Here is a 144,179-nt window from a genome sequence, read left to right as displayed (position 1 = left end):
TATGAATACATTCTTATTGAAAAAGATTCAAGGATACATAAATACACTGAGCAAGAGTCACCTTTCATTTCTCTGCCTAATCCTATTCATCATCTTATACTTATCCACTGCCAATGTCATGACTTAACACCTTTTCAAGGTCTTTTCTAGATATATACACACACTTAAAAAAAAAAACTTCATTTTTAGATAATTGTAGGTTTACATGCAGTTGTAAGAAACAAATAGAGAGACCCCAGTTGTTACCCAAATGGTAACATGTTGCCTATTTTTTTTTTTTTTTTTTTTTTTTTTTTTTTTGAGACAGAGTTTCACTTTGTCACCTGGGCTGGAGTGCAACGTCGCAATCTCGGCTCACTCCAACCTCCACCTCCCAGGCTCAAGGGATTATCCTGCCTCAGCCTCCGGAGTAGCTGGGATTACAGGCACCCACCACTATGTCTGGCTAATTTTTTTTGTATTTTTAGTAGAGACGGGGTTTCAACATGCTGGTCAAGCTGTCTCGAACTCCTGACTTCAGGTGATCCACCTGCCTTAGCCTCTCAAAATGCTGGGATTACAGGTGTGAGCCACCACATCTGGCATCTTGCATAATTTTAATACAGCATAACCACCATGAAATTGACAATGACAATGATGGGGCTCAGGGCATATCTCCCCAAAACATGCCTCTTTGGCATAAGGATTATTTTGAGCTGATTATTTTGGGAAAAGGCAGGCACAGGAAAAGCTTTGAAAGCAGAGCTCCTTTTGTAAGGAAATTGATGTCTATAAAGGAAATCTCTATTTGTAAGGGCATCTCCCTCTGTGCACCAGGAAGAGGAGGATGACTAAATCACTAGAGACTCTAATCAATGGAGAAGACTTAAATTTGATAACAAACCTTACCCTGGGTTTATGGTGCTCTTCCTGGCCATCTCACCTTAACCAGAACTTTGCCCACATCCTCCTATGTTTCAGCGAGTAATGGTATTTAAGCCTGAAGACAACTCTTTGATATCTACTCTAATTTACTCATCTCTCTGGATATCTCTTACATATACAGGAGGTATTTGTGTTATTAAACTTGTAACCACCCAGTGGGTTCACCTTGCCTGCTGCCTAGACAGAGTTGATTTATCAAGACAGGGGAATTGCAATAGAGAAAGAGTAATTCACGCAGAGGCGGCTGTGCGGGAGACTGGTTTTATTATTACTCAAATCAGTCTCCCAGGGCATTTGGGGATCAGAATTTTTAAGGGCAACTTGGTGGGTGGGGGGAAGCCAGTGAGCCAAGAGTGCTGATTGGTTAGGTAGGAGATGAAATCATGGGAAATTGAAGCTGTCCCCTTGCACTGAGTCAGTTCCTGGGTGGGGGCCACAAGATCGGATAAACCAGTTTATCGATCTGGGTGGGGCCAGCTGATCCATCAAGTGCAGGGTCTGCAAAATATCTCAAGCACTGATCTTAGGATCAGTTTAGGGAGGGTCAGAATCTCGTAGCCTCCAGCTGCATCAATCCTAAACCTTAATTTCTAGTCTTGTGGCTAATTTGTTATTCCTACAAAGGCAGTCTAGTCCCCAGGCAAGAAGGCTTGTTCTAGGAAAGGGCTGTTTTTGTCTTTGTTTTAAACTACAAACCAAGTTCCTACCAAAGTTAGTTCAGCCTAAGCCCAGGAAGGAACAAGGACAGCTTAAAGGTTAGAAGGAGGATGGAGTCAGTTAGGTTAGATCTCCTTCGTTGTCTCAGTCATAATTTTGCAAAGGCGGTTCCAAACTTATTTGTTTTTCTCTTGTTAATCTGTCTTCCATTACAGGGAGTTCCAGCTAAGAACTCATGAAGAATGGAGGAAAAAAGTTATTTTCAATGTACCCACTTCCTCAGATTTCTCCAGTTTTATGTGCTCTCTGTTGTGTGTGTGGGTATTTAGTTCCATGCAACTTTATCACATAGGTAGATTTCTTTGACCACCACCAAGGTTGAGGCACACAGCAGTTCCGCACACCTTGTTTAATCTTTTTATTGAAGTGTGTCAACCTAAAATAACAACAGGCAGAGTGGTTCTGTAAAGAAATTAGTTTACTGAGAAATAGCAGAGGAATTATAATTTGGAATACATGTGCTATAGCAAACTATAGATGCATCTGGGGAAGTTGAGGCTAGGGAAACTTTTAAAGGCAAAGAGGGGAAGTATATGCAGGTTGCTTTGAAGCAAAAGTTCATTGTCTACAGAGGCTTATCACAGGCAGTGATGTGTGTACTGGCCATTTTTAGGAGAGGGTCTTCATAGAAGTGACACTGACTTCGAACTTAAAGTATTTTATATATATATATACTACTTAAAAGGTTTCAGTTAGGACTGGCTGTTATTGGAAAGGTGCTCTCATAAGAATGACCTTAACTGCAAGGTGTGGTTTGTCCATTCTCTGTGATCGTTCTTGCTATCAGGGAAACATGCATGAAGACCCTCTCTTCAAGGCCTCCCAACTCCGTTTTATTAGGGTTTGTCACAAGTGACTCCATTTTGATTCTGAGAATTTTCACAAGTATAATATACATTTAGAAAAGCACCCATATCCTAAGTGGGCAACTAGATGCATTTTCACCAATGGAAATTCACCATGTAACCAGCAAAGAGGTTAAGAAACAAGCACCCGCAGAAGATGTTTTCATACTCCTACCAGTCACTATTTGTTAAGGGTAACCACAATCCTACATAGAGCATAACAGCACTGATGAAGTTTTGCCATTTCTTAAAGTAAAAATAGAATTGTGATATATTCTCTTTTCACTCAGTATTGACTTCCTTCTGTGAAAGGAAAATAGATCTTGGGACCCCAAACTCACTAAGTCAAAGGGAAGAGTCAAGCTGGGAACCAGGTCATGCAAACCTGCCTCCGATTTTGGTTCCTAGATAAGATGGCCACAAAGATGAAAAGCTACATACCTCCCTCACATTTTACCCACCAGGAAATTCCTCTTAGGCCCCAAGATTCTTACCCTAAAGTGTTTCTGTTAAAGTTCACCATGGCAATGTAAATTGATGGCTTGTCTTCACAGGTGCGAGGACATAGGACAGAACTCAAAGCCATCCCTCTGCCCACCTGTGACAAATGCATGTCTGGTTCTTCCCTCTGCCCTATTGTCTGTATTGTCTTATGTATAACTGCAAATTCACTGAGTCGGACAGAGGCATGAATGGCTATTTTCCCCTAATCCCCCTCACACAAGAAAATTGTGTATTTTTCAATATCCAGCCCTTTCCCCTTTAAATATTGAAGCCCTCAAAATCGTCTTCAGAGAAAGACACAGACCTGTCTCCTTGGCATGTCCTTAGCTTTGGCAAATAAACCTTCTAAAATGATTGAGACTTCACTCGGTCATTTTCCTTGATTGACACTTCAAATATGACTTCTTTCATTCAACATTATGTTTGTGAGATTTTAATGATATTCTTGCATGGAGCTGTAGATTATTCATTCAGTAACTGTGTGGTATTAGGTATTATACTCTGTGAATATACTACAATTTATTGATCCATTCTATTGTTGCTGAGCCTGTGGACAGGTTCCAATTTGGGGCTATTTTGAATAGAGCTGCTATGAATATTTTAATAAAAGTATTTTGGTAAACTCGTGTGTACATTTCTGCTGAATATGTACTGAGGACTGTGATTTCTGGGTAATGAGGTGTATGTATTCAGCTTATTAAATACTGATGATCAGTTTTCCAGTGCCGATGTACACCCTCACCAGCAGGGTATGAGAGTGTATGTATTCAGCTTATTAAATACTGATGATCAGTTTTCCAGTGCCGATGTACACCCTCACCAGCAGGGTATGACAGTGTATGTATTCAACTTATTAAATACTGATGATCAGTTTTCCAGTGCTGATGTACACCCTCACCAGCAGGGTATGAGCTCCAAGCTGCTTTGTTTGCTTGCCAAACACTGAGTATTTCAGTCTTTTTTATTTTCCCCATTCTGTTGTGCACATAGTAGTATCTCTTTGTGATTTCACTTTTTGTTTTCTTGATCATATAGCTGCACAGCTTGTTATATATGTGGGTGCCAATTGAATACCCTCATTTATGAAGTACCTATTCAAGTCTTTCGGTGATTTTTCCATTGAATTGTCCCTTTAACTTACTGATTTGTAGGTGCTATTTATTGCTGATACAAGTCCTTTGTTGGGTATAATGTAATGCCAATATCTTCAAGTCTCCATGCCACCTTTTCACTCTTCTAATGAGGTGTTTGATGAAAAGAGATTCTTAATTTTAATATAGCTTAATATTATTTTTGCTGTAGGTTAATGCTTTCTCTATCCTATTTAAGAAATCTTTGACTGTTCTACTCATAAAGATCTAGTCTTTTTTTTCTAAAAGTGTGATTATATTGCCCTTCTCGTGTAGATTTGAAACGTGTGTGGAATTGATTTTTTTTGTGTATGGCATGATAGCTGTCAAGATACATTTTTTTCTATATGGAAAGCCAATCCATCAAGCAACGCTTCTTGAAAAGTTTATTCACCTCCTAACTTCCATGCTTGTCACATCACTTTTATCATAAATCAAATGGCTTCATATGTGTGGTCTGTTTCTGGATCTTATCCTATGCTGGCAGTCCATTGTCTATCGGTTCATATGTCAATATTGCATCCCCTTCATGCTTGCAGTGTAGCAGGTTTTGAGAGATGTAGTTCACGTCTCCTGGTTTTGCTCTTCATGATTGCCTTATGTATTAATCTGTTCTCACACTACTATAAAGACATACCTGAGACTGGGTCATTTATTTAAAAAAGAGGTTTAATTGGTTTACAGTTCTGCCGGCTATACAGGCTTCTGCTTCTGGGAGGCCTCAGGAAACTTACAATCGTGATGGAAGGCCAAGGGGAAGCAGGCATGTCTTCACACAGTGGAGTAGCAGAGAGAGAACAAAGCAGGAGGTGCTACGCACATTTAAACAACCAGGTCTTATGAGAACTCTATCGTAAGAACAGCAAAGGGGCTGTCTGTCCCCATGATTCAATCAACTCCCACCAGGCTCCTCCTTAACACTGGCAATTGCAGTTTGACATGAGATTTGGGTGAGGACACAGAGCCAAACCATATCACCTTGGCTATTGTTGAGGGCTGGGCCAGGCAGGGCTGGAGCAGGGTGTGAAGGCCTTAGTGGACATCAAGGAAGACATGGATCTGAACAGATTAAAATTTTAAAAAGTTGGCTTTGGTCACAGTGCAGGGTATGTGGAGTGGTTAGACCAGCTGGGCAGCTACTGCTACAGTCCATGAAGGCTGTAATAGTCATAGAGTACATGCTTCCTCTCCAGACACTGAGCTCCCTGCTCTCTGCTCAGCGGCACTGACTTTTCTTAGCACCTCATTCTCCCTATATGCTCCTTCCTGCCTCTAGGCCTTTGCCCCTGTGGTTCCATCTGCCTGAAACTCCACCCATCACTTTTGGCCTCGTTCCTGCCCCTCACCCTTCATATCTCAGCTCAGATGACTTTTCCACAAGAAGCCTTTCTTGGGAAGTATGATGCAATGACAATGATAACAACAACAGTAATAAAAGTAATGCACATTTTTATTCAATGGCTACCAAGTACCAGGTCTATTCTAGATGCCGGGGAAACAGTTGTAAATAAAACAGATAAAGTTCTTGCTGATAGGGGGTTATATTCTAGAGAGAGAGAGAGAGAGAGAGAAAGAAAAAAAAAAACAAAAGAATGTGCAATATGTTGAATATTGATCAGTCCACAAGGAAAACTTAATCATGCTTTCACTTCTGTGTGACTTTAAGCAAATTACTTAGCTCTTCTGAAATAAAGATACCTTTCCTGCACACGTGACAAACTCATATTGGGGATAAAAATTAATAGCATATGCGTAGGTGTTTAAAGAGTGACCAAGTGCTGGCCAGGCACGGTGGCTCACTTCTGCAATCCCAGCACTTTGGGAGGCTGAGGCAGGCAGATCATGAGGTCAGGAGTTCAAGACCAGCCTTGTCAACATGGTGAAACCTCATCTCTACTAAAAATACAAAAATTAGCTGGCGTGGTGGTGCATGCTTGTAATCCCAGCTATTTGGGAGGCTGAGGCAGGAGAATTGCTTGAACCCAGGAGGCAGAGGTTACAGTGAGCCGAGATCGTGCCACTGAACTCCAGCCTGGGTGACAGAGCAAGACTCCATCTCAGAAACAACAACAACCAAAAAAACCCCCAAAGAGTGACCAAGTGCTATACTCAAGTTACCATTAGCTAAGTGTCAGTGTTTTTTTTTTTTTTGAGACGGAGTCTTGCTCTGTCACCCAGGCTGGAGTGCAGTGGCGTGATCTTGGCTCACTGCAAGCTCTGCCTCCCGGGCTCACACCATTCTTCTGCCTCACCCTCCCGAGTAGCTGGGACCACAGGTGCCCACCACCATGCCCAGCTAATTTTTTGTATTTTTAGTAGAGACGGGGTTTCACCATGTTAGCCAGGGTGGTCTCGATCTCCTGACGTTGTGATCTGCCCGCCTCGGCCTCCCAAAGTGCTGGGATTACAGGCGTGAGCCACCGCACCTGGCCCTGTCAGTGCTTCTTAACTCTGTGTTTCACTTGCTAATCCCTCTGTAATTGAAGGGTGTTAAGATCACATATCCATCCAGAATTCTGGGGGACAGTGCTGCAGTAGACAGGCATGCCCCTGTCCTTGCAGTGTTCCCAGCTTACAAACCAGCCACTAGCTATGATTCCTACAGAAACAAGGGGTTCTTGCCTGCAATGACCGTGCATGACACCTCCCATCTGAGCTGAGCTGGGGAAGAAGCAGCTTATATGCTCTTTTATTTTCATTTACTGCCTGTCTCTTACAGGGGATGGAAAACCTTAATTGCTGAGTGTGCAGATTTATTTTTCTGTTTTTCCCTGCTATGAGATATTTTAAGATATTCTTTGAGGAGAAAAACAATTCCAAGAAAGAACCTTCTGGTATTGCAAAATCTGGGATTTTCATGAGATAAGATGTGGCATGAAAGCAAAAAGTCTCAGTCTGTCACCCAGGCTGGAGTGCAGAGGCGCGATCTCGGCTCACTGCAAGTTCCACCTCCTGGGTTCAAACGATTCTCCTGTCTCAGCCTCCTGAGTAGCTGGCACTACAAGCACCTGCCACCACTCCTGGCTAATTTTTGTGTTTTTAGTAGAGATGGGGTTTCACCATGCTGGCCAGGATGGTCTCGATCTCCTGACCTCATGATATGCCTGCCTAGGCCTCCCAAAGTGCCGATATTACAGGTGTGAGCCACCATGCCTGGCCAAAAAATTCTTTTTAAAAATGTTCAATGTTTTTAACCTTCTCCAAGAAAAGTCCATTAGTATGTGTAGTTTTAGGAGTGGAGTTGCCAGTGCCCACTAACGATCAATAGGCTGCCCCTGCTGATGGTTCAAGATTCTTGGAAACACTTATTACAAGGAGAAGCCAGAAGGAACCTTCGAGATAATGGAGGGCAGGGGCCTCTGTCCAGTGTGGGGTCGGGGGGAGCAAGCCCTGTTTCAGGTCCCCCTTCCCTCATGCCACTACCTCAGTGTGGTTTCCTCCCCAACTCCTGCTAACAGGCTTAGGCCTTTCTGAACCTGGCCTTGACTGAGCATCTGTAGTGCTTCCACTTCCTGGGCCACTTCAGAAACCAAACCTGATTCCTGAGAGCCCAGATTGGGGGTTGTCAGCTGCACCCTGCTGAGGAGGAGCCAGGGTCAAGGTGGCCCTGTGGCTTTCACATGGTTTAATGGCACCTGTCCTGTTCACCCAGCTGGATCTGTCTCCATCTATGCACAAGGAAAATAAGCTGCTTTTCACATGGAGCAATTCTCCAGGGGACACCCACTGGGTATGTTACTATTTCATACAATTCTGACACTATCTGCCTGGAGTTTAGAGTCAGAGCCTACAGGTGAAGGACTCAGTCCCATAACACTGCCCCCAACTTCAGACATCAATTGCAGTGGAAGCTTATCACCTGTACTTCTGACCAACTGGCTGTATATCAGGGTTCCCCCTACTCCCTTCTTGAGTCCAATTAGTTTGCTAGGATGGATCACAGAACTCAGGGAAGCACTCACTTATGTTTACCATTTTATTATGAATGATACTAAAAGATAAAGATGAACAGCCAGATGAAGAGATGGATGGGAGGTGGGGCTTCCAGGCCCTCCCTGGGTGAGCCACCCCAACCCAGTACCTCCAGCAACCCACAAGCTCACCACGTGAGTTTTGCTGTTCAAGAGTTTTCATAGAGCTTGACCTCCAGCCCACCTGCATGCTTCCCAGAGGTTGGTGAGTGGGGCTGAAAGTTCCAATGTTCTAACCACTTGGCCTTTCTGGTAACCAGTCCCATCCTGAGGCTATCTGGGTGCTCCATCCTAAGTCACCTCAAAAAGACACTCCCATCCCTCAGAAAGTCACAATAGTTTCAAGACATGAACTGGGGACAAAGACCAAATATATTTTACATTATATCACAATCTACTTATGTCTTGTTCTTTTGTTTTGGAGATCACTCATCATATCTATTCTGAATTTCAAATTAAATTATAGAAAGCAAAAAAGAAAAACCACTTACCCCTTCTAATCTGTTGCCTCATACATAGCTGCTCTTAACAGTTAATGGGTAGTCTTCCTGAGTCTGTTCTAAATCCATTCAGATCTATTTATACTCATAGAAAGACACATTTGTATATATCAAAATCATTATTTATATGTGTGTGTATGGTGTGTATGTACATATATAATTTTTTAAAATTTATATGTCATCAACATATTTCCACATCAGTATAAGTAGATCTATCTCTCTTTTTTTTTTTTTTGAGACAGAATCTCCCTCTATCACCCAGGCTGGAGTTCAGTGTCGTGATCTTGGCTCACTGCAAGCTCCGCCTCCCAGGTTCATGCCAGTCTCCTGCCTCACCCTCCTGAGTAGCTGGGACTACAGGTGCCCGCCACCATGCCCAGCTAATTTTTTGTAGTTTTAGTGGACACGGGGTTTTCCTGTGTTAGCCAGGATGGTCTCAATCTCCTGACCTCGTAATCCACCCGCCTCAGCCTCCCAAAGTGCTGGGATTACAGGCGTAAGCCACCGCGCCCGGCCCAGATCTATCTCATTTTTAATGGTTTCATAGTGTTCCTCTATACAACTGTTTAGTAATGTACTCAGACATTCTTCTCTGTTAGAGATGGAGTGCTTCGCCATTTTTTTCTCCTAGTTTTTTCTATTTTATTTTTTAGCAATACTAATAATACTGAACATCCTGGAACATATCTGTGCTATTACTTCTATACAACAGATTCTTGGAGTGTCATTATTATTGGGTCAAGGAAATAGTATTTTAGGGGTGAAGGGAAAACTTCCTTTCCATTCTTTCTGATGTTTTGCTGGAATAAACTGACAACAGAGAGATCAATAGGAGAAAAGGCAGATAATTTTTAAAATGTGAGTAAGTACAGTAGCCATTTAAATATGAGACTCAAAGAAAGGCCAGAGAGTTGAAGCTTACATATCCTCTTCATAAGGGAGAGGGAAATGGGGGAAATGTAGCCAATTGTGAGGGGTAGTAAATGATTTTTGGGGAAAATTAATGAGTCCAAGGAACAATGGCCTTGGACAAAGCGTTCCTGTGAGCTCTGGGGGAGGTGGTGTGAAGGTGAGAGGCAAAACTTCACTGTGAACAAAGGTTGTCTTATACAGATAATGTCTCCCAGGTGATTTCTTGGAGCTATCTCCAGAAAAATACATGAAAACTCTATCTAGATGTGACAAGTTTTAATCTCTTCTCTTCTTGTGGTTAATCTTTCCTGGTTATTTGTTCATATTACTAGAGACAGAGTTTTAAGACAATTGCATTTCTTCTGGAAGAACTTCCCTTAATTAGATAAGGGAACTTAAGAGAAAGTCACTCTAGTGCTTTGGGGAAAAAAGGGATCAGAGAAGCAGAAAGAAGGAGAAGGTCAGAGGGAGACCTTGGTTCTGAGGATTACTTCGGAGGCTTTCCAGTTTCCTTTAATTCAAAGCACTCAGCATGCCAAGGCACTATGCTTTGGGATCTCGTTCTCTGTGCCTCAACAAAACACTGTGGCAATAACCCAAGAACAGACAGTAAGTGGAAGACAATATTCAAACAAATCTAAAGCACAACAATTTAACATTGTGAAAATATGATGATATGGTTTGGCTCTGTGTCCCTCCCCAAGTCTCATCATTGTAATCCCCACATGTGGATGGAGGGACCTGGTGGGAGGTAATTGGATCATGGGGGCAGTTTCCTCCATGCTGTTCACACGATAGTGAGTTATCACAATATTTGATGGTTTAAAAGTGTGGCATTTTCCTTCTTTCTCTGTCTCTCCTGCCACGATTAAAATGTGTCTTTCTTCCCTTTTGCCTTCTGCCATAACTGTAAGTTTCCTGAGGCCTCCTCAGCCATGTGAAACTGTGAGTCAATTAAACCTTTTCTCTTCATTAATTACCCAGTCTCAGGTAGTTCTGTATAGCAGCGTGAAAATGAACTAAAACATGTGGCAGTTTTAAACATTGAAGGATAAGTTATCAAATATATATCATTTTTATAATTAACTATTTGAAAAGATGTAGTTAGATACCTTCCTCAGGTGATATCCAAAACAATTTCCATGAGGATTAGAGATCCAAATTCCATAGCAACTATATAAGCATTAACAGAGAAAACAGAAGATTTACTTTCCTAACCAAGGAAGGGAATGGGGTGGGGTGGGGATGGGGAACAGATATGGGAAGCCAACCTTAATAAAGAGCAAGCTTATAATGGACACATTTGATTTAATGCAAGTTAGGGTTGTGAAAATTGGTATATTTATACACTTTAAATTGGTGTACTTTATAAAATAATCATGAAGGATCTATTTAGATTTCACATGCACTAACCTTCCTCTTGATAAAGTGATTTTTACTTGGACTCCAGCCATAGTCTAGGCCCAAGGAGCTGGGCTACAGGTGCTGTGTATAGCTACCTGTTCCAATGCAGTTGATGGATACCAATGTCACTGATGCCATGGAGGGGGGCACCTGTCACCGGCCAGCTAACCCTACCCATGCTCATACTATTCAAGCAAACTGCCCTCGTCTGAGACAACTCCCATGTAGGAGTTGGAGGTGCCCATTTGCCTGTAATTCCTTGGCTTTTGAGCTCCAACTATATTCCAGGCACTATTCTTGGCACTTGTATACAATTAAGAAATAAATCGGCCAGGTGCCATGGCTCATGCCTGTAATCCCAGCACTTTGGGAGGCTGAGGCAGGTGGGTCACCTGAGGTTGGGAGTTCAAGACCAGCCTGAACAACATGGAGAAACTCCGTGTCTACTAGACATACAAAATTAGCTGGGCATGGTGGCACATGCCTGTAATCCCAGCTACTCGAGAGGCTGAGGCAGGATAATTGCTTGAACCTGGGAGGCGGAGGTTGCAGTGAGCCGAGATAATGCCATTGCACTGCAGCCTGGGCAACAAGAGCGAGCAAAACTCCTTCCCCGTCCACCAAAAAAAGAAAAAGAAAGGAAGGAAGAAAGAAAGAGAGAGAGAGAAAGAAAAGAAAGAAAGAAAGAAAGAAAGAGAAAGAAGAAAGGAAGAAATCAATGAGTTAACAAACTATTTAAAATAAGCATCATGTTCTTGGTTTAGAAACATCCATTTAAGATCTGATTAGTACTTTCTAGAATACTTAAAAGTGACAAGAAAGCACAGTGATCACCAGGTATTCTCTTTACAATTATTCTTGGTTACAGTAAATAATGGTTTTTCTATTTTATTAATTTTTTCAAAGAACTGCTACTTAGATTTATTCACCAATTATATTGCTTTTTCATTTTCTCAATTAATTTCTCTTTTGTTTTTCCTTTTTTCCTCACTTCTTGAGTTAAGCGTGTAGTTTTTAATGCATTTTTAAGTTAATGAACATGTTGAAGGCTATAAATTTATCCCTAAGGGCAACTTTGGCTGAATTACATCTATTTAGACATGAGGCATTCTTATTGCTATTTTATGAATATTTTGCACTGAAATTGTGATTTGCCTTTGATGGAAGCAGGCTTTTCCTTGCTCCAGTTGTTTGCATTTTTATTGTTGGTACTTGTGTTAGTCCATTTGTATTACTATTAAGGAATACCTGAGACTGAATAATTTATAAAGAAAAAAGGTTTAATTGGCTCACGGCTCTGCAGGCTGTACAGGAAGCATGGTGCCGGCATCTGCTCAGGTTCTATTGAGGCCTCAGTTAGCTTTTACTCATGGCAGGAGGTAAAGCAGGAGCAGGCATCTTCACATAGTAAGAGAGGGAGCAGGATAGGGAGGAGCCACACTCTTAAACAATCATAACTTGTGTGAACTACCAGAAGGAGACTCAGTTACTACCAAAGGGATGGCGCTTAGCCACTTATGAGGGATCCACTCCCATGATCCAAACCCCGCCTCCACTCCTTGCCCCCAGGCCTCACCTCCAACACTGCAGATTACAGTTCAACATAAGATTTGGAGGGGACAAACATTCAAATCATATCAGTACTTTATTGGTATAGTTTATTTTCTTTTTCATTGTAGTTAGACAAGGCACATTGTTTTTATTATTTGAAATTCATTGAGGTTTTTCATGCATATATAGTATTTAAGAACGTAATGGATCAATAAAATGAAAATGAATTAGTTATAGATGCCAATAAATTTGAGAATTGAGTATGAGACAAAGGTAATAGTTCAAGCTCATCTGAAAAACAATCATTGCTCAATATAAGGTGCTGGCACCACTGACTCTCTATCTAGAAGAAAATAAAACTGGATCCTTCCCTTCCTGATAGAATAGTCACTGTGGGCCAAGGAGAACAAGGAGACAGCTGTATAAATGGAGGACAAGGATAACAACGTATTTGACAGAATAAGGGATGGGAGAGACAGAAACACACAGTCATGAAGAGGAGAGGTACTGGGCCACATTCGTCTATCTGCTAGAGGAAAAAATGTCTGTTTAGGGACCAGACTGTAAGTATCAAAAAGGGAAGAAATTGCTGTAGATCGGATGGCCATACATACCAGTTTCCTGGGTCAATCCTCACGTGTACCTGCTGTGTCAGTATTCAGTGGAGTTGGTGCCCTGTTTGACTTTCCAAAGTGTCTTGGTGAAGACAACAAATTGTGCTGTCACCCTTCCTATGAAACATCTTCCTGGAGAGTGTGGTCCAAACTACAGGTGAAGGCAATGACCTTAAACAGTAAGAGGGGCATCTTGTCTTCCAAGATATGAAAGAAAAAAATGGCAGAAGTGATGCTGAAGTCTTCAGTATAGGATGCCCAAGACTCCACAGTCAGCTTTAGCTCCTTGTTCAGTGGGAAGAGAACAGGCTGAGGCATGCCCTACCTGTAACATTCTTCAAAACATGTCAGGAGCTCCCACAGTGTAAAACTCCCACCCTTTCCCATCGGGGTTTTGGGGAGGCAACTGAAGAAAGAATGCTATTGTGCTCTGTGAGCACCTATCTTGATATAGAACAAGGATCAAAGTTAATTTTCTGAAATAGTAAATGTTAGTCATTACACCAGGTAGATTAATTCCAAATCAAGAGACATATGACTTGATAAGAAGGAGGCAAAAGGAAGAATTAAAGATAACAGGGACAGACATGGCTTATAATTTACCCCAGGACTCAAGAGGTGAGATACCAAATCTATTCCTTTTTTAGCAGCTCCTTTAATGAGAATGCCTTAGATCCTGACCCTCTAGCAATATTACAGACTAGTTAATGCATACAAATAAAATGTTTCAAAAATCAGTGAGGGGATATAGCTGGTGTAGTAAGGGGTAGAACTGGAAAAAACCGGCTCTATGGTAATGGAAATAGAAGCCGCATGTAAAGTTTGAGGATAGCATGTAAGGAAGTGAAGATTGCGAGGGTACACAACTCTTTCAAGACCAACAGGAAAGAATGTGATAGAAAGTGAATGGACAGGAGGGTGCAGTCAGAAAAGAAATTTCTTTTTTTTTTTTTTTGAGATGGAGTCTCATTCTATTGCCCAGGTTGGAGTGCAGTGGCGTGATTTCAGCTCACCACAACCTCCACCTCCTGGGTTCAAGCGATTCTCCTGCCTCAGCCTTCTGAGTAGCTGGGATTACAGGCATGCGCCACCATGCCCAGCTAATTTTTGTATTTTTAGTAGAGACATGGTTTCACTATGTTGGCCAGGCTGGTCTCGAACTCCTAACCTCATGATCCTCCTGCCTCAGCCTCCTAAAGTGCTGGGATTACAGGCGTGAGGCACCGCACCCAGCGAGAGAAATTTCTTTTACATTAGAGAGAACTAAGTGCATTTAAATGTGAATTGATAAGAGCCAGTCAGAGGAAATGGTGACGGCAGAGAAGTGGAAGGAGATACAGCAGAATGAGGTACCCAGTGTGAAAGGTGAAGGGAACCTGAGCACTCACCCAGGGCTCCTTTCAACCCAGCACTCACTCTGGCCGTGTTGCTCCAGCTGCCTCTGCAGACATCGCAGATCCTCAGCCCACTGCTGAGCCCCTCGATTCTGTGTCTGCGCATCCCCACCACCCTGCTGGAGCTCGCCAGGTTTCTATGTTCTGGATTCACTGGGTCCTACAGGAGGAAAGTAGACAACACTGCCTCCCAGCATGCAGAGCTCCCATCTTTGCAGGGGGAAACTAGACAACACTGCCTCCCAGCATGCAGACCCTCTGTCTTTGCAGGGTTGCTCTTGGCTCTGCCTTGGGCTGAGCCTGCTGGCTCGGTCCAGCCATGGGAGAAAAGGGGTTCATCCAGAGGCAGGCTCAGTTCAAGTTTTAAGGGAAACCACACACGCCTGCTTGAAACAGAGGTCTCTGATTCCCCCGCCCTCCCTGATCCCTGGTCCGAAGCTTGCAATGGCTCCCCACTGGTATCAAAATGCGTAAACCCTTCCAGTGGCACCTGAGGTCTTCTATGACAGCTACAATTAGGCATTTATGTGTCTTTCCAGTGTGCTGTTTCTCTAGGTCGCTATAATATATCCTCCATTTTCCTTTGCTCCTGCCTTTAGTAGTAGAATTCTATCTTTCCTGCAAACTTACTGCAAGGAAGGCTGAGGTGAGGCTGAGGTGAGGCTGAGGCTGACGTGAGGCTGAGGCTGAGGCTGAGGCTGACGTGAGGCTGAGGTTGGGGCTGGGGCTGAGGCTGAGGCTGAGGTGAGGCTGGGGCTGGGGCTGGGGCTGGGGCTGAGGCTGAGGTGAGGCTGAGGCCGGGGCTGAGGCTGAGGCTGAGGCTGAGGCTGAGGTGAGGCTGAGGTGAGCCTGGGGCTGAGGTGAGGCTGAGGCTGAGGTGAGGCTGAGGTGAGCCTGGGGCTGAGGTGAGGCTGAGGCTGAGGCTGAAGTGAGGCTGAGGTGAGGCTGAGGCTGAGGTGAGACTGAGGCTGAGGCTTAGGCTGGGGATGAGGTGAGGGTGAGGCTGGGGCTGGGGCTGAGGTGAGGGTGAGGCTGGGGCTGGGGCTGAGGTGAGGGTGAGGCTGGGGCTGGGGCTGAGGTGAGGGTGAGGCTGGGGCTAAGGCTGAGAGGTCACCAAGCAGAGCTCCGGTGATGGCTTTTCCTCTCCTGAATGGTTTATATACCCAGTGACCAAGGCCTGAGTAAAATGTGTAATACCACTTTGTGCTACAGATATTTGTAGATGAATTTACATTCTTTACTAAATTATCACCTCCCTGACAGCAGGACCTGTTTCCGACTCAGCTTTGGATTTCTCAGAGAACATAGTACACCTCATAGAAAATAAATGCAAAAGATGTAAATGTTGGTCAAATGAACGAATTTTTATTCTGGTCAAGAGGCCCAACTTTACCTTCCTATCCAACACTCTGTTATTATTTGGCATGTGTTTATTTTTATTTATTTATTTTTTTTTTAGACGGAGTCTAGCTCTGTCACCCAGGCTGGAGGGCAATGGCGCAATCTCAGCTCACTGCAACCTCCACTTCCCAGGTTCAAGTGATTCTCCTGCCTCAGCCTCTCGAGCAGCTGGGACTACAGGCATCCGCCACCACACCTGGCTAATTTTTTTGTATTTTTAGTAGAGATGGGGTTTCACTATGTTGGCCAGGCTGGTCTCCAACTCCTGACCTCGTGATCCGCCCGCCTTGGCCTCCTAAAGTGCTGGGATTACAGGCGTGAGCCACCTCGCCTGGCCTGGCATGTGTTTATTTTTAACCCCAAGTCAGTGATGGTGCTTGCTGCTTAGTACATGGTGCCTGTTGCATAGTGCTGGGTGCATGGTACACGGATCTCTGTTTGTGGTCCCATATGAACTGTGCTGTCAATGGATACTATACAAATTCAACTATAAAGAAACTTTCATCCTCATATTGCGTTCTGTGGCTTGCAAAGAACCTCATTCAACAGGATCTCAGGGTATTTCCAGGTGGGGCATGGATGGCTCAGAGATCTACTGATAAGCAGCAGGGGCAGCCCCAACACCTGGGTGTTCTTACCTATAGCTCGGGGCCTGTTTCCGCACATCTCACTGCCTGCAGGAAAGATGATTCCAGGTGAATTACTTCTTTTTGAAGTGATTAAAGTTTTTGCCCATAGCTCCTTGGTTTTTGCTGTAAACTACAGCTTTTCTAGCGTGCAACCATGTTTCACCATTAGATTACTCACAGGCTCAGACCAATCACTACAAACCATAAATGGCAAATTGAAATATGGATTGTGAGTTGAATTTTCACCTTGTTATCTTTGGATTTCTGCAATCAAAGGATCCAACGCTTCATGAGCTCTAGGGAAATATACTCGGTAGCCAATCCATTTTATTGCAAAATTGCCTATATAGGTTAAAAATTAAGAGAAATAAGGCATCCCCCTCTCTCCTTTGCTGCAGCCTCTGGAGTGCCTTGCCCTCTCCCTACCCTCCGCCTCCTCACTGTCTCATATCCTGTGACTCACAGGACATGTGCTCCGAGCCACAGAATCCCACAGTGAATGTGTCTGGCAGCTGCCAGGTATTCTCCCCACCAGGAGGCTCCACACATGCTCCCTGAAACGTGCTGCAGCAAGCCCTGGTGAAAAATGCACTTTCTCGTCGCTTGACTTGGAGAGAGTCCGATGTGTTTGAAGACTTAACAGATGCCACAGAAGCCTCAGAAACGCTCTCTCCGAGGTTAAGCTCCCTCCTCCAGCAAGTGTGACATTTTCACATCCACCGTCTTAGCTTAGGGCAGTAGGGATTTCCTAAAGATGAACAACCTGTTTGGTTACAGGTAGATTGTTCTTGAGACACAGGCCACACCCCTCCCAGCCTTCCCATCCTTGGCAGGGTCCTAGAATGCTGTTTCCACTTTTCCAGATGCAATGGTGAGAAATTTGGTGGTGATTAGTGAGAAAACCAATTCTGGTTATTTCTGACAAAATCAAAGTTGTTTGGTTAGGGTTAGGGCGTATATTAGTCCGTTTTCACGCTGCTGATAAAGACACACCCAAGACTGGATAATTTATAAAGGAAAGAGGTTTAATTGACTCACTGTTCTACATGGCTAAGGAGGCCTCACAATTATGGCAGAAAACGAAAAAGGAGCAAGAGGCTATCTTACATGGTGACCAGCAAATAGAGAATAAGAGCCAAGCAAAAGGGGTTTCCCTTTATAAAACCATCAGATCTGTGAGACTTACTCACTACCATGAGAACAGCATGGGGGAAACTGCTCCCATGATTCAATTACCTCCCACCAGGTTCCTCTCACAGCACATGGAAATTATGGGAGCTACAATACAAGATAAATTTGGGTGGGGACACAGCCAAACCATATCAGGGGGGATTTGCAAAAGTCACCCCTATCATAATGCCTGAGGGTTTGTACTGCTACATCAATTACATTTTATTTTTTCTTTCTCTCCCTCCCTGTCTCCCTTCTTTCCTTTCTTTCTTTATTAAAATGTAAGCTTCCTGAGAGTAGGGACACTGACTGTCTTACCCAACTCCTGGAATTTGTTCCTGACACCTAATAAGAACTCACTATATACTTGTTTTGTTGAATGACGTTTCAAAATTGATATTGACATGAACTGAGACCTGAAAGGTAATAGAACTCTGTTGCCTTTCCTCATCCTGAATTGCTGTCTCTGTTTATAAAATGATGATTTTTTTACCAAATCAGACCCAGTGTTACACATTTACATTGGATTAGCTCATTCAGTCCATATAAAATTCTATTGTCATTGTTATTATCTGCATCTTTATAGACAATGAAACAGGTTTTTAGAGTAAGTAAATTTTCCAGGCTCTCTTGCCCACAAGTGGATGAGTAGGGATTTGAACCCAGGTCCTCCTGACTTCCAAGTCCATATCTATCCCTAGGTATCTGTCAACAGGTGAAATCTACCATCCCACATGATGATCTGAGAGAAGTGGCTTTTTATTAGAATTTTACCTGGGATGAATGCAGGGGTATCACATCAAGGTTATCAGGACTTTGATTGCCAGTAACAAAGAAGCCCATGAGGGTGGCCGACTCAAGGCAGGCGACACTCACAATCTCTTGAGTAGACAGGACCAGGAACAGGACTCCATGAGGATAGCAGTTATTTCAGGAATGCTCACCTGGTAGGATCAGCAAAGCTGGGTCACATGAGGCCAGAATTATCCTCACCTTGACAAGAATGCAGGCTTGCCCCTTCCCTCTCTGGTTAGAGCAGCGATCTCAGGAGTCATCTAATTCCTCCATCCCCCCAGCTTGCACTGGGTGAGGAATAGGTGTGCCTTGTACCCCTGCCCTGAGCAAACACCCCAATCTCTTAGTATGGGCAGTCTCTCTCTTAGTTGCACTTAGACAAGAAGGACATTTAAAAAATAGATTTCATTAAAGATAAAAAGATTTCAAATGCACACACACACACACACACAGACACACACACCCCTACTGAACTCAGAGTTCTTTGCCCAATTCAACTAAAGACTGGCGGCATCCACCTATATATAGTTTGACCACACCCAAGAGCAAATGCCAGGTGCTTAGACCAAAATTATTCTTCTTCAACCTTGACCTGGCTGAAATCCTGACTTGTTTGAAGTAATGACAGGTCCACGGCTGATGGTCTTGGGGCACTCATGACATGAATATTTGCTTAGCTTTTGGAATGTCTGCACCTCAGTAAAAAACTTCATGGATTGCTCAGGTGCTTTCCAAATGATTTGGTTTAGAAAGAAGTTTCTGTTTGGATTTGTAAGGGCCTCTTCTGCTGTTGACCTGGTTTGCCACTTTGACCTGCTGGGATGACTAGACTGGGCCATTCTGTCCAGGAATCCGGTATTGCTAACGGAAGTCATATTTATGCTCACATTTTGAATGAGCGACTCTGACTTCTTCGTTTCTATAAGCCTGTATTTCAAGTACCAATAATTATGTACTTGCTAGATCAACAGATCTAATACTTTCTTATAAAAAGTGTTAACATTGAATAAGGAAGGCTATTCTGGTTTATGTACATTGCATACATTTTCTCATCATATCATACAGATTCTAGAAAATCCAATCACTTTGATTTTTGAAGCTAATATTTCTTTCACTGTGTATAGTTTTGAAGGTTCAGGAAAAACCTATTTTGGTCTCACATATATTTCTACTTAGCCCCAAACAGACCCAAAATCCTGATTGTGCTCCAAGCCAAAATTCTGATATAAAGATAAATCACTTCTTTGTTGATATTTACTTTAGTGTCTTTAAAGAAATCTCCTTTCTCCACTAAAATACCAGAGAGCAGAAATTGGCATGCAGCAAGCACGTATATAAGCAGGCTCCTTTTGTGTAGTTGAAGCACAATGCCATCTGTACCCTCTTTTGTTTAGCCAAAGTACCTCAGTTTCTTTCCATCAATAACAATATACAATGAAACCTCCTCTGCTTAGGGGATGGCAAACGTGGACTTTGAATTCAATTACGTGTTATACTTATTAATCATCTAATTCATTTGGCTGAGGAATAGCATTGCCTAGAGCAATGTAAATTGTTTCAACCAAACAGTATTTGCTTCATCAGGTTTACCAAATCAGCTAATGGAAAAATACAGAAAGATGTAGAAGGCTCTCTACTGGGCATCTCTGGGAAGCATTAGGTAAGTAAAACCTGTCCTGTGTTTGAGGATCTTACAATCTGGTTGAGGATCTGAGATGTGGGGTTTCTGAGACAGGCAGAAGGACCTCAAGGGAGCATGGCATTCCTTCTCCCTCCCCATTGTTCTCATTTAAACAACCACAGCATAAACCACCTCAACTTGTCTTCAAAGCGACTATCAATCTATATGTCCACATCTGTCTCTATGTTCATAGACACATGTACATCCAAAACATAAAATAGAAAACATGTGCATCTTCATTACAAAGTGAAACCAGAAATTAACCACATCCCAGCATCCATGAGGGATTTTTGCAAATGCAGTGTGGACAGGACTACACAGAACACATCACTGATTGCTGGGAAATGCTTCACATCCAGAGACAAATAATGCCTGGAAAGAAAGCTTGGCTGTGCCACACAATAGCCCACTAGCACCCTCTCATTCAAAAGCATGGGCTCACAGGCACGGTGGTGCACACCTGTAATCCTCAGCTACTCGGGAAGCTGAGATGGGAGGACTGTTTAAGCCCAGGAGATCAAGACCAGCCTGGGCAACATAGCAAGACCCCTGTCTCTCTTAAAAAAAAAACAAAAACAAACCTTAGCTGAGCATGGTGGCACATGGCTGATGGCTGTAGTCCCAGCTACTCAGGAGGCTGAGTGGGAGGATCTCTTAAGCCTAGGAGTTTGAGACTTCAAAGAGCTATGATCACACCATTGCACTCCAGTCTTGGCAATAGAGTGAGACCTTATCTTTAACAAAAACAAAAATAAAAGCATAGGCTCTTAGGAGATGGGGCCTACAGCCTGCCTGGAGTGCTCTAAAGCTCCTAAGTTGTCTTTGCCTCCCATCTGCACAGCAGAGGCACTAAGCTTCACCAGGGCAGGCAACTTGCTCCTGATGAGTTGGACATTCTAGGTGGAGAGCCAGGGGTGTGTATATGGTGTGTGTGTGTGTGTGTGCACATGGGAATGCATGCAGAGGGCACAAACACTTCCCCTGGAGTCCCATCAGCATCTCTTCTAGGAAGTCAGACTGGTGGTCAAGATGAGAAGATGCTCCAAGCTGCTTCTACCAACCTGCCTGTCTTGACTGACATCCATCTCTCATCCCCAGCTCACCCCAACTCCCAGATTCCTGGATCTCCAAACTAGTCATCTACTTCCAATGCTAGGCTGACAAATCAAATACAATATGCCCAGTTAAATTTGAATTTCAGATAAACAACACAAATTTTTAAGTGAAAGTATGTCCCAAATATCCCACGGGATATGCTTATACTAAAAAATATTGTTATTTATGTAAAATTCAAATTTTACTCGGCATCCTGTTGCGGTTTGTTTGTTGTTTTCCTAAAACCCCATCTCTGAATGACTGATCTGGCATATACACTAATCTCAGCAAGGCATAGCCATTAACAACAGCACGGGGCCGTGGAACAAGCCGCCTGGTTTCTAACCCTAACCTCACCACTTGCAGGCCACAGAACCCTGGGCAAGTCACTTAACCTTGCTGGGCCTCAGTTTTCTCATCTGTAAAATAGGGATAATACTGAATCCCCCTAATATTTTCATTTATTTATTTATTTTTGAGATGCAGTCTCACTCTGTCACCCAGGCTGGAATGCAGTGGCATGATCTCTGCTCACTGCAACCTCTGCCGCCCGGGTTCAAGTGATTCTCCTGCCTCAGCCTGCCAAGTAGCTGGGATTACCGGCGCCTGCCACCACGCCCGGCTAATTTTTGTATTTTTAGTAGAGATGGGGTTTCACCATCTTGGTCAGGCTGGTCTTGAACTCCTGACTTTGTGACCCACCTGCCTTGGCCTCCCAAAGTGTTGGGATTACAGGCGTGAGCCACTGTGCCCGGCCATATTTTTAGGTATTTAAATACTGAGAGCAGGAGAAGAGGATGACGCTCAGGCTGGGTGAGGCTGGGAAAGAACGATGTGAGCAGATCTGGAGAGCCAAAATAGTCATCAACTTTACCATCCACCCTTCCTAATGCAGATGAACTTTCAAAAGAATGCCAAGGTAATATAACCGAGGGGGGCTCTTCTGTTTCTTTTTTTTTTTTTCTGAACAGTCATAAAAACACAGAATTCATGCATTATAAACAGATAAAATCTTCCGACAAGCTGGCAGAATTGTAGCCCCCAAACAGCAACATGTTAATGGGAAAATAGCAGGTGCACGGTTCCCACGTCAGCTTCCACTCCTGCTCCTGCTGGTTACTTGGCAGCCACCCTGGCAGTCGTGAAAATGACTGACACGTCTATTTTCACATGTTTGTATGCCAAGAATAAGACTGGAAGCCTTGACTGAAACAATTGGCTTTTCTCACTGCAGGACACGATTGTCCAGCGTGCAGAGGGAATGGAAGGTAGGAGGAGGTGTTGGTGCCTCTCCTCCGCCGCATTGACAGGCCCCTCTCCCTTTCCAGACCGGACCGTCCCTTGGGGATACAGATTTTGTTGTTAGTTCCCTTCCGACCCATAAACACATGTTTGTAAATTCTACTACCTCATCCATTTCTCCTTCCCCATCCAGATGGGTGCTGAAAAGCCAATTTTAGTGAATGTCAAGGGCAATGTGATTTGGAAAGAGAGTTGTCACCCCACCTGAGTAATGCTCATAGACAAGACATGGGCAGAAGTAACATCCAGTTTCCTCATCCACGACTTCCTAATCGAGCCTCTACTATGTGCAGATGCTTCATGTGGGCAACATGGAGTGAACCGGACAGACGAGTGCCTGCCCTCGGGAGCTTACATTCTAGTTGGTCAAAAAGAAAACAGACAAGGAAAGAACCGACTGAAAGAATATAGCTGCATATTTGCATGTTCCTGGGAGAACCACTTGTTGTTGAGTGGTGGGGCCTGGGAGACAATGGGTTGCATTTCGGAAAAACCACAGACAAGTTTCTTGCTCACTGGGGACAGAGCTCAGAGTTCTCAGTTCTCCACACAGGATCTCCTTCCAAAAAGGAAGGGATCAGCAGACTGTGTATTATGGTTAAGTAACCAAATTGTAAACTGTCACATGCAGCTCATAAAACCAGCCTCGAGGTTGTGCATCATGGATGGAGGAAGTCCAGGTTCACATTCCAGAGTGACCACTGATGTTTTGTGTTCAGCAACTGGGCTTCCCATTTCACACCAGGGTTCTTTGTTTCATATGTTGACATTCGAGAGAGGTTTCTTGGAATTAACTGTGATGTTTGCTTGAATCTTGTTGAAAACACGAATCACACAGTTTCTCAAAGGTTATTCTTTTTCAGAAGAAAAGTTATTTCACAGGAAGGCAGGCCCTCAGGATTTTCCAGAGCCTGGAGTCTCCTTTGCTGGCACAGAGCTGAATTGTCATGGCTTGAAGATTTTCATTTCTCACTCAATTTATTGGAGCAAGCCTTACGCTTGACCAGCATCGGCAAACAGATAGGCGGGTGTTCAGCTGGGACCCTGCAGAGATGACTGTAAATTCCACCAATGTCTCTCACAGAAGGAACTCCAGGTCCAGTCCCAGGAAGGCAGGGAGAGGAGGAACAGAAAAGGCAGGGAAGTTGTCAATCGGCCCAGGACAAGGAAGCTGGGGATGAGGGGCCAAGCTGGAGTCAGAGCTTCAGTGGGAGCTTCATCCTCAGCTCTTGATAGGGCCAGGGGTCTAAGAAAAACTATTTTGCCATGCTCACCTCTCAGCATGGTGTGGTTGATCATGTCAGGAGCGCACACGAGCTGAGGAATTCTGAAGCTGCCTGTCATCAAAGGGGGTCCGTGGAGTAGGGAGTAATCTGGTGGGCTTCCTGTTGGGCTGCTGGGTGTCACATGCTTAGCCTGCAGCAGGGCAGCTCTCATTGCTCTGGGAGAATTTAGGGGCATTAGGGATGGTCATTGGGCTTCTTCCAGGATTTCTGGGTTTTTCCTCTTTTCTGTTCCATTCAGTTGCTGATCTTTGCTTTTGCTTAAGGCCCTGAAGTGAAATTGAAGTTGAGGTGAATCTTGTCACAAATTGAATTAAGACCACACCTTCATCCTTGTGAACAAACGTTGCAATTCTGCAACTGTGGCGACTTGGAAGCATTCAGGGCATTCTGTTAGCTGCTTGGGAACGGATTATGCATTGGCACAAAAATCAATAGCAGTGACTTGGAATCATTCTTTCCCCATGATTTTCTTCTTTTAAAACATTGTATTTTAATTACATTGTACATACTCTGGAAAATATAACTGAATTTTTAAAATCACATATAAATGACCACCTAGAGCTAACCACACAAGACTTTGCTACTTAGCATTTTCTATCATCCATCTATTTGTATTTTTATTCAAAAATGGATCATAGTTTACATATTATTTTGTAACTGTAGACTAATACTTGACAAGGATTGCTTCTAGCAGTGGTTTAATTAATTCTGCCCCAATTTGCTTAGTTACAGACATATTATACTCAGTTGTAGATCAGAAGATGGTTCTTAGGAAGACTTTGAGGCAAAGAGGTAGAGTGGATTATTGGAAAAGGGTCACGGCTCCCCACAAGAGATTGGCCACCCTGTGATGAACTATTTGTGTTTGCAAATACCTCTATCTCTGAGATCCTAGGGTCTCATAGAGTCTTCTCATTTCCTACTTATATGTCTTTGTGGAAACCACATCATCTATAGCATTTTCAGGATAAGCAACTATTCCAGGAGACAAGTATGGAGGTAACTGAATATACTTATATTTTCCCCTCTCTCTTTTTTAATGTTGAGGACATAGCAACAAAATCTATTGATTTTGTGTATGCTGACATCAGTTGATTAAAGTTAGCCAGTAATCCTAATCCACACTGTAATGTGATTCTTTGTTAGTCTTTTCCCTGTCTCAAGTGTACTTGAGCCTCAGAAAACTTCATGTTTAGGGGTCAACTTTCGCAGGCTTGTAGATCCAAAGTCAGGCCCCTTGTGGGTTCTGGTCAACTTTCTGCATCAGAATAATGAGCCTGAGATGTAAGAGTTGGGGTTGGCATAGAGGGACGAAGAGTGACTAAAATGAATAACAAGGTCAAAACAGGCTTCCAAGGTTTCCAGAACCAACCAGCCTCGGGGCTCCAGTAAGTGATTCACATTCCCTTCCCCTTTGTTATAAATATTTCTCATTGTTGAATACCTTTGACTTGCTAGGGCTGAGCCCTTTTCTCTAAATAGCTGACAGATGAGTTGTCAGTTGAAAAAAATCTTTAATGAGAGAAAGTACTGTTGCCTGGCTTCATGTTCTTAAATTATGGTGGTATCTCCTGTCTAATCAGGGCAGAAAGAACGAAAATCTCGGAAAGTTTCTTGACGGGGGACTAAATGGCAAGGCACACAGGTGCTCTTGTCGTGCCAAGTCAGAGTTCTTCTCCAAATGCTCTGAGATTGAATCCGCTCTGCAATTAACCTTTTCCCCTAGCTGTCACTACTACATGTCACATCCAGTCTATGCTGTTATCTGCTGTGTATTTGTGCTGAATGGCTTTCTAGAGGTGGTCCCAGGAAGAATGGTGCAAGCATCCCAAAGCCCTCTGCTCTGATGGGCAATAAATGAAATAGCCAGCACATACCCCAGAGAGGGCGAAAAAAGTCCATTGCAGGAGACAGTTTCTTAGAGCAATTGACCAAGAACTTGGCACCAGGGAGGAGAACTTTACTGATTCCAGAGTCAGAAGACATGGATGGATGATCTGTTTACATATTACTGAACATTTTATTTTCAATAATTTGCTAACAGTTTTGTAATAAGCATATGTATGCATAAACTTTATGATAAGGATTATTTCCTTGGAAAAAGGCCCAAGAAGGGTTATATACTAGAAAGTATTTTGAGATTATTTATTTAATTACCAGGAGAGTACTGATTTCCTCCTAGCCATTACTTCTTGCCATAAATAAAATATTAATCAATGGCTCCTCAAAATCTTCAGGGATCCGGGCTACATTTATTTTTCTGCTTTGCCATCTTTATTTTTAGCTTGTGCCTTTCTGTCTCATGACCACAGGGTGGCTGCTGTGCCTTCCAGGATATGGTATCTCCATTCCAGATGGGGTGAAAGGTAGGGTTGAGGGCAAAGCTTAGTTTATTACCCCAGGTAAGCCCTCCCCAAGGTCTTTTGCCTTATACACTGTATTAGTCTGTCCTTGCATTGCTATAAAGACATATCTGAGACTAGGTAATTTATAAAGAAAAGAGGTTTAGTTGACTCATGGTTCTGCAGGCTATACAGGCTTCTGCTTCTGGGGAGGCCTCTGGCAACTTACAATCATGGTGGAAGGTGAAGGACAAGCAAGCATCTCCTACCTGGCAGGAGCAGGAGGAAGAGAACTAAGAGGAAGGTGTCACACACTTTTAAACAACCAGATCTCGCGGGAATTCTATCACAAGACAGCACTAGGGGGCTGGTGCTAAACCATGAGAAACCACTTCCATTGTGTCTGGAATCGGTGGGTTCTTGGTCTCACTGACTTCAAGAATGAAGCCGCGGACCTTCGCGGTGAGTGTTACGGGTCTCAAAGATGGTGTGTCCAGAATTTGTTCCTTCTGATGTTCGGACATATTCCGAGTTTCTTCCTTCTGGTGGGTTCCTGGTGGGTTTCTGGTCTCGCTGGCCTCAGGAGTGAACCTGCAGACCTTCCCGGTTGAGTGTTACAGCTAATAAGGGCAGTGGGGACCCAAAGAGTGACCAGCAGGAAGATTCATGGCAAAGAGCCAAAAAATCACAGCTTCCACAGTGTGGAACAAGACCCCAGTGGGTTGCCACAGCTGGTTCCGGCAGCCTGCATTTATTCCCTTATCCGACCCCACCCACATCCTGCTGATTGGTCCATTTTACAGAGCGCTGATTGGTCCGTTTTGACAGGGTACTGATTGGTGCCTTTACAAACCTTTGGCTAGACACAAAAGTTCTCCAAGTCCCCACTAGATGAGCTAGACACAGAGCACTGACTGGTGCATTTACAAACCTTGAGTTAGACACAGGGTACTGATTGGTGTGTTTACATTCCTCTAGCTAGACATAAAAGTTCTCCAAGTCCCCACTAGACTCAGGAGTCCAGCTGGCTTCACCTGGGGGATCCCGCACCAGGACCGCAGGCGGAGCTGCCCACCAGTCCCGCCCATGCGCCTGCACTTCTCAGCCCTTGGGCGGTCGAGGGGACCGGACGCCGCAGAGGAGGAGGGGGCGGTGCTCGTCGGGGAGGCTCGGGCAGCGCAGGAGCCCACGGAGTGGGGGAGGCTCGGGCATAGTGGGCTGCAGGTCCCTAGCTCTGCCCCGCGGGGAGGCAGCTGAAGCCCGGCCAGAATTCCAGCACAGCGCCAGCGGGCTGGCACTGCTGGGGGACCCGGCACACCCTCTGCAGCTGCCGGGCCCGGGTGCTACGCCCCTCACTGCCTGGCCGGCAGCACTAGTGGGCAGCTCGGAGTGCGGGGCCCGCGGAGCTCACGGCCACCCAGAACTCGTGCTGGTCTGCCAGCGCCACACGCAGCCCCGGTTTCTGCCCGCGCCTCTCCCTCCACACCTCCCTGCAAGCAGAGGGAGCCGGCTCTGGCCTCGGCCAGCCCGGAGAGGGGCTCCCACAGTGCAGCAGCGGGCTGAAGGGCTCCACAAGCGCGGCCAGAGTGGGCACTGAGGCCGAGGAGGTGCCGAGAGCGAGGGCTGTCAGCATGCTGTCACCTCTCACCATGATCCAGGCACCTCCCATCAGGCCTCACCTCCAACAGTGGGGATTACAAGTCAACATGAGACTTGGGTGGGGATACAGAGGCAAACCATGTCATACTCCATGGCCAGAAGTGAGTCACACAGACACTCTCGGCTGCAAAAGAGGGGACAAGGACAAACAAGCACATTGCCTTTCTGAATAAAATCTGTTGGAATGGAAGAAAAGGCAAACCTGTATTGGATAGACATCAGTACTATCTGCCACACGTATAACTGTGCTGTGTTAAAACCGCTAATATTTTTTCCAAAGCCAGTTTAAAGAAATGCAGTTTTTTAGATGTTTTGAACAATTGATCTAATAATATGCAATGATAGATGGAATTTTATATTTACCATAAAAATCTTGGAATTCTGGCCGGGTGTGGTGGCTCATGCCTGGAATCCCAGCACTTTGGGAGGCCGAGGCAGGTGGATCACCTGAGGTCAGGAGTTCGAGACCAGCCTGGCCAACATGGTGAAACCCCATCTCTAATAAAAATTCACAAATTAACCGGGCATGGTGGTGGGCACCTGTAATCCCAGCTACTCAGGAGGCTGAGGCAGGAGAATTACTTGAACCTGGGAGGCAGATGTTGCAGTCAGCCAAGATCATGACACTGCACTCCAGCCTGGGCAACAGAGCAAGACTCCATCTCAAAAAAAAAAAAAAAAATGGAATTCTAGTGCTGGGAAAAGTCCTAGAGACTCTCGTCATATTTGTACACACATGAACCCAGAGAACAGAAGTGACTTCCCTAAGCCCTGCAAGAAGTCTGTGGCAGAGCTGAGATGAGAACACAGGTCTTGACCAGCCAACACAGACCTCGTTTTGCCAGTACTATGTCCTGGGCTTTACTCATTAAGAAACTCACTCTTGATTTTAATGATAACTAAAAAATTAAAGTTATTAAAATTTTTCATTTCTACTAATGATGGCATCCATTATTCCAATAGAAAAAAAAGATCCTTTTTTATCAAGCTACTCAGTATACACAAAGATTACATAAGATTATTCCATTTCTTGTCATATTGTTAGATCTAATATTATTAGGTTTAAATATTCATTGGGCATAATTTCTCCTCTATTAAAATAATTTATAATACGTTTTTGAGATCCTCTTGAGTGGTTAGATAATGTTAAGTTGAACGTTATACAAAAATCAACCTTGAAACTATTGAGACTTTCCTCTGGATATTGGCTTCTTTCAGTTATGTTGCTGGAGAAAAGTAGTTTGTGAGTCATCAATTTATATGCCATCATGTATAAAGAATGCTTCTGTGTGTATTGTTTTACCATACAGACGGGATTTTTTTTTTCCTCTTAGTCTCATCCTGCAAGTGTGGCTTTCTCAGGAAATCAGTAATGCACTCTTCATGCTGCCTTGGCCAAGACTCAAAGTCATCCTGAGCACCAGGTCCCGCAAAGTCTTGGAAAAACCACGAATAAGCAGTGAATGCTCTGGGTAACTTTGTTCAAAGACCAGCTGTGTCTTTTTTTTTTTTTTTTCCATGTTTTCAGCTTCTCTTCAGTGAAACTCATTTTGCAAGGTGGGGGAAGAGAAGCTTGCCATGAGCCTGGAAAGTGGGGAGCAAATGAGGCAGGCCCAGATTGGTGATGCCCCTAGCTCCCAGCAGAAGCAAATCCTCTGTGGACAAAAGCCTCAGCAGACAGCTTTGGGATTGCCTCATATTACATGCAGATTAACAGGAATTCAAAATTAATTACAAAACATTCTAAGAAGTAGGCTGCTATGAGTGAGAGTCAGCAGCAAACAACAGAATTCCCCAAGTTTCTTAATTATGGGAATTATACGTGGACTAAAAAATAACCATTTTTATTTGGAGAAATAAAAGCTAGATTAAAAATAACCAGAAATAGAGGGTGGAGGAGACAGGACAGGAGGTGGATTTTGGTACAAACTTTCAGTCATAAGTTGAATAGATTCTGGACATCTAATGCACAACATAACTGTAGTTAATAGCAATGTATTGTATACTTGAGGTTTGCTGAGAGTAGATCTGACACTGTTCTCACCACACACACACACACACACACACACACACACACAAATACACACACACAAAGATGAAGTAATGGATATGTTCATTGTGGTAATCATTTCACAATGTATATGTATACAAAAACATCACATTTTACACCTTAAATAATTTTTATGTGTCAAAAAATAAAAATAAATAATAATAATTAACTTTTTTAAATGACCAGAAAATGAGAGACAGTCAGAAATTTCAGGAATTTTTTAAAGATAATTGTCAAGTTTTACAAATGAAAATTATTTAATGAAATAAAAAACTCCGTAGATGACTTATAAGTAGATGATTAAATACAGTTGAAGAAAGAACAGAAAAGCAAATTTGAATAAATTAGCCAATAGCACAGAGAAATAGGAGAGAGAAAATATGGAAGAGAAGTGAAGAAAAAGAAAGTAGAAAGTTAAAAAGCATAATATGCATATTCTCAGAATCCCAGAGAACGAAAGAGGAGAAATATTTGAAAAGATCATGGTTCAGAACTTTCCAGAACTGATAAGAACATGAATTCTTAGTTACAGAAAACACAATGAATCCCAAGTTGCTTAATATTTTTTAATCCACACGTTAGATTATGATGAAATTACAGAAAATCCAACACAAATAAAAAGATCTTTAAAATAGCCGAAGGGAAGAAATAGATCACCTACAAGTGAAAATTAGATTTAAAATAGGCTTGTTATTAGCTGCAATGAAAGCCAGAGAGAATAAAACAATACCTAAAAGGGCTAATTTAGGATTGTCAACCCAGCGAACTAAGGTTTAAAAGCAATGGCAAATTGGAGATAATTTGATAAACAAAAATCGTTTTACCGCTAAAGAGACTTTAACCAAAAGGACTCCTAGGTATGTTTCCCAGAAAGAGGAAATGATCCCAGAAAGAAGGTCTGATTTTGAAGACATAGGGAGTCAAGTAACTTTCAAAGAACTGGGTGCATTTTTTAAAGTACATGTAAAATAATAATAATAATTTTAGTGAAGAGCAAATGCTGGGATGCAAGAGCAGATAAGTCTGGAGGTTGAACAACTGTTCAGGAGTGGTCAAGATACTGATTAACTTTAGAGATGAGGTTCAGTAAGCCTGAATTCCAGATGTAACAATCAAAAATAAATAAATAAGAGTATCACTTTCAAACTAAGGCAGGAAATAGGGTCTGGAGGCAGGGAAACTAAGGACTTCCTAGAACTAAATTAAACAGAAAAAACCAAACCTTCTAAGCCCAAGTAAATAACTTTATAGCTTTGCTTCAGCTATGACAGGAAACATCCTCTTCATTTGCATAGGGTGTACACCAAGTAAATAATTTTGTATCTGCACTTCATCTTCTTTGTTTACATAGGGCTTATACCAAGTTATCAGTGGGAAACCTCTAGAAAGGTATTTAAACCCCAGAAAATTCTGTAACCAGTGCCCTGGAACTACTTGCTCAGGGCCGCTCCCACCCTGTGGAGTGTGCTTTCATTTTCAATAAATCTCTGCTTCTGTTGCTTCATTCTGTCCTTGTTTTCTTAGTGCATTTTGTCCGATTCTTTGTTCAAAACCCCAAGAAACTGGACACCCTCCACTGGGAAAAAAACTAGTAGAAGAGAAAATGGAATGATAATAATTACAGTAGTAGAAGAAGAGCAACAACAAATCAACTTATACAAAAAAAAAAAAGAAAAAAGAAAAAATCAGAGAATTAGCAGGGTAAATAGAAACCACAATGTAAGATGAGATAAAAAAGGAGACTTAGTATATAATAATTACAATAGATAAAAATAAACTAAACTTTCTACTCAAAATACAGAGTATCAGTTTTGATTAAGGAAAAAATATCTACTATTTAAACGAGCCACATCTAAAACATGAAGACACTGGAAGTTAAAAGTAAAAGAATCAAAGATAATAGGCAAATATTAAAGAAAGCTCACACAGCTATGAAAATACCAGATAAAATAAATTATTCGGGATAAGAATGGTTACTACATATTGATGTAACAATTTTAAATTTGTATGATCTTAAATGGTTTCCAAATATATAAAGCAAAAATTGCTTAAACTACAGGGGGAAATTGACATATTCTTTGCCAGGGTAGAAGATTTCAACATACCTTTTTCAATTATTGATAAGCCAAACAGACAAAAACATTAGTATAGGTATAGAAGATCCGTCCAGTACTATTTAACAAATTCAATTTGACAGATATTCAGGTATCAGCTTGCAACAATGGGAAAATACACATTCTTCTTTCACACAAATGGAGTATTTACAAAAATATGTAGTAGACCATAAAAAAATTCAAAACTTAAAAAACACACAGAACATCTTATAGAATATGTTATTTGACAATAATATAAATTAGTAATTATGTGTGTGTATTTATATATATATATATAAATACACACACACACACACACACACACACATATATACATGTATGTATTTTTTAGAAAATGTAAAGTCCCACTTGTTCCACGGGCAAAGGTGTCTGCAAAACATTGGGTTAAGCCAAGTTAAGTAATAATGAGGAGGGGGAGAGGAGGTGAGAGAATATTGTGCTGCAGGAGTTCCCATATGCCTTAATATATAATGTAGATGATGAATTTATAAGTGAAGAAATGCAGTGTTTTATGCAGTGTTTTTATATCTCTAATTTGCCATGCAGTTTTCTATCCATGGAGTAGCTCATGGGACTTGTGTTCTATGGAACGTACTTTGGGAAACACTGTTCCACAGCAACCCCAAGGCATACTTCATGTAAACCCTACTCTCTTTATTAACCCTATTTAACTTCCTATAACAACTGCAAGCCTGGATATTACATCTCACAGTATGCATTCTAATAAAACCATGAGTTTTTATTATCACTCCTGATGAGGGTGATAAGATTAAATCTTTCACAGCACACTGCAATGAACAGGAAAGAATCAATTTGGCAAGAAGGCATTCGAAGATAGGAATATTTGTATTTTAGTATCCTCATTTTTTTTAAAAAAAAAAACATGTGAGCTACTTTGTAATCCACGTCAAAACTCTGAGACCTGCTATAAAATGCTCTAAACTACTTTTCAAACTCTTCAGGACAGCTGTGACCCTGTGGGGGTTGACCCTCATCCAAAAAGTCTCATTTTCTAGACGGTTAGGAGACCTGAATTCCTTTCCAGATCAGTGAGGCTGTGACTGGGCGATGAATCACTGTGGATGAAGAGTTAATTTATTATGTTCCCTGAAGCAATGAACCATTTCTGCCCCCTTTCCAGCTTTCTCATACATGCTTCCCTTTGCATTGAAACAACTCATTAGTTCCGCTTTGTCAGGGGCCCACCTGAACCATGTTAATGAGCAGCCAGAGGGGATCAGGGAGGATGAGTAAGTAGCCAGCCCACTCTGCGGCTGGCACAGCTCTAAGGAGCAGTTTTTATTCTACAGAAATCTTTCATTCTAAGATGTAATGCAAGCTCCTACGCTAGGAGTTCACCTGACAGTATTTTCATACACCTGAAAAGGTCTGTATGATAACCCAACATGGTGATTTTTAAAATGTGTCCAAAAATTCTTCCTACTACTTCTTCAAGAGATGGAGCTTCATTCACTTTTCCTCAGGTGTGGGTGGACTTAGTGACTCACCTCAAATGAATAGGATATGGCAAAAGTCATGGGATGGCATTTCTTTTTTTTAAATTATTTATTTATTTATTTATTTGAGACAGAGTCTTGCTCTGTCACCCAGGCTGGAGTGCAGTGGCATGATCTCGGCTCACGGCAGCCTCTGCCTCTCGAGTTCCAGCAATTCTCCTGCCTCAGCCTCCTGCGTAGCTGGGGTTACAGGCACACGCCACAACGCCCCGCTAATTTTTGTAGTTTTAGTAGTGATGGGGTTTCACCATATTGGCCAGGCTGGTCTTGAACTCCTGACCTTAGGGGATCCACCCGCCTCGGCCTCCCAAAGTGCTGGGATTACAGGTGTGAGCCACTGTGCTCGGCCATGGGATGGCATTTCTGAGATTAGGTTATAAGGATGCTGGAGCCTCTACCTTGGGTGTGCACTCTTGCTGTCTCCTGAATCACTTACTCTGGGAGAAGCGGTAGCATGAGAACTGTGGAGAAGTCCATCCATACAGCAAGAAATGGAATCCTCCTGCCACAGCCATGTGAGCTTGGAAGTGGAACCTCCAGTCCCCGTCAATCTTCAGAAGTAATGGCTGGACTGCCAAGACCCTGAGTCAGAACCACCTAATCTAGAAGCTGAGCTGCTCCCAGATGTGTGACCCTCCGAAATTGTGTGAGCTAATAAGTGCCTGTTGTTTTATGGCATTAAGTTTTGGAGTAATTTTTATGCAGCAGTAGATGACTAACACACCCGTTGATCAAAACTGCTCAGGATATAGGGAAGCCAGGGTGAGATCATCCCAGATGATCTGTATTCACCCCACATGGCTGGGATTGGACTGGGTTGGTGGGAGAAGGAGGTTTCCTATGGCTGGAAGGCTGGACTACTGGGGAGGAGGCAAGGATAGAGCTTCGCTCTGGAACTGAAAGTTGCCCACAACCTTAGACCCTTGCGGTTGAATAAACAGTGATACATCCACACAATGGAGGACTCTGCATCTGGAAAAAGAATAAGGCAAGCCTTGGCCAGGCACAGTGGCTCACGCCTGTAATCCCAGCACTTTGGGAGGCTGAGGTGGGTGGATCGCCTGAGGTCAGGGGTTCGAGACCAGCCTGGCCAACATGGTGAAACCCCGTCTCCACTAAAAATACAAAAATTAGGCCAGGCGCCCAGTGGCTCATGCCTGTAATCCCAAGGTGGGCCGGATCAAGAGGTCAGGAGATCGAGACCATCCTGGCTAACACGGTGAAACCCCGTCTCTACTAAAAATATAAAAAAATTAGCCGGGCGTGGTGGCGGGCACCTGTAGTCTCAGCTACTCAGGAGGCTGAAGCAGGAGAATGGCATGAACCCAGGAGGCAGAGCTTGCAGTGAGCCGAGATCATGCCACTGTACTCCAGCCTGGGCAACAGAGTGAGACTCTGTCTCAAAAAAAAAAAAAAAAATACAAAAATTAGCTGGGCGTGGTGGCTGGAGCCTGTAATCCCGGCTACTTGGGAGGCTAAGGCAGGACAATTGCTTGAATTGGGGAGGCAGAGGTTGCAGTGAGCCAAGATCTGAGATCACACCACTGCACTCCAGCCTGGGTGACAAGAGCGAGGCTTCATCTAAAAAAATAAATAAATAAATAAGGGAAGCCTCTATAAATGACATGGAGTGTTTTTTAGGAAATGTTGTTAAGTGAAAGAGTAAAGTGCGAGAGATTATCTATAGTACGCTATGTTTTGTTTAAGAAAGAAGGAATTATAAGAAATACTTGTATATGCTCATTAATGCAAAAGGCCGTGCATAACAGATAAACCACAGCCTAGTGAAATTGGTTACGTACATGGAGTGGGTTGGAACGGGGTATAAAGGATGGGGGAAAGGGAATAGACCCAAGGGGATGGGGTAAAGAGGCATCTCTTTCTCAATACAACTTTGCGTCTAGTTTTAATGTTTAGAATCATGTGATCTTTCACATGCTAAAAGTAAATAAATAAAATAAGCAAGATTGGGAATAAAAAAATAGGAAATGAAATACAAATAGAAACAAACCAAATGGTATTTCAAATGAAAAGCAATCACACTGAAGTAGAGGGAAAAACAAACTAACTACATAATCTTGGTAATATATTCTCAGGCTAAAGGCAAAAGTAACTATACATAATTATTGAACTCTGAGTAATATATTTGTTTTGCACAGTGGTAAGGGTTAGCAGTTAGCAATTCTGAAACAACTTAACGTATTCTGGAATTAAGCAAATAAATAAATATACTGTGGATAGTGAGAGTCATGTTTCTCACCATTGGAGATGCAAGTAACAAATATGTAAAGAGAGAAGGAGAGAATTAACTTTGTGGTTAGGACTGGTTACGAACTCATAGTTTTAGGTTAAAAAAAGTTGTGTGTGTGTGTGTGTTTCTGGAGGTATGTATGCACATATGCACAAATAGATGCACACAAATACATATACTTATTTTTTTTTAGCTGTATCCACTGGGGGCCTAGAAGCAATGGCATCCCAGTAGCAATGAGCACACCTAGAGTCTAGAGCTTGGTTTCTAGATACCATTCTCTACCTGAAGGAACCAGGGCTCTTTGGAGAAGTGTTTGATTCCAAGATTGGGTCTGGGAAAATACATGTGAGCCTGAAACTTGCAGTTTACCAGAAAGTAAGGAAGTGCTCAAAGAATTATCAGTGCGTGTCAAAGGGCACAGAAAACTGATTTAAGGGGATCACACTTGCCAGATCTGAAACAACATGAGCATCAAAAAATGATAGTAATGGGTTATAACGCATTGAATAAAATAAGAATATATAAATCCGTGATTAATGAATTAAGTGAGAAGGAAGGGAAAACAAGAGCAAGCTCTTCCCTGGAATAGAATTTCAATCAATGTATGCAGAAGAAATGATGGAATTAGAAAATCATCATTTAGCAACAACTAGAATAGCAATTATTGCAGGCAGGAATCATCAGGGAATGCCAAAACCAGTAGGTGACAAAGTATAATGAAAAACAGACACTCACATGGCCTCAAAGTGTCTCTCCACAATGTACTTATTAATTCCAAAGCAAAAAAATGATAACTTTACATTGGAGCAACCTGGCAGGAAGTAGTATAACTAAGTGATCAATCAATGATTCAACTTTTGGCAGAGAGAGAGAATGATAAATAAAATCAAATATATTGAAGGGTATGCAGGAATTCTTTGTACTATTTTTGCAACTTTTCTGTCTGAATTTATTTAAAATTCAAAATAAAAAAGTACCTTTTCATTGAGTGCTGTATCTTTTGAGGAAATCAAAATCACTTTATTCCCATTGCGCCAGCTGCTAATCAGGAAGGATGGGCACTTATCTGCAGCTTCCATGTAAACAACTGAATTTTTATCTTAACCCTCTTCTTGCCCTTGTGAGAGGGCTATTCAAACCTTCTTATCAGGAATAAAAAGTGTCACTAAAACATATCCACTGTTGTCTTCCTTGTTTCTTCTGGGAGGAGAGTAAAGAAGCTCACAAGATACAGGAATGATCTCTGCAGCTTAGCTCCCTACCGAAAGCATACAGGAGAGGGGAAATCCCCACCATATGGGCACTGCAGTAGGGTTGGCAAAATCTCAGGGATGGAGATAGCATTGGCCAACGTGTCAAAGATGACTGTTTTCGCTGCTGCAGAAGAGAAAGACCCTGGTGTGATAGAGGCATGGAGAAACCTGAGCGCCAATATTAGGTTTGTTTGGCTGGGGACAGTAGCTATGTCTGGTCTGGGGGAAACTGGAGTAATTCCAATGGGCTTCACCAAAATCTTGCCTTTAGTAAAAAATGGCAAGAGGTCCAAGTGCTGGGGCATTAGCAGTGATGGTATAAGAACAAAAACTGGCAAGGTGCAGTGGCTCACGCCTGTAATCCCAGCACTTTGGGAGGCCGAGGCAGGTGGATCACCTGAGATCAGGAGTTCAAGACCAGCCTGGCCAGCATGTTGAAACTCTGTCTCTACTAAAAATACAAAAAATTAGCTGGGCATGGTGGCAGGCGCCTGTAGTCTCAGCTACTCAGGAGGCTAAGGCAGGAGAATGGTGTGAATCCAGGAGGCAGAGCTTGCAGTGAGCTGAGATTGTGCCACTGCACTCCAGCCTAGGTGACAGAGTGACACTCTGTCTCAAAAATAATAATAATAATAATGCAATTGTCAAGTATCTCTTAGATTATGATATGCATACTGGTGGACTTATGAGTTGCAGTCTCAGTGTACTTTTCATTCCTGTGATATCTTGTTTCATTTTGTCCTGGGAATTACGGGAAAGTCATTGCATTAAAAATTTGTAATAAAATACTGTATTTGAGAAGCTCATTGAAAATTCATGAAAGTTAGACAATAAAGATGTCTTAGTCCATTTTCTGTTGCTTATAACAGAATACCTGAAACTAGGGAATTTATGAAGAAAAGGAATTTATTTCTTACAGTCATGGAGGCTGAGAAGTCCAAGGTCAAGGGTAAGGGCCTTCTTGCAGAAAGGAACTCTCTGCAGAGTCCTGAGGTAGCATGGGGCATCATACAGTTAGGAGCCTGAGGGTGCTAGCTCAGGCCTCTCTTCCCCTTCTTATAAAGCTACCAGTACCACTCCCATGACAAGCCATTAATCTGTTAACTTGTTAATCCACAAATTCATGGGTGAATTAACCCATTCATCAAGGCAGAACCCCCATTACCCAATCACCTGTTAGAGACCCTACCTCTCAATACTGCTGCATTAGGGATTAGTTTCAACATAGTTTTGGAGGGGACAAACGTTCAAACCAAGGCAGAGCCCAGAGGCCAGCTGTAAATATAAGAAAAATTATCAAAAACATAAAATGTTGCACAAAGAGTACATGCAATAATCACATGAATGACACAATGAAATTTCCCTTAGCTGAACACAGAAGTCTTCTATTGAAAGGCCCACAATGCTAAGAAAAGTTGAGTGAAAAGAGATTTATAGTCAATGATAAAGTTTTTAAGGATAAAGAAAATTTTTTTCTAGGACCTAAAAAAACATTTTAAAGGTTGCTTCAAAAGGAGAACACATTATCAGGTTAGTATCAAATTAACTTCTGCAGCATGAAGTGCTAAAATCAATAAATAGTCCCTACACTTTTGAGGAAAAATTATTGTAACCCAAGAATTCTATCATTTAACAAGTTATTGTTTATAGAGAATGACCCCAACATAAACTCTCAGACCCACAGCTTGACTGTGCTTGGGGACAATAACTACAGCAGGGGCTGCCCGTGCAGTTATGGAAGGTCTCAGGCAGGTGCGTGCCACCAACCCAGGCAAAGGCCACAGGAGTGTAGACGCTTCACCCGCCCATGTTGATACTGCCATGGAAAGGGCCATAACTGAATTTGCAATAGTTAAGCGTGAGTTGAAGGACTCTGCTGGATCAGTACATAGGATGGGGTGGAAAGGGAGGGAGGAAGGCAGGGAAGGTTCTGTAATGAACACAAGGTCCCATGCCAGTGTGGAGGGGGAACCCTGGGGAACTGCATAGCCTGCTGTATTCCTTCTGGAAGCTCTAGGAAAGAATTTGTTTCCTTGCCTTTTTCAGCTCCTAGAGTTCACCCGTGTTCCTTGGCTTGTGGCCCCTTCTTCCATCTTCTAAGCCATCCAAGTTGCAGCTCGTTGATCCTTCTTTGATAGCCACACCTCCCTCTGACTCTCCTGTTCCTTCCATAACTGCATGGGCAACCTCTGCTCTAGTTATTGTCCCCAAGCACAGTCAAGCTCTTTTCTCTGAGTTTGAAAGATTGACAGCAAGTAAGTTCCACTTTTTCTCTTCCTCTGAGGAATATTTTGGGGGTTCCTTACTCCTTGGATATCAATAATCACATCTACATAGTCCCATTTTTCTTTTCTTTCTTTCTTTTTTTTTTTTTTAAGACAGAGTCTTGCTCTGTTGCCCAGGCTGCCTCCTGGGTCCATGTGATTCTCCTGTCTTAGGCTCCCGAGTAGCTGGGACTACAGATGCATGCCACCATGCCCAGCTAATTTTTTGTATTTTTAGTAGAGTTGGGGTTTCACCGTGTTAGCCAGGATGGTCTCGATCTCCTGAGCTCGTGATTCGCCCACCTCGGCCTCTCAAAGTGCTGGGATTACAGGCGTGAGCTACCGCACCTGGCCTCCATTTTTCATATAAGGTAACGCATTAGCAAGTTCTGGGGATTTGGATGTAGACATTTTTGTTTGTTTTTGGAGGTGGTAGGACAATATTCGAAATATCACAGGAAAAATGGAGGGACATGTGAATCCTTTAGCTAAACTTGAGATGCAAAACAAATACTTTTAGATATACTCTGAATCATTACAGCATTTGACATTCCAACAGCCTATGGTTTTTATCTCTAGTTAGATGTTTACACTTTTGAAGAACAGGCTTATCACTTCCCCTGGGGGAATTAAGTCTTGGCATTTAAAAAATGAATTAGCTGCTGCTTAGCCAGAAGAGCCAAAGGCAGAAATACATTTAAAATAAATTAACCCCTGACATAATTAAAATATTAATGCCATCTCTGGGGCATGCAGGCACACCCACACACACTCACACATTCACATATAGACACACAGTCTCCTCCAAAAATTAGGCATCATTTTTCACTGACAACATTTTAACCTCAAATGACCACAACACGTGCATATTTACAGACTCAAAGTTGAAAACGTTAGGCGATTCTAATGCGCAGTCTCCTCTTGCCAGTTCTTGTCACCAGGGTGTCACCTACCTGCAGCTGAATTTGCACCATTACTTGCCCCCAGCCCTGCCACTTCAACCATGAGTGTGTATTTTTTCATTAAATTATTTAAGTGTGATTTACTTGAATCACAAAAGTAATGCCATTTTTTGGTAGAAAATTCAGAAAAGCCAGCATAATCAAAATCCTTCAGAATCCTCCAAGAGCGAGTACTGTTAATGTTTTAATGAATGTCCTATTCATCTTTGATGGGGATAATTTTCTTTCAAAGATAGGATTACACTGCTGTTGGAAACCTATTTTTTTTTTACCATTGAGTATTCAATGAATGTTTTTCATGAAATTATATGTTTTAAATTATTTTAATGAGATATTTGCTCCATTACATGGGTTATTATAATTTATGTAACTTAACCTTTACCCGTGAAATGTTTTGTGCTTTTTATTTTTTATGATTTTGTCCAACCCAGCTAAATCCTTGTGCACATCCATGCTTACTTATCTAGGATAAATTTCTAGAAGTAAAATTTTCAAGCTTTATATATTTAAAAAATGTTTTACTATTATTATTCATTATTAGCAAAGTTATCCTCTGAAGGACTGTAACAATGTGTACTCCAGTGTGTGAAATGCACTTGTTCCCCTGCATCCTTACCAACCCTGACTGTTGTGTTTCAATCTTGCCCCTTTAGACAGGCCAAGTGTTCACACACATTTTGTTAATGATTCTACTCTTTAGGAATAGTGTTTCAAATTAATAATATAAATTTTATGTTTTACATTCTTTATACACTCATCAAAGAGATGTAGAATAAAACAATGGTACAATTTTATATATAAAAGTAAGAATCAGCCGGGTGCAGTGGCTCCTGCCTGTAATTCCAGCACCCTGGGAAGCCGAGGTGGGAGGATCACTTGAGCCTGGGAGTTCAAGACCAGCCCTGACAACACAATGAGATGCCGTCTCTACAAAAAATACAAAAATCAGCCTGACATAGTGGCGCATGCCTGTGGTCCCAGCTACTTGGAAGGCTGAGGTGGGAGGATCACTTGAGCTCGGGAGGTCGAGGCTGCAGTAAGTGGAGATCATGCCACTGCACTCCAGCCTGGGTGACAGAGCAAGACCCTGTCTCAAAAAAAAAAAAAGAAAGAAAAGGGAGGGGGTAGAATAGTTCACATTGATTTGCTGACCTTGATATCATCTTTGAATGGCAATGACAGTGAAGTCATGATCAATTTACCTGGTTCCTTCTGAAAATGATGAAGAAAGGGAGACACTCCCTTAGTCGCAATTCTGTAAGTAAAACTATAACTCTTTAAGAAATGAAGTAGTAGGAAATGGGCAGCGCGATTTGCCTAAACATAGCTAACACTGATTTACATTTGTTTCTAAAAGTTCAAAAATAGGGATGATGAGTTCCTGATGTGCAAAACTTCACTCTCTGACTCAGGTACTTCTATGGAAAGAATACAAAGGGATAAATAAACCCTGGTAAATAACATAATAACACCTAATATCAATATTTAAACACTTAAGGTATTGGAAAAACACATAAAATGCTGCTATTATCTTTTTTAAGAGAATGTGAAATTTGAAATGTTGTACAGCGTTTTTTTCCCAGCAAGCTAAGAAAAAATTCTTTAAATTAGAAAAAAGTCTCCAGATCATTCAGTCACTCAACAACCTTTTATTCAGGGCTTCCTATATGCCAGGCTCTCTAAATAGCTTCTGCCTTTAAAGAGCACACAGTCCCATGGAAATAAATAAGTGCTCCACCCAAATAAGTGTGTTCCTTGATGGGACAGGCCAAGTGGAATAAACTGGGAAGAAATCAGGAAGTGCAGTTACCAAACTCAAGTTGCCAGAACCACATAGCAGAAGTCTGGGTACCGAATGCCTGCACGTACAAGGTGGAGGATGCGTCTCAAAGGTATGAGAGCATGCGTGTACACTCTGGTCCTGGATCTTGCAAATGTTTAAGAAACCACTGGCCAACACAGACAATGGCTGGGGTCAGCTGAGTTCTGCTTCCCATGGTTGGGTGGGAAGCATAGCTCAGCGGACCCTAGTCATTGTCTATGGTGGCTGTAAGCTACAAGTTGGGTCTGGGCCTGCTCCACATGTTTCTCATCCTCCTTGACCAAGAAGCTAGTTAAGGTATGTTCCCTTCATGGAACAAGGGGCACGTAAACTCATGAGACCTCGTAAGACCTAAGGTTGGACCTAGGCTGTAACTCTCACTTCACCCACTGGATTTCCTGGGAGAAGGTAAGCAGGTGCTGTTTGCCCCATCCCGAACCATTTAAATTGAGCATCTCTGGCAGGGCACGGTGGCTCACCCCTGTAATCCCAGCACTTTGGAAGGACAAGTCAGGCAGACCACGAGGTCAGGAGTTCGAGACCAGCCTAGCCAACATGGTGAAACCCTGTCTCTACTAAAGATACAAAAAAGTAGCTGGGCAAGGTGGCACACACCTGTAATCCCAGCTACTCTGGAGGCTGAGGCAGGAGAATTGCTCGAACCTGGGAGGCAGAAGTTGCAGTGAGCCGAGATCACGCCATTGCACTCCAGCTTGGGTGACAGGGCAAGACTACCAGCTCAAAAAAAATTACAAAATAAATAAATTGAGCATCTCCTACCTGTGATAAGATCCTCAGCAAATCAAAGCTGCCAGGGAAAATAATCCTGCCTCAGGTAATTGCAACTCTCAGTTCATTCTTACCCTGTCAGTGGTTCCTTGTTCATCTCTTTCGTTTATAATTTGTATTGTAACTCTGCACCCAAACTTCTGCTATATGGTTCTGACCACTTGAGTTTGATCAGTGCACTTCCTGATCTCTTCCCAGTTTATTGTATTTGGCTTCGTGCTCAACTCTGACCTGCACATATCTCAGATGCTAGAATATTATGCAGTCCATCCACAAAATACCTGTTCCCTCCCTGTCCCTGACCTCCAGACAAGGAAGGGACCTCATTATGAAAAGTGGGGATGATATGGGTTCAAGCAATTCTCCCTGCCTCAGCTTCCTAAATAGCTGGGACTACAGGTGCCCACCACCACGCCTGGCTAATTTTTATATTTTTTAGTAGAGACAGGGTTTTGCCATGTTGGCCAGGCTGGTCTTGAACTCCTGACCTCAGGTGATCTGCCTACCTCGTCCTCCCAAAGTGCTGGGATTACAGGCATGAGCCACTGCGCCTGGCCGGGATGATACTTTATAATCCTTGAACAAAATTGAACTGGTTTCTTGGATTAAAAGATTAAAAAGAAAAAGAAAACTCAATTCCAGTGAGCAGTAGATCCAAGGACTTTAGGTATATGCCCAGTCTGTGATGTCTTACATTAGGCAACATTAATAGAAGAAAGTAGTATGTCAGTTCCTACAGCTGACTAACAAGATGGGCAGCTGTGTGTGCTGAGATGCATGCTGAAGAGAGGTGGAAATGCAAATCAGCATTACCCTTAACAAAGCTGCATAAGAGTAGCAGAGGCTCCAGAATTCTTTTCCATGATCCTTCAGGTTCTTAGCTAAATTAAGCTTCCTGTTGCTAACCTGAAGAAGTGCCTGTGCAGAGGTGGTGTGCTGGGTGATGCCATCCTCCACAGGCCCTGATGTCAGCTGCTCCACCTCCAAACATTGCTTCTCATCTCTCTCAGATTTCATGTCTTCGCTGATCCTGAGAATAGATCTCCCTTTTTAAGTGGAAACTGATATTGTAAGATATACTCATCATTACATTCAAATATACCAAGAGCCATTTCTGACCCTCCCCAGGCAGCAAGAAGGCTTTAGGATATTTTCATGTAACTATTCATCAAAACAGAAAAAAAGAAAACTTCAGTAAGTTTGCATGCTTATCTATAATTGATCCAGCTCCACATTCTCATTAGAATAAAATTATTCTCTTTTTCATTTGGCTAAGCTGTCTTCTTACATATCCACTGCTTTTCCATTGTGAAGGGGTGGGGAAGACTTGATTGCTTGCTTCAATGTAAGGTATGTAATTTTCCGAAAAGCCTACTTACACAGATGCACTTTCAATCAGGGCTTCAGAACTCGGGAAAAAAGGTTTGATTAATATTCCATCAAGGGTTTCAACATATGGTTCTGTGTTGAAAGGATTTTAGATAAATCCATTGAGGAGAATGTCACTCTGGGTATGAAGATTATAGTATCTGACCCTCCCGTGCAAATGCAGCTGCTTTAATATTAAAACAACTGATCCTCTGAGGTCCATAGCTGTAGAGCCTTGAAGGCGGGAACCTGGTGTCATTCAGTGAGATCTCATTGCCCAGGACATAGTGACAACACAATCAGGGTTTAAATAAAGTCATTTTGTGCCTAACGAAATCCATAGAAACTGTGGGAAAAAAAACCAGTACTTTTTGAGAGATTCTCTGAAGGCCATATTTTCGTGGGTGCTGCCCATTGCTACGTACAATTCCTAAATTTTTAAATAGACCCATTTGTCCAGCAAAGATATTGAGCACTCACTCCTATTAATATTTGTTGAGCACTCACTCCTGTTTGTCCGCTGGACAAATAGCTGTTATCTGGCAAGTGGCTGTTAGCCCAAGCTCATTTCTCTTCTCCCTGAGGACACCGACAGACCTCCTTTCCCAGCCTCCTTTGCAGGGTGCATGGCCAGGTTGCCTGGGTTCCAGCCAACGGAATGTGAAGACAAGGGTGTTTCTTCCGAACATCTTCCTCAGTGCACTCCTGCATGCTCCTTCTCCATTTCCATTGGCCGGAATGGAACCAGCCATGGTAGCTTTGGAAACCATGTGTTGAGGATGATAGAAACTTCTTCATCCTGGGCCCTTGAAGGATTGCCTAACCTGAACCTGTAATTGAACAAGAATAGAGCTTCTAGTGGGCTATGCCAACCCCAAGGAACACACTGGAGATGCAAAGTCAGAGGAGAGGCAGCCCCTCCCCTCAGGGAGCATCCAAACCTACCTTTATGCCACTACAGAAGAGAGCCACATATATAGAGAGACTATCCACAATACATGCTCAATATGTGATCAGAATGGAGTGGATGATGAGTGATTAACTATCAGCAGGTGCTTCAGAAGGCTTCAGGAGAAGGCCCTGGTTGGAGACAACCAGCAATATACAGCCACAGATCCAATGCCCTCAGGGCTAATGGGATGCTGCCACCGGCCAGGCACAGAACCTGAGCATCAAGGGATGGATTTCCAGAAGGCAGCTAACCATGGCCTCTGAGTCTTCAAGCCTAACCAAGGTACATGGGCTAGCGCTTGCAAGGACAGGACCCCCATGCACAGAAGCGATTTCTGGCACATGCTTAGCTCCAAACCATAAAGGATGATGCTTGCTAGAAGGCAACCTATTTCCAGTAGGTTCATTTAAAGGGCTTTGGAATCCTCAGATTTTAAGGTAGTGTTATTAGTCCGTTTTCACACTACTATAAAGAACTGCCCGAGACTGGGTAATTTATAAAGGAAAGAGGTTTAATTGACTCACAGTTTAGCATGGCTGGGGAGGCCTCAGGAAACTTACAATCGTGGCAGAAGGCAAAGGGCCCCTTCTTCATGAGACAGCAGGAAGGAGAAGTGCTGAGCAAAGGGGAGGAGTCACTTAGAAAACCATTGGCTCTCGTGAGAACTCACTCACTATCACCAGAACAGCACGGGAGAAAACACCACTACGATTCAATTACCTCCACCGGGTCCCGGGTCTCTCCCTTGACATGTGGAGATTATGAGGATTACAATTCAAGATGACATTTGGGTGGGGATACAAAGCCTAACCACATTAGTACTTTGATATGTATTTCTCATTTAAACCTCAAAACGGCCTTGCTGACCAGTAAGACAACCTGGAGAAGTTAGAACACACATCTCTGACAGCTGACTCTGTCCTTTCCCACAGGGTTGAGCTCTAGCTTATGTCAGGGATTAAGACACTCTTTCCTCAAAGAGTCCCCAGTATTTCTTTTTCTTTTTCTTTTTCTTTTTTTTTTTGAGATGGAGTTTCACTCTTGTTGCCCAGGCTGGAGTGCCATGGCACAATCTCGGCTCACCACAACCTCCGCCTCCCGGGTTCAAGCAATTCTCCTGCCTCAGCCTCCCAAGTAGCTGGGATTACAGGCATGCGACACCATGTCTGGCTAATTTTGTATTTTCAGTAGAGATGGGGTTTCTCCATGTTGGTCAGGCTGGTCTCGAACTCCTGACCTCAAGTGATCTGCCCACCTTGGCCTCCCAAAGTGCTGGGATTACAGGTGGGAACCACTGTGCCCAGCAGTGGTTTTTCTCTTTTTCCTTTTTTTGAGACAGCTTCACTCCGTCACCCAGGCTGGAGTGCAGTGGTGCAATCTTGGCTCAAGTTCTCTCTATTGTGGATAGAGAGACTATCCACAATACATGCTCAATACGTGATCAGAATGGAGTGGATGATGAGTGAATAACAATCAGCAGGTCCTTTAGAAGGCTGCTGGTTGTCTCCAACCAGGGCCTTCTCCTGACCCGAGTTCAAGCGATTCTCGTGCCTCAGCCTCCAGAGTAGCTGGGATTACAGGCGCATGCCACCATGCCCAGCTAATTTTTTTTTGTTGTATTTTTAGTAGAAACAGGGTTTCTCCATGTTAGGCAGGCTGGTCTCAAACTCCTGACCTCAAGTGATCTGCCCACCTTGGCCTCCCAAAGTGCTGGGATTACAGGTGTGAACCACTGCGCCCAGCCAGACCCTAGTATTTCTTAACAGCCCGTGTGAGCCCACAGACTAGCAGCAGATTAAAGCTCAATCTGAGACCAGGACCCCATGGCAGATGCTCTGTCCCATCTCAACTAGCCTAGCACCCTTGAGGCGGCACTGCAGCCATGCAGTACAGTGAGAAATCATCACAGGGTCAAGAACAGAATGTCATGATGTCAACCAGAGTCTCATATTCAGTTCCCCAGGCAGAATATGTATGAAAAGGACCTGAGAATTATGAAGAGGAGTGTTGAGATATTTGCTATGATTGTCAGGGTGGTGCTGGGTCTGAGGTTGAACCTGTATATTTGAATCTCAATTTCTGTAGAAGTTAGAACTTCAGATACCCCATTCGCCTCCTTTCTATACATTACAAACATCCCCTGCATGCCTGACACGGTGGCTCATACCTGTAATCCCAGCACTTTGGGAGGCTGAGGTGTGAGGATCACCTGAGGCCAGGAATTCGAGCCCAGCCTGGCCAACATGGTGAAACCCTGTCTCTACTAAAAATACAAAAATTAGCCAGGCGTAGTGGCAGACGCCTGTAATCCCAGCTACTTGGGAGGCTGAGGCAGGAGAATCACTTGAACCTGGGAGGTGGAGGTTGCAGTGAGCCAAGATCGCACCACTGCACTTCTGCCTGGGCGACAGAGCGAGACTCTGTCTCAAACAACAACAACAACAAAACAAAAATAATAAAAAAAATTCCCTGCACATTATTCATTTCGATTCAGCAGGTATTTACTGAGCACCTCCTAAGGGAAGGGCTAGCTGACATCTGTATGTTGTCTGTATCTTTGATGGTATGAATTTTTAGATTGAAAGTTATGAAAATATTCTACAGATGGAAGATTAAACTCTATCCCTGACCAGGGACTTCCAAGCTGAAATAAGGATCCTTATCTCTTCTCACCTTGAACTAGGAATTATTTAAGACATAATCAATTAAATTCAGCTTGCCTGATTGTCAAAGTGAAGTAAAATAATCTCAAATATGGTTGTATGTCAGAAGCACACAGATGCTCTTTGGACACACACATTCTATGGCTTGTGTTTATTTTCACATAGAACTCTTAAAACTGGGAGTGCCCATATCCTGAATTTGGAGTTGAGGGAGAAGCAAGAATCTTAAAATAGGCTACTTGAAAATGTTGCTTTTGTAAATAATCGTATGATAATTTAATGAAGTGAAATCATATGAACCAAAATTGTTAAACTTGAGTGGTTTTATTATTTAAAAAGTGAAATATCACCAAGCTCTTGAAAGCTCTAAATTATAGAATACTTCTGAAAGAGTATAGTTTTATTATATTTCAATATATGGGACCACATGTCATGACAGATTATGTAGTATGATAGAAAATTACCTGGAAACAAATTTGGAGACCCAGTTTATAAACTTTGGATTATCTCTGGATTGTTGAGACTTCACACTTCTGTACCTCACTTTTTTTGTCAAGTTCTTTTTACAAGAGTTTTAGATTTATAGAAAAATGGAGAAAATACTACTGTTAGTAACTCACATCTGGTTTCCCCTATTACTGACATTTTACATCAGTATACTCTCTCATTAATGAATGAATATTGGTGCATGATTATTAACTCAAATCCACTTAATTCAGATTTCCTAATTTTTTCATAATGATCTTTTTCTGTCTCAGGATCCCATCCCAGATACCACATACTTTTAGTCATCATGGTCTTTTTAGGCTCCTCTTGTCTGCGACAGTTTCTCAGACTTTTCTTGTCTTTGGTGACCTTGAAAGTTTTGAGGACGACTGGTCAGGCCTCTTATAGGATGTCCCTCAATTGGGGTTTGTCTGATACTTTCCTCACAATCAGAGTTATTGGTCACCTCACATTTTGTAACTGTAAAATGATTACACTTATGAGATCAAATGAGGATGGGATGCGGAGAGGATGCCTGGAAAACAGTGGCAAACAGGAGCTGTCCTGAGCACATGACAGGGAGTCCCCCCATTTCTCAAGTCCTTTTTACTGTAAAAATGTCCTTGACCCTCCGTACAAGTACACATAACTGAACCAAGCTGAAGGAAATGTTCCACACAGCTTCTTATGAAATTCATTCTAATGTCATGAATAAATTAGATATCTGTTAGCAATTATAAAGGACTTCAAAAGCTATTTGTTTGTAATTGCTTGCTTTTTCAACCATAGGAAGGGTGATCCTTTCTCTTAAAGATTCATTAATACCTTAATTTGTGCAGGGAATACTTTTTCAATCTTCTGCACCAAGTAGGACAACTCAATCCCTATCAAAGTTATCTAACTATATGGAGGTACCAGGAGTTTAATATTGGAATAATTGATTCCAAATGCCGAAATGTCATCCTTTCTAAAAGCAACTAAAGTCAACTGTATCTATCGCTTCTGTGTTGCTGAAAATCTAGAAATTTGGGGAGGAAACATTGACTGACCACTGTGGTTTGTACATGCATTTGGTGAGTCTCCCCACCTCAGTGCCAAGCTCAGTGTAGCCACTGAGACTCTGCATGGCTTCAGCTCGTTCCTTCAGTGATGAGCTCTTGTATTTCATGTGAGAATGCAGATCAGGGTGTGTAAGAGCAACAGGAAGACCTTCCAGCAGACCAGGGCCTCCTCACTTGGAAGAAAATTGTGGCTATCACTTTTTAGTGTATAGCAGTCATTTTTAAGTTTTGGTTGGAAATGGGGATGTAAATCTCCCATTGTATCTTTCATTTCTGACTGCTGGTGGGAGAGGGAAGTGGCTCCCTTAATCTAAGCACTAAGAAAAATTTAGACATTTATTCCCACTCATTTCATCCCACGTCCAAACTGTTAGTAAGTCCCATACCATCTACCATCTAAAATGTGAACCAAATCCATCTGCTTCTACCTACCCCTTCCATGACCACCCTAGTTGAAGCTGCCAACATCTTTCCTCTGAAGGACTTGCTTTCCCACTGTAGCCCCACTCAATTCACTGCCAGATATCAGTTAGCATGGTCCCTTCAAAATGAAAATCAGAACAGGTTACCCTCCCCTACTGAAAACTACTCAGTGGCTTTCGGTTGAGATGGAAACAAAATCCAATCACTCACCACCACAGCTTGGGAGGCCTTGTGCGGTCTAGGCCCTGATTCCAGTTTCCTATACTTATCCTTCACATGCCAGGCTGCTCCCAGCCCAGGGCCTTTGCACCAGCAAAGGTGGTGATCTTTGCATAGCTGGCTTCTATTTGTTACTCAGCTCTTGGCTCAAATATCACTCCTCCAAAAGGCCTTTCTTGCCAATCTAATTCAGAGTAGCCCTTAAATTACTCTATCACCCTCTCTTAAAATAATTCTCTATGTATTGCAACCAGCTATATCTCTTACTTGTTTATCATGTGTTTCAACGCCTTGAATGAACTGAGAACAGAGACCTTGATTGTCTTCTTCACAGCTACTTTGGCAGCACCCACAATGGGGCCCAGCACATCATATAATAGGTGCTCAATTAGTTTTTGTAGAATGAACTAACATAGAGCTAGAACTACTCTGCACACTGAAGTAAAAGGCTGTTTTCCTTGGGAGAAGGGCACGTGTATATTTGTTTTGTTTTGCTAAGTCCTGGGAGAGGCATTCCAAAAGATCCAGAATCTGCAGAAAGAGAGGGGATGGGAAAAAAGACTTTGAGGTAAGATGAACTGCAGCAAAATTTAAAGCTCCTGTCAATCAACACCATTGAGAATAGAAAAAGGCAAGCCACCAACTGGGAAAAATATTTGCAATAGATATATATCTACCAAAAGATACAAGCACATATAAGAATTGCTAAAAATTAACAGAAAAAACAATTCTATCAAACATGGACAAATGGCTTTAATTGAAGCTTCTCAACAGAAGATACAGGAATAGCCAATAAGCTCATGAAAATGTGCTAAACATCATTAGACATTAGGAAAATACAAATTCAAACCACAATGAGATATGACTTCATACACACTAGAATCTCTAAAATTTAAAGGCTTGTCAGTAAAGTCAAGGTGTATAAAAAACTTAAAATTATAAAGACTGACAGACCCAAATGTTGACAAAGGTGCGGAGCAACTAGAACCGTCATCTCTGACCAATGGAAGCGTAAAATGCTATAACCACTTTGCAAAACCATTTGGTAGATTCTTATGAATTTAAATATGTATAATACAAATCCATTTATCTGTATTTACTCAAGAGTAGTGAAAATATATTTAAACAAAAGACTTGCACAACAATGTTTACAGAAGTTATTCATAATGGACAAAAACAAATACCCAAATATCCATCAACAACTGCACTTCTCAGCAATAAAGACAGATAAAACGTGAATTCATATATCAAAATGAAAGCATCTCAAAAACATTCGTTGCACAAAAGAAGCCAAACAAAAAGTGTGCACTATTGATTTTATTTATATGACATTTGTGACAGGTTAAATGAATCTATGGTGAATGAATGACATAAGAAAATGTGTTGTCTGTGAGAAAGGTGTTGGGCATTGACTGGAAGAGGGGCACAAAGGGAACTTACTTGGGTGATGGAAATGTTCTATATTTTGTTTATATGTTGGTAACATGAGAGAATACTGTCAAAACGCATCAAGTGCACTTAGGATCTTTGCCTTTCACTTACTGTATGTAAATTTTACCTGAAAAAGTCTAATATGAAAGATAACTATAAAAAATGATGGAAACTGATTGCCCCTGAATTATGTGGTCTTTTGGGGGCCTTTTCTGTTCATGTCCAAATGGAACTGCTTGAGCTCCTTCCCCATTAACTGTGGGAAGTCCAGTACTCTACTTGGGATTTGAGGGTTGGTGGATAAACAGCAAAAAGGGTCCTATTGCTACTGTCTATAAATGTCTGTTATCAGCCCAGCTCTCAAATCCAAAGCATTCCCTGTCCTCCTGCAGCTGCTGTGTGCTGTTCATTCTTGTATTTATTCAACAAATGTTTATTGAGTTTGTACTAGTTTCCTAGTACCATTCTACATGATGATCATGACAAGGCCCCTGGTTTCATGACAGTGTTCCTTACAATCCAGTGAGGGATCCAGCCAATTAGCCAACTGATAGTTATCCAGGATAACAGCCACTCTCATTTCATCTGAAACACAAACACAATCACTCCTTTATTTCTACAGGCTCCACCAGCACAAGTGATATGGTTTGGCTCTGTGTCCCCACCCAAATCTCATCTCGAATTGTAATCCCCGCTTGTTGAGGGAGGGAGATGATTGGATCCTAGGGGCTGTTCCCCCATATTGTTCTCATGATAATGAGTGAGTTCTCATGAGATCCAATGGTTTTATAAGTGTCCGGAAGTTCCTCCTTTGCACTTCTCTCTTTCCTGCCGCTTTGTGAAGAAGGTACTTGCTTCTTCTTCACCTCCTGCCATGATTGTAAGGTTCCTGAGGCCTTCCCAGTCATGTGGAACTGTGAGTCAATTACACCTCTTTCATTTATAAATTACCTAGTCTTGGGTAGTTCTTTATATTAATAGCAGTGTGAAAATGGACTAATACAACAAAGCTGTTACACACAAGTCTTTTATTAAAGGCTTGGGGAAAAAGAAAGTGATTGTAGATTAAAACTAGGAACTCCTTCAATTTCTTTTTCTTTCTTTTCTGTTTTTTTTTTTTTTTTTTTTTTTTTTGAGATAGAGTCAGTATCACCCAGGCTGGAGTGCAGTGGCACTATCTCAGTTCACCGCAACCTCCCCATCCTGGGTTCAAGCGATTCTCCTGCCTCAGCCTCTGAAGTAGCTGAGATTACAAGCATGCACCATCATGCCAAGCAAATTTTTGTATTTTTAGTGGAGATGGGGTTTCATCATGTTGGCCAGGCTGGCCTTGAACTCCTGATCTCAAATGATATATCCGCCTCAGCCTCCCAAATTGCTAGGATTACAGGCATGAGCCACCATCCTTCAAATTTAATAGCAGACTTCCCCATTTGTAACAATTTTCTGGCCATTCTTCACCAAAGGGCTTGCTCTCATGAGATCCCAACCTCTTAATCTCTTGCCTCTTGAGCATTTCCTTCATCTCCTCTTGTAACAGATTAAACTGTGTGCCCCCAAAAGGTATGTTGAATCCTAATCTGCGGCACCTCAGAATATGACTTTATTAGGAAATAGGGTCTCTGTGGAGGTTAAGGCCATTAGAGTGGTCTCTAATCCAATAAGACTGGTGTCTTTGTCAAAAGCGGAAATTGGAATACAGACACAGACCTGTTCAGAGGGAGGATGACATGAAGAGACGTGGTAAGAAGGCCATGTGAACACAGAGGATTGAGTGATGTTGTTTACAAGCCAAGGAATGCCAAAGATTGTCGGCCAATCATCAGGGCCTAGGAAGTGGTAAGAAAGGATTCTCCCCTAGAGGTGTCAGAGGGAGTATGGTCCTGTCAACACCTTGATTTTGGACTGCTAGCCTCCATAACTGTGAGGCAATGCATTTCTGTTAAGTCACCCAGCTTTTGGTACTTTTTAGTGGCAGCCCTAGAAACCTAATATACTCTCATCATTGAGATACAAGCTCTTCACCCTCTGTCCACTGGGCTGCCTGAGGAAAATGCAAACATTCTGCTACTTCACCATATAAGGCAAAATAATTCCTTTTTATCTTGTATAGCCTGACCCACCTTGAAGGGTTTTCCAAAGCAAAAATGTCATTTGCCCCTATGATGAATTGTGTCACTTCCCTACACATAAGGAGTGACGGCAAATCATTTCAAAGAGATGAGCCTGGAAGGTCTTGTTGAAATAGGGGCTGCTGGCCTGGATCTTCCCACCAGAAGGCCACTCACACCCATGGAACACTGGGGCTCTTCAGAACCAGTTGGGAAACTCTGGACTAGATAGGCGACTCCCTGAGTTAGGACACACTCAGGCTTCCAGATTTGATGTTCAGTTCCTAAAAATCTAAGAGAGAGTACACTGATCCCCCATTTGGGGGTTCTCCCGGGATACCAGTGCATATGCAGCCACGCTTTATGTCCCCCACTCCCCTTCCTTAAAGGGCCTGCATCAGAGGAGCAGCAATGGGGTGGGCGAAAGTGGGGAAGAAACGAAAGACAGCATAAAAGAGCCAAGAGAAGTTTTGCAACAAATGGGTATGGTGGAGACAGGGGAGAGAATAAGAAGACAAAGATGGCACTGAGGGCTTCATTCTTGGTGATGGGTGAAAACAAAATAAGAACAGACATCCTAAGTCACAGCAGAGGTCCAGATCTGAGGGGAAAGGAGGTGGTCTTCATTTGGGATTCATGGTGTTACTTCTCCTTCCTTGCCCTTGAGTTTCAATATCTGACTCCAAAAGAGGAAAACGATGTCCATAACCATGGCCTCTCTATAACTGCAAAGGGAGTCAGATAACATGTCTCCTCATCAAAATCTCATTTTCTTTTTGCAAAAAAGAATTCCTGATTTCTGAATTCAATGCCTAATAGAGAATTTAAATGTAGAAAAACATCAAGCATCTTAGAAAAGTCACAAGAACTAATGAGCCACCCACAGAATTGATCTCCAAGGCCCAACACAGGTCAGTGACAGTTCAGTTAAAGGTCAGGAACAAATACAAATTGTGATCAATTATTTAAATATAATTTAAGACAAATGTAGTACAAAGCCTTCCCAAACCAGACACAATCGATTTACTGAAAATAATGTTGTAGTTCCAAGAGACCAGCCAGGCCCCAAATCAATAAAATTATTCCTAACCATAAACCTTTTATTCAAGGCCAATTTATCATCATCAATACCTTTTAACAAAACCAGCGTTTGATGTGCCACGAAGAATTCTTTGTGGTTATTTTCCTGAAAAAGGTGATAAACAAAGAGAATAATCTGTCCCTCAGTTCACGCATACCATCCCCTCTGGGTGAGGTTTTTGTTCAAAGCAATGAAAGGGAATCCATTTTTCTATCTCTACTCTTCTGTTCTGAATAGAAACTGCAAGATTCAGTGTTCAATTCAACTCAGTAATCACTTATTGAGCATCTACAACAGTGGATCTTAACCTTTTTCTTCCCACTGCAAGACAAATGATGACTGGTGCTCAAATGTGCAAAACCTTCCCTGGATGTCCAAGGACAACTCTTGATTCTACCATTTCCTCTCACACTTATGAACACGCAGCAGAATGCAGAAGAGTGACTGTGACGATAATATAAGGACAATCTCAAATCCATTCTAATTCTTGCAAACAAAAACAAAATGCTCACAGTTTGGTGCCTAAACTACTATTAGAGCCTCTTTAATGGTACATTAGTGGTTGAAGACCACAGATGTCAAAGATGCTCAGTGTTTGTGATCAAACCCCTTTCCCCAACAGATTATTTTAATGACTTTTACAAGGAATATGCATTCACAGAAAAGAGAGAAATGTGACCTTGAAACCTGTTCATTACACAAATGAGCATCTGGTTCCTCCATTAATAGCTGAAAACTCATTCTGCCTCTGCAGTGAGGTTCTGTAAATCTTCATTCAGATCTGCAGTTAATTTAACTCTTCATGGGGCAAATCTGATTTTCCTGTCAAGTCCTTGGGAGGATCCCCCCTGTTGCCCCAATATTCCAATCAGCCTAAGAGGAGGAGATGGGGATGGAGGGAGAGACCCAGGGGTCAGGTGATAGACAGAGGGGACAAAAGGGTCTGGTCACCGGATTCACTTCTCCTTTGGCCATTTCAACAAAGCAGGCAGTCTGGGGAGGCAGTGGAAATGTGGGCTACAGGCAGACTGGTGGGTTTGAATCCCTGCCGCACCAGGGCTGGGCCTCAGCCAGAATGCACAGGTGTGGGCCTCCCAGTCATTTATAATCTACAGCCTCTGATTGTTCAGCATCCTCACCAAACTGCTTGTTCAACACAGTCTTTAACTTTTTATTATGGAAATTTCCAAACATGAAAAAGAGAATAGAGAGAATGGTGTAATCCGCCCCATCTGCTAAGACCAGCCTCCAACAATGATCAACTCATGGTCAATCTTGTCCATCTACAGCCCCAACTCCCCCACTCTACTGGGCTAAGAGTTCTAATTTACCCCAGATGCATCCACTACTGCTTGATGAACTTTGGCAAATTACTTACATCTGTGATTGTCTCCTCCTCTCTGAGTTAAGAGCGTCTTCTCCCAGGGAGCTGTGAAGGATAAATGAGATAATATTTAACCTGTGAAGGTTAAATGTGAAAGTCTTAAGAGCGGAGCTTGAAAGGTGGTAAATGCAACATTAGCTTACTACTATTTCTCTCCTGGAATTCTAAATGTAACCAGCACATCGAACCAGAGGACTCACTAGGTGTAAGGATCACATTGTTTGGTCTTCTGATATTCCTTGCAATGAATTCCATGCACTGGGTTTTTCTCTGCCCCAATAAAAAGCTGGGCAGTTTCTTGGCTTTTCTGGCCATTCTTAAGTAACACACAGTCTCCTGCTAGTCATTAGAATGTCAGTTCCATCTAGAAGTCGAAGTTTACAGCTTCATTCAGATAACCAGCCCCTCCTCCTCCCAGCCCAGGCCTGTGCAGGAAGCAGACTGCACTTGAGCTGGAGATGGTACTGCTCCTCTTCTGCTCTACTTCCCTCTCATCTGTTCCCACTTAACACCCCACCCCAAACACGCGTGCACGCGCGCGCGCACAAACACACACACACCCCTTAGGGTCTACTTTAGAGCTGCAGGAAGAGTGAAAATTTGAGTTGGGGATGTTCCAATTTGATCAGCAGATATTTGCACTGACTCTTTTTTGCAGAAGGATTTCTAGATTCTTTGGAGAAATCTTCCCCTGTCCCTGAGGATTTCTTGCCTGTCGTTCCCATCATATGGACAAATGCCAGCTGGCTTCTTACCCCTTTGCCACTCCCTAGGAATCCAGCGATACCTCAAACTTCTCCGACTAAGGTTTTTCCCTGTAAGGACTCTATTTTGCAAGACCTAACATCTCCCCACTGTGGTATCACCCATGTGGACCAAATGGGAATGCTCATGACTTCTTTACCCCAAGAAACTCTGTGTGTACACCCCAGTTCCTATGTGCCCGCCTGTCAGCTCACTGACAGCAGCTGGTCAGCGTCTCTCTGCCTTTTTTTTTAGATGGAGTCTAGCTTTGTCGCCCAGGCTGCTGGAGTGCAGTGGCTCAATTTCGGCTCACTGCAACCTCCACCTCCCAGGTTCAAGCGATTCTCCTGCCTCAGCCTCCTGCATAGCTGGGATTACAGGCGCACGCCACCATGCCCAGCTAATTTTTGTATTTTTAGTAGAGATGGGTTTTCACTGTGTTGGCCAGGCTGGTCTCGAACTCCTGACCTCGTGATCCACCTGCCTCGGCCTCCCAAAGTGCTGGGATTACAAGCATGAACCACAGCACCTGTCCGTCTCTCTGCCTTTTCTACCCAAGAAACTCTGTGTGCACACTCCAGTTCCTATGTGCCTGTTCTCTGTCAGCTCACCAACAGCAGCTGGTCAGCATCTCTCTGCCTTTCTACTTCTCAGGTGGAAGTCAGAGGCCAGTTCAACCCCACACTGTGGGGAACATGCCTCAAGTTCTCCAAAGAGTCTCTGTGAAAATCCTCAAACTAACCTCACAGTGGGAGCAGATATCCTCACCCTGTACCTGGCAAAGGGTTGGGACTAACAGCCGCAATAGCCTGCTCCTGAAGGGTATAATGCATCCCATCGCTAATACCAGCCTTCAACAATTATCAGCTCATGGTCAATCTTGTCCATTAGTCCGTGAGTCCTGGTGTTAAGGATTCACATGGACTAGAAGGGTCTGTCCTGCCTCCCAATGCCAGGTGGAAGGAAAGCTGGAGCATATGCCCAGGCAAGAACACTGCGACTTTTATTGCTGACACAGGGCCACATGTGAAAACCTGTTCAGCACATTTGAAAGGTATCCACCCAACAATGGCTGCAGCCTCCTTAGTCCCAGCAGGGACTGGATGGTGTCCCACGTTTGGGCTCCGAGCTCTGCTTTCATGGGTCATGGTCAGATGCTCAGTTTCTCTTCCCAGGAGAAACCACTTGGCAGGTTGGCTGGGTCTAGAAAGCTTCCAAATTTGGCCACATGCTTTGCCAGGTCCAAGATATTCATTGGTTGTAAAATGCTATAACCACACATTAAGATGAGACTCAACCCATTGGTTCACCTGAGGCTCGAGACACTACATTCCCATGAGACCTCTGTACAGAAATTTCAACGCAGATTTTAAAATCTATTTGTGCAGTTTTTAAACACCCTCATCCATTTTGGGGTTGAGACTTGGAAATTGAGAGGGAAGGTTTATGAAGGGGATTTTTGGATTTTTATGGGATTTTTGCCATTAAAAATAATGGCAAAACTACAATTACTTTTGCTCCAACCTAATAAAACATAAGGGAAGAAAATGTAAGTGAATCTTCATAAAATATTCAGGTAGAATAACATGACATCAAAGGCAGAAATAAACGAAAGTAATATCATGAATGATCTTACAAATTTCTGTGAAAAACAGGAAAACCACCACCACAAACTAATAACATTGACATCCTGGGGGAAATATTCTTAATCTGTATGAACTTTACTATATAAAGATCTCTTAAAAATAAGAAAAATATTCTAAGGGGAAGATAAAGAGACATTTAATTCAAAAAAGAATAAAATATGTAAAGTTTTAATCTCAGAATTAATCAACAAACTGTAGGTTAAATAACCACATCATGTTATTTTTCATCTACATGTTGAAGGATAAAAAAGAAGAAGAAGTGTGCGACTGGGGAACTCTCATGTATTTCTTCTGGGAATGTAATTTGGTACAACATTCCCTAAAAGACATTTCTTCCATATGAATTAGAAACCCTAAAAAAAGTACATGCCACTCGATGCAGTAATGGCTGCTCTGGTTTAGGATAAGGGCTGTATTTCAGACCAGGCTGTGTGCTCCGAGTTCGTGGGGAAACCTAGATTAGGCAAGAGCTGTCACAGGGAGGATGACACCATGTTTGGAGGTGTGGCCCCACCAGACTCTCTGGGCAAATTTCAATGGACCATGCTAGACCTGATACCCATATAAAGACCACATCCTAGGACCCCAGGGCTCCATCCTAATTTGCCTTTCTGTAGTCATCATTTTTCACTTCCCCTGCAAATACGTATTTGTCCCTCATCTCCAGAGGGTTAATTTAGAAACTAGAATAAAAGCAAAGGAACATACAAGCAAGTGTTTATTATAATGAGAATGGATTAAATTTGCTTCTATTTACTCATATTTCTTTATTATAAATATAGACATTCAGGCAGGGTGCAGTGGCTCACGCCTGTAATCCCAGCACTTTGGGAGGCCGAGGTGGGTGGATCACCTGAGGTCAGGAGTTAAGACTAGCCTGGCCAACATGGTGAAACCCCATCTCTACTAAAATTACAAAAATTAGCTGGGCATGGTGGCGGGCGCCTGTAATCCTAGCTTCTAGGGAGGCTGAGGCAGGAGAATTGCTTGAACCTGGGAGGCGGAGGTTGCAGTGAGCCGAGATTGTGCTACTGCACTCCAGCCTGGGCTACAGAGCAAGACTCCATCTCAAAAAATAAAATAAAATAAAATAAAATAAAAAGACAAATATAGACATTGAAACACATTCTGAGGATTCCCTACATTTTCCCCAGTAGCAGAAAAGTACCTGCCAATGAGATGGCATTAGCTTAGGGGAGAGTCTGTCAATAAACACCACTCTGCTCTTCACTGTCTGCATTTTGAAGCAGAGATATAGAGAAGAGCCAGGCAGGAGATGAAAATACCAGCCTTATCGCTGACCAAAGCCCATTGGAGATATGGCTTAAGATCTCAGCGAGGAGCACTTGCTAATATTTTGCCATTGAATTAGCAGACACTCACCTGGCCGGGACACAGCTAGACACCCACGGGGTGTGGTCCTTAGAGGCAGTCCCTGACAGACTGGAGCACACTCTCCCTGCAGGTGGGCAGGCTCAAGAAGAAGAAAGTAAAGAGCTGGGCTGGAAACATCTAGGTCGTCCTCCAATAATCACCTGGAGCAACTGACTTCTCTTCCTCCTGGAAGGAGTGAGTGACAGATGAAGATAGGAGGTCTCCGCCCAGCTTAGTGGTTCTCAGGCCCATTCTACCTGCACACCAGAGCTGTCTGAGGCTCCTTAAACAGCATAGACACCAAAACACTATCCCAAGAGGTTCTGATCAGCTGGCCCAGGTGGAAACCAGGCACCAGCTTTTAAACGCTCCACAGGTGATTCTGATGTGCAATCCCTATTCTAGCCAAAGTCCTCCCTCGTGGAAACCTCATGTGTCAGGAATCAGCGCAACAGTTTGAATGAGGAGGTGCAAAATACAGCTCCGAGGACAACTTGTTGAAAACGTACTACTAAGCCACCCTAGAAATGATTCTAGAAGCTCCGTTATCAATTTTTCCTGTGATTAGCAGATGATCTACCTATATTGCTCCAACTCATGGTTCCTGCCAGGCTTCCTGGATGATGAAAGAATGTGTGAAGAGCAGGTGCAAACAGTGGAGCTGTTGCATTTTTCCCAACTCATTCAAGTACTGCTGGGGATCTCCACAGGACTGGCTCCTGACGCTGACATGTCATATACAGAGAAACACCGTGGATCTCTCACTCTAAGGCAGAGCTTTTTTTGAGGGTCTACCCCAAGCTTGCATTCAATAGGGTCTAACAGAGACAGCTCACATGAGGTTCCTAATCACACAGTATTTATTTTTTATTTTTTATTTATTTATTTATTATTTTTTGAGACGGAGTCTTGCTCTGTTGCCCAGGCTGGAGTGCAGTGGCGTGATCTTGGCTCACTGCCACCTCTGTGTCCCGGTTTCAAGCAATTCTCCTGCCTCAGCCTCCCACGTATCTGGGATTACAGGTGTGCTCCACCACGCCTGGCTAATTTTTGTATTTTTTAGTGGAGACAAGGTTTCACCATGTTGGCCAGGCTGGTCTCGAACTCCTGACCTCAGGTGATCCACCTGCCTCGGGCTCCCAAAGTGCTGGGATTAGAGGCTTGAGCCACTGCAGCAGGCCGCTAATCACACAGTATTTAAATTAAAGGGAGGTAGATCCAGAGACATCACTGTTTAACAATATGTGGGTTGTAAATAATTAGTGTTGATTTGTGTGGGGAAATGGCAATGATTGGTGGGCATTCACCATAACGAAGAAGGCCTTTCATTAGAGCTTGCTACAACTAAAACAAGTATTTAGAAACTGATCCATGCTAATGATCTGTTCATGTACTTGGAGGTCAGGGTTAACTGTTATGCACTTCACTCAGATGTGCAAAAATACACACTAGTGTTCTTTTTTTTTGAGGCAAGAGTCTGGCTCTGTCGCCCAGGCTGGAGTGCAGTGGCGCGATCTCGGCTCACTGCAAGCTCCGCCTCCCGGGTTCACGCCATTCTCCCGCCTCAGCCTCCCGAGTAGCTGGGACTACAGGCGCGCGCCATCACGCCCGGCTAATTTTTTTTTGTATTTTTTAGTAGAGACGGGGTTTCACCGTGTTAGCCACGATGGTCTCGATCTCCTGACCTCATGATCCACCCGTCTCGGCCTCCCAAAGTGCTGGGATTACAGGTGTGAGCCACCGTGCCTGGCCACACTAGTGTTATTTTCTATCACGCTTCCCCTTGTAGGTCAGAATCCCTGAACTGAGACTGATAAGCTTGGTGGGACCAGGAAATGGGGCTCCTTTTTTTGGTGGTCTCTGGCCCCCTCTTCCAGCTTGATGACATCTGAGGGAGAGGAAGGTAACTTAACCTCACTGCACCAGGGGGCCAGGAAGTGGCAAATTTCCTAATGAAAGGTGTCTGGGGCTCCTTTTCAGTGGTCCTTGGCCCTTTCTAGCTTGATGACATCTGGGTAGAGAGGAAAGTGACTTAACCTCACCACATTGGGGCAGGGAGGACCTTGAGCCCACATGCTGGTCCCTGTGTGTCCTTGGGCAGGGCAAGGGCCTTGTCACCTCTCTCCCCGCTTCACGCCGAACCTCTTCTGACTTTGAGTTTTGAGAAGCTGACCTGTAAGGGCCACGTCCATAGGGGCATCGCAGGAGATGGGAGAGAGGGGGTGACTGAGGCCAGGGTATTTATTGCCCTCGTTTTTTTCTCTCAAGTGTCACTGGGGGCTGCCTGGTCCTTTGTCAAGGTCTCAGCTGGTGGGAGGTACCTCTCCATACACCATTCCCCTCCCCATGCACCCTCCCCCTCTCCACGCACTTCCCCCTCTCCATGCACCTTCCCCCTCTCCATGCACCTTCCCCCTCTCCATACACCATTCCCCTCCCCATGCACCCTCCCCCTCTCCATGCACTTCCCCCGCTCCATGCACCTTCCCCCTCTCCATACACCATTCCCCTCCCCATGCACCCTCCCCCTCTCCATACACCATTCCCCTCCCCATGCACCCTCCCCCTCTCCATACACCATTCCCCTCCCCATGCACCCTCCCCCTCTCCATACACCATTCCCCTCCCCATGCACCCTCCCCCTCTCCATGCACTTCCCCCTCTCCATGCACCTTCCCCCTCTCCATGCACCTTCCCCCTCTCCATACACCCTCCCTGTGTCTCTGGCTTCAGTGACCTCCCCCCGCAACCCAAGGATGCTGAACTGCCCCTTGCGGGGCTCCTGCCCTCAGATACACCTTTGGAAATAGTTCCTTTCTCCCCCTCTAGTCCAGGTGTCTTTAACTTCGGTGTTCTCTCTGTCCCTGGAAGGAATTCTGATGAGAATCTGGGGCCCCCTCAGGCCTCCGAGCCACGTCCTGATTCCACTGGTGCCCGTCTGGCCCTACTGCTAACTCCTGAACTATGGAAACTCAGGCAGCTCCCCCAGCACACCCTGGGACCTGTGGGCCCCGTGCTGGTTCTCACTGGAGCTGCTGATCCTCAGGGTCTCGGTCACAGACAGCAGCTCGCCCAGCAGCCTTGGCCATGGTGTCTGCCCACATCTGCCACGGGCCCTGGGTGGGCGTGACTTCGGACTCTCAGCCCCTCCCTCTGGACCACTCCCTGCTGCTGTGGTGACAGGGGCAAGCTGTTCTCCTCCTGGAGCCCCACTGGGACAAAAGCGCCCTGCTTTCCCCTTTCCTTCCTGTTTTTCCAGGGTCTGTAGCCTGTTCCTACCCCCAGGGAGCTCAGTCCGAGGAGGCCTCAGGACTCTGACTTTCCACTTCTTTGCCCTCCTTGCCGCCCCGCAGCCTGCCAACTCGAGTGGGCTTTCTCCTCCCTTGCATGCCCCATGGGGGTCTCCTCTAGGTCAAACGTGCCCCTTTCCCCATCCTATGAACCTCTTTGCTCTGGAGGGCTCACCCTGTTCTTCCTTGGGACACTAAGCCGTATGCTGCGTCTTACATAGGGCACAAGGAGAGAAGCATCAATACTGGAATTCCCCCACACCAGTGAAGGCTCAGAAAATCATCTTTGGTTAACATTTGGGAAGTATTTTGCTGAGAACTTCAGGCTATAATGGCGGTAATAGCCCTCCTAAAAAATAACTTGGGAAAACAAAGACAGGCTCCTCCCCATCCCCTGCACCCACCGCAGGACTTCTCAGAGCCTTTACTACCCTGCTGTGCTTCAAGGCTCTCTTGGGGGTATGTAGCTCGTAGTATCTTACCACAGATCTTTTTTTTTTTTTTTTTTTTTTTAAAGAACGTCTCATGAGATGAGTGTTCTGCCAAACACTCTCTGGAAAGCACTGTTCTAATAGGATTAAATTTAGAATGTCAAAGTTCAAAACCATTTCAGAAGATAAGAGCAAGCTAAACATATTTCTCTAAGGCAAAGGGCAGACAGGAAAGTGAGCAGGAGGCAGCATTAAAGCTGAGAGCATAAAACACGGCAGCATAGCAGGACAACAAATGGATTAAACCTACTTATTAAAATTCCAAGAGTCTCCCTGACATGCTACTTATAAAAATACGCCCAAAGAGGGAAAAACAGGGAAATGAAAAATGAAAGGATGAACAAATATACGACATGCAAATGTTAGCATACATAAAGAAGATAGAAACATAACTGAAGAGAAATTAAATTTCAAGCAAATACTGTTGAATGGGACAAATAAGACCATTTTAGTGGACGCAAAACCCAAAGCAATGTAAGAAAATAATTGTGTTAGAGCTTTGGTGTTGAATCAAAACCAGTAAAGCAAAAATGATTTTAATTCCAAAGAATGCTGAACAGAAAAGCAGTGGTAAAATTTTAAACTAATATTGTCAGTCCAAGAAAGATTAAACACCCAGAAAATACATATAAGCATAGTAGATTTGATCAATGTAATTAATAAAGAAAAATTTATAGACATATATAAACTTTCTTTATAGACATATATAAGTGTCTACGAAAATTTAGAAAATTGGTCATGGCCTCACCCCTACAGAACATATATTCCCCAAAAGTAGAAATTGTACAAAACATATTTTTAAACAACATGCAAACAAACCTACAAATTAATAACCTGGGTTTAAAAGACAGTACCCAACTCACTCACAAATTCAAAAATAAATAAAAATGAAAATCATTTATCTAAAAACCTGTAGGATTAAGAGGTAAATTAAAATATACAATGGTGGATAACTTAGATGAGAATGAAAATGAGAATGCACCATTTTAAAATACATAGGTCTTAGTTAATAAGATTATCAGACAGAAAGGCACAACTTTTAAGAAAAGGAATGACAGTAAGTTTCTAGACTAAATATTCACCTCGGATTGTGTGTGTGTGTGCATGCGTATGTGTATGCATGTGTGTGTGTGTGTGTATGATTTATTTATTTGCTATGATTAAAAAACAAAATTAGTCCTAGGGAAACCAGGAGAAAAGAAATAAAAGAAATATAACAGAAATTAGTTAATTGGGAAAAAAGAAATCTATAAATGGAATCAAAAGCTGCTTCTTTTTACAAAATCAATAAAATGGACAAATCAAATTTAATTTTTAACAATCCACCATACAAAGACGTAAAATTAGAAAGTTGTGATTGTGGTCAGGTGCAGTGGCTCACGCCTGTAATCCCACCACTTTGGGAGGCCGAGGCCAGCAGATCATGAGGTCAGGAGATCAAGACCATCCTGGCTAATACAGCAAAACCCTGTCTCTACTAAAAAGTGAAAAAAAAATTAGTCAGGCATGGTGGCATGCGCCTGTAGTCCCAGCTACTGGGGAGGCTGAGGCAGGAGAATTGCTTGAACCTGGGAGGCGGAGGTTGCAGTGAGCCGAGATCACGCCATTGCACTCCAGCCTGGGCGACAGAGTGAGACTCCATCTCAAACAAAAAAAAAAGAAAGAAAGAAAGTTGTAATTGTAACAAAAGGTATAATGCTATTTCCGAAAGCTATGAGTCAGTCTACCTAGCAGAATTGAAACTTGAAAATATCAATAAATGAAAACATTCTGTGGGATTTTTTTAAATAATAGAAACTTTTCCATGCTCATAGATAAAAATAATCAACATAGTTAAAACAGCCATACTGCCCAAAGCAATTTATAGAGTCAATGCTATTTGTATCAAACTACCATTGACATTCTTCACAGAACTAGAAAATAATATTTTAAAATTTATATGGAACCAAAAAAGAACCCAAATAGCAAAGACAATCCTAAGCAAAAGAATAAAGCTGGAAGCATCACACTACCCGACTTCAAACCATACTACAGGGCTACAGTAACCAAAACAGCATGGTACTGGTACAGAATCAGACATATAGATCAATGGAAAAGAATAGAGAACCAAGAAAAAAGGCCACACACCTACAACTATCTGATCTTTGACCAACATGACAAAAACAAGCAGTGGAGACAGGATTCCCTTATTCAATAAATGCTGCGGGGAAAACTGCCCAGCCATATGCAGAAGATTGAAACTGGACTCCTTCCTTACACCATATACAAAAATCAACTCAAGATGGATTAAAGACTTAAATGTAAAACTCAAAACTATAAAAACCCTGGAAGACACCAAGGCAATACCATTCTGGACATAGGAACAGGCAAAGATTTCATGATGAAGACACCAATAGCAATTGAAACGAAAGCAAAAGTTGACAAATGGAATCTAATTAAACTAAACTTCTGCACAGAAAGAAAACTATCAACAGAGTGAACACACAACCTACAGAATGGGAGAAAATTTTTGCAAGCTATGCATGTGACAAAGGTTTAATATCCAGCATCTATAAGAAACTTAAACAAATTTACAAGAAAAAAACAACCCCATTAAAAAGTGGGCAAAGGACATGAAAAGACACTTTTCAAAAGAAGACATACCTGCAGCCAAGAAGCATTTGAAAAAAGTCTCAACTTCACTGTTCATTAGAGAAACGGAAATCAAAAGCATAATGAGATAGCATCTGACATAAGTCAGAATGGCTGTTATTAAAAAGCCAAAAAAAAAAAAAAAAACAGATGCTGGCGAGGTTGCCAAGAAAAAAGAACACTTATACCCTGTTAGTAGGAGTGTAAATTAATTCAGCCATTGTGAAAGACAACGTGGTGATTCCTCAAAGACCTAAAAACAGAAATACCATTTGACCCAGTAATCCCCTTATTGGGTATATACCCAAAGGAATATAAATTTTTCTACCATAAAGACACATGCACGTGTATGTTTATTGCCCCAGCACTATTCACAATAGCAAGGTATGAAGTCAACCTAAATGCTCATCAATGGTAGACTGGATAAATGAAATGTGGTACATATACCCCATGGAATACTATTCAGCCATAAAAAAGAATGAGATCATGTTCTTTGCAGGAACATGGATGGAGCTGGAGGCCATTATCCTTAGCAAACTAATGCGGGATCAGAAAACCAAATACCATATGTTCTCCCTTTAAGTAGAAGCTAAATGATGAGATTTCATGTGGACACACAGAGGGAACAACACACACTGGGAAGTTTTAGAGGGTGAAGGGTGGGAGGAGGGAGAGAATCAGGAAAAATAACTAATGGGTACGAGGCTTAATACTTGGGTGATAAAATAATCTGCATAGCAAACCCCCATGACACAAATTTACCTACATAACAAACCCGCACGTGTACCCCAGAAAGTAAAACAAAAGTTAAATAAGAAAAGCTTTTAAACAACAGGGCCACTAATGAAAATGTATCACAGGGATTTTCAAATAATTACCCTTTAAAGGCTCTGGCTTTAGTTATCCTTTCAAGTAAGTTACATAATTTCACAGGCAACGTGTTTTTGAAATGCTAACCTAAAGCTGATCTCAACATGGATTAGCACAGCACAGATATGACAATTGTAAATCAGTCTCATGTATAAAGATCCTAATCAAAATTTTACCACAAACCTCTGTACTAAATCTGAACATACACATACACAGATATGTAGGATTTATTCCAGGATTAGGAAGATGTTATAAAATTTAAATAATGCATTACACTGACATATGAAAAAAGAAAAAGATATAGAACCATTTCAAAAGGTGTTGACAATAATTTCAATACATTTTAGTCCCCTTTCCAGATACAACTTTTTGAAAAGTAGGACTGGAAGGATTCTTGCCTAGAAGATTAAGAATCGTTCTCTCCAAACAATGCTCATTATCACAGGAGGAATTCACTTGAGGTGCACTCAGTGAAATCAGGAGAAAATGAGAATTGTGAGTATGCCTACAATTTTTTTTTTCTTTTTGGGGGGACAGAGTTTTGCTCTTGTTGCCCAGGCTGCAGTGCAATGGCAAGATCTTGGCTTACTGCGACTTCCGCCTCCCGGTTACAAGCAATTCTCCTGCCTCAGCCTCCTGAGTAGCTAGGATTACAGGAATGCACCACCATGCCCAGCTAATTGTGTATTTTTAGTAGAGACGGGGTTTCATGAGGTTGGCCAGGCTGGTCTTGAACTCCTGACCTCAGGTAATCCACCTGCCTCGGCCTCCCAGTCTGCTGGGATTACAGGTGTGAGCCACCGCACCTGGGTATGGCTACAAATTTATTCATTCACAACAACAAATATTTGTTGTAGGCCTGCTAGGTTCTGGGCATTATAGGTGTTGAGAACACCTGCAATTTAGTGTTCGATTATCTCATGGTCATGTTATTGCTGTAATTGTTATCTCATGATTATGATTGCTATCATTATATTAGTCATTGTTAGGATGATTATATGTCCACAGTAGCAAAGCATCCTGCAATGTACCATGTCAGAAGAGAATTCATCAAAGTATATGGATAAAACCAATACCCAAAGACCTTTCCTATATACTTTAAATCCTGAGTTAGAGAAGGCATGATAGAAAAAGAACCTTATTCACTGTAATAACATGAAAGTTTCCATAAAATACCTCAAAATAATCTCAAAAACAAATAAACATATATGATAGAATTTAAAAGCTGCATTGAGAGCTGTAAAAGAACCATTGAGAGGAAGGAAAGAATAGACATTCCATATTTCTCAGTGGTAAGGCAGATATTGTTAAAAACGTCAATTTTCCCCAAGTTATTTTTTAAGTTTAGACAATACTATAATTTGAATGTATCCCCTTCAAAATTTAGGTGTTTACAATATGATAGTATTAAGAGGTGGGGTCTATAAGAGATGATTAGGCCATGAGGGCTCCTTCCTCAGGAAACGGATTAAGGCCCTTAGAAAAGAAGCTTCATGCAGCATTAGTTTGCTGTGCTCTCTTGCACTTCTGCCTCTGCCATGTGAGGACACAGCAACAAGGTCCTCTCCAGAGGCCAATGCCATGATCTTGGACTTCCCAGCCACCAGAATCCTGAGAAGTAAATTTGTTTTCTTTCTAACTTACTCAATCTTAAGTATTCTGTTATAGCAGCACAAAGTGGACTAGGACAGATGATTTCAACAAATAAATAGAGATTTTTTGCTTGCTTGTTTGTTTTCTAACTTAAAATCATATTCTATTTTTTTTTTTTTTTTTTTTTGTCTGGAAGAGTAAGCAGAACAAAGAAGCAAATAAACAGTTCTTAAAAGAATGTGGTGGGGAAGGCTAGGTCCATGTTAAGAGACAAACACTCCATTCAGGCACCTGGCCAACATTTATTGCATCCTGGTGTGCAGCAGGCACAGTTGTAGCTACGTGTGAGGCCACAACAGTAAATGAAAGAAAATCTGCTTCTGCCCTCTTGGAACTTAGAATCCTTCACTCCATCAGGTGGTGGTAAGTGCTGTGAAGAAAAGGACACAGGGTAAAGCAGTAGACAGTAACCAAGGGCATAAGCTGGAGCTATTTTTGATTGGGTGGTTGCGGAAATATGTCTCAGGAGGTGACTGACAGAGACCTCCGTGAAGAGTAGGCCCAGTGGCTGTATGGGAGAGGAGAGTTCTGTTGGAAGAAAGAGCACAGGCTTAGGATAAGGTCTTGATAGGTTTGAGGAACAGCTAAGCCATCAGTGTGACAGGGAGACCTGTAAGAAATGAGGTACTGAGGTAGCCAGGAACCAATGCATAGCAGAGGACTTTAAAGTGGTGCATGGTCATTGTCCAAATTTTCCCAGATGGGTCTAGTTTATACCTGCTGACTGCTCCATAATTAATAGTGCTCCTTTCTTCCTTATAGAGAAGAACCAGAACTTTATATACAATCCATAAGCAAAATTAAATTCAAGCAGGATTGTAGATCTAAGCATGAAAGCCTGTAGGAAAAAAAATCACAGGAAAATAATTTCCTGAACTTGTGTTAAGTAAGCAAGGTTTTTCAAGTCAAGATACCAAGCATAGTAGCCATAAATAAGGCGAACTTGTATTAAGCAAGGATTTCCTAGCCAGAGTACAAAGAGTGGTAGCCATATATTAATAAATTGAACTTGATCAAGAAATTATGAACATCAGAAGACTATGAATAAGCCTGGGATCTTTTCCATAAATCAAGGAAGTGTTAAAAGACCACCCCCTCCAACATGACATGTGCAAACTGGCATCAAGGACCTTCCATTGGTGAAGTTTAGACAGTTCTGTTTCTCAAAAAAATAGAAACAAAAGTGAATAAAAACATATTGAATATAAAGTGAAAACAGGAGTCCATACTGTACTAAACATATAAATGAATGAATAAATAAAAGTAAAACATTTTTTATAGTAGAACGACAACTAGTACACATAAAAGGCATAATGAGTTGAAAATTGCCATTTTTATAACCACTATATTAATAATTACTTCAGGCAAGAATTTGGATGAATCTTTACTGGGAAATACGATATCAACATGGTGTCAATCTCCCAATCGATTATGTATTAATTACATGGAAAGAAAATGAATCCTTTTAATGGAGAAATCTAGTTGACACCTCTCTGTCTGAGTGACCAGAATGATGTCACAAGCTTTCTGAAGCGATGCATTGAGACGTGGACACAGCCTCAATTATGAAATACTCTGAGAAAATAAGTACCTTTAATTTAGTCTTGGAGAAGAAACCAGAAATAGCCAAATTAGAGTACTTTCTACAACATGAATATGCTATATTCTTAAAAAATGTTAATATCATAAAAAAACAAAAAAGGCTAAGAACCTATTTCAGATTAGAGAAGACTAAACAGATGTGAAAACTAAATGCAGCATGTGATACCACATTAGGAGAAAATGGTATTCCAGAGACATTACTGAGATAATTGCCAAATTTTTATGATAATATGTGATATAATATTAATATAAAAATGTTAAATTTCTTGGATTTGATATAGTAATTTTGAAAGAAAATGTCTTTGTATTCGAGATATACTTAAGTATTCAGCAACAAAGGGTCATGGTGTCTACAGCTTACTCCCAGTGATTCACAAAAAAGCTGATCAGTACATAGGTAGGTAGACAGATAGAAAAATACAACAAATGTGGCAAACATTTTACAGTAGAATGGCAACTCATAAATGTAGAAGGCAAAATAGAGTGGATTTTGCAACCATCATAGCAATAATTACTCCAGATAAGAATTTCGGTGAATATTGACTGCGGAACATGATATCAACATGATTCGTTCTCTATGATTCACAAAAAAGTTGATATATAGAGAGATGGAGAGAAAAATAGAACAAACATGATTAATGGTTAACAACTGATGAATCTAGATGAAAAGATCTATGAGTATTCAGTAGGAAATTCTAGCAACTTTTTTGTAGATTAGCAGTTTTTCAAAATTAAAAATTAAAAAAATATAAAAGAAATTAAAAAATTAAGCCGAAGGAAAAAATCTAGTAGAAAAATGAACAAAAGTTATTGAATAATTGGCTGATAAGTACTTGAAAGTGGGGGTTCACATCATTAATCATGAAGGACAGAATTAACAGTATCCAGTAAATAAACTGTGGATTGTTGTGAATACTATACAGCAATGAAAAGAAACAAGCAATTGCTGAACAACAATATGGATACAATGCACAAACCTAACAGCAATTAAAAAAAAAAAACACCCAGACCAAAGAGTATATAGCATGTGATCCATTGATATAAAACTTCAGGGATGGACAAACTCATCTATGAATTTAGAAATTGGGGCCTACAGGGGCTTCTAGGGTGCTGCTAATATTTTGATTCTCTCTCTGAGTGCTGATTACACCAGTGGGTTCACACTGGGAAAATCAATCCCACTATATGTTTCTTATGTATGTTTGTTTCTTTATGTTACTATAATAAGTAAAACATTTTTTAAATAAAAAAGTAGGGTTTTTTTTTGTTTTTTGTTTCTTGGTTTTTTTGAGACAAGGTCTTTATCTGTCATCCAGGCTGGAGGGCAGTGGCACAACAACAGCTCACTGCAACCTCTACCTCCTAGGCTCAAGCAATCCTCCCACCTTGGCCTCCCAAGTAGCTGGGACCACAGGCATGCGCCACCAGGCCTGGCTAATTTTTTAAAATTATTTTTTTAGAGATGGGGGCATCTCACTACATTGCCCAGGCTGGTTGCAAACTCTTGGGCTCAAGTGATCCTCCCATCTTGGCCACCCAAAGTGCTGGGCTTACAGGCACACACTGCACCCAGCCTAAGAATAATATTATACTGGAGAAAAACCTTTCATTTCAAACTCAAAAGAAGAGAAATAGCAGTCGTTTGCCAGCTTACTTCACTCTCGCTCATTTCCTGAAGTACGGACTGGATAGTCCCTGCTGTTTGCTCTGGAAATGGAAAAAGATGAGTCACGCTGATGAATGCCGCATAGTTTTGAGAGGAGCTTTGAGTAATTCCCACATGAAAAAGAACCCAATATTAATCACTGGCTATTAACACAGGACAAGTGTTTGAATTAGTAGCCAACAAAATAAAACAAAACCTATTCAAACTTGTTTGGAACAGAGGATTTACACTTCAGATGTGTGCTCCAGACACAAGAAGTGTGTCTTCACACTGCATCGGCAGGAGTTCCACCAAGCACGGGCTCAAGGCTGTCAAGGCTATTTCAACTGCACAGACGGCACCAAGCTGCTGCACAGACGGCACCAGGCTGCCACACACACGGATCTAGGAGTTTCAGTCTTGAGATTTGTAATTGCAATACTACGAATTGCTTTTTTAAAATTCTAGACAGGGCTCAATGGCTCACACCTGTAATCCTAGCACTTCGAGGGGCTGAGGCGGGAGGATCACTTGAGGTCAGGAATTTGGGACTAGCCTGGCCCACACAAGAAGACCCTGTTTCTACAAAAGATAAAAGAATTAGCCAGGCATCGTGGTGTTCACCTGTAGCTCCAGTAACCTGGGCAACTGAGGCAAGAGGATTGCTTGAGCCCAGGAGTTCAAAGCTGCAGGGAGCTGTGATTGCACCACTGTATTCCAGCCTGGGCAACAGAGAAAGACCCTATCTCTAAATAAATAAATAAATAAATAAATAAATAAATAAATATTCTATCAGTATCCCATAGTTTGATTTTTACCCTTAGCATTGGTAGCTAATGACAGCAGAACGTATTAATAGATTACAAAAGCATGGTACTATTAACCTGAGAAGACAAAGTGAAATTTAAGAACACACCCTCTAAAAGCAAGACCTCCAGTCCAGTCTTACCATTGCATCCTGCAGTTGGAGGACCTGAAGTCTCGGAAATGTTTTCCAGGAAGGTCACCTCAAAGTCTTGCTGAACAGCAGTACTTGGGTGGTTTCCCATTATCTGTGGTCTCCCCCATGTCCAGAATCTTGATTGGTCAGCACACCCAGAGCTGCCCAGTCTCCTTCTAGCTAAATTCAGCAAATCCTGGAAATTGCTTGAGAATGCCAACCTACAAATTTACAATGAGAACCAAGGAATGAATTTCATAAAGTTGAATACATTTATGGTCATCCCATTAATATGAGAAAACAATATATAAATGGAAGATTACTTTGTGAGCACAGAATAAAAATAGAAGGAATTAACTGGATGTTCTTAGTGGCTAAAATCAAGGCCCATAATGGCCAGGAAGATAGGGTTTAGGTAGTTATAATGTATGTTGGGCTCTTCTTTAAAGAGGGCAAAATTCAGGTTCAGGATGGGTTTGGACCTTGGTCCTGCCTGTTTCTGGTTGCATCACCCAGAGCAAATCACCAGATCTACATGAACCTGTGTCCTGATCTATACAGTGTTGATGTTTGTGCCTATTCCCAGGATGAGTGGAAGGACTGAGAGTTGAGACCTGTTAGGCTGCACACACATACTACATGACCAAGCTCAGTCTGCTCTAGCCCTTGTCACTTCTCGGGTGCCGAGGCTCACATCCTTTGCAGTATGCAGTGTATACCTGTTCCAAAGGGCGGTATGATCAGAATCAGTGTTGTTCCAATGAATGAGATTCCCTCCAGGGTGCCAGGCATCCCCCAGGGCACATACAGGCCTTGAAGTATTGGTCTTCCTTCAGTGCTCACCTTGCTATTTCAGGTGATGTCATAGGCTTCCTGCATGTGGATGTCACAGACTCCTGGTTTACTCCCTGGTTTCTTTGTTGAGATGAATTCACTGATTCCTGTTCCACGTGGATAGATCTTGATGGCCTTTCCACAGCTTACCGGTTTCCTCTTCCTTGGGTCCTACTGGGCTTTCTTTCTTTTACCCCAAGCCAGTATCTCTGTTTCTGCCAGTGTTGGAAATTTCCAGAAACTAATACAACTCATGCAGTAGGACTCGAAGTGCCTTGGAGGACAACATTGGCCCCACTCCAGCCCAGTTTGCTGTCTGTGAGATATCTACAGCCTTCATTCAGAATACCAACCCACCACGAAATGCAGCTGTAGGTGTTTAGGAAGCTCCTGGGTCTGTGGGTTGGCTGGGGTCAGCTAGCCTGGACTCAGCTTCAGTGGGGGTGGCTCTGCACTATGGGTCTCTCCTCCTCCTAAGACTGGTAGGCCAGCTGGTCATACATATCCTTGGGAAGTGGCAGAAGCACACAGATACAAGCAGAAACACATATGCACACTGGTGCCTGCTGCATCAAGTGGGCTAACAACCCCCTTGGCCAAAGCAATTCACAGGGTTCAGCCCATCATAAAGATGTGGGGAAGTTTCCCTGCCCGTTGTGGGTGAGCACCAAGAAGCTACATGGTAAAGGGAGCAGATACTGGGAAGAACACCGCATTCCCATTTGTTCTTATCTGTTTCCGAGCTGGTTCAGAGGCTCTCATACCTTCAGTGCCTGGCACCAGTTCCTCTGAAGGTCCCTGCCACCCCTCATCCCGCCCTTATTCTGTGCTGCAATTGGCCACTTCTACTCATGCTCATGTCTCCCCTTGCTCCCCTTGCTCCTCATGCTCAGCTCCCCTCTCAGAGCTGCTGACTTCCATGGCCCCCAAATAAGTAGGGTCCCCCATTTCCTTCTCTCACACTGCTCTGAAGTTTTCCTTCCTAACACTTACTTCTGGGGCGAAAGGAAGTAAATTCTAGAATCAGAGGACCTCCACAGGCCTCTAAGGACCTGGGGATTCTCAGGTCTATGTTTCTTGCTTTAGTGATGCATAGTCTGAGGCTCTGGGTGGATGGAACTCATGCTTACTTGGCTGGTGAGGAGTGGTCGAGAAAAAAAATTAATTCTGCTAACCAAGGCCACAGGAGAAAAACGGACAGAGATCCTGACTAGCCAACTCATACAAGAAACATAAGCACTCAATGAGCACATAAAGAAAATAATATTTTACTTGCATTCATAATCGAATAAATAAATCATGTACATGTATATATGTAATTTTACTGGCTATAGTTTTTCCAAACACTGAAATAACAAGCACATTTGGAGTTTATATAAAACATTAAATAGTACTGATGAATACTATGAATATTCAACTGGAATAGGACAACTAGAATAGACCCTCAATGTGTTCCTTTGGTTAGTTTTTTTAGTTTATTTTGGAGGGGGGAGCATGTTAGTTTCAGCTCATCAGCAATATTTATTCCCAATGATCAGTTTGAAAAAAAATGGAGCTGAGAGCAGCAGAGACAATCGATCCACAGAAAACAAAGCAGGCAATCCATTGTTGCTAAGAAACGTCATCCTTAAAGGAACAGCAACTTAACTCATGCCCATCTGAAAACTTGGTCCAGATATTCCAAAGAGGAAGGGGAACCTACTCCAGGGTGAACCTGCTCTAGGGTGAACCTAACTCATGCCCATCTGAAAACTTGGTACAGCTATTCCAAAGAGGAAGGGGAACCTACTCCAGGGTGAACCTGCTCCAGGGTGAACCTAACTCATGCCCATCTTTAAACTTGGTCCAGATATCCTGAAGGGGAAGGGGAACCTGCTTCAGAGTGAAGAAACCAGTTTGAAGTGGTAAGCAGGGACATGGATCCAGGTAGACACAGGCAGGAAAGATTCTGCAGGAAAGGCTTACATGCAGAATTAAATAACAAGAACTGACTTTGGAAGCCTGTTGCATAAAATCAGTACAAATTCATAGACTACCTAAAGATAAACCTACCTGTCACCTTTAAGCCATGGCAACTAGAAACACTGCATTTTATAAGGTGACTGTGCAGCTTCGACTAAGACATAATTAAGCAGTAATTATCTGTTAGCCTTGGAGGACCAGGCTGGCTGGACAGATAGGTAATGGCATTATGCAGGGAGTGTAGTGGCTATCATCATTTTCTTTTTTTTTTCTTTTTTCTTCTTTTTTTTTTTTTTTTTTTTGAGACGGAATCTCGCTCTGTCGCCCAGGCTGGAGTGCAGTGGCACAATCTCGGCTCACTGCAAGCTCCGCCTCCCGGGCTCACATCATTCTCCTGCCTCAGCCTCCCGAGCAGCTGGGACCACAGGCGCCTGCCACCATGCCCGGATAATTTTTTGTATTTTTTTAGTAGAGACGGGGTTTCACCATGTTAGCCAGGATGGTCTCGATCTCCTGACCTCGTGATCCACCCACCTTGGCCTCCCAAAATGTTGGGAGTGAGCCAACGTGCCCAAAGTGGCGTGAGCCATGGTGCCCGGCCAGCTATCGTCATTTTCATTAGACACCTGGCAGAAGGCAATGGAAACCTTCCACAGAAAGGCTCCTCCTTCCCCCCAGGGAGACCAGGGTGTGAGATGCTGCAGATACAGGGCTTCCAGTTAGAAGCACAAGATGATCTGCCCTGTGGTTTGGTCCACTAAGAAAAACTGGAATTTGTGAATCTTTCATATATATGAACTGATGAAGAGTCAGACCTCAAAGCTTGAGCTCTGGACAAGTGTGTAGAAAGAAACCAAGACTTAGCCAAAAGAAATCAGACCTCCTTGCACTGATAGAATGGACCAGAGCAGGATGGACCACACAGGAGAGAATTGCAGAGCCTAGAGCTGAGGAGCACAGGTCAACTGAACTGTGCTCTGAACCACACTGGCCCAGGAAGACCACCACTTCCTCAGGGTGGTGGAGCTGCAGAAAGACACGTACGCGGGCTACAGGTCCTTGATGCACCCTTGCGTATGTATAGGCGTGATGAATTCTAGGTGGCTGTCTCATCAGCGTGGCTTCCATTATTCTTAAAAAAGCATTTTCTTACTTTCATAAAGATGTCCAGAATTTTCTTTTTAATTCCTTAGTGGTGTTATCTATATATAGCTGGATTAGATAGACCCTACTTCCTAATGATTATCACCATTTCCTGATGCCCGAATGTGCGAATCTAGAAAATTGCCTATAGGTGCTCTGTAAGTTTTCTGTCAGTAAGGAAGGAAGGAAAGAAGAAGAAGAGGAAGGAAAGAAGGAGAGAAGGAAAGAAGGGAAGGGAAGGGAAGAGAAAGGAACGGAAGGGAAGTGAATGAAGGATGCAGGAAAAAGAAGGAAGGAACAAAAGAAAGAGAGAGAGAGAGAGAGAAGGAAGGAAGGAAACTGCTTAAATTGCTGATTAACTTTCTCTCTCTCTGTTTCTCTGTGTGTGTGTGTGTCTGTTTGGATGTTATTTTTATAAGTGTCACTGGAGTTCCATCCCAACCATTGAACAAATTCATCCTAGGAAACACCTTTATGGCAGAGTAGGTTTGGAGAAGTACGGAAAAACTCTAATATCCTCTTTGTCTATGGAATGCTTTTGCTGTAATAAATTCCCTTCAGAAAAAATATTTCCAAAGGATTTTTGAGTGCTTTTAACTGCTCTTGACATTTGAGTGGATATATCTTTAACAATCGTCACCAAAACACTAACTTTATAAATTTAGAAAGTTAAATTCTCTAATGTGAAATCATGGCTATAGAAACACCGTGTGTGTGTGTGTGTGTGTGTGTGTGTCTGTGTGTGTGTATGTGTGGTCTGTGGTGTCTTTCTAGCCCAGAATATTCCGTGTACTCCACCTCCCCATGGTTTTTGGTCCAAGAAGCAGCCTGCTGCCATGTTCCTGTCTCCTGTCCTCCTACTCCATTCTCATCTCTCTTCCTGGTCTCCCACTGCTCCTTCTCCTGTGGGCTGCACATGTTCAGATCTCCGAGCTTCCATTGTATTTCTTTTGAAAATTCTGTACACCCTGGGCACTTCCCTGACTATGTCCAAAACACTCATGACTCTCAAATCTGTATTTTTAACCTCCTGTTTTCCTCCTGTCTCCCAACCGTGGCAGCCAAACATCCACTCCAGCATCCCAGCATCAAGTCCCTTCCTCTTCAATCCATCCTCTTCTTCAGTGCATCCTCCTCACTGATCTCCATGTACATTTTTAAAGACTGATGTTTTGACTTAACCTGTTGCTTAAAGTCCTCCTCATCACCTAGAATATGGTTTGGCTCTGTGTCCCCACCTAAATCTCATGTTTATTTGTATTCCTCAATGTTGGAGGCGGGGACTGTTGGGAGGTGATTGGATCATGGGGGTGAATCCTTCATGAATGGTCTAGCCCCAGCCCTTTGGTGTGCTCTTCTCAGGATGGAGAGTGAGTTCTTGTGAGATCCAGTTGTTTAAAAGTGTGCAGCACCTCCCGTCTCTCTCTTGCTCCTGCTCCAGCCATGTAAGAAGGCTTCCCCTGCATCTTCCACCATGAAAAGTTTCCTGACACCTCCCCAGAAGCTAGCAGAAGCCAGTGTCATGCTTCCTGTATAGCCTGAAGAACTGTGAGCCAATTAAAACTCTTTTCTTTATAAATAACCCAGCCACAGGTATTTCTTTTTTTTTGGAGACAGAGTCTCACTCTGTCACCGAGACTGGAGTGCAGTGGTACAATCTCAGCTCACTGCAACCTCCGCCTCCTGCATTCAAGCAATTCTCCTGCCTCAGCCTCCCTGGGACTACAGGTGCATGCTGCCATACCTGGCTAATTTTTTGTATTTTAGTTGAGATGAGGTTTCACTGTGTTGCCCAGGCTGGTCTCGAACTCCTAAGCTCAGGCACTCTGCCCACCTCGGCCTCCCAAAGTGCTAGGATTACAGGCGTGAGCCACTGTGCCTGGCCTTCAGGTATTTCTTTATAGCAGTGTGAGAATAAACTAATACAATCTACAAGCTGAAGTTCCTACTCCCATCTCTCCTCTTGTCTGCGATGATCTTTCCCAACTCTTCTCTTGCTGCTCCCAGACACTGTCGACTCTTCAGTCAACAGGAATGTGTGTAGGTCCTCCAATTCCAATGTTTTTCATGTCTGTGTGCCTTTACATGTGCTGACTTGGCCCTACTGCCCCTAATCCCTTCCCTTCCTGATTCCCCTCTATATTCCATCTCCTCCTCAGAGCCTCACTCAGTGCAGTCATTCCTGTTTTGGCCAGGCTTCCTCCTCTGTGCCCCTCCTATTAGCATTATTTAAATTGATTTGCTTATGTGTTTGTTCCTCTCCTGGAAGGTGAACCCCTCCATTGACTTCCTCATTAGCATAGTCCCTGGCATGTGGTATCTGCCTAATAAATGTTTACAGAGTGGATGCATGCGTGAATATCTGTGGATTTGGTTTCTTGACCATGGTTTCATGGGGAAAGCAACTGAGGGATATAAGAAGTAGGTGCATTCCTAATAATTTAGGTAAGGCCAAAGGTCAATCTAATATAAAACTAAGCCAACCAAGGATACCTGTACTGAGTTGAATAGTTTTCCCCAAAATTAATGTTCTTCTTGGAACCTTGGAATGTGACCTTATTTGGAAATAGGGTGTTGTAAATGTAAGGTTCTATTGGAGTAGGGTGGGTCTTTAACTCAGTATGACGCATGTCATTATAAGAAGAGGAAAAGAGATGCAGAGACAGAGACATGTGGGGTGAACACCATGTGCCAACCAATAGAAGCAGAGATTGGAGCAACACATCTACAAGCCAAGAAATGCCAAGGGTTGCCAGAAACAGCAGAATCTAAGAGAAAGGCATGGAATAGATTCTCCACTGGAGCCTACAGAGAAAGTTTGGCCCTACTAAGAATTTTGACTTCAAATGTCTAGCTGTAAGAGAAAAAATTCCCATTATTTCAAGCCACCCAGCTTGTGGCACTTTGCTTCAGCATTCCTGGGAAACTAATACACCACCTTTGCCTGAGTTCAGTAATCCCTAAGGAGGAGTAAGGGCATAGGATGCTGATGAATTACTGCATCTCTTTGCAAATAGGAAACAGGGTACTACACAAACCAGTTTATCAACGTGAAATGTGATATGCTGACTAACTAAAACTCTCTTCCACCTTTCTACAAATGCCTTCAATATAAGGATGATTATTGAGAACACATCTAACGGAAAAGTCACTGGTGATTGAATGAGTGGCAAAGATTGTGGGCCAAGGTCAGAGTTATTTTCTGTCTTCTCTTTCGATTGATCCCTCGAGCAATTTGGTCCTTCAAACAACCATGAGATTCTGAGTGATCTGTGGAGCCACTTTAGCTTCAAATTCAGTGATTCTCAGAAAAGGGATAAGTCAGAGGACCAGAAAATGGCAAGGGGAAGGGGAAGAGCCTTAGGTCAGGGGGCAGCTGGGGGAAGGCAGGGTCTGGGGAGGGAAAGGAAGTGAATCCTGGAGTCTGGGAATGCCAGGCTTCCAGGGATCCAGAGCCCCCTTACCTCACTAGTAAGGAAATGCCCGGGAGAACGACTCCCTGCCCCCGACCAGACTTGGCCCACAGTCCCGGACGCCATGCTTGTTTTGTGTTTGTCTTTCTGAGATGCTGAGTTCTACCATTGCATTTTCAGCCTGACTCCCTTCAATAGCCTCCCTCCATTATCTCTCCTCTTTCTAGCTCTTTCTTCATTTTACCACCAGCATTTTCCACCTCAAAAACAAATCCTATGGGGCCATTTCCTTTCTTTGATGTGTTAGGGCTCACCTCTGTCCAAAGAGGCAGCTCACACCCCTGCGTACCTCTCCAGACTCCTGTCCTACCTTTCCCTCCATCTCTACCCAGTCACGCTAAACTTCTAGTTTCCAGAATGCTTTTATAATGACCCCAGGCTTTTACCCTTTTGCAGTTATTTATCCTTTAAAATCTAGATCAAATATATGATGATATTTCAGTTAGTTGTGTTCACTTGTCCCCACAAAACTCCCTGAATAATGCACTCATTCATGCTTAGGGGCTTTTGAACTAATCTGTCACAAAAATTGTAAAAGTATTAATAAAAGTTTTTGTTTTAAATAATATCATTTGTTTCAATATCAGGAACTCTTATCATTATAATGGCTCTAAAATGCCTAGATTCTGTAATAAAATCTTAGCCCCATTGGGCTTGCAGATTCTTGGGAAGCTGTAATGTAGGGAGTAGGTAATAAAGTATCTCAAACCCAGCTTGAAGAAGTAAATGTTGGCACATTTAAATTGTAGACAATGTCACTTTTTACAATGTGGGATCTTTCACAGTCTTCTCTCAGATTAGCTCTCCCTGCCCCTACCATCACTATGACAATGCACACCCCGTAATGAGCAATGGACACTTTCTCAAGAGAGCTTGCAGGAGTGAGCTTGCCAGTCTAAAAGCAAAGAACGATACGTCATTACAGTGTTAATTTTCAGTTATCTGATTACTAATGATTCTGAGCATGTCTTTGCACTCTTTGAAGTTTCTTGGGCTTTTTCTCTAACGTGCTTATTCATCATTGTCCTTTGCCCATTTTTTTTTCTACTGGGATGCTATCACTTCCTTATCGTTTTGCAGGAGTTCTGTGTGCTCTAGATAGCAATCTCCTGTTTATCGTAGGTACAGCAAGAATCATCTCCTATTCTGTGATTTCTCAATGATTTCGTTTACACTGTTCTTTGATGAATGGAAATTATCAATGCTAATGTAATCAAATTAATCACCTTCTGGCTTTGCTTTTGAAGTTTTACTGATTCAACTGGTGATGACAAAATGAGCCACTTTTATATTTGGACAGTTGATTACTTACAGACGGAAAGAAAAAGTGTTTAAGTCAAAGGTGCCGGCATCCCTCAGTCCTTGTCTCATACACCAAAAGGGTGACAAGAAAACAGAAAAGGTCCCATAAATGTCTTCTTTTGAGAAGTGTCTGTTCATATCCTTTGCCAACTTTTTGATGGGGTTGTTTGTTTTTTTCTTGTAAATTTGTTTGAGTTCATTGTAGATTCTGGATATTAGCCCTTTGTCAGATGAGTAGGTTGTGAAAATTTTCTCCCATTTTGTAGGTTGCCTGTTCACTCTGATGGTAGTTTCTTTTGCTGTGCAGAAGCTCTTTAGTTTAATTAGATCCCATTTGTCAATTTTGGCTTTTGTTGCCTTTGCTTTTGGTGTTTTAGACATGAAGTCCTTGCCCATGCCTATGTCCTGAATGGTAATGCCTAGGTTTTCTTCTAGGGTTTTTATGGTTTTAGGTCTAACGTTTAAGTCTTTAATCCATCTTAAATTAATTTTTGTATAAGGTGTAAGGAAGGGATCCAGTTTCAGCTTTCTACATATGGCCAGCCAGTTTTCCCAGCACCATTTATTTAATAGGGAATCCTTTCCCCATTTCTTGTTTTTCTCAGGTTTGTCAAAGATCAGATAGTTGTAGATATGCAGCATTATTTCTGAGGGCTCTGTTCTGTTCCATTGATCTATATCTCTGTTTTGGTACCAGTACCATGCTGTTTTGGTTACTGTAGCCTTGTAGTATAGTTTAAAGTCAGGTAGCGTGATGCCTCCAGCTTTGTTCTTTTGGCTTAGGATTGACTTGGCGATGCAGGCTCTTTTTTGGTTCCATATGAACTTTAAAGTAGTTTTTTCCAATTCTGTGAAGAAAGATGAAAAAAATGCTCATCATCACTGGCCATCAGAGAAATGCAAATCAAAACCACAATGAGATACCATCTCACACCAGTTAGAATGGCAATCGTTAAGAAGTCAGGAAACAACAGGTGCTGGAGAGGATGTGGAGAAATACGAACACTTTTACACTGTTGGTGGGACTGTAAACTAGTTCAACCATTGTGGAAGTCAGTGTGGCGATTCCTCAGGGATCTAGAACTTGAAATACCATTTGACCCAGCCATCCCATTACTGGGTATATACCCAAAGGATTATAAATCATGCTGCTATAAAGACACGTGCACACGTATGTTTATTGTGGCACTATTCACAATAGCAAAGACTTGGAACCAATCCAAACGTCCAACAATGATAGACTGGATTAAGAAAATGTTTCACATATACACCATGGAATACTATGCAGCCATAAAAAATGATGAGTTCATGTCCTTTGTATGGACATGGATGAAATTGGAAATCGTCATTCTCAGTAAACTATCACAAGGACAAAAACCAAACACCGCATGTTCCCACTCATAGATGGGAATTGAACAATGAGAACACATGGACACAGGAAGGGGAACATCACACTCTGGGGACTGTTGTGGGGTGGGGGGAGGGGGGAGGGGGGAGGGATAGCATCAGGAGATATACCTAATGCTAAATGACAAGTTAATCGGTGCAGCACACCAGCATGGCACATGTATACATATGTAACTAACCTGCACATTGTGCAAATGTACGCTAAAACTTAAAGTATAATAAAAAAAAAAAGAAAACAGAAAAGGTCAATGACTGCAATGAAGTTATGGTATACCTCATTGGTGAGGAGCAAAGCCTAGACCACAGCTGAGTGGTTTATCATCTGCAGTTCTGTAGGAGGCACGGGAGGGGCAGGAGGTGAGACTGGAAGCCCCAGACCTCATTAGAACCCAGAGACCCCAGGAAACCATGAGACACTGTCTCTTGACAGCCTCCCAGGGGAGACAGGGCAGTGGGAGGGCAATGGCCTTATAGCAGCTCCTCACCAGCCTCTCATCCTCTTGTGTTCTGGGAGGAATACAAGGCATTTTGCCAAGACTCAGATTCAGCTGCAGTTCAAGCCTTTGCCTGCGTGGCCAAGTGGCTACGTGCAAGGTTGCCAGTAACGATGTTCCTTGCTCTTCCAGGTTTGCTACGGTTGCATCTTAACAAAGGCTTTTTCAGCACATTGGAGATAATTGTGTGATTTTCCTCTTTGAATGTATGAATGTGGTGAGTTACACGGATTCATTTTCTGATTTGAAGTGTCCTTGTATCAGAGCAACCCTCTTCATCACAATGAATGAGATGTGCTGTTGGATTTGGGTAGCTGACAATTTATTTGGGCGGTTTTCTGCTACATTCAAATATATAACGGGCCTATGGTTTTCATTTCAGGAGCTGTCCTTATCTAATTTTAGAATCAAGATTGCAGATGATTTACACAATGAGCAGTAGCCTATTCCTTCTACTTTCTAAAACAACTTGTGCGAAACAGAAATTAACTATTCTCTGAAAGTTTGTCAGGATTCCCATGTGAAACCATCTAGATTTGAGTTCTGGGGAAGAGGGAAGGTCTTCACTGACAATTTCAACTTTTTAAATATTACCAGTCTATTCATGTTGTATTTTTTCTTTTTCCAGTTTGGCATTTTAATTTTTTCTGGGATTGACTCTTGCAGCTTTTCACATTAAATGTACACATGCCCACAATAAAAAGCTTATTGTTAGACTGTAGTTACTTATTTTTATTATTTATTGTGGTTATTTACCTCCTCTCCCTCCCTCTCTCTTTCTCTTTCACTCTCTCTTTCTTTTTCTGTATCAGCCTTGCCAGCAATTTATTTATTTTAATAATCATTCCAAAGAACGAGCTTTTGCTTCTGTTAATTTCTCTGTTATTTTTCTGTTGTTGTTTCTCTGTTGGATTTCTGCCCTTGCCTGTATTCTACCTTTCTATCTTGTTTATTTGGATTTGCTCTATTGGTCTTTTTTTAACGTGTTGAGATTAAAACTTCATCAATTTATTTTTAACGTTCTTATTTTCTGATAAATATAAATTGATGAGTGTCATCTTTGGACACAACTTTAGATATGTCTCAAAATTTTGACATGAAATGTTTTCATTATCATTCAGTTTTAAATATGTCTTAATTTACTATTTACTTCTTAACCCATAGGCTCTTTAGTAATATGTTATTTAGTTTCCAAAGATATGAGATTTAAAAACCAGCCTTTTGATGTTAATTTCTAACTTTGTTGTGTTGTAGTTGGAGAACAGAGTATGTAAATGTGAATCCCTTAGAACTCCCTTTATGATGGACCGTGTGTATTTTTCTGATAAGTTTTTTAGATTTAGTTGAAAAGCACATGCAGTTCTTTTGTTTATTTGATACTGAGTTCTATACATATCTAGCATCTCAAGTTTATCAATGGTATTGTGAAAGTCTTTGTATTTCTGCTTATCATGGTTATTTCTGAAAATGTTGCTTGATTAATCTGTTTCAGGGAAAGATGAGTTAAACTGTCTCATACAGTTGATTTGCCTATTTCTCTGCCATTTCATCAATTTTTGCATCTTAGATTTCGAGGTTGTGTTGTTTGATGCCTATAAGTTTGTGAGAGAGATATACTTTTCATTCTTTTGCACCTGTTACAAACATACAAATGAAAAACATCCTTCTTTGCTCCTTATAATGTTTTTAACTTAAATCCATTTTATCAGATATTGAAGTTTTTACTTCAGCTTTGTTCTGGCTTGTAATGAACTGCTTCATTTTTTATAATCCTTTCATTTTCAAGCATTATGTATCCTTTTCACTTAAGGGTCTTTTGTAGACAACATATTGTTGCAAATACCAAAGGCCAAGCCTTCATGACCTGATCAACTTATGGAGAGATAAGGACTGACTTCAGAGTGGACAGTCCTGAGCTGCCCAGGCAGTGGCATCCTGCCTGTTGCCACCACAACGTTTGTTTTCTCTTCTGGTCAGGAAGAAGCAGAGGAAGGGGCAGTCCCTGGGGTTAAAATTGATCAGATCTGTTGACTTGGAGGAGGGTATGAAGATGGGACTGACCAAGAGAGGCTGGGCAGCTGCCACCTGTTCCAATCAGTCTCCTCAGCACCCACCCAGCAGGAATTTTGCCTTGCCCCATGGTATCCTATCCTTATACAAAATCAGCCAAAGATGGCCTCTGTGTGTTGGCCTCAAGTTTGTTTATTTCTTCACTGCAGGCTGAGACCCGTTAGCTCAAAAACTTGTTGGTGCCAAACTCAGATTTGTACACATCCAATTACTTTAAAAATAGCCCAGACAAGCAAATTTTTAGCCATGTAGAACCTGCCTGCATTGCATATCCTATGGAACCTCACCAGAACTTGTTCTTTATTGATAGAGTTACAAGGCCATGAGCCTGTACTGCTTTTCAGACGAGATCAGGCACGTTCAGGGTGTTATGGCTGTAGACCCATACTGCTTTTCAGAGTTCTCTGACCCAGAGGATCTACCGTGCTGCTGAGCAGCATCACCTAGATATGGAGGCCCCCTCTTCCGTCCCCCTCTGTGCTAGGAGTCCCTTGCTTCCCTCCCCTTGCAAGTAGTGACTCTGCAAAATCCTGCTGTGAGGGGCATTCTCCACATGCAAAGTTGTCAAAGTATCCCCAGACAAAGCTTGTGTGTGCTACTGCCCCATGTGGTTATATCTTTTTCCTTGGTTAGCCCCTAAATCCCTCGAACCTTTATTCCGGTCAACGCTGGAAGCAATGGCCCAGGCAGTGGTTACAATGTCTGCAGTAAAGTGGCAGATAGTGACGGTGCCAAGGGTATGCTAGCATGATTTGAGAAGCTGTTCTCTAAGCCATCCTCTTGCTGCTGCCTCTTCCTATCATCCATGCCAGGCTAAGACTTCCACCTGCCCCAGACAGTAGTTTAAGGAAGCATCTGCCCTCCTCCCCAGGGGCTTCTCTTCGTTTCACTGGTAGTGTTAAAAACATGATTTATTTCTTTGCTTGTTCTCTGGCTTTTACCAGTTAAAAGAACATTTTTTTTCTGTTATCAAAGTAATACCCAGTTTTTTTTTAAAGTAGAGAAACTTTAAAAAGTGGAAGAAAATGCAAATATTTTTATCATCCGAGACATGCACAGTTAACAGTTGGGTGCATTTTCTTCAAATCTTTTTTCTATTCATTTTTTGTTTTAAAGTTATTATGATCATGTGGTACATTCAAAATTGTGCATAATGACATTCAAGTCTATTTTTCCCTGCTTATAATGAAATTGCATGCTCATCACAGAAAAGCTGCTTCTTGGTGATGTATTGACTGTTCTCATCAAAAAAATATCCAAAGATTCAGTCCCATCATTATGAGTTTTGAAGATGCAGAATCTCACCACCCTAGTTTCTGGCAGTGAAAATGGCTATTATGCTGTTCTATGCACTCATGCTTTTTTTAGAGTGAAAAGAAACAGTCTTTTTGTTTAGCTGTTCTCATGGCACAACCACATATAGCTTGGGCATTATTAGCAATGATTAGAACAGAATGGTCATTTTTTAAAGTAGTCATCAAGACTGACAAGAGAGTCCATGTGAGTTGAGAAAACGAATGGAAAATGTGGAGTTTTTGTATGTTTCCTTAGACCAAGGATCAGAAGTATCCCTTCCCTCACTATGCCTTGGTAAGACCCTGTAATAGCCTTGACAAGACCCTGAGAAGGGGGATGAAAGACCCAAGTTAATGCTTCCACCAGCCAGGAAGAATGACTGTTCCATCAGAAACTGACAAAACTACAGAACACACCTGTGTGCCTGAAAGGAGAGTCACAACCACACAACACACAAGCCACCTGGAATCCTGAGTTTGTGAGACCCCAGAGGGCCTTTGCTTTTTCAGTGATGTGCTGGAGGCAACTTGTACAAGTTTATGAGACCTGATTTTGTGCAAATCTGCCTAGCTCCATGTGCAGTGAATTGGTACCGTGAAATTAGCTATGGTAGTAGTAGTTACACTACAGAAATTGGCAAATACTACAAGTCAGGTTTTTTTTCCCACTCCCAAAGCCAGTTGTTAATCATTTATGAGCACAACACTACCTTTGATGTTCCGAGACAACAGAATGTAGGAAAAACAAGTCTCATATGATGCAGGACTGGCAGAGTCCTTTGCTATACTCATGTGAACTGCAACTCCCCAGGTGCAATCCACCACCAAGAAAGAGCCCACCTCCGTGTCTGCTCTGTGGTTTCCTGAATCTGGTACAAGTGGGAAGAGAGAAGGAGATGGAGGTGGGAGGTTAGGAGTGGAACATGCTCACTGCCTTAAACAGTCACTCCCATGTATTAAAGGAAATGCTGCCAAATTATTTTGTTTGTAAAGAAAGTGGCATTTTCTTTTTTCTTTGCTCTATGTCTGAAATCTATTTTATCAATTCATATCTTAAATATTTTTGATACCTACCAGGTACCAAGCACTGTTCTCTATACCTGGGATGCAGCAATGGACCAGACAGACAAATCCCTGCCTTTACACAGCTTATGTCCCAGGGATAGAAACCGTCAATAAACATACAAATAAAAAAACCCACGAAAACAAAAGGCAGCATAAGTGCTCTGCTAAAAATAAAACCAAGTCAGGTAACTGACAGTGAGTGGAAGGGCAGCTTGGCTCAGTCAGGATGGTGGCCATGGAGATGGAGAGATGGCAACAAGTTGAGAGTAAGTGCCAAAGACACCTGCCACTCCTGTAATCAGAAAAATGTAAAAGTCAGTGTATTAGTTCATTTTCATGCTGCTGATAAAGACATATCTGAGACTGGGTAATTTAGAAAGGAAAGAGGTTTAATTGACTTACCGTTCTGCATGACTGGGGAGGCCTCACAATCATGGTGGAAGGCAAGGAGGAGCCAGTCATGTCTTACATGGATGGTGGCAGGCAAAGAGAGAGAACTTGTGCAGGGGAACTCCTTTTTACAGAACCATCAGATCTCATGAGACTTATTCACTATCACGAGAACAGCATGGGAAAGACCCACCCCCATGATTCAATTACCTCCCACTGGGTCCCTCCCATGACATGTGGGAATTGTGGGAGCCACAATTCAAGATGAGACTTGGGTGGGGACACAGCCAAACCATATCAGTCAGCTTAACAAAAATATGTAGAAGAATCATCTACTTAAAATATGGAGCATGAAGAAGTAAGGAGCACTTAGATGAGCTATCAAAAAATAACAGAGATTTGTAAATCTCCTAGAAATATTACTAAAAATACAAAAAGAGATGCTTTTAGAAAAGCCACATTTATTAATTAATATTATACTGTATTCTTATTTATCTTATTATATTATGTTATAAATGCCAACTTATATTATCCAGACAACCTGTGTGTGGCTGAAATCATTTAACCACAACCCATCAGCTCACTCTGGGATCACCCCGTCTGTGTTCCTTTCATGCACTCAGTTCTGGAACTCAGTTTACGCTCCAGATGGCAGTGGTGGCAAAGGTGATGTAGCCCTCTGGGGAGCCTTCCAGACCTCTCTGATCAGGTCATAGCCCTGCCGTGGACATCTGTGGCATTGTGTATCTCTCCTTAGTAGTTAATTTCACATCGTTTGTGTAATGAGATAATTGATGCCTGTCTCCTCCCTCAGTCTGCAAGCCCCATGAGGACGGGACATGTGTTTATGGAGCCTGCCCTTACAATAGGGACTCCACCAAGATATCTTGATTGAATGGCAACTATAGAAATTCTGAAGCCATGTGTATAATTTCAATTTCCTGCCAGGCAGTCTCTTAGATACAATAAATAATGGACTTTTAAAAAAGTTGTGTTAATTTATTGATTGAGCAACTATATACTGAGCATCCACTGTGCACCAGGGACAATGCTACGGGTATACAGCTGTGACCACCATAGTCACTGTCCCTTTCTCATAGAACAAACAATCATTTTCTCATTGTATACAATTTTCTTTTCGGCAGTATCTCAAGTGTCAGTTAATAATATGCCCATGCCTTCATAAACAGAGCATATTTAAAAACTTATTAGAATTCCTTTGCCCAACTGATTATGAATTTTATGTATGTAACAACATATCTCATTTCCTCCTTCATTGGAAAGGCTAGTCACTGCATGATGTCGCCTCTGCAATTAAAATGAAACAGAAACCTTTGTTTAATTAGTGTAATCTTCAATTTGGATCAACTCTTTATTATAACTCTTCCCCCCAGTATGACCATCAAGAGGTTCCTATGGTCCTTGCTTTGCCATATTGGTAAAATCTTATAGAAACCTAGCTGAACCCTGTTGTGTTTATAGTCCAGGAAAATCTATTGAAAAATATATATATATTCCTTTGTAAAAACTATATGCCTGAAATTTACATCCTGCTATTGTGAATTCCTTTGGAAGGTCGATAAACTTCATATTAGTTTAAATCTAAAATGCACTGTTTGTCAAGAACTTTGAAGAATGACTTTCCGTATGACTAGCTAAAAGAAAAACAGAGCACATGTTTCTGTATATTGTTTCTCTGGACATAAATTAGGTTTACATGAGAGAAGGATATCTAAATTTGTATTCTAAGTAATATAGCAAAGAATTCCAAAGCTTTTGCACAGATTGGAGCAATATCCACAGCCATTTTTATTATCAATACATAAATTCCTTCAGATAAAATGTGTCTCTATTTCTTTTCTCTTTATCAGTATATCTCCTTTCCATTCCTTCCACTGCCAACCTCTCCCCTCCTCACACCTTCACATAACCACACATGCGTGGACACAGGCACAGAAACATGTCACAACTTCAAGGGAAAGGAAGCCATCCTGTGAGCATTGCAATCAACATTTTCCATCTTTGTTTTCTTTGAATGCATTTTTCCAGAGCAAAAGACTCACAGAAATAAAGGACAATAGGTTCCAAATCTGCTTCCAGTTCTACAGTTCCCAATTCTAAAAATGTCCATCAAAGCACATAAATGGGACAAATCTGCATACTTATTAGAAATCAAGAATAGGTTCCTTTTCATGTTGGAAAACAGAGGGTTTCCAGACCTGTGCAGGACTCAGTCTCCCGGTTGTAGCACATGTTCATTTCCGACAGCTGCCATAACTAAGCACCACAAACTGGGCTGCTGAAAACATCCAAAATGTGTCCTTTCACAGTCTGGAGGCTCCAAGGGAGAATTCATTCTGTGCTTCTCTCCTGGCCTCTGGTGTTGCCGGCAGTCCTTGCTGCTCCTTGGCTTGTAGATGCATCACTCAAAGCTCTGCCTCCATCGTCACATGGCATTCTCTCTGTGTGTCTGTCTCCAATTTCCCTCTTCTTGTAAGGACACCAGTCATTGGGTTAGGGCCCATCCTAATCCATTATAACCTCATTTTAACTTGATTATATGTACAAAGACCCTATTTCCAAATAAGATCATATTTATAGACATGTGATTTTGGGGGGGATGCTATATGATGTAGTACCCAACACATGGAATGAGAACTTGAGAGGTGATCCTCATGGTTGCCTCCCAAACATCCAGCCCACCACTGGGGAGGAGCCCTCTGGTTTGGGTGGTACCATTCCCACACACACCTGGTTATTTTTATTAAGACAGTTGATACAGTTTCATCCTCTTTGTCACAGTGATTGATACAGAAATCAATGTGTCATGAATCATTAATTAGTGATTAGTAACACTGATTAGTTTAGGAGTAGATGAATGACTCCAGTTGGTCTCTTAAAAGGGAAGCCAAGACTTGTATTGATGGTCCAGGAGAGAGAAGTCTTTTTCCATCTCAACTGCTAAGGCGCAAGGATGCAAAGCATAGTTCTGCAGAAGCTGTTCAGCCAACACCGGGGACATCAGCCTGACAGTGAACCTGATGCAAGGAGGGAAAAGTGAAGCATCAGGGAAATGCATCTGGAGCTCTGATCACACCAGGCTGAATTACCTGTATTGCTGGGCTTCGTGGTTACAGGAGGCAAGACTTTTGCCTTTGATTGTTTGTCAGTTTGAGTGGATTTTCTTTTTCTTTCTTTCTTTCTTTCTTTCTTTCTTTCTTTCTTTCTTTCTTTCTTTCTTTCTTTCTTTCTCTCTCTCCCCTTCCTTCCTTCTTTGCTCCCCTCCCTCCCTCTCTCCTTTCTTTCTTTTCTTTCTTTCTTTCTTTTTCTTTCTTTCTTTCTTTCCTTCTCTCTCTGTTTCTTTCCCTCTCTTTCTTCCTTCCTTTCTTTTTTCTTTCTTTCTTTCCTTTTTTTGGACAGAGTCTTGTTCTGTCACCCAGGCTGGAGTGTGGTGACACAATCTCAGCTCACTGCAACATCCGCCTCACAGGTTCAAAGGATTCTCCTGCCTAAGCCTCCCAAGTAGCTGAGATTACAGGTGTGCGCCATCAAGCCTGGCTAACTCTTGTATTTTTAGTGAAGACAGGGTGTTACCCTGTTGGCCGGGCTGATCTTGAAATCCTGGCCTCAAGTCATCCATCCTCCTCGGCTCCCCAAAGTGCTGGGATTACAGGCATGAGCCACCGCACCCAGCTGATTTTATTTATAGATGAAAGCATCCTCTTTGGTAAATTCCTTCTAAGAAAGATGGAATATTCCAGTAGAAAGGAGAAGGGGCCTCCAACAGACATCCATCAACACCCTGGGGATATAGGACTGGAGGGAGGCTGGGATGAGGTCATTAGGAGTCTGCCCTGAACCCACGCTTTGTTGTTTTGTTTTGTTTTGTTTTGTTTTGTTTTGTTTTGTTTTGTTTGAGACAGAGTCTCACTCTGTCTCCCAGGCTGGAGTGCAGTGGCACAATCTCGGCTCACTGCAACCTCCACTTTTCCAGTGAACTCCCTTTTGCTTCTGCCAGCAGCATCAGAGACCATGACAGTACAGGCAAGGATTGAAATCTTATTCACATGCCAGTGGCCACACCAAGCAGATAATTGGTCAAAAAATGAGGAGAACATGGCTTCCTTCAGTTGGAAATCCTTTCAGGCAGAGACCTGGGCATGATCTTTGGGAGATCCCCAAGATTTGATTCCTCTTATCAAAGAGCAATGAGCAAAACCCAGACACATCTGGTGGTGGTAGGCTGCGGAGGTTAAGCTTACTCATTGCACATAGTGAGCACTCAATAAATGCTAGCAATTGTTACTACTGCATGAGAAATCTCTTCAAGACATATTGTTAAATTAAAACTGCACATTATTGAACAATAAATGCACCATGATTAGTTTTATGAGGAAAAAATGAAACCCACAATACATTTTGTATGTACAAGCATGCTATAAATTTATAAATTCCCCTAGACCAAGGGCAAGAGGAATACACAGCAAAGTCATAATAGTTGTTATCGCTCGGAAGTGAAGGTGGGATGGGGGCTGGAAAGATGAAGAAAAACTCACATTTTACTACTGCTCTATTTTAATACACACAACTATAATATTTTACAATAAAATATGTACTCGTGTACTTCCTTTGGTAATTAAAAATTATTTTAAAATGCTCAGACTCACTAAGAATAAAAAAATGCATATTGGAAAGACAGAAAGATGTTATTTTTGTCCATCAGAGTGGCTAAAGTTGCAGAGATTTGTAATCTCCAGGGTTGGTAAGCATCTGAAAAAAATGAGCATTCCAATATTCTCTGAGTAATATAATTGTTACACGGTTTTAGGAGGAAATTTGACACTATCTTTCCAAATTTAGATGTGTTTACATTGTAACTCTAAAGTGTCTATTCTGGAAATTTATTCTCCAGAAACCCTCCCCCGTGTACACAAAAGATGGATGTTCAAGGATGTTCATTGTAGCATCTATGATAGTGGAAAGTAAGAGTCTAAATGTTCTTCAATAAAGAATGGTTGAGGAAATGTTGGCTCATGTGTAGTGCAGAGCGTTGCTGGGCAGCGGAGCTTCCACAGGTGACAGAAATGCTCCCAGTCTGCTCCGTCCCGCACAGTAGCCACTAGCCACAGGTGGCTGCCTAGAACTTGAAATGTGGTCATTGCAATGGAGAAACTGAATTTTAAGCTTTATTTCATTTTAATTATTTTAAATGGAAATAGATCCACGTAGTTAAGGAATACTATATTGGGCAGCGTGGGTCTGCAGACTACAACTCAGCCAATAAAAAGGAGATAGTTATACAAAAACCGACATGCAAAGGGATTTTAAAAATTGTTAAATTTTTAAGAAGCAAGTGCTGAGCCGTTTTATACATCATGTATGTTTTTTGTTTTCAAATATTTGTGTAAGTACAAATATATGTAAGTAAATGCATAGAGAATGTTTTGAAATCATACACAGCTGCTAATCTCTGGGAAAAGAGTAGAAATGGGAAGTGTAGGCAAAGGAACTTTTATATTTGACTTTGCATTTTATGATGATGTAATAATGTGCTACTTGATTGATTTTTAAAATAATTTTAGAAAAGCAAGAGATAAGCAACATTGAATAAATCACTGTGATGCATATGTGATATTTTGAATGTATTCGCACAGTCCCTTTCAAATGCCCCAACTTCTTGACATCTTTCTTGACTCTCCAACCAAATCTACTCTCTCCCCCCTTCAAAATCACAAGCTAGGACTCTCCCCAAGGCCCTTGTCATATTCTGCCTTAGTTGTTCTCAAGTCTGTTTCTCCCCCACAAGACTGTCAGTTCCTTGAGGGAAAGACAGTTTCTTCCCTGTCTTATTCATTGCACAATATCCCCTAAGCACATTGCCCTGCATGTAATGGATACTCTACTTACTTATGCATGGAACTGGATTTTGAAAGTCTTTTATGGAATCCAGTAATCATTATTCATTCTCTCCTTTTTAGCAAACATCCTTTTCTTTCCATGATTATAATCAATACCACTTTCCAGGGCAAATGTGTATTCTCTGGCTGATGAGCTCAGCTAGTTAGAATTCTGCGTTCACAAGACCAAAATCCTGGTGAATATCTGTCCTCTGTTCCGTGGCCACAAATGGCACCCCTAATTCCAGCCAGCTGTTACTAAAATGCCAGTTGTATACAATAATAAATATTAGATAGGAAAGCTGGTGGAATCTGCCTAAAACTGTCATGATTATTCCGGGTAAGGAGATATATTTACATAAACATACTTTATGAGGGTGATCTCTGCTCTCATCTGCCCTTCTCACTGACTGCAGACCTCATAAGGAAAGGAGACATGACTTGTTCATCTTTGTATCTGCTTCAATGCCTTGCATTACTTGGTGCATATGTTTAATAAGGGCTTTTTGAATTGAATTTTACTAAAAATGAATTACCTTGCTGGTAGTTATTGCAATACATGATAGTTATTGCAATATATGACAGTTAGGTGGAAAAGCAGCCAGAAAACCAATGTTTTTACATGTCTTCTATGTTATAGGCCCTACAGTGGGCTTTGAATCCATACTATTTTTAACCTAATAATAGCCTGGTAAATTATTCCATCACTGCTATAAATTTTAAAAGTGAGGCAAACAAAGTGTAAGTTCAGGGACACCTAGATAATAAAAGGCTGAACGATATTTAAACTCATTTAGGATCTAAGCCCATAAAAGTTATTGTTATGACATGAAAACACTCGGTTTTGTAAACCCCAGATAATCCTAGTCTATAACAAGGCATCTCCATGGCCCGATATACCAAGATCGAGTCCATATAGTGTGTGCAAGTCTTAGAAGCAAGCACATCAATCACACATGAGGTAACTGGATTTGAATTGTGGTATAACTCAGTTTGGGTTTGTTTAACCATTGCCTGAAACTGTAAGACTATAACATTGAGAGGGTTGGTATCCATAAGATAGAAAAGGCAAGCGTAAGGAGAACAGAACTATCCTTCAACAGACTTTTTTTTTTTTTTTTTTTTTTTTTTTCAGAGAGAGTCTTGCTCTGTAGCTCAGGCTGGAGTGAAGCAATGTGACCATAGCTCACTGCAGCCTTGAAATCCTGAGCTCAAACAATTCCCCTGCCTCAGCCTCCCAAGTACCTGGGACTACTGACGTGCACCACCTCATCTGGCTTGCTCTTTCTTTCTTTCTTTCTTTCTTTCTTTCTTTCTTTCTTTCTTTCTTTCTTGTTTTTCTTTCTTTCTTTCTTTTTGAGACAGGGTCTTGCTATGTTGCCCTGGCTGGTCTTGAACTCGTGGCTTCAAGTGATCCTTCCACTTCAGCCTTCCAAGTAGCTCACAAGAGTATTTTAATGAAGTGGTATTGAAATATGGATGGCTTCTTTTATAGGATTTAGCAAAACTCAATATGGGAAGGTGAGTTATGTTTTTATTTTCCACTAGTTCCAGTGTGAGAATGTTGCATGATGTATATACAGGGAAGACCTTAAAAACCAAATTAAACATCCAGACCCAGATAACCAACAGCCCCATGCCATGTCTCCTCCAACTCCTGCAGACATATGGATGTGAAAATCAAACTTACTATTTTTCCTGAAGAATCTGTTATGGGAGGCAGAATAATGGCACCCAAAGGATGTCCACATCCTAATTCCCAGAACCTGGAACCTGTGCATATGTTATGTTCCATGGCAAAAGGGACTTTGCATATGAGACTAAATGAAAGATCATGAGATGGAGAGATTATCCTGCATTATTGGGAGGGGAGTGCAATACACTCACAAGGACCCTCATAGGAGGAAAGCAGGAGTCAGAGTAGGAGATGGTGACACGGCTGCGGAAGCAGAGATTAGAATTTTGTAAGGCCATGAGCCAGGGAATCTGGGCAGCCCAGAGGAGATGGAAACAGCCAGGAAACGGATTCTCCCTGAGCGCCTCCAGAAGGAACGCAGCCCTGCTGACCCACTGGAGGCTTCTGACCTCCAGAACTGTAAGAGAATAAATTCATGTTGCTTTAAGCCACTGAGTTTGTGATAGTTTATTACAGCAGCGGTAGAAAACAAACACATTTGTCATCCTTCTTACAATAGTCAGAAAAGCTGTAGGAAACAAGTAGCTCATTCAAAAAGGGTACTTGAGGACAATTTTATGAGTCATTTTCAAGGTGTGGGCAAAGTTGAAGAAAATCAGCAAGGGACAGCGATGCGCCTCGGCATCAGCCACACTGGGGAGCCATTCAGGCTGGACAGTTCCTGGCGCCCAGAGTGCAGCAGGAGAGCCTGTGGCCGCTGTTTGCCTGCAGCCTGGCACAGAGGCAGCCACGGATAAGTGGCCTCATCTCTCCCTCCTCCTACTCTTTGATCCCCTGCTGGTGCTGCTGCTTGGCCAAACCCGGCCAGAAGCCACAGCATTAGGGGCCCAGTTGAAATAGTCCATAAAGATCAGCCCCGCAGGGCACAGAGTGTAAAGGGAAAGAACAGAGGACATATCTGGTCTTTCCCTACATTCCAGATCGTGCTGAATGGTCCCATCATCACCCAGCCGCTCGTCTGGCAGCCTGGAGTCGGCTTTGCCTCCTCCTTTTCCTCCTGGCTTCAACAGGAAGATTCAGCTCACACAGTGACAGAGCTTCACACTGTTTCTCTTATCTCTCTGTGCCCCTATTCAATCACAATGCCTGCACTGCCCCCTCTCAGAAGTAACCACTGGCATGAATGGACAGCTATCATTCTTCTCACACAGTTCTTTATATCATGACTAGATTATCCCTAAACAATGCAGAGCACTATTTTACATGCTTTAAACTTAACATAAAAATGATAAAAGAATAAAAATGATACATTACTGGAGATCTGGAGATGATATTCAGTAATGTGTGGAATTTTTTTTTATTTTTTGAGACAGAGTCTCGCTCTGTTGCCGTCTGGAATGCAGTGGTGTGATCTCGACTCACTGCAACCTTCGCCTCCTGGGTTCAAGCGATTCTCCTGCCTCAGCCTCTCCAGTAGCTGGGATTACAGGCACATGCTGCCACACCCAGCTAATTTTTTTTTTTTTTCAATTTTTAGTAGAGACCATGTTGGCCAGGATGTTCTCCATCTCCTGACCTCGTGATCCGCCCACCTCGCCCTCCCAAAGTGCTGGAATTGCAGGAGTGAGCCACCTCGCCTGGCCAATTTGTGGAATTTTTGCATACGCTTTTGTTTTACGTAATTGCATAAATTATATTTATGAACCCCATCATAAATATGTGGACATATATGAACATATTCCTAGGTGGCAGATCTAATTAGTCTATTGTCACTGCTGTATAGAACCTGGCTGTGAATTTTAAGAAGTGATACTTATCATGATGCCCTGAGAGGAAAGTGGCTCAACTTTTCAAAGCGAAAAAAAAAAAAAAAAGCCAAGGTATTTCCAAAATCTGTTGTAACCAGAAGCCAAAGAAAAAAACCAACAAACAGCAGGAGAGTGAGTTGAGTGTCATGGCCACAAATTTCCATTTATCTCACTTTGCACAACTCAGGAGGGTTCCTAGGATTTTACTTTTTTCACTAAAGATGTGCTGTAATTCTCCACTTAAGAAAACTTGCACTTAGCATCACTGCTTGGCAAGTTTATGGGGGGGTGACTTTGAGATACAGAAGCATTATAAAGCAGGACATTTGCTAGTACTGTTGTCAGAATTGGGAGAACTTTCGACAACAGAGCTAAGGCCGGAAAACAATCCTATGAGGAAAATAAGTTGAATTGATAGGCTTCTCTGCTTACGTCACTCAAAAACACAGTGGTTTAAAATGACATATGTGATGCGGTTTTCCCGATTATAAAGCAATAGCATACATTGCAGAATTTTAGAAAACATGTAAAAGTATTTAAGGAAAAGTACTCTTCAAAAAACAGCATGATAGAATTCTTTCCAGAATTTTTCTGTAAATACACTTACTTGAGACTGGGGCTCATTCTCTCTGTTACAATTTTGTTTCAATCAGTTCTTTTCATAAGGCATCATGATAAGTATGCCCCATGCCATCAAAACCCAAAAATCTCACCGTAATTTCAAATCAATAGGGATTTTTTTTTTTTTTGAGATGGAGTCTTGCTCTGTTGCCCAGGCTGGGGTGCAGTAGCATGATCTCGACTCACCGCAACCTCTGCCTCCTGAGTTCAAGCGATTCTCCTGCCTCAGCCTCCCAAGTAGCTGGGACTACAGGCGTGTGCCACCACGCTCAGCTAATTTTTTGTATTTTTAGTGGAGATGGGTTTTCAGCATGTTGGCCAGACTGGTCTTGACCTCCTGACCTCAGGTGATCCACCTGCCTCGGCCTCCCAAAGTGCTGGGATTACAATCATGAGCCACGGCACTCGGCCCAATGGGGATTTTTTAAAATGGCTTAATAGGTGGTGGCAGCACAATTTATTAACCAGTGGATAGAAAAGAAAAGGCCGGGCGTGGTGGCTCACGCCTGTAATCCCAGCATTTTGGGAGGCCGAGGCGGGTGGATCACGAATGAGCTCAGGAGATTGAGACCACCCTGGCCAACATGGTGAAACCCCGTCCCTACTAAAAATACAAAAAATTAGCCAGGCATGGTGGCACATGCCTGTAGTCCCAGCTACTTGGGAGGCTGAGGCAGGAGAATTGCTTGAACCTGGGAGGCAGAGGTTGCAGTGAGCCAATATCATGCCACTGCACTCCAGCCTGAGTGACAGAGCGAGACTCTGTCTCAACAGCAACAACAAAAACTGCAATACTACCACTATTTCTCTCCTTACTCTAAAATAAACTCTAGATTATAAAAAATTTAAGTATTAAAAAATGAAAACATAAAAGTACTAGAATCCAGCTTTAAATGAATATTAATGATTTTGAAGTGAGGAAGTATTTTCTAAACATGCCACAAGACCAAAACTCATAAAGGTTAAAGTTGGACCATCAAATATTAACTTCTTTGTGAAAAAAATATGAGCCAAGCTGAAAGAAAAATGACAAAAGAGGGATACAGATTTGTAGGCAATGGGTTAATATGCAAAGAATACTTACAGTCAAAATTAGTTCAACGACTTAAGGGGTCTGTTCCCAAAAGGTTAGCTACATGTTCAGTATGACCTGGTTCAGCTTTATCAAAAAAAAGAAAGTGAGCAAGAGAGAGAGACAACTAAAGATATCAAAGAAAGACAACCAAGGAAATGCAAATTTGTGTTTGCTATCAGATTGCCAGATTGTCAATGGTTGGTAATATTGATCGGACCTAGTGTTGATGAGTGTGTTGGAAAATGGGCAAAGTCATGGCTGCTCACATTTCACTGGCCAAAGCAAGTCACATGACCACATTGAACTTCAAGTGAGAGGGAAAGTTCCATTTTATTATGTCCAGAGAGAGGGCTGGTGAGTTCATCAACAGCCATAATGACTACCATACTGAGTGTTGGAATACTTAACATGATGTTTTTCTTTCACCTTTGTACCTTTCAGTACCATTAATTTAGTTCTACAATTAACATATGCCTTAAAACAAAAAAGTTAGTGGCATGGTTTGGATATGCGACCCTGCTCAAATCTCATGTTGAATTGAAATCCCCAGTATTGAAGGTGGGGCCTGGTGGAAGGTGATTAGATCACGGGGGTGGTTTTCTTAGGAATGGTTTAGCAACATCCCCTTGGTGCTGTCCTTGTCATAGTGAGTGAGTGACTTCTCAAAGGATCTGGTCATTTAAAAGTGGGTGGCACCTCCTGCTGTTTCTCTTGCTCCTTCTTTCACCATGTGATGTGCTGGGTCCCTCTTTGCATTCTGCCATGATTGGAAGCTTCCTGGGGTCTCCCCAGAAGCTGATCCTGCCATGCTTCCTGTATAGCCTGCAGAACTGAGAACTAATTAAACCTCTTTTCTTTATAAATTACCCAGTCTCAGATATTTCTTTATAGCAACACAAGAATGGCCTAATGCAGTTAGTAAAATAGCATTATAAAAACAGTTTACCAGTTATTCGGGAGGCTGAGACAGGAGAATCGCTTGAACCCAGGAGGTGGAGGTTGCAGTGAGCTGAGATCATGCCATTGCACTCCAGCCTGAGTGACAGAGCGAGACTTCATTGCAAAAAAAAAAAATAAATTAAAATATTGCTATAATAACTAATTGTGTGACTGAATCATAATTTAGTAACCCAGTATCCTATCTTGGGCATTTGACCTTTTCCCAAGGTTTTGCCATTATAAATAACACTATGACAAATATTTTATTGCAAAATAGCTTTACTTGCATTTCATGAAGATAGATTGCTATCAGCAGAATTAGCAGATGAAATGGCATCTGTATTTTCTGACTCTCCTTTTCTTACCTTTCATACAACAAAACATAAATTTCATGAAATAAAATGAAAGACAAGGGGAACAAGGAAACTCTGATATCTGGAAAAAAATGCCTTATATTCTTCAGCAATCTGTTGATTTTTTTTTTTATTTTGCAGAGCATTGCAGATGTACAAACTTTATGGGCAATTTTGCAAGCAGTGGGGAAAGAGACAAATGAGACACAGTTAAGTGCCCTTCATCTTAACCAAGAAATCAGAGCATATATCTGGAAGTCAGGCTACCTGACCCCCTTTTATCAGCTCCTCTACTTTGGAAACACATCCGTAACTTTGGGACCTTGCTTAAACTCCCCAAGCCTCAATTTATTGACTGCAGAAGAGAGATTAAAATGCTCACCACTCAGTGATATAAAATAAATACTTTGGAGAGGTCTATTAAGGGCTCTCTGGCAGGAATTGTTCCAGCTTCTTTTTTTTTTTTTTGTAATTTAATAATGTTGGTTTCAGAAACTGTTGCCAAGAATGGAGAGGTTTGTAAGTTCCTCTGGACTGAAAAGAAAGAGAATCAATGCATCGATTAGAGCACATTACTGTGTACGTTTCAGAACAACCTCCTTCCTACTTCCCACTCCCCTCCAAAGCCCAGGGAGCCAACCAGTGCTGGAAAAAAGATTCTGAAAGGGACAAAGATAGATTTAAGATTTGCAAGTTTCCAAATTCATCTTTGAGCAAGGATAGACCTCCCTCTTTCTAAATCACTGGTTTTTACTCAAGGCAATTTGGACTCCCAGGAAACAGTTTTGGTTGTCACAACATGGGATGTAATGGAGGGCATGACACTAGCATCTCTTGGTGGAGACCACAGCTGCTGCTAAGTGTTCTATGATGCCTGGAACCATCCTCCGCCACACATCATGCCCAGAATCATGCAGTCCAAATTGTCGATAGTGTCGTGTTTGAGAAATCCTGTTCTACATTGATGTATTCTAAAATTTGATTCCGTTTTTCTCTATTTAGCAATCTGTTTTATCTCCAAATTTATACATCCATATTAATAACTTTATAGTTTTGTTTAGATGTCAAGGTTGACCAAGGTTTTTCTTCTTTTTTTAAATTTTATGTTTTATATATATGTATTTTTTGATACAGAGTCTCATTCTATCGCCTAGGCTGGAGGGTAGTGGCGTGATCTTGGCTCACTGCAACCTCCACCTCATGGGTTCAAGTGATTCTCCTGCCTAAGCCCCCTGAGTAGCTGGGATTATAGGCATGCACTACCATGCCCAGCTAATCTTTGTATTTTTAGTAGAGACGGGGTTTCACCATGTTGGCCAGGCTGGTCTTGAACTCCTGACCTCAGGTGATCCACTCCCCTTGGCCTCCCAAAGTGCTGGGATTACAGGCATAAGCCACCACGCCTGGACCACAGTTTTTATTCTAATTTCTAATTGGTTCTAGCACTTAAGGCCTTTACCAGCACCGGCATTTTAAACAAAATTTTAGAAGTAAAACAAAAACCAGGTGAAAAAATTTTTAAGTGATGCTTTGATTAATGAAAGGAATTATCTTGTAGTTACAACCTGTTTAGAAAACAATACCCATGGAAATTTTGCTTATACAAAACCGTAGAATTTGGACAAAGCTATCCCCAGATGAAAATTCTGTTTTAAAAGCTTTTATTATGTGGCAAAAAAGAGAGAAAAATATCAATAAGCCGAGGATTTCTCTTTAGATCTAAAAAAGGAGGAAAAAGAAAAAAAAGCAAAATCCCAAAGGAAAAAGTAACGACGACAAAATCAGAAATTATTAATTACAAAAATTAAATAAAATTGTTAAATAAATCCAAATTAATTATTCAAAAAGGCAATGACAATATGCAAGTTTCCCAAACTGAGAGGATCATAAGACAACCTCAGATGCTTGGTAAAATTAAAGTTCCAGGTCTTCCTACCACCCCAAATTAAAACCCAGAACATTTGGGGAGAGGCTCTGAAATCCGTATTCTTAGCCAACACTCCAGGTGATTCTTAAAAATGGATATCCTTAGGAAACTCTGAATGTATTCACTCTTTAGCAAGGCTAATTAAGAAAACAGGAGAGAAAGTCCAAATATGGAGCTTTACACATGCAAGGTGATTCAGAACTGCATTTATGGAACAGATTTTAAAAGTATGAGAGAATGAAATGTCATCTATTACCGGAAAACCCTTCTACGCCTGCTCTGAGCTTTGCTGCCGTTTACATTCTGATAATGGATATACTGAATCTCCTAAATTTGTTCTCCTTGTCACTTATTATCTCTACGTGCCTGTCACTCGTTTATCTCTTCAGTTTTGCTTTCTTCATTAATCTCGGCAGACTTTTCCTCTGAGAATTTCAGGGCATCTCATCTAACCTTCTCTGCCTCCGCTGACTTTTCTTCTTTTAATTCACTAGTTGTGCTTTTTATCAGAAGATCCTTTTTTTCTGCTCTCGTGTCATTCTCTACTCACAGATACAGTATCCATTGAAAACAGATTGAGAGCACTCCAAAGCTCTCTTCCTGCTTCCCGGAATAAGCCTATGTCACGCCCAGGAATTAGGGAGTTATGATACGCATGGTATTTGCTCCGAGTTCCTAGACCAGTTTCTTCCAGAGCCATCATCACGGGGCTTTTCAGATGTCCTGTTGCTTTTCTTAGCTTGCTTAGCATGCAGAGGGGTTCTGATCTGTATCCAGGGAGCACGGGCGGTGAAGGTGGCTTCTGTAAGAGACGGGGCGAGATTGTGTAGGATCCTGCTGAAAGTGTCTCAACCCAGATTTACCAGGCTTTTTACTTTGGCAGGTCAGAGGTTGCATTCTCTGCAAAAGACTTCATAGCTGTACTGAGGCAGGCTGGGTCACTGGCCACTTCTCTAGCGGCCGTGGAGCCTCTGGTTAGCAGCCGGTGGTGGCAGAACCCACAGTGTCAGCGCGCCCCTGCCTGTACCTGGAGACGCTGTGATGAGGGCCTCCGTGGACCCCCGGCTCCTGCTGCCGGATCCAGGACCCTTACTGGGAGGGAGAGTGGCTCCTCCTCCCTGGCATGTCATCGGGGGCCCACATCACGACATCTCCAAGGACAGGCAGGGGCACCATAATGCTGTGGGCGCCGCTACCCCTGGCTGCTAACCAGGGGCCCCACAAAGGCTGGAGAAGTGTCCGGTGACCCAGCCTTCCTCGGCACAGCCATGAAGCCCTGAGCAAAGAACGTGACCTTGCCTCTTATCTCTGTAGCAAGGACCACAAGGTACAGATGGAGGTTGCGATTGCCTCCCCAGGTAGAGGGGGACACACACACCTCAACATCTCCCCATTCCTTTCTCTCCCTCTAATTTCCCTTACATGAAACATTTTGCAAAACTCCCTTGAAGTTCCTGGCGTGCTGTTGAAATGCACCCTCCCCGGTCTCCAGCGCTCACGTATGTTCTTCTCTTTTGGGTTACTTTCTGGATTTGACACTGGGATGGGGGAGGCATGTTAGAGGCATATGCTCCCTTCGCTATTTTAACCGAAAAGCCTATAGTGTTCTACTGAAAGGGAGTTTTCTTTTTCTTGCTAAAAGTGGAACCAGACAAGATAGACACGGCACAAACGAGTATCTAAGGTGAGAAACAGCAGATGGCAAGGAAGCCAGCTTCCAAAGGTCTTGCGGCTCCACCGCAAGGGACGGCAGAAGGAGCCCAGGACAACTCAGCCCTATCAGCTTTAAGATGGCGACCTCCCTTCTCTCCACTCCTCCAGGCGACTGCCCGCCTTTCTGAGAACAGCGCAGTGGGAGGACCACCTTTCCACAATTCGAGTCTTTAAAGCAGAAGCCTCCCTACTACGATTTCACTTTGCACGGTCGAGGTCTGATTTTCACAGGAAACTCATTTCACAGAGGCTTTCCTTTCAACCCACATCCAGTTGTTGGAAACAAAGATGTACATGTCACCTAAAAAAAAAAAAAAAAAAAGGCTGGGCACGGTGGTTCACGCCTGTAATCCCAGCACTTTGGGAGGCCGAGGCGGGCGGATCACGAGGTCAGGAGATGGAGACCATCCTGGCTAACACGGTGAAACCCTGTCTCTACTAAAAATACAAAAAATTAGCCAGGCACAGTGGCTCACGCCTGTAATCCCAGCACTTTGGGAGGCTGAGGCGGGTGGATCACGAGGTCATGAGATCGAGACCATCCTGGTTAACACTGTGAAACCTCGTCTCTACTAAAAAATACAAAAAAAAAAAAAAAAAAAAAAGTAGCCGGGCGTGGTGGCGGGTGCCTGTAGTCCCAGGTACTTGGGAGGCTGAGGCAGGAGAATGGCGTGAACCCGGGAGGGGGAGCTTGCAGTGAGCCGGGATCGTGCCACTGCCCCTCTAGCCTGGGCGACAGACCGAGACTCCATTTCAAAAAAAAAAAAAATAGTTCAAACAAAGGGACAGTAGAAAATGAAAATCTCTACCATTTGTCAAACGGCCCATTAAGCTCATTATTTTCTGAAAAGCAATCTTTCGGCCACCTTTTGTCAGTTCCAAGTTTAGAACTGCACATTCAGGTTGTGAACGTGGAAATTAAGCTAAGAGGGGCTTGACTGATGCTATTTTTAAGCCAGTCCACGTGTTCTCATGGGATGGGAGGGGAGACGCAAATATTCATTAGGAAAGGAGCACCTCACTGGCTGGAAGCTCCACTTCTGCTGCCTCTAGCATTGGCACAGCTTGGAACCATCCCATAGCCCTTCCAGCCCCAGAACACCTCAGTGTCCCATGGCTGGCTTCCTACTGTGGCTGCAGCTAGTTCTGAACATCCAGCAGGGTTTCCCTGGCCTTACTACCTACAGTTCCAAGGGTCCCTGTTCAATCCTCCCCTCTTCTCCATTCTTCAGCTTTTCCAAGGTTTCCACCTTTCATGACAGAGAAAAACGAAAAGTGAGCTCATTGTAACCCACAGGGCTGGGGATTCATGATCCCCTTGACTGGGCAAGCAAATCACTTTTGTTGGTTTTTCTAACCTGTTGGCCTCTGATACAAATAGCCCCTCTAGCAGTAGAGCTGGTGTTTGCAAGTGGGACCTTGGAGCTGGAGCTTCTGGCTTTGAACACCTGCCCCACAGTTTCCTGGTTGTATGTCCCTAGAAAAGATAATTGGCTTCTCTAAGCCCCAGGATGATCAACATACTTACCCCAAGAGAGTAATTGTGAGGATCAGAAAATATTATTCATGGAATGCTGCCTAGAATGAATACTGTCCTCCAAAAATGCATGTGCACCTGGAATCTGTGAAGGTGACCTTATTTGGAAATAAGATATTTGCAGCTGTAATCAAGTTAAGATGAGGTCACATTGGATTAGGGTAAGAAGAGGGAAATTAGGACACAGAGGCACACAGAGGGAAGATGGCTATATGGTAACAGAGACACAGATTGGAATGACCCTATCATAAGTAGCTATTACTTAGGACCAAGTGAAAGAATGTCAAGAATTGCTGGCAACTACCAGAAGCTGGAAAGAGGCCAGGAAGCATATTTTCTTAGAGTCCTCAGAAGGAGCACAGCCCTACTTCCAGCCTCCAGAGCTGTGAGACAACGTCTGTCTCACCACCATGTTTGTGGAATTTGTTACAAAAGCCTTAGCAAACTAATTGTAGATCCTTTAATATAGTACCTGATGCATAGTAAGTGAACAATCAATATATAGATGTTTTTTATTAGGTTATCAACGTGTCTAGACATAGTAGGTGTTCAACAAATGTTTATGGAATAAAATATGTAATGTTAATACATCTCTTTGAAGTGTATTTTAAAATATATTTCTGCGGGGAAAAGAAAGAGAGATCAGATTGTTACTGTGTCTGTGTAGAAAGAAGTAGACATAAAAGACTCCATTTTGCTCTGTACTAAGAGAAATTCTGCCTTGAGATGCTGTTAATCTATAACCTTACCCCCAGCCCTGTGCTCCCTGAAAACATGTGCTGTGTCAACTCAGGGTTAAATGGATTAAGGGCTGTGCAGGGTGTGCTTTGTTAAACAAATGCTTGAAGGCAGCATGCTTGTTAAGAGTCATCACTACTCCCTAATCTCAAGTACCCAGGGACACAAACACTGCTGAAGGCCACAGGGACTTTTGCCTAGGAAAGCCAGGTATTGTCCAAGTTTTCTCCCCATGTGATAGTCTGAAATATGGCCTCGTGGGAAGGGAAAGACCTGACGGTCCCCCAGCCCCACACCTGTAAAGGGTCTGTACTGAGGAGGATTCGTATAAGAGGAAGGAACGCCTCTTTGCAGTTGAGACAAGAGGAAGGCATCTGTCTCCTGCCCGTCCCTGGGCAATGGAATGTCTCAGTATAAAACCCAACTGTATGTTCCATCTACTGAGATAGGGAAAAACCGCCTTAGGGCTGGAGGTGGAACATGCAAGCAGCGATACTGCTCTTTAAGGCATTGAGATGTTTATGTGTATGCATATCTAAAGCACAACACTTAATTCTTTACCTTGTTCATGATGCAGAGACCTTTGTTCATGTGTTTATTTGCTGACCTTCTCTCCACTATTATCCTATGACCTTGCCACATCCCCCTCTCCGAGAAACACCCAAGAATGATCAATAAATACTAAGGGAACTCAGAGGCCGGTGGGATCCTCCATATGCTGAACGCTGGTCCCCTGGGCCCCCTTATTTCTTTCTCTATACTTTGTCTCTGCGTCTTTTTCTTTTCCAAGTCTCTCATTCCACCTAACGAGAAATACCCACAGGTGTGGAGGGACAACCCACCCCTTCATATTTCTAAATATGTCTTTATGCAGAAAAATGTGTAATATGATGATATTTAGTGTTAACAATTTTTAAACAATTTTAAACCTAAGATTAGCACAATAAGTAAATTATGGTATATCCATATGGCAGAATTCTATATATTTGCAATAATTAAAAAGCATTTGTGGCCAGGCATGGTGGCTCAAACCTGTAATCCCAGCACTTAGGGAAGCCAAGGCGGGTGGATCATGAGGTCAGGAGTTTGAGACCAGCCTGGTCAACATGGTGAAATCCCGTCTCTACTAAAAATACAAAAAATAGCCAGGCGTAGTGGTGCGTGCCTGTAATCTCAGCTACTTGGGAGGTTGAGACAGGAGAATTGCTTGAACCCGGGAGGCAGAGGTTGGGGTGACCTGAAATTGCGTGACTGTACTCCAGCCTGGATGACAGAGCAAGACTCCATCTTGAAAAAAAAACGTGTAAGGATTTTAATATTATTAAATATTTTGACACAAAATATATTATTTCAATATAGAATTTTTTAGTATCATAGAAAATAAGTTATGGTGAAGTTAAATGAAATAATAATATAACCCTATTAGGTTAATCTATATTAAAATATGCATAAAAAGTTTGGAGTAGTTACCTATAAGTCATTATAAGTGATTCTTTTTCTTTTTTATGTGCTCATTTTCATATACATTTGCCATAGTGAGTGTGTTTTACATTGATAATAAACAGAAATTTTACCTTTAAAAAAAACCAATTCAGGTAGCAAAATATACATGTAATGTAACAGCATATACCTTCCCATCCTTCCTTACATTGTGCCATGGATTTTATAAACCAGAGTGATTTGTGCGTGTGTGTCTAAAAACAGCATTTGCAAAACGAATTTCTTTGGACCAAGTTTGTATCTACAGCATGAAGACTAATCATTTGTTGGCTTGAAATGGCATTCTATTTTGCAGAGTGCTATGTTCCTGTGAGATATTGACTGAGGCCCTGTCTCAGCTTGAAAATATAAAATGTGTGAAAAAAATCAATCAATAAGTACTGTTTTAATGATCATGATGTGCCTGTTATTGTACTAGGCACTGGAGGTTGAAAAGAAATTTAACCAGGGAGTTTTAGAGTTCCAAGAAGCATCAATGATCACTCATTTCAACCTTCTACCCAGAAAATGAATGTTCTGTATTATAAAGCTAGTTGGGCATTGTGATAAAGCATAACTTTGGTGGACTCCAATGATGTATTCACGTTTTATGTGGTTCCCTCACTTTAAATTTGCTCTGGCCCAGTGACCCTGCTTCAACCAACAGAATGTTGCAGAAGTGAAGCTACGCCAGTTCTGGGCTTAAACCTCAATCAGGCCTAGCAACTTCTCTTCTGTCTGGACGAAGGTAGACACAGCATAAGAACTACCTGTGACCATGATGCTCTGAGAAGCCAGCCTAACTATGTGCAGAGGCCGCATGGAGGAAAACTGAGGCCTCCAGCCCACAGCCCCAGCTGAATTTCTAGATGCAATCAGCACTAACCTGCCAGCTATGAGTGAGGCCATCTTTGAAGTGGATCCCTCAGTCCCACTCAAGCCACCCAGATGATGCCATATGAACTGCCCCTGCCGAGCCCTGCCCAGATTGCAGAATCATGAGAAAATAAATTAAAAAGCTTTGTTTAAGTCAGTAAGTTTAGGGTTAATTTTTTTGGAGAGCAACAGATAACCAAAGCAGATTTCTAGTCTCAGCTTAAACACTTTTAGGAACAGAAGACTCCATGCCTCATAAAGTAATCCATTCTGTTTCTTAATAGCAATAGTTATTAGAACATTATTCTCTATATTTAACCAAAATCTGCCTTCCCGTCACTCACAACCTGTCTCTATGGTAAAGTCAGTCTGTGTGCCTGCCACATGGCAGCTCTTCCAGTTTTTTCAAAGAGTCATGGTCTTTATTCACCACACCTCCAGTTCCCATTGCACCCTGCACACCCAGGGTGCACATGAACAAGTCTTTTCTTTCTAGACATAAATATCCCCAACTCCTTCATGTCCCGATTCTTTCCCTAAACAGCTCAAACTCTTATTAGTAAACCAGATGCTACCTAGAAACACTTGTGGGACCCCCATCACTGTGTAATAAAGTGATACCATCTAAAAGTGTTCCAGAGCCAAGTCAAGCAATCTTCTGTACACATCCAGTTTGTCTTGTGGGTGGCGTGTATGTGTGCACATACATAAGGTTATTTTTGCTCTTGTTCTAAAATATTTCTGAGAGCATGGGAAATGGAATTACTCTTGTAGAACCACAAACTGAATAACTAGACCAGAATAAGTTATGGGCCTTGCATCTATCTGAGAGAGAATGGGTGGAATGTTCAATGTGGTCTCCCACAGCTGCAGAATGTGAGCCTTTCAATGTTTTCTTTGCCTGTCAATCCATGGCTGCTCGGAAATATTTTTCTCAGATATTTACTGACTAGGCCGAGCAAGGGGGTTGGGTTGATTGGAGGCAAGTATGGAAGCAAGGAGAAGAGCTAGGGGCTTGCTGCAAGGAAGGCTGAGGGAGGCTGAGAACCGGAATCACAGGCACAGGGAAGGGGAGGGCCTGGGTGTCCCCATCCAGCTCCGGGGCATCCACAGAAACAGGGCCGGTGATGGTGCCTCCTGGAGGGGAAGACAAGTGGGGATGGGGGGAGGGGTGGGGGCTTGGGCTTGGGGGGTGGGGGGTGGGTGGGACAGTGTGAGCAATGGAAGTTGAAATCTAACACAGGAACAGAAAAGCAAATGCCACATGTTCTCACTTATAAGTGCAAGCTAAGTTCTGAGTACATGTGAACACAGAGAAGAGAACAACAGACACCGGGGCCTACTGGAGGGTGGAGAGTGGGCGGAGGGTGAGGACTGATAAACTGCCTATTGGGTACTACGCTTATCACCTGGGTAATGAAATAATCCGTACACCAAGCTCCTGCTACACGAAATTTACCCATATAACAAACCTGCACATGTACCCCTAAAAACAAAAAAAAGGAAAAAAAAAAGAAAGGGAACCCGAGGGATGGATGCAGCCTCGGCTGCTTCCCTATGATCTCCATAGACCCTCGGCTGCTTGCCCATGATCTCCACAGACCTTCGGCTGCTCGCCCATGATCTCCACAGACCCTCGGCTGCTCGCCCATGGATCTCCACAGACCCTCGGCTGCTCGCCCATGGATCTCCACAGACCCTCGGCTGCTCGCCCATGGATCTCCATAGACCCTCGGCTGCTCGCCCATGATCTCCATGGACCCTCGGCTGCTCGCCCATGATCTCCATGGACCTCTGAGTCACCTACTTTTATCCATCAGTGCAGAGTTGGCAATGAGATTTTAAAGCCTCGCCCCCAGGCTTTTCTCAGCTCCTTGCTTTTAGGTTCCAGTTCAGCGGACCACAAGGGTAGTCACAAGAGGAAAACAGCTGAAAAAAGAGGTGAGATAAATCTCAAAGGGGAACTGAACTTTCTTCCTCCCCCTTATATTCAATCTGTGCCTGACAGCCATCCCTTGAGACTTGGCACTGGCCTCAGAGGAAGCAGGAAACCACGTGCCAGCCATCACCCCAGTGCCCTCATGGTGCAGTCACGGCGCAGCGGCTCGTTTACCCCAGTACCAGACTCTCAGCTGAGTGCCGTTAGCCCAGTTGACAGATGAGGAGGCAAAGACTCTGAAGGGCTACATGACTTGCTCATAGTGGCAGAGCCAGGATTCAAAATCAAGCCTTTCTTTGCGCTGCACCACTAGGCTGCTCTGATGGGACAACTGCCCCTGCTCTGTGCTTCAGAAGCTAAAGGTTTTGCCCAAGGCCTGCCAGGGGTGGTCTTTCCCTCAAGTAATCAAGGCCCCAGTAGGCCTTCAATGTGCCTTGTCTCTTTTGTGATTTAGTCACCTACATGGAGAAACTCACAAATCCTCCCTCAGGACACGGCCAAGGTCATAAGAAGGTCACCATATAGAGAGCCTCAGTGTCTTGGCATTGGTGACCCAGGTCTGGCTCACAGCTGAGTTCATCCCTAGGTGGGACCGGTGCCCTTGAGACCGAAGCCTTTGCCTCCGTGGCTTCCAGTTGGATTTGGTGTTGCCCGGGCTAGTCTCCTTCAGTCTTCTCCCCCTTATTCCTGAGGCTCCAGGGCTCCCGAGTGGGTCTCCAGGTAAGATAATCACTGTGATCCTTTGTTGTAAATGAAATAGGAGAAGAAATGGGCTCCATCAAGCAGCAGCTAGCCATTGTGGCTTGCATTATTTATGCGAAAGATATGAACATTTCTGCCTCTAATCCTAATGAGACGAGTTTGAGGGAGAACCCTGGGATTCATAAATTTGTCTACGGAGCAGAATTCATAATAAAACCAAATGTGAGTGCAGAGTCAGGCATTTCTTTTGTGTGTGCGGTTGTCATTTGAGAGACCAAAAGCTTAAGATGTCAGGGAAAAAGAAAGAGAAACTATTTAGAGATGAACAGATGCAAATGTAAATAGTTACTGGAAGATAAATGGAAATGCCAGACCCATAATGCATAGAAGGTTTCAGGGGGAAAATTACAGCTCAGATCCAAAGAGGATCAGATAAGATAGACCATATTGCATGTAATTGTATTTTACTCTAATCCTCACTGGGAAAGAGACAGAGAAAGCTTGACTTCATGTCTCCCTCCCCGGGTCTTCAGTTTCCCTCCAGCAACACTCAATTTGGAGTTACTCCTATGATGTTGATCTCCAAATTACTGTCCACTTTTCAGTCGTCCCATGAGACTGGCCATCATGGCCCTCACCTGGACAGGTGTAGCCAGTCCTCTGGAGCTCAGCTGTTTACCCCCATCTGTTCCGGGGCTTCCAGGACCACCTGGCTGGACATGTATCATGTTCTACCTCTCTGGACTGCCTGTCTGCTTCACCTTGAGCCAGGTTTACATATCTGCTTTAACTCTCTCCCCCGACAAGCAGACATATATGTGTGCACATGCCCATCCACACAACACCCAGACGCACACAACATCCATATACACACACACAACATACACACACCACACACACACACACACACACACACACACACACACACACACACCATCTTTTTTGGTACACTCTGGAATGGTAACCTGATCCAGATATCTGATTTCTCCCTTCGCCTGCTTATGACCCTGGAATCTGGTATGAGCCACCCTGCCTTGCAGGTTTGCAGAAATTCTCCAACCCCTCGGGCTGTCTCACTGTGCAACTGTAAACATGTTCCTGTCTACAACTGGCGATGTAGAAAGGTTGAAGTCAAGCTCATTCTGAATAGTAGAGACATAAATCTAGAGTATTTTGAGCAGTCTGAAGAGAGACCCCTACCCAAAGACGACTCACCTAATGCTTGTCCTGGGGCCTGAAATTGCAGCATGAATAAATCACAACATTGACATTGTAATTGAAGAGTAAATCTGTGTGCATAAGATAAAATACGTAAAAGGGATGGTAGGGCCTTCAGCAATGTGCTCCTAGATGGTTCATCAGGGCTCTGTTGTGCCCTCCTCACTCAGTGGCTCTCCAGACCTGTTTGTTGTGGAGGGCTCCGGCAGCACATTGGTGGGAGGGGCAGGACCGGGTCGCTTCCTCATAGATGTGAGTGCATTGGTTACTCACCAGACTAGGGACTGGGAGGGCAGACTAGGGACTGGGAGGGCAATGTGCTTTTTCCTCTAAGGAGAGCTTGAAAACTCTAGATGCTGGATGAGTTCAATTCGTTTCTCTCAAGGAAACAATGGCACAGTATCTAGAATATGCAGTGGCAGGAGTTAGCTTTTACTACACACACTCAGGTCATTTGTCATGACATTCATGGGGCTCCAGAGAACACCTGGTGGCTCTCAGTAGTGTGATCAGAGTGGGGGCGCCATCCCTGTCACAACAAGAGACAAGACCGAGAATGGGATTTGGAGTCAGCAAGAACCGAGTTCAATTCACTTAGTGGTGTACAGTCTTGAACTAGTAACTTAACCTCCTGACACTCGGTTTTCTTGTCTGTAAAGTGAGGCTGATAACAGGGCCCACCTCAGTCATTCAGCCAATGAACCCAGTGAACAGAGTGCAGTCATCAGCACGGCACACAGTAAATGGGGCCACACCTTTCATCAGCAAACGTGCTCAGTCACTAAGTGTTCTGAATCATTCACAATAGCAGCTTTCTCCAAATCAATCATCTTAGAAAACCGATGAGTCCAAGGCATTAATAATATTACTAATGACAAGTCATAGACAAACACCTTGGAGAGGCTTCAGGCTCTGGGGAACGAAACAGCAGGAGGAGCACAGGCTGAGGGAGGAGGGGGTCCCCAGGGGGTTACCGACACCCTGGCACCCTGTCTCAAGCTGAGTGGTTTTCAGTCCAGTCCAGGGGGATGAGAGTGGTCCTTCATATTTATTTTAAGATATTTATTCTATGGGAATTGTATTTACACTCTTTAACAGAGGACTTTCCGACCACATTTTGGAACTCCAAGGCGAATAGCCTAACTTAGAAATGTTCCGGGTGCCTGGCTTTGAATCCTGATCTGCCTCTTCCTAGCTCTCTGCATTTGGCAAGAAACTGGGCCACCTCAGCACCCCATCTGTGGAAAGAGAATACCTGTCATTCCCGCCACATAGGGCCTTGTGCGAGCTGGACAAGTTCACCCCAGCAGAGTGCCTACAACAGCACCTAATGTTCAGTGAGTGCTCCATAACAGCGGCTATCATTATGATTGCTGTATTGTATTTGTTCAGACAATATTTTGGTGCATCAGGTGCTGGGCTCAGTGCTAGGGTGGTCCCCACCCTCTGCCTCCAGGGGGTTTGCACTCTTCCAGGCCAGTGCCTCCACTTCTGCTCTGGGCCTTGTCCCCACTCAGGCTACTCAACGACACTCGGGGATTCTCTCCCCTTTGCGTGCTGCAATTAGACCTCTTTTCTTTATACATTATCCAGCCTCAGGTATTTCTTTATAGCAATGCAAAAATTGATCAACACGACATCTTAAGTTTAACATGTTCGAAGCCAGACTCTAATGTTCCCCCACCTCAGTTTATTCCCCTTGATGGCTTTCCCGATTTTAATAAATGGCAACTTCATCTTTCTAATTGCTCAGGCTAAAGAGTTTGAATCATCTCTGAGTCTTCTTTTTCTCGTATTCCACATCTCATGCACCAGCAAATCCCATTGGCTACACCCTCAAAAGATATCCAAACATGTCTGAGTTCCAACTGTTTATCCCATTTTCACCACTACCACCCTGATCCAAGCCACCCCACCTCTGGCCTGGAGTATTGCAATAAAAGCCTCTGAGCTGTTCTTCTTGCTTCCACCCTTCCTTCCCTGTAGGTGAACCTTTTAAAACATCATCACCCCACTACATTTGGGGCGGTCTGTTCTGCAGCAATGGGTAACTGTAACACACATCTTTATATTCTTAAATAAATTTGGTTCAGGCCCCCACTCAGTAAGGCTCACTAAGGCTGTTAGGATATTCTATTTCAGCCATGCTTTGCGGGGCGGGGTTTTCATCATCCTTGGGATGTAGAACAAGAACTTGAAATAATTTTTTGTCCTAATTACTTTGTGAGTCATCCGTCTTCAGCAGGAAGTCCTCTTTTCAGGCAAACCCTGGGGCTCATCATTCACAAATGTTTATTGAACCAGGCTCTGTTCAGACCCAGAGAACACAGCAGGGAACCAACCAGACCAAGTCCCTGACTGCCGGTAGCTTACCTTTTAGTGAAGCAGCCCCACAGTAAATAAATCAACAACATTGACTAAGTTTGAAACCTTCTTGTTTAGTGGGATGGGTTTGCTGATAAATCTATTACTTTACCACACATCCTCTCATTGTGCAAACCATGGGAATTCTTCGATATGCAAAGAATTCACAAACGCAAACCAACAAGATAGGATCATCCAACTCTTATAAACTGAGGCACGTGTGTGTGCCTTGACTTACTTTTCCTGTGTAGTGAAGCTTTGTTCTCACTTTGGGATTGGTCTTTGTTTCCTCTGACACCTGCATTAGAAGTTTGTCTGATCCTCTACCTCTCTGACAATTGGTTATAATCTGAAAACAATCAGGACTGGAAATGCAGGAAGACTTGGTATAATCTAAAGACCTATCATTAATGTGTACCTTTGTTTTTTTGGTTAATTTCAGGCTTTAATTGCCTATATAATTATCATTTTTAATGTCCTTGCAATCAAAGGCACGAACAATAAAATTTAGGTCAACCATAGATTAAATTGTGGAAGAAATGAAATTTTCTAAATTTGGTCCCGTCTCTCTCTCTCTCTCTCTCTCTCTCTCTCTCCTTTCACCTTTGTCCCAAGTATCTGCATTTCCTCCATTCATTCCTCCCATTCCTCCTATAGTTAGATGAACTCAGGGGAATCACACAGCCTGTGGTTCCCCTGAGTTCCTCCTACCCCCATATTTCTGAGATCTCCACTTCCATTCATACCATCCAAGCACCTCATAGGACACTTTCCAATTTAACAGGGAAAACAGCCCCTAGACTGTCAGTCATGGAGGGGCCTTCAGGGATGACTTGGTCTAGCCCCCTCATTTTGAAGCTGAGGAGTCTGAGGACTAGAGAGATGGGGTGATTTGCCCAAGGTCAGCAGAATCTTGAAGCTGGAGTGAAACCTTAGGGAGGGGATGGGGGAGGGGCTTTTCATACACCTCTGACGGCCCGGGAGAATTATGTTTTAGCAAAGAGGCCTCAAATCACACCCTGTAGGCAGTTCTAATCAAACTGCAAACTCGAAATATAATTAGTGTGAGTGTATTTTGGAAATCCTTTTTACTTAGCTATATCTTCAATTATTAAGAATCTTTTGTTGGGGCTTGTATTTATTTTCCTTAAATCTAAAATGGTTATTTCTCAAGGGCAGAAATTTGATGATTTTTCTCTTTAACTTTTCTCTTTCAACTCTTTCTGCGCTGCTTAAATTCTAAAAAATAAGCAGACATGATTTTTACAGAAACAAAAAGGAATTTTTTTAAAAAAAATTGAATATTTTAATGATATATCTCACTTTAATTACACAGGTAATTACAGGTTTGCAGACCTGATCTTACAAAATTGGGTTAAAAACTAAATATGTAAGATGATAAAAAAGTAGTTTCTTTTTTTTTTAATCTTAATGTAAACAGCCCTTGAAGCAATGTGAAAAGTCTACAGATATATTTTGGCCTGAGCACACCTTAGAGCAGTTGGTTCTTGAATCACTCTGGACTGACAAAAAGCCCTTTCAGAGAGCAGCGCAGGTCTGCTGGGGATTGATCTATCATTGAACTATAATTTTTAAGGACTTCTAGATTCATCTAGAAAGATGCACAGGAACTGTTTGGAATTAGAGGAAAGAATCCAGGTAATTCCCAAGAGTAAAGCCATGAAATTAATTAAGAGAAGGCCATTGCTGGAAAATAAAGATTTAATAGAAATTCCCCTAGTAATTGTTGTTAAATGCTCAATATAAGACCTAGTACATAGTCAGCACTCCATAAACATTGGCAAACATTGTTTTTATTATATACTCCTGTCAGCCCAAAGAAAGAAACTGAGCCAAAATTAATAGAATTTATTTGGGCCAACAGCTTCCCAGCAGACACTTCTAAGTTGCTCTGGGGAGCACTCCCTTTGACCTTTGTTACAAGCAAGGTTTTAAAGGCAGAAGGGGGACAGGGAATGGGCTGATACAAAGTTATTGTCAAATTCTTATTGGTTTACAGAAATAACATTGATCAGTGATTGGCTGTACATTGGTGAACTATAGGGTGTATGGCACTTTATGGCTACTTGGCGTCAGTTAGTCTAGAGCCCACATAGCAGGTGGCTTCAAGAGGTAATTATTTAGCTCAAGAAGGAGTGAGACGTGACTGCTGTCACACGCTATCACATTTCATTGCCCCTCTGGGCCTGGTAATTAAGGGGGGCTCACATTCCTCGGATAAAAAGTTTCTTTTCTTTCTCACTCCTGAGGACTATAACTCCCAAAGTGCTCTGAGCCTTGTCTATCCTGCCTCCCTGACTATCCTCATCACCTTTCTCCTGTGCTGCTTATGAGCAGAGATGAGAACTGGTGGGGAGGGGAAATGCAGCCCCAGGGAGAAGAGGTGGCTGATCCACACAATTCTCTTGCTGATACAGACTCTAGGTGCCTAAGTTAGAAGACAGAGTGATTTTGAAGAAGAAAAAGAAAGAGGAGGGGGAGGAGGGAGAAAAGGTCATCCCAATTTTGTTTAGGGAAAGACTTGGAATAGCATTGGTTGAATCACCCAACTGATGTTTATTTGTTTACTTGTTTGATTCTACCCAGCTTTGTTTTCTGTTGTGATTGGTGTTAATTCCTCCCAGATCATGGCATTAAGACTTTTGTTGGTTGTTACCACTTCATGTTGCAATGAGTTTTACTATTTTCCTATTTTCTTAGCTGTGTTAGTGAGAAATTAGAAGAGACACTGTATTATTTTAAACTGGAGATCTGATAAAATTTCTGAGTGATTCTTTGAGCTGTTTAGATTTCGATCTAGAAAGACATCAAGTGTTGCATCGAAAGGTCCTACACAGTTGATTAAAATACATATAGTACATTATTTCTCGTGCCTTAAAATTATCTGAAGCATGCAATGCATGTTCAGGAAAAGGATGAAATGACTGTGACTCAACAGTAACCAAGTAAAAACTTTTCAGGTAATAATATTCTATTGTAAGAACAATCTGAGAGCTGATAATACATATTGCAATTTTAATGAGTTAAAAATTATTGTATCATATATGAAGTGAACCATATGCAACTGTCATTTTTGTGAGTCAGAAAAAGAGTTGTATATTGACAATTTCATATGGTCCATCCTAGGAGTTGGATTTTTTACCAAACATTTATTGAACACCTACTATATATAGGACTCTGCTGTGGGGCTCATAAAATTGAGGAAGACATTGCCCTTGCTCTCCAAAGAGGTGTGGACAACATCCTTGAGGAAGCTGCAGAGCAACGTGGCTGTCCCGAGAGAAAACTCACCAGAGAATCGTTTGAGCTACTCTTAGAGGTGATAGTGACAGGTGGACAAGTGAGATGCAGAGGCATGTGGACATGCATTATTGAAGCTCAAGGACCCTACAAAAGGTGCTGAAGATAACAGGTACCCTACTTCACAGAGAACAGCCATGACTGCCACGGGAAGCAATTGCTGGCAGTTGTGTGCTCCATATGGCAAAGTCACTGGATAACAGCTGCTGACCAAACTGTGACTGGTGGGGCAGCCAGGAGGATTCACCGTCAATTGGCAGCAGGTGGGCTCCACAGCCCACATCATAACCTGGCTCTGGTGGAGGGTGGTGACATCAAGGAGTGCTGCAAAGGCCACCATCATTGGCCATGGCCAAAGGAACCAGCACTGGAAAAAGGGAGAATATCCTCCTGGGAAGATGGGGCTCCACCTGCCCCACAGCAATCCACCCCAGGCTTCCAGAGGAAGCAAGAAAATGATGTTCTTTCATTATAATCCTTCACTCTGAAAAAAAGATAAACAATTTTTCAAAAAAAGAAAAAAAAACCTACTGAGTTTGAAAACCCAAAATTTTAGGGTGAAGGCTCAGATCAGCCATGGAGTTTCATCCTTAGCAACCTTAGGATTCCCAGTGGAGACTATGGCCACAGTACAGTGTATACATTCAATGGCTGTAGGAGCTTCCATCTGATATAAACCTGCTCAAAGGAAAGACAGGCATTTGAAATTGCTTGAATTTTCTCAGTGAGTATGTGCACTTTAATTTACCCTTAATTGTTTTGTGTTTGGCAAAAGGAAGCCATTAAGGAGAGTCAACAAACATCAAATCTTTTAAAATGTTTACCTGCCTGGGCAACATAGGGAGACCCTGTCTCTACAAAAAGATTTTAAAAGTTAGCTGGGTGTGGAGGTACATGCCTGTAGTCCTAGTTATTTGAGAGGCTGAGGTGGGAGCATTGCCTGAGCCCAGAGGTTAAGGCTGCAGTGAGCAGTGATCGTGCCACTGCACTCCAGCCTGAGTGACAGAATGAGATTCTGTCTCAAAAAAAAATACTAAACAAAACAAAAACACCTTTAAAAATGTTTAAATATCAAAGCAAGGATGAGTAAAATGAATTGTAGTACAATTAGGCATAAAACAAGATAAATTAAATACAATTTACATAAATATATGGTAATCTAAGCTAACTAAAAGGGAAGAGGAGATTCCCTTTATTCAACCATAAAATTATCAATGAAGATTCATGAGCATCTGTTGAGATGTTCAATATTAAGCCAGATACACAAATTGAAAATATTATATCTTGTAGTTACAGGGAGGAGGATTCCAAACTGAGATGTTGAAAATCCTGAGATAATACAATCATTACTTTCTTACTAAAGAAAATGAGTAATATGGCTTGGCTGTGCCCCCACCTAAATCTCATCTTGAATTGTAGCTCCCATAATTCCCACATGTTGTGGGTGGGACCCAGTGGGAGATAATTGAATCATGGGGACAGTTTCCCCCATACTGTTCTCATGGCAGTGAATAATTCTCACAAGATCTGATTTTTTTTTAAGGGGAAAAACCTTTCACTTGGCTCTCATTCTCTTCTCTTGTCTGCCACCATATGAGACATGTCTTTTGCCTTCTTCCATGATTGTGAAGCCTTGCCAGCCACATGGAACTGTGAATCCATTAAACCTCTTTCTTCTGTAAATTGCCCAGTCTCAGGTATGTCTTTATCAGCAGCATGAAAATGAAATAATACAGTAAATTGGTACCAGTAGAGTGTACTGCTGACGAAAAGATACCTGAAAATGTGGAAGCGACCTTGGAACTGGGTAACAGGCAGAGGTTGGAACAGTTTGGAGTGCTCAGAAGAAGACAGGAAAATGTGGGAAACTTTGGAACTCCCTAGAGACTTGTTGAATGGCTTTGACCAAACTGCTAATAATGATATGGACAATGAAATCCAGGCTGAGGTGGTTTCAGAGGGAGATGAGGAACTTGTTGGGAACTGGAACAAAGGTGACTCTTGTTATGTTTTAGCAAAGAGACTGGCAGCCTTTTGTCCCTGCCCTAGAGATTTGTGGAACTTTGAACTCAAGAGAGATGATTTAGGGTATCGGACAGAATAAATTTCTAAGCAGCAAAGCATTCAAGAGGTGACTTGGGTGCTGATAAAGGCATTCAGTTTTAAAAGGGAAACAGAGCATAAAAGTTTGGAAAACTTGCAGCCTGACAGTGTGATGAAAGAAACACCCATTTTCTGAGGAGAAATTCAAGCCAGCTGCAGAAATTTGCATAAATAACAAGAAGCCAAATGTTAATCACCAAGACAATGGGGAAAATGTCTCCAGGGCATGCCACAGACCTTTGTGGCAGCATTCCCATCACAGGCCCTGAGGCCTAGGAGGAAAAAATGGTTTCCTGAGCCAGGCCCAGGTCCCTCTGCTGTGTGCAGTCTAAGGACTTGGTGCCCTATGTTCCAGTGGCTCCAGCCATGACTAAAAGGGGCCAAAGTACAGCTTGGGCCATGGCTTCAGAGGGTCCAAGCCCCAAGCCTTGGCAACTTCCACATGGTGTGGAGCTTGTGAGTGCACAGGAGTCAAAAATTAGGGTTTGGGAACCTCCGCCTAGATTTCAGAGGATGTATGGAAATGCTTGGATCTCCAGAGAGAAGTTTGCTGCAGGGGTGGGGCCCTCATGGAGAACCTCTACTAGGGCAGTGTGGAAGGGAAATGTGGGGTTGGAGTCCCCACACATCTACTGGGGCACTGCCTAGTGGAGCTATGAGAAGAGGGCCACCATCCTCCAGACCCCAGAATGGTAGATCCACTGACAGCTCGCACCATGAGCCTGGAAAAGCTGCTGACACTCAAAACCAGCTTGTGAAAGCAGGCAGGAGGGAGGCTGTACCCTGCAAAGCCACAGGGGCAGAGCTGCCCAAGACCATGGGAACCAACCCCTTGCATCAGCATGACCTGCTTGTGAGACATGGAGTCAAAGGAGATCATTTTGGAATTTGAAGATTTGACTGCCCCACTGGATTTCAGACTTGCATGCAGCCTGTAGCCCCTTTGTTTTGGCCAATTTCTCCCATTTGGGATGGCTGTATTTACCCAATGTCTGTACCCCCATTATATCTGGGAAGTAACTAACTTGCTTTTGATTTTACAGGCTAAATAGGCAGAAGGGACTTGCCTTGTCTCAGATGAGACTTTGGACTGTGGACATTTCAGTTAATGCTGAAATGAGTTAAGACTTTGGGGGACTGTTGGGAAGGCATAATTATGTAAGGACATGAGATTTGGGAGGGTCTAGGGGCAGAATAATATGGTTTGGCTGTGTCCCCACCCAAATCTCATCTTGAATTGTAGCTCCCATAATTCCTTTGTGTTGTAGGAGAGAACTAGTGGAAGATAATTGAATCCAGGGGGCAGTTCCCCCTTACTGTTCTCATGGTAGTGAATAAGTCTCACAAGATCTGATGGTTTTTTAAGAGGAAACTCCTTTCACTTGGCTCTCGTTCTCTTCTCTTGTTGTCACCATGTGAGACATTCCTTTTGCCTTCCACCATGATTGTGAGGCCTCCCAAGCCACATGAAACTGTAAGTCCATTAAACCTCTTTGTTTTGTAAATTGCTCAGTCTCAGGTATGTCTCTATCAGCAGCATGAAAATGGACCAATACAATGAGATTTTTCAAATATGTGGAAATGTAATCAGTTCATGGATAGCTGCCATGAGGTCGCTTTTATAATCCAGGGGTAAGGTAAGAGGAGTGTTTTGCAGGTAATATTAGTATATCTCTCAAATGTAATCAAGGAAACCAGTGTACTTCTAAAATTCACCAAAAAAAAAATGAGGCTTCACTGAAATTGACCATGGAAGAATTGATCATTGATGAATATATACAGACAGATAGATAGATGTAGATATAGACACATATATAGACCCACATAATACACACACACACACACACACACACAGATATATATATGTGTGTGTGTGTATGTATATATATATATATCCATGTATGTGATGCAAAAATAAAGTCATAATTGAATCTGTTAGAAAATTTTTGCCACAAAGTAACATGATTCAGGTGAGAGGCATAAAAATGAACGGGTAGAAGAAATCCTGTTTCTGATGGCCACTAATAGTCTGGTCTCAAACTGACTTAACTGAGGAACAAAGCCTCGTTAAACTCATCATAACAGGCAAAATTGTATGTCCTATACCAAAATCTACAAAGTAGGCATTCAACAAACATTTGCTATTATTAAAAACATTAGCTATTATTAACAAACGTTAGCTATTATTAATGAATGTTAGCTATTATTAACGAACGTTAGCTGTTATTAACAATTATGTTTTAAAAGCGCTCATCAGCTCCTGTTGTGCAGCTTATGCTCACTGACATCTACTTGGTGACTCCATTTCTTAGGTGCTTTGCCATCTGGAGGGAATACAGCCATGGACATGCTAGTGGTTAGAAAGGTTAATCCCAATATTTCCAGTCCCTTTCCTTCCAGGCACTGTTTTTCCCTGCTCCCTGGAGATCTGATGTGGCTGCATGCTTTGTTTTGGCCCATGAGCTGTGAGTGGAGGTGGCTGTGTTACTTCAGGGGAGAATGTAAGTAGCAGTGGGGCAACCTCCAGCATGCCCTCTCTCCCTCTGTCATCAATCATAGCAACATGGTTGATGTGGAGGTGCAACACCAAGCCATTGCTTGGAGGACAGCTGCCCCAGCCTGCTGTGGCCTTTGCATCAATGAGAACGAAAGCTTTGTTGCTTTGAGCCCCTGAGTTAGAGCTATCATGGTGGCATAGCCAGGCCTATCCTGATCAATACAAACTCTAACAGTAACCAAATTTTAACTCAGGTTGTAATTCGATCTCTTCTAAGTGTAGTTAATATAAATAGGTTTCCCAAGGCCTTATCAATTTTTGGAGCAGTTGAGAACATGAAATGTCTCAATCTTCCAAGCCAAAAAAGAGGTCCTGAAACTGCAGAGACCCTGCTGGGGTACAAATTGCAGGAAGAATCAGCCTTGTCTTGTCAACATTCCTCAAATGGAGGATCAGGACGGGGCTGCGGACCTCAGCTCAGGAAAAGTTCTTCACCACAAACAGAGGGAACCAAACATTCCCTCTGTCCAGAGCAACTATGCACAATGCAAAGCAGTGTCAATCCAGCCCCAGGCTGCGTGCTCTGGGCAGAGCTTGACCTCAAATCAGAAAACGGTTAAAGTCTCCATCATCCTTGACAGCTGTGACATAGCCCACAAAGTACCATAAACTCAGTGTGTGTGTGTGTGTGTGTGTGTGTGTGTGTGTGTGTGTGTGTGTACGATCCTGTGTGCTAATTTTTATGCAGCCTGAAGTCTGAAAACCACAGGAAGGAAAAATGGGAACTTTTATATGCACATGTCTGGTTCTTAACTCATTTTGTCCCTAGGAAATAATCACATCTCCAGCAGTAGACCTGGGCTCTTTGAAAAGCTGTAGCAAAGGACTGTGCCACCTCTTCTCATCCCTCCATGTCAGTATTGCCTGCAGTGGTCTCAGGACTACCTTTCCCTCCTGGGCTTCTGATAACTGCTGTCATAAACCCAAGAGTGGAGCTGCATGTTACATGGAGATAAGAATCTAAGTCCATTCATAACTGACACGCACAGGTATAGCTGCAGGACAACTGTTGGGTTATTTGCCAATCTCTCACTCTGTACTGTCTTAGTCCATTTTCTGTTGCTGTAATAATATCATAGACTAAGCAATATGTAAAGAGCAGAACCATTTGGCTCACAGTTTTGGAGGCTGGGAAGTCCAAGAGCATGGCTCCAGCATCTGGTAAGGCCGTCTCTGCTGTATTATAACATGATTGAGGGCATTGCATGGTGAGAGGGCCAGAGCATTCCAGCTCAGGCCTTTCTCTTCTTATAAAGCCACCAGTCCCACCATGTGGATCACACCCTGATACCCTTATCGAATCCTAATTACTTGCCAAAGGTGCCAACTTCAAATACCATCTACATATGAATTTATGGATTAAGTTCCCAACACATGAAATTTGAGGGATGTATTCAAAGCATAGCATGTACCATGGCCCTGAATGAGAAGAAGAGTATTTGGCCTTATTTTTGGCCTGAATTTTCTTCCTTCTTGGAGTTGATCCTGTCAGCCCCATAAATCTGTTTCTGTGCAATGTGTTGGCCCACAGATGATGCTCATCTATCTTAGCCCATGACACGCAGTTTCTTCTTTTATTAGAATATACTAATTGCAAAAAGACTTTGCCTGGAATCTCTTTCAACAGCCCCAAGACTTTACCTGCGTTCTTAATGAGGTAGGACTTTCCTCCAACTACAATAAACTCTGTATATTGGGGATGCTGAGAAGGTCTAACTGACATAGCAGAAAAGAATACTGTCCTAAATAAGCCATTGGAAGGCCCTCTGTGCAGAAATGATTCTGGCTCCTCTGAGGCATTGAAATGAGGCTGTTTTCCACCGCAAGTGAAGTTCGTGACCAGCGTGTTCTGCCAGACCAAAGCCAGACAAGGTCTGCCACCTATCTGCTTTGGAAATCAGCCTCAAGGTGTAAGAAAATGTTTTTCTGTTTTTGGCCAGCTAGCCCATTTCCATTTTAAATTTCTCCACTCCTGCAAAACAGCATGGAAGCCCCAAATGAGTATGTTGAGGAAGGAAAGGAGACTTGTCCCTGACTTGTACCCAGTATGCTGGAGCTCAGACTCCGCAGGGAGCAGGCTTTTCTTTATTTCCCTTCATTTTATATTGTTTTCACTTCCCAGGATGCCACCCTGGGACCCCAGGGAAGTCATACAGCTTGGACAGCAAAGAGAGAACAGCTCCTCAAGTTGTGGGGAGAATTGGATGAGACTGCACTGTATTGGGAGTTTGAGTAAAGGCTCTAACGTAGTCTACTGCTTGTTTGAAGAAAAGGAGATACTCAGAAGGTAAGAGAATGCCACTACTAAATGTCCTTGAGTAGGAGTCAGCTCTTCTCCTCCCATGTCTTGTCCTTCCAAGGCTACATACCTAGGAAGGAATCCCAGAAACTTGGACAAGTGAGGTACAGAGTTGGCCTCAGCACAGCTAGGTCAGCTCCCGCCTCCTCAGAAGGACGGGAAGAAACACATTCAGATCTCTTTCCTCTGTGAACTTGCCCTTGTGAGAGGTCAGCTGTGGAATAAGCTCCTTTGGGGTAGAGTCTTCATGGCTGAGACCCTCCTGAAGAGGCTACTCTGAAACCTAGAGGGAGAGAAAGAGGAAGACCCTGGAACTGCATTGGGAGTAAATTATAAAACTACGAAACACCATCATCACGTAACTCAAGGAAGATGGGCTTGAGTTCAGTGCTGGGGAAGCCATGTGGCTAATTTTCAGATTAAGTTTATCTAAAAATTGCTTAGTTTAATGATTAATCTGACAGCTGAGATGCACTTCAGCTTCCAGAGAGAGAATAAACAGCCTTATTCTAAACAAATATTCCTCACACTTGATTGTCCAGACTTGACCATGAAGGGCAGACTCCACCCTCTTGCTGATCACTCTATAATTAAACTTTCCATGCCCATCAGGGCAGAAACACTGTGAAAAGCATTTTGAAGAGTAAGATGATTCTAACCTGACTTGTCTGAAAAGCGATGTCAGGAGTTATGACTTCCTGTGCCTTTGATCTCCTTATCTGAGTCTATTATCTAAGGGTGCCAATTAACATTTACAGTTTGTGGTTAGACGCCTTGGAAATGCTTCACTGAGTGTCTCCAGGAGCCCATGTCAATTATTTACTGGTCTTAATAAGTTTCTCTTCAGCATTTTGGTCCTTAGGGGTCAATGCCAACTCGGAGCCCCTGGGTCTGGATTACACCACTTGTTCCCACAGAACTAAACTTGGAAGAAGGAATCATGAATGCTTTGACAGTCATTCCCTAAGACCTGTGCTTCACCTAGTTTGTTTGATAAATGAACCTGCAGCATAATTCCCTCATGCCTTCCCCAGACATGGGTGAAAATTGTTCCCCGTTTATTCATGGCAGTAGCTCCACAAGCATTCTCACTGGTGAGGCATTGCATCCTCTAGTCACAGTCAGCCCCCAGCAGGATGGAGTCCGAGCTCCTGCAGGATTTTTATTTTTTTTTTAGATGGAGTCTCGCTCTGTCACCCAGGCTGGGGTGCAGTGGCGCGATCTCAGCTCACTGCAACCTCTGTCTCCGGGATTCAAGCAATTATCCTGCCTCAGCCTCCCAAGTAGCTGGGATTACAGGCATGCACCACTACACCCAGCTAATTTTTTTGTATTTTTAGTAGAGACAGGGGTTTCACCATGCTGGCCAGGCTGGTCTTGAACTCCTGACCTCATGATCTGCCCTCCTCAGCCTCCCAAAATGCGGGGATTACAGGTGTGAGCCCCTGTACTCGGCCTAGGAAAATTTTTAAAGACATGCCAGAGCATGAAAAAGCAGCTTTATAAATAACAAGTATGCTGCTTGATATTTTATAAATGCATTCTCTCCTATGATTCCTTTCTTCCCCCAGTGGTTCTATGAAACAATCAGTACAGCCCTTAGAGACCCATTGAGGAAACTCACTGCTCATTCTCCCTAGTAAAGGTGAAGATAAATGACCCCATGTGAGCCCAGGCTAACATTTGGGGCCATCTGGTGGCTTCGTCCCACAGGCAGCATGATCCTTACTCTTCCTTCAACATTGACTTTCTGGATGACCTTTGCTGACCTTGGGGCAGCACACACTCATGAATGTTAGAAAGTCTCCCTCGGTGTCTGTGAATATGATTAATGTCTGCAGCACTCTCTGAACACACACAGCTTCCTGTTAATAAGAAGCAGAAATGGGAGACAGGATGTGGTCTTCCCTATCCTGAGTCAAATTCCGGGCCCTAGTCATTTGGCCCGTTCCTGCTCCTCTCTTGTCAGAGACCAGGACATGGAAAACACATTGATAGTTTCATTTTATAAGTTCAGCACAGGGCCCAGCACAGCACTTTGCAGTTTAGTAGCAAATAATTCTGTGTTTACTGAATGAATCCAGTGTATAAATTTTTAAAATTGATGGCCTGGTAAATAGTTAGACCTTTATTTATTTATTTTTTTTTAGATGAATCTCACTCTATCGGCCAGGCTAGAGTGCAGTGGCGTGATCTGGGCTCACTGCAACCTCTGCCTCCTGGGTTCAAGCGATTCTCCTGCCTCAGCCTCCTGAGTAGCTGAAATTACAGGTGTGCACCACCATGCCCAGCTAGTTTTTGTATTTTTAGTAAAGACAGGGTTTCGCCATGTTGGTCAGGCTGGTCTTGAACTCCTGACCTCATGATCCACCTGCCTCAGCCTCCCAAAGATCTGGGATTATAGGTGTGAGCCACCATGCCCGGCCAATAGTTAGACCTCTTAAGAAGAAAGTTAAATAAGAATTGTTGTAACATGTTTTATTGATTCTATATGTTTTTGAGTTTCAGTCAACAGTGGGTTTGACAGGAGAAGATGGAGCTCCTGCTAGTAAATGCAGTAGAACCCTTGCTATCATTGGCTTAACCATTCTGAATTTCCACAGACTGCCAAGAGACTTTCTCATTCCATTCTCCTCCATGCAGAAAATCAACCTAATCTACTGTCACCAGGACCACACTGTAACTGCCCAGCAAGTTCTCTTCCCCGCTGCCCAGATGGAGCCAATTTATCAAGACAGGGGAATTGGACTACAGAAATAGTTTAATTCACATAGAGCCAGCTAAATGGGAGACCAGAGTTTTATTATTACTCAAATCAGCCTCCCCCAGAATTTGGAGGGTAGGGTTTTTCAAAAATAGTTTGGCGGGCATGGGGCTGAGGAATAGGTGCTACTGATTAGTTGGGCATGCAATCATAGGGCTGTGGAAAAAGGTCCTCATGCACTAAGTCCACTTCTGGGTGAGGACCACAGTACCAGTTAAGTCAAGAGTCATGGATCCAAGTGGTGCCATCCAACCCTCAAAAGTGCAAAAGCCTGAAAAGACATCTCAAAAGACCAATCTTGGGTTATACAATAGTAATGTAATTTACAAGAGTAATAGGGAAAGTTGTAAATCTTATGACCTCTGGAATAATGGCTAGTAATTGTTTAACTATGCCTACATCTTAGTGGAATTCAGGTGCCTCTCATTCTCCCAACCTAATGACTTTTCATTAGTGTTACAGAGGCAGTTGAGTTTTGGGAAGGACTATTGTCATTTGAACTATAAATTACTCCCAAAGTTAGCTTGGCCCATGCTTAGGAATGACCAAGGGCAGTTTGGAGGTTAAAGGCAAGACGGAATCGGTCAGATCAGATTTCTTTCAGTGTCATAATTTTCTCAATGTTATAATTTTTGCAATGGCAGTTTCAATACTATGATTTTTGTGAGTCCTTTTGCCTTTGTGGGTCCCTCCCATAATAATAGATTTTTGTAGACCCTGATATGGGCTAAATTGTGTTTCCCAAAATTTCATATGTTGAAGCCCTAATCTCCAGTACTTCGGAATGTGACTGTATTTGGTGATAGGATCTTTAAATAGGGGATTGAGTTAAAAAGAGGCCATTCAGGAGAGTCACTTAAACCCGGGAGGCAAAGGTTGTGGTAAGCCAAGATCGCGCCATTGCACTCCAGCCTGGGCAAGAAGCACGAAACTCCATCTCAGAAAAAAAAAAAAAAGAGGTCATTAGGGTGAACCCTGATTCAAAGACTGGTGTCTTTATAAAAAGAGGAAATTTTGATACAAAAAGATACACAAAGGGTATATGTGCACAGAGGATGACTTTGGGAAGAAGCAGCAAGTGAACACCATCCACAAGTCACGGAGAGATGTCCCAGGGAGTCAACCGTCCTGGCACCTGGGTCTTGAACTTCCAGCCTCCAGAATCCTGAGAAAATACATTTCTGCTGTTTAAGCCACCTAGTCTGTGGTCTTTTATTCTGGTAGCCCCAGCAAACTAATGTAGTTTCTAACATTTATCATTTCTTTTTGATGAGAGAAAAAAAAGAAACATTTTTCACCCTAAAAGTTCATTTTTTTCTTCTGGTTTTAGAAGACATTGAAACATTTTTGTGGGCTCCTAAAAGTATCATGGCCTTTCAGCCATGAGCCTCCATCCTGATGGAAAAGTTGGCCCCGATGATCATAGGACCACAGAGAATGACTGAACAGTTTTATGATGAAACTCATTTTCCATCCCTATATTCCTCACGAGTCTCTTTAAACACCAGCTCACATTTTATTATGGCCTAAAGCTAGACCACTGAAATAAAAGAGCTTGGCCATTTTACAACCCAGCCTCCTTAGAGAATCTTTGAGGAGTGAGATAATTTAGAAATGCTTTGATAAACACCAATTTAAAAATCAGCCACATAGGTCTCAGATAACTGTTCGTAGTCTGAACAATGTCACCTCCAGGTGTCTGTGCCCCAGCAGTGGGTCATCATGCAAGCCCTTCATTAAACTCACTTATGCATTTGAAATCAAAATAGGAAATCAGAGGTGGAAATGATTAGCAAGAGGTCACAAATAGTGCTTTATCTTGCATGGAACAATTACATAAATTTCATGTGAAACTTTGCTGAGACAGAGGGTTTATTAATTGGATCAAGAATCTACTTGAGCTCTTGCTTTTACCACGACAATGGCTCCTGTTTGACAGGGCCTGGGCAAAATTGGGCCCAAGCAAGAGAAATTCCATGGTGGGATATGGGTTCTTCCAGGATGCGGGGGGGTGGGCGAGAGCATGTCACATGGAGGGGAGAGTGCCTACAAGGAAACAGGGACATGGACAGGGCTAAGTAAGGAGGACAAGAAGGGGAGTCAGGACTCAAAGGCAGAAAAGTGCTTAGGGAGGGCTTTTGATGCCACCAAGTAAAGGAGCACGAACTTTATCCTTGGGGCAAACTAGAGCCATTAAAGGATCTTAAGGAGGAGGAAAAGAGAATTAGTTTACATCTGGGAAAGAATATTCTGGGACAGGGTAGAGAATAGACTTAATGTGGTGAATGAGAATAGAACAGAGAGCTTATCCGGGGGCCTGTTAAGATGGGCCTTGGAGGGAGATGATGGAAGCTATGGCAATCGGTTGGTGATGGTTTTGAGTTTTATTCTTTCTGTCTCTCTTTGTGTACAGCTCACCTGATACAAGTTTAGCTCAAATGCTGTTTAGATAATGCACAGTCAGACTAAGCCAGAACCCAGGTAAAGGGCTTCTTTAGCTCTTCAGAAGATGTTAATGCCAAAAGACCCAGCAAGCCCCTTCCTCCTTTTTGAAGAAAACAAATTGGCCAAACTGGGATGTTGGGGCAGGGGAATGTAAAGACGTGTAGGAGTTGGAAAACCCCTGCAATTTTTGGATGTTTTTATGGTGTGAGTGGCCTGTGACCACGTGCCTGAGACCTAGTCTGGCATCACACAAATGCCCAGGCTGCATGGATCACAGCAAAGAGGTACTTTTTGTTTTTTTTCCTGGAAGTGAAATAAAGGTGTACCTGTGGAGAGGCTGGGAAAATAAACAAGAGTATTATTGTAACCCACCCAGCTCCTAGAACATGGCAGGAGCATTCTCCAAGCTGATAGGCACTACAAAGCACTCCAACTTTCCTAAACATTCCAAAAAGGCATTTATTTGTCTCAGTCGGCTAGGCTGCCCTAACAAAATACCACAGAGACTAGGTGGCCTAAACAACAGAAGTTTATCTTCTCACAGCTCTGGAGGCTGTAAGTCCAAGATCAAGGCGTTGGCAGTGTTGGTGTCTGGTGAGGGCTCTCCTCTTGGACTGCAGACGGCCGCCTTCTCACCATGCGCCCACATGCCCTCATGACATTTTCTTTGTGCACAGGCAGAAGAGAAGGAGAGGGAGCTTTCTGGTGTCTCTTACAAGGACATTAATCCCATTGGATCAGGACCCCACCCTTATGACCTCATTTAACCTTAATTACTCCCTTATTCGAAATACAGTCACATTGGCGGTTAGGGCTTCAATATATGAGTTTGAGGGGGATACCACTGAGTCATAACGATGTCTCTGTGTCACATCTCACAACTATAGTCCATCCAAGCCATCCTGTAGGTCAGGAATTGTCAGTGCTAGACAAGCCAAGTTTCTAAAATCGCTTCTTCCCTGCAATGAAAACTTCAAGGCTCATGCAGGCTATGGGGGCCACATTATACCTGCTCTATCCCCCACTTATCATGTGAATTCAGGGCTGATCTTCACAGATCCCAATTCCCAGGAGGTCCTGATGTTTCCCAGAACATAACATGTGAACCTGTGTAAAGTGGGCTGACTAATGGCTCCCCAAAGACGTTTACATCCTGATCTCTAAAGCTTGTGAATGTGCTACCTTACATGGCAAACAAGGAACTTTGTTCATAGTGATTAAGGATCTTGAGATGAAGAAATTAACGTGTGTTATTGGGGTGGGCTCATGTAATCACAGAGTCCTTATAAGAGAGAGGTGGGACGGTCAGAGTCAGAAGAGGAGATGTGAAAATCAGACACAGAGGTGAGGGGCAGGAACGAATTTGAAGATGCAATGGTACTGGCTTTGAAGATGCAGGAAGGGCTCTTCTGCCTAAGAATGCAAGTGGCCTCTGGAAGCTGGAAAGGCAGGGAAGTGGATTCTCCTCTAGAGCCTCCTGAAGGAATATAGCACTGCTATCCTATTTTAGACCTTTGCCCTTCATGACTATAATATAATAAACGTTGTTGTCTTAATTCACAGAATTTGTGATAATTTCTTATAGAAGCAATAGGAAACTAACACACTGTGTAGGAAATTGCATTTCATCTATTCCTGGGCTGTAGAGCTGTCCTTTCTGGTGGTGTGATCTTTCTGCTCGAGGGACTCCACATCCAGCCAGCCCATGAGTAAACTGCCATACTCATAACTTCTTCATCTTCGACAGGAAATTTAGTAGTTCATTGGGAGAGACTGTATCTGGGGATGCTAGCTCAATGCAATTTTTAAACCACAAGTACATTACTACTGCAGTTTGATAGATTTTTAATAATATTCAAAACAAGAACAGTTGCCATGGCAAAATATCATAAATATCACTTAAGCAACTCTCAGAGATGCTGTTGCCTAAATAATTAATTGCGGTATTGCTGTTTTTGCTGCCCTTAGGTAAACACTGGCTGTATGTGATCTTTTATAAGATGATTGAATCTACATAATGGATCACAGTTGTATTTACTTTTGGTCCTTTTAAGCTTCCAAGGAAATGCATGTAGCTTTAAGTAAGCTCTATATTCTTGATTTGATCAAGTAATTGATGTTGCCCCAGAGTGACAGGTGAGAACTTAAAAGAGATGACCATTTTCAGCTCTATACATAGATGAATGTTCTATGAATGACAGCTGGGGAATGAGAACCATAGAGAGAACCATTATGTGAATTACACAGGATGGTGTGATATACTGGTGAGATCTTTCCTTGTCCTGCAAGAGTTACTGGATGATGCAGCATCTTCCCTGAAGATGGACACTCCTACAAATGGCCACCACTCCCCAGCACTACTGTCAGAGAAGACCTGATTCTCAGCAAGGGCGGGACTCCCTGTGTCCCATGGAAAAGAGAAGCCAAACTGGTTAGAGGCTTTGGACATTGAGAGAAGCTCTAGAAGAGCAAAGGCTGATTGCTTTTCGTGCAGCCAACACTGAGTTTAAAGAACCAAAATCCATACATTCCCCCTCATCTCTCCATGGGACCTCCACTTAAACGTCCTTTCCTTTAAGATCCAGGATACCATCGCTAAGTCAGAGAATGGTGACTTCCTATACTCCAAATTCAAGGAAGGGAAGAACAGATTGTTCTTTGGTGGTAGCAACAAGTAACCGCCGTGATCAGTTTTAAAGCCATTCCAATCAGTCAACAGCATCTTCACATCAGTAGCTGCACCTCTAAAAACCAGCCAATCAATAACAGTTAAATCCCAGTAACCACAATTTCACAGCTACAGGACAACTCACCTTGCCTCCAAAAGTCCTCCAATCCCTGAAGATCATAGTTCTCAAACCCTATATAAGTCAGCAGTTCGTTTCTTTAGAGACTCACGTGTCCAACTGCATAGACCTCCCTTGCTTACAGGGCAATATACTCAACTTTTGGTTCCAGATACCAAGTAATACCCTCTTTCTTCGACAGTAGTGGTTGTTTCTTGTTTGAAAGTAGCCGAGCCACTCACCCCACAGAAAAAATCCACTGACTTTTCTGTGCTAATACATTTTTAATAACCAGTTCTCTGGGTAGAAGACAACAATCCTGGTGTACAGCTCTTGCCAATTCCTGTGGTGTAAATACTCCCAGCAGGACATATTTCAAACTACCAAGGAAACATCAATCTGCTCACAAAATTCCTAAAAATCTAATCATCAGCTCCTATGAGCTGGTCCAAGCTGGCTCCCGCATACCACTGACTAAGGGAGAGAGTGCCAGGGTAGAAAAGACCCATTGTTATCCCGGGTAGAGTGGCCTTAATTGGCCAGAGCTCCCATGCCCACACACTGTTCCCACATAAGAGCCCGAGCAGGATGCCTGCTGCAAAAGGAAATGCATGGCTGCTTTGTGCGGACAGAAAATCCACCTCGGTCACAAGAACAGCACCTTGTCGCCACCGAGGGGGGATTGCCATGGAAGGGAGCAATGGTTCCCCTCAACCCAAAGGGGATAGTCAATTGCCACATAGAGATAGAGAAGGGGATAGATTTTCCTCTTTCCTTCTTTAATGCCCCAGCCTCAGGCCAGGAAGAAGGAGGCCAGACACAGCAACCTTCATTCCACACCATGACAGCCACAAGCGTGGCCAGCCCAGAGAGCTTTAGATCAAATATGAGACTGAAACTTTTAAATTGAACAAGATTGAATTGTAACAAAATGAGACTCTGCTTTAGTAACTGGACATGCCTAGAAGGTTGTGGAGTCCACCCGAGATTGTGGGAAGGGAGCTTGCTCTCTGGTGGAAAAGGCAGATGGGGCTTGACAGAGCCCAGATACAATCAGATCCTGTACATGAAGGAGTGAGGCCCCTGTCACAGCACTGCCCTGGGAGAGGCCTGAAAAGATGAGTCTTTGAAACACCTTCCCAGTAACTGCCACACCCCTGCCTCTCCATCTAACTCCATCCTCAGCTTCACCCTGCTTTACCATGGCCTCTTAGATACCGCCCCGGCCCCAATCCGGTGCAAGTTTAGGCTGGTGTACGTTTTGGTGCCATGCAAAGCCCTGCTTCACGCCATTGCCCAGGTATTCAGGATGCTGGCAGCTATGCCACCTTCACCATGTGGCTTCCAAAGTCAAGATCTTCTTGGACATTAACCTCCAGCCGGCAGACGGCCAAAGAATATAGAGGTTGGGACATGGGGAGTGTCAGCAGGTCAAGCCTGGAGATGGTCTACATTAGCTCTGCCCAGAAGCCATTGACAAGGTGCAGCTATGACCACACCTGCAAGCGAGGCTGGGAAATGTGACCTGGCTGGGGCTCAGGGAGAGGAGGAAATGGCGGGACACTCAGTTGGGAGTTTCTGCCTCAGCTGCTCCCCTTCAGATATCATTGCTCTTGACATTAACAGTTTTTACTTCCAACTGTTTCTTTCTTATGCACATTTCTGTATTTTTCATGGAATCATTGACTACTTTATAAAACTGCTTATTTCACAAGGCATCTTATGAACATCTTTCTTAGTCAACCGATACTTCCGAATTTTAATGACTGCACCATAGGCCATTGGGTGTACATGCCATCCTGTAGTTAATTAATCAAGCTAACATGTGACAGGACCTCACTTTTTCCTTAATTTTCCCCTTTTTTAATTGAATGTCTCATTTATTTTCATTTTTTTTTAAGTAATTCACATGCTTGATGTTTTGAGGCATTTCCTGACCACTCTGGTTGTTAAAAACACAAGCATGGAGCTTAGTGTATTTGAGGTTGGGGGAAGGAGTTGGGGACAGCCACACATCAAATAATCACATATATTAGTATATAATTACTAATTAAGATGTTACGATGAAGGAAGGATGGTGGTGCTGGAGGGCATTTCAGAAGGTCTTGACTGAATGACGGAGGGATCGGGAAGGCATGGCCACAAAAGGCTTCCCTAAGAAAGTGACATTTTAGCTAAAATCTGAGAATAGATCCAAGCCCTTCTAATCACTGTAGTTTTCACACTATCTTGCCAGTAGTTTAAAATTCGATGCTTTAAAATTTAATTTGAAAGAGACGATATTTTGTATCCAAATAACACCAACAGCAAAAGACATGAATTTAATTTCTACTTGCAAGCCAGAGTCTCCCGGCACAGGAGGCTGCCCATGCCGCCTCATGCCTGCCATCCCTGGAGAGGACCAGATAGATGGTGCAGAGCCCCACTGTGCCAACCAGGGACCTTAGGGACAAGGAGCCAGGCTGAACCCAGAACGTCCCAGCTGGGGGCCAAGTGCTTCTGGGTGGAGTGATTTTGCCATCGTGCTGGTGCCAGAGGGCTGTGAAGACTTACGTTCAGCATGCCCCTTTGAGGGGTTTTACAAGAATTAAAGGGCTTTCATGGCTTGACCTAATTGTCCTGGGCTGTGGAATTCTTTTTGGTTCCTAGTCAGTGTTCTCACCAAGACCCAACTAGTATAACAAACTTGCTATCGTTGCAGGAAAAAGAACCCATCTCAATGAAATGAGTCACTGGTTGGAAATGTAACCTGCAGGCATTGGAGGCTGAGGGAGTTCTAATTTCAAGAACAAAGGCAGGCAATTTGACAGCTTTTGTTGACTGTCATAGAAATTTCCTGTGAGAGGGAGTCAGTTGCTTCATCTCAAGGAGGTCTGAAGAGGTAACAAGTTGTTTTTTTTGTTTTTTGTTTTTTTTTTTCAATTGAACAAAATTTATCTAAAACATTTTTCAGCTGGGCCCAGTGGCTCACGCCTGTAATCTCAGCACTTTGGGAGGCCGAGGCAGGCGGATCACCTGAGATCAGGAGTTCAAGACCAGCCTGGCCAACACGGGGAAAATCCATCTCTACTAAAAAATACAAAAATTAGCCAGGCTTTGTGGTGTGCACCTGTAATCCCAGCTACTCGGGAGGCTGAGACAGGAGAATTGTTTGAACCCTGGAGGTGGTGTTGTAGTGAGCCAAGATTGCGCCACTGCACTCCGGCCTAGGTGGCAGAGTGAAACTGTCTCAAAAAATAGCATAATCCCATCTCTGTCACCTAGTTGTTGAATGTGTTGATGAAAAGAGTCAAGTTCTGTAAAATCTTTGAAGAGATTTATTCTGAGCCAAATATGAGTGACCAACGGCCCATGACACAGCCCTCAGGAGATCCTGAGAACATGTGCCCAACGTGATCAGGGACAGTTTAGTTTTATACATTTTAGGTAGACATAGGCATCAATCAAATTCATGTAAGATGAACATTGGTTCTGTCCGGAAAGGTGGGTCAACTGGAAGCTGCAGGGCTTGGAGTGGAGGAGGATTCCAGATCATCAGCAGATTCAAAGATTTTCTGACTGGCAATTTGTTGAAAGAGTTAAGTTATTGTCAGAGGACTTAGGAATGTCTGGGTTAAGATAAAGGGTTGTGAAGACCAAGATTTAATCATGCATGTGAAACCTCCAGGTGGCAGGCTTCAGAGAGAATACATTGTAAATGTTCTATCAGTAATTCCAAAAGGGAGGAGGGCATAATGAGGCATGTCTGACCTCTGACCCCTGCCTCCCATCATGGCCTGAACTAGTTTTTCAGGTTAGCTTTGGAATGTCCTTGCGGAGAGGAGGGGTCCATTTAGATGGTTGAAGGGCTCAGAATTTTTCTTTCTTTTCTTTTTTGGTCTACAAATGACTTTGAACAAACTTTGTAATTTCCTTGTGCCTCAGTTTCCTCATCTATAGAATGACAATGATGGTAGTACCCAGCCCATTGTGCTTGTGTGAGGATTAAATACATTGATCTGTGGAATGTGCTCAAAATGGTGCTTGGCCAGTGGTAAGAGTGACATGGGTGTTATTAGAGGCATCCTGAAAACCATCCTGGGGGCTGCAGGGTAGGCCTGGGCAGCAGGCTTAGAGCACAGCCCCTTCTCGGTCTTCAAGAGCTCTTCCTCCCTGAGGCCCGTGGGGCAGGGTCCAGCGGCCACAGAGACCCGTTCTGTGGTCCCTGGCTGCACTGCACACAACACTCCCACCACTGCTGACCTCCTGGTCTCTCTCACGGGCTGTGCCCCACATCCTCGGCTGCAGTCACTGCACATGAATGTAAAACCTGCTGCACAGGAAGGGTTGAAGGAGGGTGTGATCCTTGGGTGAAGTCCTAATCCCCACCGCCAGCCTCACTGATCTCCCACAGACAATCAAGATGACAATGGCCACTTCCCAGGGTGGCGGCCAGGGTTGGAGGAGCCAATCCCAGGTCCCAGGTCCGAGGCGGTTGTTGGGCCTTATCGATGCCTGATCGCCATCTAGTGCCCGATAAGAGTCACTGAATCTCTCCCATTACAAACAGCTGGTAACGGTGAATGCAGGACTGGAAGATTCCACTGAAGTCTTTTAGGCTTGGGGCCACCCATTTTAGGAATCCCCTCTAAAGAATCCCCGATCCAGTTTCTGTTTAGAGTTTGATACCAGACTCTGTTGCATTTTTTAAAACTCTAGGTGTGAAAATCTTATTCCTCAGCTGGAGTCTTACTCCTTACATTTTAACATGCAGTTTTACCCCAAAGGTCCCCAAAATGAATAGCAATAGAGAGGAGAAAGTGTCAAAGTGGGGGAGGCCTGACTCTTGTTGTATACTTGGCTGATATGAGATCACTGTTTCTAAGCATTCAATTCCTTTTCATTTCTTTCTGTCAATTAAGCAGCTCCTGCATTTCAGCTAAGATCCGGGAATAGAAAGGTAACAAAAAATGCACAGACTTTGCTCTCACCAGGCTGAGGCAAGGCCAGCTAAGAGAAAGCTACAGTCAACTGGATGGGAAGTGAGGAGAATGAGACCTACGTCCTCAGTCCCCACTGCACCCAGCAATCACCAGGGATCACCCAGGAACCTTTAAACTGATGGCCAGGCTGCCTCCCAGATGCTCACATCTGACTCTGCAGGCCAGGCATTGACCTTTGAAGCCCCCTGTCATGCAGGTGCCCCATGGAGGGTGGGATTAACCGCCATCCAAAATTGGTTAGGCTGCCCAGACTGGTCCCTTCCATTGTTAGGATGTGAAAAGGGTCACATAATGTGACTTTCTTGGGAGATCAAGTTGGGCTCCATACAGTCCAGGGGGCTTGAGAAAATAAAGTAGGTGCAATGGCAGTGGCATTGGTTCTTACTGTGGTTAAAAGTGAGCCAGCCAGGTTGAGGGTTCCTGCACAGAGGCCAGGATTTGAACTCCCCACGGGCACTCAGGCACCCAGGGAGAAGGCATCAATGTTCTCATCAGCTTGCCTGGATGTGGTTCCAGCGGGAGGGAAAGAGAACGGATTGAAAGCCATCAGTGGTCAAACATAAAAAATGGAGGCTTTCTCTTTGTTATCTTCTCCCAGGTCATCACAGACAAGCCTGAGAACCACTCGATCAGATGGTCCATGTTTCCCCAGCCACCGAGGAGAAGAATCACCCTAGTGAACTTACTCAACACTGATTCCCATGCCTCAACCCACATCCACTGATGAGCATTTCCAGGGATGAGGCTGGTCATCTGAGCATCTGTCCAAGGGGTTCTTATCATCTGGCAGGTTTGAGGAGTGCCGGGCTTGATTCTGGCTGCAGGAATGCACAGGTCACTTCCACTGAGAGCCCCTTTACAGGTGACAAGGGTTTTTCACACACCATGTGACTGACCTTCACACTGTGAGGCAGAAAGGGGAATGTTCGCCCTCATTTTCAGATGGGGAGCCAGGAGCTCAGGGACATTAGAGGAACCCCGGAAACAACAGTGCTGGGAGCCTGGAGGCTCAGCTTCTGCGTCATGCTCCCCATCAGACCTGGCGGGTTTTGCAGTCACTCCTCCACACTTACTTTTTCCTTCACTGTGCATATTGGGTCCTGCAAGAACAATCCCAAGAGATCAGGCCCTGGTCTGGAACAAGGAATCGGCCATCAAGATGGCCCGGGGCTCACTGCCAGGATACAAGTGTCTCAGCTGCACGTAACCCAGGAGGGGCAGTGCTGCCCAGCTGGTCTCCTCTTCTCTAAAGGCAACACAAGCAAAAGGCTTTCTTGGTGCAGACCCTATCCTCTGGGTCTAGACTCCTGGGGGCACCCAGAAGGATTCCCTTTGGCCTTCTGAGCTCATAACTCCCACCACGTGTGCCATGTTTCTGTGTTTTGGGTCTCACCATTTGCAAGCCGATAGTGGCAAAGACTCTCTGCTTGACTGAACACTAGTCAGCCTTCTCAAACCTCTAGGCCCATCTGAGCACTTTCTTGTAAAACCCAGTTTGAGCAGAGAACCCACTAAATCAGTTGGCAAAAATGCTACACCTTCAATACCTGATCGCCCTTGGTATCTAATCAGGTTTCTCATCCTCCAGCACCCCCCAGGTGCTGTCTGATCACCCTGGCCTGTTTTCAGCTAGCATCCTGGTGGGTTGGTTTAGCCAGAATCCCTTTTAACCCTGAGGATTTCCCTCAGTGGTTTCCATCCACTGCCCCCACCATGCTCCTTGGCTGTGAATTCCCACTTGCATATGTCATGTTCAGAGTTGAACCTAATTTCTCCCCATCTGCAAAACCCCATTGCCGTGGTCCCAATGCCTATCTTGAGGGCTCCTTATGTGCTTTCACAAGTGCCATTGAATAATTTTTTCTTTAACAATAGATGTAACTGCAAAAAAGTTGCAGAATCTCCTATCATAGTGGAGCAAAAAAAAGAAGTGAACACTCCCAATGAGCCTCCCAGCCCCACTGTCCTCCTTGTGGTCTCCAACGAGTCATGTGAGGGATCAGTTGGATTTGGAGAGCTTGTAATTCAGCCACTCTTCAGAGAGAGTGCATCAGACACTAAATCAATTACTTCGACACATGCTCTTGTAGAGCACAAAAATCTCTGACAGGACCACACTTGCTCAGCCCAGGAAACAAGCTACATGTTTCTAGGGAGTGTGTTAATCCAGCTGGTTGGTAGGAATGTGAGTTTCTCCAAACCTACCACATGGCCTTGGGCTCTGTAGGGAGGCAGGAGTGAGTAATGGCAGTGAGGGAGCTGATCGTAAAATAAGACCCATGGCACACTTCATATCTGGAAGGAATTAAAAATCCAGCTGGGTTGGCATAGTCACTTTTGAAAACAGTTTGGCAGTTCATTAAAAAGTTATGTACATACTTATGATATAACGCAGTAATTTTGCTCCTAGGTATCTATCCAAGAGAAATGAAAACATACATCCACAAAAAGGTTTCAACATGGATGTTCATAGCAATGTCATTCATAGGAATGAAAAAGTAGAAATAACACAAATGTAGATATACTGATGAATGGATAAACAAAATGGGGTACATCCCTACGATGGAAATTGCTCAACAATTAAAAAGGAACAAACTACTAATACATGCAACAACGTGCTAAAACATTGTGTTAAGGGAAAGAAGCCAGACAGGCCAGACTACATGTTGTATTATTTCATTTCAGTGAAATTCTAGAAAAGGCAAAACAATGGCAGCAGAAAGCCATAGATCCATGGTTGCCTGGATGGGGATGGGAGTGGAGATTGACTGCAATTTTGAGAGGTGATGGAAGTCTTCTAACAGTGGGTTGTGATGATGGTTACACAACTGTAACCATTTACATTTCCTAAAAGTCATTGAACTGTAGATTTTAAAAAGTTATGTAAGTTATACCTTAATGAAGCTGTTCTAAAAATCTAATTGAGTAAAGTGTAATACAACTCACCCAGCAATTAGCAACACCATAGAAGTCTTTGGTTTTTAAAGTATTGCTTGATTTTGAACCTCACCTTTGTATTCTCCAGGGCAGATTACACGTGTCCAGGAGCTTCATGACTATGTGTGGAATCACAAATGAATGAGTGTGCTGGCCCGCATGCTTATGTGGTGCCAGGCACCATTCTAAACACACACATGTTATCACCTCATTTAATCCCCAAGGTAAACCTAGGAGGATGGCATTTGATTATTATTATACCCCAGTTGAAGAAACTGGGGACAGAGAAGTTGCTTAGCTTGTCCCAAAGTATTTCACACTTTGAATTTGTAACCCCCACTACTTCAGAATGTGACAGTGAAGACAGGGCCTCTAAAGAGGTAATTAAGTTAAAAGAAGTTGTTAGCGTGGACCCCAAAACCAATATGACTGGGGTCCTTATAAGAAGAGATGAGGACACAGACACACACACATGTTCTCTGGAAAAAACCCACACAAAACCTTTTGTGGTTAATAAACCACCCCTATTGTAAAATGCTTCAGCAACTGTTCCTTTTCCATCCTCGCCTTAACAGAAGTCTGGCCATGCTCTGAAGGAGGTGCTCCCCAGTAGTTTTCTAGTGGGTCTGGCCATTCTCCTACACGCCCGAATCTCTCCTTTTCCTGCTGCCTTGAGCCTGTTACTCCTCCCTCTTTGTAGCCAGTTGCCTACCAGACATATCCACTTGGCATCACAGCTTGATATAGACAAACTTCACCATGATCCTCATCTCAATGAATGACTCATCATCAAGCCAGTTGTCAAATACAGAACCCATATATGGGGTCTTCATTCTGTCGCTCAGACTGGAGTGCAGCAGTGCAATCATAGCTCACTGCAGCCTCAAACTCATGGGCTCAAGAGATTCTCTCACCTCAGCCTCCTGTAGCCCATTCTTGATCCTTCTCTTCCCCTTACATGTAATCAATTGCCAATCCCATTGGTTCTGCTCCCCAGCTGTCTCCAGAATCTTCTCCCAGTCTCTAGTCATCCCTACAATCACTGCCCTAGTTCAGGGCCCCATTGCCTTTCTCCCAGTTAGCTAAAACAGTTCCGTATTTGCTCTCCCTGCCTCCCCCTTCCCTCACAATCTATTCTCCACACTGGAGCCAAGGACTTCTAAAATGCAAATCTGAGATGTCATTTCTCTGCTTAAAACATTTTAATGACTCCCCATTGCCCAGAGTAATATTCAAAATCTTTACCACGGCTTATAAGGTCATTCATAATGGAACAGGGATAAAGTAAAATCTGCTGGGTAAGTATTTACATTCCTTCTCTCCTGTGAGCCCGTCCACTGACCTCCACACACATGAGTACCCTCTAATGAAGGAGAGTACCACGATCTGAGCTTTAATTTTTCCTTGCTCAGGGCAGTCAGTGAGCTGCCCAGCTGGAAGAAGCCCGGAATGCCTAGACTGATTTGCTTCAAAACGAACAAAAGCAAGTTGCTAAAGAATTCACAGACCTGGCTCCCAGTCCCCGAAGTGAAACTAGGTTTGGACCTCTTAGCCACCTAGTAACTGCAGAAGCCTTGCCACGGGGAGCCACTGGTCCAGGGGCAGTGCCCAGAGAGAGGCAATGTTCCAATGGAACCTATTACCACAAGTATCAAAAACAAATCAAAGCCACTGCCTGGAGAGCTTGCGTAATTATTTCAGATGTGAAAGAAGGCATACGTGTGGAGCTTACAGTTTTAAAAGACATATTTCCTTGAAAAGTATATCTATATACTCATCTTATTATTATACTCATCTCTTGGAAATAATAAAAATAGCTAAAATTTCTCAAGTATTTATTATGTGATGTGCATTTTACAAACCGTCTATCTTTAATCTTCTTACCCTTATTACATCCATTTTGCTGGTAGAGAAACTGTGACTTCGAGAGATTTAGTAACAGTTGTACATAGCTAGTAAGTGGCAGAGCCAGGAAACAAACCTAGACTTTCCTGGTACTGAAGCCCAGGCAGGTGATTGTTGCGCTAGAGCATCTGACAGCTCTGTTGAGACAAGGTGGATGTCTCAGGTCAGGTCAGATTCCCTGGAAGCACAGCCCAAGTCAGGGATTTAGGTCAACATGATCTATAGGGAGGGGTCTCTTTAGGAGACACCTGTAAGGGAGGGAGGAAGCAGGAAAGGGGAGAGAAAGGAGGAAAGCAAGAAGGTGGCCTCAGGTAAAGTCTAACCTTGGCTTAACCCATGGAGTGGGTGTGTGGTGGTGGTAGGGTGTTTGGTACATAAAATGCGCCTTAGAATTATACCACCTGGAGGCAAGGGAAATGGGCTTTTATACTCCCTATATCAGCCAGCACTCATATAGATGAAGGATGAGTACCTCAAGAGGTAAAAAGAATCTAGCAAATTCTACTACTCCAAAAATACATGAATAATTAAGCAAGCAAGCAGTGAAGTTTCTCAAAATCTCGAAATCTAAGTTGGGATAAAAATGTCATTCTTTCCTGCCCATTAGAACACACCTGAAATCTCTTAGATTTCCCTAACGCATAAGGCCATAATCACAAAAAAAGTGGCCAATGGCAGGCAGAAGTCTAATATGGCCCAGGATCCCTGCCCACAGTGTTCATGCCCTGAGTCTCCCTGTACCCTTTGGGTGCTGGCAGGACCACCACTTCTTCTCATCAATAGAATATGGCAGAATTGATGAAATAGGGACTGTTACTTCCTTGATTAGGTTACATTATTTCAGACTCTACCTTATTCTGTGGCTTCTCCTCCTCTTTCCAACCTTTGAATACTGCATTCCTAAGGT

Source organism: Gorilla gorilla, chromosome 11, assembly GCF_029281585.2.
Source record: "Gorilla gorilla gorilla isolate KB3781 chromosome 11, NHGRI_mGorGor1-v2.1_pri, whole genome shotgun sequence".
Lineage (NCBI taxonomy): Eukaryota > Metazoa > Chordata > Mammalia > Primates > Hominidae > Gorilla > Gorilla gorilla.
This window is presented reverse-complemented; position numbering follows the sequence as displayed.